This window comes from Drosophila subpulchrella, unplaced genomic scaffold, assembly GCF_014743375.2.
Source record: "Drosophila subpulchrella strain 33 F10 #4 breed RU33 unplaced genomic scaffold, RU_Dsub_v1.1 Primary Assembly Seq36, whole genome shotgun sequence".
Taxonomy (NCBI): Eukaryota; Metazoa; Arthropoda; class Insecta; order Diptera; family Drosophilidae; genus Drosophila; species Drosophila subpulchrella.
Genome location: NW_023665582.1, coordinates 222,568 through 366,304, shown reverse-complemented (window position 1 = coordinate 366,304; position 143,737 = coordinate 222,568). Strand labels below are relative to the sequence as shown.

Genomic DNA, 143,737 nt, shown 5'->3' with positions numbered 1-143,737 from the left:
TGTGCGCTTGTTAATAACTTATTGGCGCCAACGAAATTCGTTCCGTTGTCGCTATACATATGTTTTACTGGAGTTACGACTGAAGTTCAAATATAACAGTTTAGCCTTTAATTCATTAGCTTATAATGTGTATACTTCACTTTTGTTCATTAATTAACTTTATACAAAATGGGTCGCAATGGACAGAAAAGTAAAAGGAGACAATGTTGTTCCGGTCGCTGAAGCTAGTGTTCTCTTCATTCTTCTCGCACGTTCTGTCGAGTTGCCAGATGTCTTGACAAAGAAAAAGAGAAATTACATACGGATGCAATCGAATACCAATGGAGAAACAGCTGGTTCATGTTAGCATGAGATCGGCAGGCGACAAAGCTTGGAGATGGAGCGTTTTTGACTCCCTGACTTGGGTTTCAATGTTACAACTCGAACGAAAGAATCCTCTCCAGGATGGAGACTGGTAATGGTACCGAGCCTCCATTGCGATGGAGGCAGTTGATCGACCTCGATGAGAACTAATTCATTGATTTCAAAATGCTCCTTTTCCCGACACCATTTTGGGCGAGTTTGAAGATGGGACAGCCAATCTCGGCTCCATTGTGTGTGTGTAGGGTGCGAACGAATCCGTATAGACCTTGCGTTTAGGGACTGTTCATCAAACTATATGTTCGGTACTTCTGTGCCCGGCCACTCCGTGTCACCAGAGGTCAAAAATGGAGATTTCTAATGGGAATAGTCCTCTCGTAGCACTGTCGGCTGGATTATCCGCCGTGGGAACATGTTTCCATTAGTTTGGATCGCTGCGGTCCAAAATGTCGGCAGCACGATTGACGACGAACGTTTTTCATCTAGTGACATCTCCTTTGATCCAGTGGAGAACGATAGTGGCGTCCGTCCAGTATGTAACGGAGATTTTAGTTAGTTTTGTTGCTAGTAAAGCGCCGCATAACTCGGCCCTGGGGATCGTGAGAGGTTTCGTTGGAGAGCTTTTGGATTTTGCAGTGATGAGAGTGGTGAATAATTATGAATCCGGTTGGGGTATGCGCATGTAAACCGCCGCTGCGTAGGCGTGAGTGGAAGAATTTCTTTTTTGGTTGAACCCGTGGGAATCGTCCCTTGCAATTTGTAGGTGAAACAGACTTGGTAAGGTAACCAATGCATGCCAAAGGTTTTGACTGTATCAGAGCTGTCCCAGCTTCGTGAAGTTTGATTGCATCGGTTTGATGAAGGAATGCGGTTTAGGAGTGCTATGTCGTTGCTAGACCATTTTCTCAATTCCATATTTGCGGATTTTAGAGCGTTCTGGATTTGTAAACTCTTGTTTTGTGCTGCTGAGGTAGTGTGATCACCAGAAAGAATATCGTCGACCTCTTTCACCAGTGGATAATTTTCGCGTTCATATTCTGCAAGTTGACGAATGACTCCGATCGCTGTGAATGGTGCAGAAGCGGTACCGAAAGTTACAATTGACAGACAATATTCCTCGATGTTCCATCCGCCGCCCGCCATAAAATCCGCTGGTACTGCGTGTCGTTCGGATGTACGTCGATGCAGCAGTACTTGTGCTGGATGTCGGTGGTGATTACATGTCGGTACCGTCTCTAATTCAGCATTGTGGGATCGAAAGGCCATTTGAAAGGTAGTCTTACCATAAAACTTCCGTATCTAGGGCGGTGTGTGGATTGAATCCTGGAATTTGCCGAGTATAATCTAACCTAGGCGAGAATTTTGTGCAATAGGTTCGTCTGGATTTCCGTTTCGGGTTCCCAGAAGGATAAGACCCGCCATGAGGTCAGCTCCGATGATGAGATCTATGCGTTTTGAGCGATACTATAGAGGATCCGAGAACTGGAGTCCGTTAATGTGTTTCCAATTTTGAGGCGAAAACGATTGATTTGGTAGATGTGAGGTCAGTGATTTCAGAACGTACGCAGAGTCTTCATCTAGATTAAACGCTGGGTTTAGCGACGTTCGGATGCAGCATCTTGCCGTAAAGTTTGTAGTAGTTTGGCCAAAGCTTGGACGGTATTCTCTGAGATTATTGTAGCGTCCGCCCCCTGATCTATGAGGGCAGTTATTGATGCTTGAGCGCCGCTCTGGGGGTGGCAGACAATAATCCGTGCGGTTATTTTGTCGCGATGCATGGGAGGCTGTGGAAGAATAACATTGGAGGTTTGGAATTGAAAGGGGGCTAACTGGTGAGGTGTCGTTGTTCATAATTGAAGCGATATGTGGTTGACTGGATGATACGTTCGGCGAGTAAGATTGGGGTGCTTGAGTGATGCTTGGCGCCGCTGCCGGATGAAGTAGAGAATGATGACGTTGTCAACAGTGGTATCAATTCTTTACACTTGAACAGCGGGCAAGCATGTGCGATTTGCTCAGGCAGTTGAGGCATAGGTTTGACTTACCCACGACCTTCTTACGTTGTAAGCAATCCAAGCTTAGTAATCGCTGACATCGACGAAGGATATGATTACCATTGCAGTGTGGGCAACGAAGCATAGGGGGGCTTGGTTGCGCGTGGGTGTTATGAACCGAGATACGTTTTGTAGTGTGCTGATCCAGTGATGATCCAGATTTGCTGGTGCCCGAACAGTTTCAATTTTCAATAGCGTCTAGGGTGATTAACCGTTTGTTGAGAAACGGGCGTCATAATATCCTGGCCAGTCCACGCAGTTTCCGCTAAACTAGGGCACTGGCAGTTGTGGCATGTCGGCAACCGTCGACACGGCGGTTGGTGAAGAGGCTGAGGACGGCATCACCGGGAACTTTATTCGTTGGGCTTTAGCTACAAGACAATAGGTTTCCATATACAGATCCTCAAAACTGACGGCGATCTTCTTGGCGTGATAGTCCGTTTTGACATATCCCTCGGTGCAGATGATTACTTGATGGGTGGTCTCAAAAGCCGAGTTTAAACCCTCGATTTGCTGCAGGTGCTTCATATAATAGCTTTCAGTTTTTCGAGACGCGGAATCCTTCTTATAGTTCTGCTGCAGACGTGTTAGATTTTGAAGACGCTTCTTTTGAAGTGTAACAAAACCTTCTAAGGCCGGATCATCAGCTTCGAGGTCAGACATATTATGAGAATTTTTGTTTATCAATTTGTTTTGAACCTAGCTTGCTGCTTGATAAATCAAAAAAGCACCCGTACTCACGTGATCTTTCCCTTCTGCTTACGCCTGAACTTGCGTAACGTTGACTATAGCGTGAGCGCAGGCTGTACTGTTTTTCGATTCCGTTTTGAGTAGGAGTTTTGCCTTGGTTGCGAAATTATAACGGGCAGTACGCGTGTGTGTGTGTGTGGAGAAGCGCTGTCAGGCGACCGGGTGTGTTGGTATTGATGAGTATGCTCTGTCGGTGTGAGAGCACGTGTTGGGGGCACAAACCGAGACGATCGCAATTTGTGTTAGATAGAGTGATGGGTGTTATGCTTTATAACAAACAATTGAAAGATAAAACTGAGATTTTTAAACTTCATGCAAAAATTTCCTAATGGGCCACCATGTTTAGTTGTGACGCCGTGTCATCGTAAGAGGGGCTCTTGGGAGTAGGTAAACGACTTAAGTTCAAATATAACAGCTTAGCCTTTAATTCATTAGCTTATAATGTGTACACTTCACTCTTGTTCATTAATTAACTTTACAAAAAATGGGTCGCAATGAACAGAAAAGTAAAAGGAGACAATGTTGTTCCGGTCGCTGAAGCTAGTAGTTCTCTCCTTTCTTCTCGCAAGTTCTGTAGAGTTGCCAGATGTCCTGACCTTCGTATTCAGTTGGCAAGGCTATCAGCTGTTTATACGAAGCAAGTACCGTGGGACAGAACAAAATATTTTTGTTGACATTTTTTTCCGATTATTCCTATGGGAGCTATAAGATGTCCGATCCGACTTGTTCCGACTTATATACTACTTGCAATAAATAAGACTTTTGGGAAAGTTTCAGCCCGATAGCTTTACAACTGAGAGACTAATTTGCGTAGAAACGGACGGACAGACGGACAGACGAACATGGCTAGACATGGACATAGCGCCGTTACTACGCGAATTCGCCGCGTATCTGGTAAGCGACCGGCCATCTGTTACTGCCTAGATTTGTGGGAAGTTATTCAACTCCTCACGTTCCCCCCTTACTTCGGGAAACATAAAACTCGTTCCTACTCTCCGGCGTTTCCTTGCACATCCTAGCCTTCGAGTCCTTGTGACGCTCCTTCCGATTTCCGCAGAGCTCCCTCGTTGCTCCCTCAATGCTCTCTCGACGCTCTTAACTCCATTGAGTTTCTACAGCGCTGGTCATCCTCCTTGTAGCAACTTGAAATCTCCCGCGCCGATATTTCCCATCGATCGAGTGGGACATTGATACTCATGGGCTATCGATCCCCAGCTCGCTGCTCATTGCTGCGTCCCACTCCTTTCCATAGTTCCTCCGCTTGGTCACACCATCCGTGCATGATCGAGGTTTCATCGACTATCGATACCGACGGTGCGGCGTTGCCACCTGTTCCTTGCGAAATTTTCAACTTTTTGCCAATATTTCCAGTTTGCGTGTGCCCATCGATCGCACTATCGTCCAGTGCCAATCGATTGCCTATCGAAGCGCCCCCCTCCCTGGCTCGTGGTGATTTTGCAACTTCCGGCTGAGTTCTCTCTTCCATTTTACTTTCTCAGCTCTTTCCAGCCTATTTCGTTCGTTGTTCTTAACCCCAAGTACAATGGCTCCAGCGGCTTTGAATAACGTTTGGCCTTCGTTTGCAGCAGAGCTTTTCTGCCCGTGGTGAGTTGCACTTTTAATTGAACCGGCATTCACTCCTCTTTCATTCCAGGGTTTGCCCGTGTTCCCTTTTTTCCTGTTAACTGTTGGTGCGATGCGTGTTCCTATCTTTTGTGACCAACTGGATACGGTGTAGATCTGATTCTGCACCGTCCTCCCACTTTCCTCGGGTAACAACTAGACGAGCTCGTCCGGTGCATTCCGTATAGAATCTCCGGATGCTACGGTGTATGTCTGGACTGCGCTTGTCTCCCTCCGCGCATACTCTCTTCTACGTAGCGTAATCGGTAGACGCTGGCTCGCGCCCGACGCTGAAACCTGTTGCCTTGCGGGTGGATCCCTTATCGTTCCTCGTGCCTTTGTGTCGTCCTCGTAAGTGACCTTTCCGCCTGGCGTAATCGCGGATGACTCTGGCAAATGCCCGACGCTGAATCATGATTCCTTGCGGTCGGGATCACCATCCCTCCTTATCCTTCTGACCTATCCTTGTAATTGTCCTTTCTGCGTGGCGTGTGGATGACTCTCGCGTAGGCCTGACGCATAATCCTGTGGCCTCGCAGTCTGGATCAATGTGAAATCCTTATCCATGACCTTGTGACCTATCCTTATGATTGATCTTTCTGCGTGGCGTGTGGATGACTCTCGCTTAGGCCTGACGCATAATCCTGTGGCCTCGCAGTCTGGATCAATATGAAAGCCTTATCCATGTCCTTGTGCTATCCTGGTTGCTTCGGCCTGACGCCTCATTTTGTCGCCTTGTACCTGTTGTTAGATATCTGAAGTTTCTGCTGTCTGATCGTTTTGTTCTTGCTTGAGCTCGCCAACGTGAACTGTCCTTTCTTTCTTCGACTGTGTGTGGCGAATTTTGCAGATCACTTGGGAGACGAAATCTACAACCTGGTAAGGGCCATCGTACCTCTGGGCTAGTTTTGCAGCGAATCCTTTAGCCGCTTTGGACAGGTGATGTTCCGTGGCCAACACTATATCGCCCACCGCTGGTGACCATTGCCTCCTTCTCAGATTATAGTGTCTGGCTTGGTCCTGGTACGCCTTTTCCATATTTCGCCGTACGATCTCGAATACCTCCCTCAGTTTGTTGGCATTTTCCTCAGAGGTCTCCGTAGCTCGTCCAGTGCATAGGGTTTCCTTATCATATAGGCTGCTGGATAGACGTGGTTCCCTGCCCTGGGTAAGAAACGCCGGTGTATGGCCGGTGGATTCCGATGTGCTCGTGTTCACTGCTAGCATAATCTCCTGCTACTTCTCGTCACAGTTTCTCTGGTCCTGCCCTGCGAATTGCGCAATCATGGTCTTGACTGTTCTGTTTGCTCGTTTGGTTGGATTCTCTTGTTGTGTTCTCAGCCAAAAAACTTTTAAAGATACGGCTTGCAAACTGTACTCCGTTGTCCGTTATGACCACCTTCGGGACCCCGTACTTTGCTGTCGCACTGCACAGGGGCACCAGTTCCGACCATTTCGAGAATCTGTCAATCATAACTAGCAGCATTTGGTTCCCGTGCAGTGTCTCACCAAAGACCATAGAATAACAAGATGCGTAACAGCCATACAACGGAATGTACGGCCAAATTTTTGGTGTGGATTTTCGATGTGGATTTTCGATTTTGCTAGTGTGCGTTGTCCGTGTAAAGCTCTTTGGTTGTGTTGGTGAATCATTTCGTGTGGTCTGCTGTAATAAGGGCTCAATTTCGCATATGACTAACGTGATGGCCTGTAGGCCAGGGGTCTAGTCGCTTAACCGCGGGAATTGCAGGTCGGAGTTCAACCCCGACTGGGAACAACTTTTTTTTTTATGCAATCGTTTTTTTTTTTTAAATTGTGAAAATCATGAGTGCTATTCACATAAAATGCTAATGTTAGATAAATTGATTAGAGTTTTGCTGTACAAACATTGTTAGTGGCTAGACTCCCCAGACAAAAGTAAAAGTAGCAATAAGCTAAATATACTTCGTCAAAAATAAATAAATATCTGGGGATCTATGAACAGTAAAGCTTTAATCTATTTATCAAAAAATTGCATTTTGCACTCACCATGTTCAACAAAATATAATGAAAAATCGTTTTCTCGAGTACACATTACGCTTTTATTCAAAGTGAATTATTGTTTTTATTTATTATATATTTTTCTAAAGCCTTTGATATGTAATTTACACAAAAAAAATATATGTATAGGAGCGATTAATTGCTAAAGTCCCAATTGGTACATCTAAAAAAAATTTCGGCTATAAAAACATAATTTAAAATAATAAAAAAACTAAAAAAATAAAAAATCTATCTATTAAAAAAAAATAATCAAAAAAGTACAGCTAAAAAAATATTAAAATACAAAAAAACTATAAAAAAAAATTAAGTTGAATCCAGCCTCTGAGTGGACTCGAACATGGAACTCAAATCAATTATCTACGGGTCACCAAAATACGCAGGGCGCCACAGCCCGCTTATAATTCGCATGAGCAATGCGTCTTTTAGATCGATTCCTTTTCGTCAACATAATTCAAGAATCGACAATTGAGACAAAGATTTAATTTTGACTTTTTCACAGCGCGAAGTGTCGCGAGCGAGATATCAAGAGAGAGGGAGAGAGAAGGAAGCAAAGCAACGGCATTCTAAAAATAGATTCCTATACGTGTAAGGGTTGTTTTGCAAAAATTAGCCCGCCTGTGTATATTTTCTTACTCCTAGTTACGCATCTTGTTATTCTATGGTCTTTGGTCCGGGTACTTCTGCGGTTGGGTCCTTATCTTTCCGCCCATGTCCTTGATCCAGCTGCACCCTCCTGGAGCAATTGTCACCGATGCCTCTTTTAATCCTCGTAGCGACGCTGGTAGTGGTTGTCTTGATCATGCGTCGGCCACCACGTTTAGCTGACCCTTTCTGTACGCTATCTCAAAGTCGTACTGTTGTAGCTCCAGGGGCCATCTGGCGATCCTACCTGAAGGGCTCTCGATGCTGTTGAGCCACTTCAGGGCCATGTGGTCGGTTACTACCTTAAAGTGGTACCCTTCCAGATATGGCCTGAGCTTTCGGATCGCCCAGACGATCGCCAATCACTCCTTCTCCGTTGTTGAATAGTTTTTTTCCGCACCGTTCAGTGTTCGGCTCGAATAGAAGATTACTCTTTCGCCCTTTTCGGTGTCCTGAGTCAGTATTGCTCTGATGCCGTAGTCGCTGGCGTCCGTTTGCAGGATGAAAGTTCTACTGAAGTCCGGGTATGCTAGCACCGGATCTGCCACGAGTCTTGCCTTTACTTCCTCAAACGCCATCTGGTGCTCTGGTGTCCATTCCCACTAACTGGGCTTGACGATTCTGGAAAAATCTGGTACAAACCGGCGGTACCACGACGCTACTCCTAGATATTGCCGGAGCTCTTTGCCGGTCGATGGCGGTTCCAGTTCAGCGATGGCGGCTACTTTTTCTGGATCTGTTCCTATTCCCTCCCTGGTCACTCGATGTCCGAGGTACAGCAGTGCCTTCTTAAAGAATTGGCATTTTTCTGGATTCAGCCTTATGTTCGCTTCCCTTAGACGCCGGAACACTTCTCTAAGGTTTCTCTTCTGTTCTCCTAGCGTGCGATCGATCAGTATTATGTCATCCTGGTATGCGAATGCGTGAGGTGACATCTCGGGGCCAATTACTTGGTCCAACACTCGTTGAAACGTTGCCGACGCCGAGTGAAATCCGAACGGCATTACCGTCCACTGAAATAGACCTTTGCCTGGTACCGTGAACGCCGTGTATTGCCTGCTATTCTCTTTCAGTGGATCTGCCAGTATCCATCCTTCAGGTCCAATCTGCTGATGTACCGCGCTTCCCTTAGTTGGCATTGGGTAGGCATCCTTCACTGACTTCGCGTTGAGCTGCCTGAAGTCGACACACAGTCTCCACTTGCCTGTCTTCTTTTTCACCATCACGATGGGGGAGCTGTATGGGCTCTTTGAATGCTCTATGAACCCCATTTGAAGAAGCTCGTCCACCTTTGCGTTGATTTCCCCTTGGATTTTTGGGTTCTTGGGATAGTATCTCTGCTTGATTGGCTTGTCATCCTTCATTTTGATCTGGTGTTCTGCCATATTCGATGTTCCCGTCATTGTGCTGAAGTCTGCCAGCTCTGCTTCCAGGAACGCAGAAGTATCGTCCAACTCGTTTACTTGTTGAACGACTGCTACCGATAGCTTCTCCTCGAGCCATCCATTGTGTCGGTTCCTTGCTGGTATTATTATCTCGTGTCCAGCACACCTTATCTCGGTTCCGACGGATCCACTACTCCAGGTAAAATCAACATGGTCACTTGTTTGTTGCCGAATTTGTCCTTGTAATCCAGCCTAGAGCAGCAATATTGTCCGCCATTTCTTCGCTAAGGAAGCTTGCCGTGGCTCCGGTGTCGATTGTGGCTCTGTTGCTGTTCCCACCAATCATCACAACTGCGGACAACTGCTGCTCCTCCTCGATTAGCTTGCCTGTTAGTTTGGAGAGGAGGCATTGTGCGATCTCCGCTCGCCTCTCTGCGGCTGACATCGCTGGCCATTTCCCGATCGTTGGCAACAATCGGCGCTCCTGACACCCACCTTGCCGCATATCCAGCAGAATAACAGCCGTTGGTTTCGACAGCCTCTAGCCCAGTGTCCGTCCCCCCCACATTTCCGACAGGCCTCCTGCGGGTCTGTGATATGGGTGGCATCTTGTGGCCTCTGTGTGTTGCTTGGCGGTCTCCACAAGGTATTGTTTGGCTGTCTCTGTTGCTGTGGGGGTGGTGTCCATTGGCCTCCGCGTGGTGCGTCTGTTGCCTGCTGTCGTCTGGCTTGGTGTGATGGTGACCATTAGTCATTTCCTCGTGTTGTCTGTCTCCTCGCATCTTCTGCATGGGACCTGCGTTGGTGATGCCGACTTGGTCTTTGAGAACTTGTTCTCCTGTGCGAAAACTTCCCGTTCCTTTTCAAGTTCTTCGAACTCATCGGCTAGGATCATTAGCGTATCCAGGTCCGACACTTTGTACGCTCTTAGGAAGATCCATAGGCTTGGGGTGCAGTTCTCTTTGATGACCCTTAACGTCTCTTTCGTAGAATAGCTAACTGGCCTCACCATCGTCTGCGTGTCGATCATGTAGTCCTTGAACGACTCGCTGAAGCCCTGCTTCCATAGCCGGACCGATGAAGAAATCTCTCGGCAGAAAATAGGTGTAGAAGCTTTCTATGAACTCTGCCCCATTCTCCATTGCTTGTTGTTGGCGTTGAACCATTTCAAAGCCCTTTCCTTAAGCAATTCCGGCATCGCTCTGGGGATCATATCTAAGTCCAAGCCGTACGTGTTGGCGGACCATTCTACCTGCTCCAGGAATTCAAATGGTTTTTCCGCCCCGTTAAACCTGAACAACCATTCGCGGACCTGTTTAGCGACCTTTGTATAGTCCGACTGGCTTGGTCTCGGGGTCAGCACTGCTGTTTTCCTATCTTGGCTTGACTCTCTTCTGTGGGCCTCTTTTTGCATGTTGTCAATGCTCAGGCTTGCCACTAGGTTGTCCCCTTCAGCGTTCGTTAACGTAATGCTTGGGCCGGCTCTGTCGTGGTATGTAGCTTCCAGCTCGGCCCAGATGTCGACCAGTTGTGGGTCGTTCTCCGTTTCTGAGTAGTATTCCGACAGTGCCTTCCTCATGTCGTCTAGCCTGCCCTCCAGGGCGACATTAAGCTTCTGTGCGACATGGGCGAAGTACTCCATCTTAAGGCGGTAAATCCACTTCTTTCCCATTTTTATTATGCTGTTCTCAGAAGATTGTGTGTTCGTCCCACCAAATTTATATGACGTGACTGCCAAGTAGATCAGTGAGAAAACACAGGGTTCGAATGGTAAGAGTGGGATTTATTCTCGTGCTATTAGTACAGCGGGTGTGAGGTTGGGCTGGCCTCGGTATCTCCTTGCTATGGTTCCGCCGGCTGCTAGTGCTCCTTGTCCTGGCTTGTCGACGCGTTGACTCGACGTCCGCTGGCTCCTGTGTCTCGGGACGCTCGTAGTGGCCGCCTCTGCTCGCTTGCCGACGCGCTGCCTCGGGGTCGCTTATCGCGCCTTGGACTCGCACAGAGTTCGTCCTTGTGGGCTTAGGGAAGCGTCACCGTTTTCAGACTAGGGTGAACAAGCCTTGCTCTCCAGGCCAACGCCTTTCGATGCAATACCTGTTTCTTGCTCTGTCCCGGACGGTCCCGCTAGGTTCTTGCTCAGATCGCGCTGACAGTCAAGGCTATCGCCAGGAAGCTGCCTAGCTTTTCACTTTGCTTTACGCCTAAAGTAGACGAACGTTTCACCCGGCTTCACCCTTTTTCTTGACGTCCGTGACGCTACTGCGCTCCCCAATGAGCCCCGCGTGGCGATGGTAACGTGGCTGCCGGTGATGTCTGCTCGCGTCGCTGCCGATGTCCTCTGCGCTGTCTCCTGTCTTGACGCTGTGCTTCTCCAGGACAACGCCTATTGACTGCTTCGACGGGTCGTTCGTTCGCCCTTCCTGACTAGTAGCTTGGCGTTCTGGCACTCGGGGATTTGGGCGGTTGCTGTTCGGGAACTTCACCGGTAATCGCAGGGCTCTCCAGGCCAACGCCTCTTGTAACCGCAAACGCTCGTCCTTCACGCCAGGTTCTGCTTGGTCGGGCAAGGTACGCTGGGTCTTAGACAACTTTCCTCCCCGAGCTAACGGTTCTTTGTCGTAGGCCTCGTTCGCTTGATTCTGACAGACCCGCCGGGCGAGTCGCCAGGGTGTGCTCGTGTCAAAGTTGGAAACAAACGCCTTGACTTAGACGTATGATGCCTTCCGGACCTAAGCCACTTGTGTCTCAATTCGGAGATTCCTGATGTCCCAATCCCGAACGTCTCGACGTGGCGATCTTGCTCCTTGTATGCTTCCCACGGCTCTGCTTCCGACGACTCGCCTTGTTGTGGCTCCCTCGTAGATTACTTGCTTGACTGTTCGCTTTGGTATGAAATGTGATTGTTAATATTTCTATTTTGTGTTTTCATTTAGTTTTATTTTTTTGGTTTTATTTGGAGCAGCAATGGTGCCGCTCCAACGATCGAAGAGTCTCTGATTTTTACAATATTCTTTAAGTCTAATTAAGGCTAAGTCTCGTAGCTGCGCTGCTCGCAGGCGGCGGCAGAGAGACGGCTATGTACCTATATACTTATGTATAAAGGAATGTACTTATATATATTGCTATGCGCTCTCGAGTGGAGGCGCGAGGGGTATGCATATGCTGTCCGTTCGTTGCAATTATGCCGACGCTAGCACTTTCTGTGTGCGGGCTAAGCCATAGCGATCGGTTCATATTTCGGCCACTTAGGGGACTTTAAAATATCCCTTTAAGTACTTTCGGTACAGTGGGTATTCAATGTATGTGCATACTACATCTCCCTCCTTTTGAAAAATAACGTAATATAATGAAGTTATTTTTATAGTAAAAAATTTTAATTAATACATTTTTTTTTTATTATTTTTTTTTTGTATTTTGTTATTGGAATCAAAGAAAATGAAATTATTAAGAGAATATGTGTATTTATTTATCTATGTATGTGTGTCTTTGTATGGCCATACTAAGTGCAATTTATGAAATAAAGATTTTTAATCTATCCTTATGAACTGTTTGTTTCTTTTGTTTATTATTTGTTATTACTATGTTATCTCTATCTCCTATTTCCGTTACTATATACGGACCTGTATATTTTGGATCTAACTTATGACCTGTCTCGTTTTTTAATAAAACTTGGTCACCTACTGATATATCTATATCCCTTACTTTATGATCGTATAGTAGTTTATTTCTATTCTTATTTGCTTCTAACATAACTCTAGCTCTTTTATAGGCTACTTCTAATCTATACTTACTCTCCTTAGCATAGTCATCTATATTATATAGTGCTTCTACACTATCTATGCTATTAAAATGTTTTGGTAAATTACTTGTTTTACTGAATACTAGCTCATATGGACAATAAGTATGTGCCATAGAGGGGGTCGTGTTGAAACAAAAGACAAAATATTGAAGCCATACGTCCCAATCAGTTTTATCAACCGATATGTAAGATCGAATGTACTCATTGAAAGTTCTATGACTTCTTTCTATTGTTCCAACTGTCTGGTGGTGGTGTGCTGTGGATGTAATATTTTCAATATTTAAATATTTGCACAAATCGTCTATAATTGAATTCTTATATTCTGTTCCCATGTCCGTAATGAACGTCTTCATTGGACCGTACTTCAGGATAAAAGATTCAAATATTGCTTTAGCGACAGTATTAGCATTTTTATTCGGAACAGGTATGGCAACTAAATACTTAGTTAAATCACATATTAAAGTGACTGCATACTCATTGCCATTTTCTGATTTTGGTAGTGGACCAATAGTGTCCACTATCACTCTGTCGAAAGCATTTATTGGTGTGTCAGTAATTGTTAAAGGGGTCTTTGTGTGTTTAGTTATTTTGGCTTTCTGGCATTTTTGACATTTTCTTACGTACTCAGTTATATCTTTAGACATATTTTTCCAGTAATAGTGTCTTTTTACTTTGGCCAAAGTTTTTGATATGCCAGTATGACCTCCTTGAATTGGATCGTCATGAAATGTAGACAAAATTGCTTCTTTTTCTTTTAAATTTGTTATTTGGGTCACCGGGTTGAGTAGCGCTACTCTTAATGTTTTCAAGATTTTATTGCCCATTAATTTGAAATTATCTATTGAAGTATGTTCAAAGATATTTTCCCACGGTGCCACTTTGAGTTGGCTGATTTTATGTATACCGGCTTGCATTTCAAGCCTTTGGAAAAATTGATCTAAGTCAATAACTCCATTAGTATATAAATCGCTGACTTCATATCTTGCAGTAATTTTTTTGCCTTGTTTAAATAAACATAACGTATTTTTTATCTGCAAGGTCACTACTTTACGTACTTCATCATTGTTTATGACGTCGTATACGTTGGGCTTAGAAGCTTTATTTAAGAATTGCATAGGCAATTCTTGTTCTTGATTTTCCGCGCGGAATTTTTGTCTATTTTGATATCTAGTAGTGACTTTCAATATATTTCCAGTTATATTTTGTAGATCTTTGATGGTTATTCTTGATAACGCATCGGCTACATAATTATCTTTTCCCTTTAAATATTCGACTGTAAAGTCGTATTCTTCTAGTTCGAGCCTCATACGTGTCAGTTTAGAACTGGGATTGATCATTGAGAAAAGGTATGTTAAAGGTCTATGGTCTGTTTTTATTAAGAAATGTTTTCCATATATATATGGTCTAAAATGTAATATCGCCCAATGAATTGCAGCTAATTCCTGCTCAGTAGTACATTTGTTACTTTCACCTTTTGTAAATGCTCTTGATGCGTATGCAATGGGAAGTTGGAGACCATTGTGGTTTTGAGTTAAAACCGCTCCACATGCTTGCTTACTTGCATCTGTTATTATACAGAATTCTTTAGTGAAATCTGGATATTGTAGCAATGTAGGTTCCATAAGTTTTGTTTTTAAATATTGAAATGCATTTTCACACTCATCCGTCCATTTAAAAGGAACATTCTTTTTACATAATCTTGTTATGTGCCGTGAATAGTCGGCGAAATTTTTTATAAAACGTCTATAATAGTTACAGAATGCTACGAAACGTCTAGCACTGTCCGCGTCGTGCGGAACTGGGTAGTTCATAATGACATCGTATTTCTTGTCATCTGGAAGTATTCCTTTATCAGTGCATTTATGACCTAGAAAAGTCACTTCATGCATAAAAAATGAACATTTTTCTGGATGTAACTTTAGGTTGTATTTCCTACATTTCTCAAAAACATCCGTTAAGTTCTTAAGCATATGTTTTTCGGAACAACCAATTACAATTAAGTCATCCATATAAAGGAATGCTTGAGAAGGTTCTAGACCAGAGAACGCAATAGTCATCATTCTCTGAAACGAATTAGGAGCTATTTTTAATCCGAAGGGTAATCGCGTGAAGCGATATGAGCCGTTGCTCGTTGAAAAAGACGTTATATCTCTTGAACCTTTTTCTAGTTCAATTTGATGGAATCCTGACATTAAGTCAAGACATGAAAAGTATTTAGCTCGACCTAGTTGATCTAAAATATCATCAATTCTAGGTAATGGGAATTTATCAGAAAGTAATTTTTTATTAATTTGGCGGTAGTCAATTACTAATCGCCATTTCTTTACATTTGACCCGGGGGATGATTTCTTAGGAACAAGTAACAATGGGCTATTATATTCGGATACTGACGGTTCGACAATCCCGTCAGAGATTAATTTTCCTACTTGCTTTTGTATTTCGTTCACCTGACTATGTGGGCTTCGATAGTTCTTTATATAGACTGGTTCATCATCTTTTAATCTCAGTCTTTGTTTATAAAAATTATTTGTGGTTATTGATTCGGTTTCCAATCCGAATATATCGCTATACTGGGTGCATAAGCTAGAAAACTGTGACTTGAACTGTGTAGGAAAGTTTTTTGAAAGTTGTGATAGTACGGATTTTTTTCTATTGTCTGGATTTGTGTTGACTACATCGTAGTTCGAAAGTGGTTCATATGTTAGGTTATCTGTACTGACTACTTGGTCGGTATTTGTTGTGTTTATTAGCATTATGAAGGCATTATTGGATGTTGCTATGGTATTTGCAACGTAAATACCATACTGAATTTCCTGATTTGGAATTAATACACTGTCTTCTTTTGAATTAAGTTCAATTTTCCGAATAACTTGGGATCTTGCTGGCAGAAGTATTGAATTATTGCCAGCACTATGAGCTATTGGTACATTAATTGGAAATTTTAAATTATTGGGTCTAATTATAAGCCAATCTTCAGATGGCTTGAAGTCTAATTGACAGTTGTATTTTTTAATAAAGTCGATGCCTAATATTCCATCGCATGGAATAGGGAAATGTGAATTTATGATATGAAAATCGTGTGGAATTATGTATTTAGTTGTCTGTATCTCTATAGAAACTAAACCTTGGGATTTGGTTATTTCGTTACTTATGCCTTTTATGTCTATGATGTAACCATCTTGGATGTTTTGGAAGTTATCCGAAGTTTCTTTTAAAATGGAAATGTCTGCACCTGTGTCTATTAAAAAGATAAGTTCTTTTCCAGTAGCTACATTGAAAAATGAAACGAATATATTTTGGCTGAGATTAATAGTGTGAACTCTGACTTCTTTTATTGTTGAGTATTTAAAGGGCTTTGGGAGTTTTCCGATGTGTTTTGGTTAGTATTTTGGGTAATTCTGACATTGCTTTGGTTATTGCCATTGTGGCCTCGGTTCGAGTTACTACCACCTCTATAGTTTCCTCTATATTGGCCTCGTCCTCCATTGTTATTTTGGTAATTGTTGTTATAGTTATTGTGATTACCACGAAAATTATCTCTATAATTTCCACGGCCGCGATTTGAGCCGCGCTGTGGATAGTTTTTGAAATATAGGACGGTGTTAGACTGTCCAGTTGCTTCAGTGCAACTATTGACAAATTTGGAAACGGCATCGTTCATAGTACTAAAGGTGCCAGCTTGCATGATAAGTTTTACCTTATCGATTGTGCAATTTTTAGTCATTGCTTTGACTGCATGCTGCGTGGAATAACTTCTGGCTAGCTCTAAAGATAAACCATCTGTTATATATGCACCTTCTAAGGCTTTCGTCATCTGCTCAATTTCTTGTGTGTATTGGTTAGCAGTTTTATTGCGCTGCTGTAGGTTCATCAGCTTCGCTGATAATACTTCAACAGTTTCGCCTTTGACGTTGCCTCTTAGTCTGGAAATCACTTCAGTAATTGTTGTTTCATTACCGATTAGATTTCTGGCGACACCTTTTAGCTTTGTTTTAATTATGGAAACAGCTAATTCTTCGTGCTCGCCTTTTATTGATTCTATTATTTGTAAAGCATCAATGAAACTTGTTAAATTTTCAGCCTTACCGTCAAAAACTGGTATAAGCTTGGATGCTGTATTAATAAAGTCAATATTTGTTTGTGCCATTGTGATAGAGTTACTTATTTTGTTTTCTATTACACTTGAAGTATCTGAATCTGTTGAATTGTCCAGATCAGTGTATACCGCCGGAATAGTAAGATTATTTAAATCTTCATCTTCTATTTTGAGGTTTACTTCGGGAAGCTCTTCTGACTCCGATTCGTTCGTTTCTGTTGATTCCGGGTCAGGAGCAGTGTCAACTTCTATTGGAGTGTTTAGAACGGTTGGTACCGATAATTCTAAACTGAACTTTTGTTTAACAAATATTAAATTAGATCGTAGTCGTATCAAAAGTTTCGATACCTGTGTCCAATGATTTTGAGTTAATCTTTCCCTGTGATCATGTATTAGCATTCGCGCTTCATTAAAGCACTCTACTAATATTTCAACATGCTTCCTAACCGTGTTCTTTTGGATAGGTCTATTCTGGGTTAGTGACTTGTGTGATCTGTCAAAATTAGTTTTAATGTTTGCTAATTCCTCGTACAATTTGTTCCATTCCATGCCTTTAGTTTAGCCATACTTTGTAAGAAGAATATATTGAAATATTTTATATATTTTTTTTTTTTATTTCATTTTCTTAGATTTTAGGTGTTAACATTTATGTGTAATCACTGTTGTTTGTGCTGTTTTTTTTTTTTATTTATTTGTTTTGCTGCTTATATTTTATCCAGGTCATTTCCCTGGCTCATATACCTTTTTCTCAGACATTTATTATGCATCTTGTAAATTTTGTAAAATAAAGTGGTGCACATGATAACAACAATGATTATCAAGAGTATATGTACCCAATATAGATTGATGTTGCTAGATTCTACCTTATTGATGACATTGGCAGTGGAATCCACTGTTTTTATGTCCAAAGTCATTTTGGTGGGTTTTGCATATACTTGTATTTTATGTGTATAAAGTGTTTTATTAAAATTATTTTGATCTTCTCTTGAAAATTTACTTATCGCATTACTGCGCATTTAAATTAACAAACTTCCTACCTAGTTTTTTGCGCATTTAAATTAACAAACTTCCTACCTAGTTTTTTGCATAGCTTTACGGGCTACACGTCTAATCGGGCAGAAAAAGTTCCGCTCAATTTTACAAAATATTATATTATATAAAAAAAATATGCATCGTAGTGCAATCAAAAAAATTATGCAACGCAGTGCATGGGTAAAAAAAAAATTGTTTTCAGCTTAGTTGGATTCTTTTTCTTCCTTCTACGTCAGCTGGTCGTCGCCAGTTCGGCTACGCTGACGTTCCTTCAAAGGCGCAGGGGGCGGTCGTGCCTCCCACGCTTGATAACTGCTGCAGCTGTCCTGGGCCTATTGGCTCAGGCGGTACCGGCGCTGGTCTTCGCACTGGTCTTCGGCTTCATGCATGCGTAATTGCATGCCGCAGAGTTGAGAGGTCCGGGGCAGTCGGTCGGGCAGACTTGTGGTTGCTTCGGCAGTGGCTTGGGAATATTTGGTTTTGTTATTAGTTTTTTATTTATAACTTGTATTTGATTTTCTGAGTGAGTTGTGACTTGTGGTACTCTATTTTGGAGGGTTTCCTTTAAAAATTCAAGCTCGTTGTAAAGTTTTTGCGCTGTACTCCATGCGGGCGGTGTTGCTTGAGCAAATAGCAGCCATTTTAGGCGGGCTATTCTTTTGTTGATTTTATTCTTCTGACCTCCACGTACCATCACGCACACTCTACTCACTCAGACGGGTTATTTTTAAGTATATCCTCCATGTTCCATTATCTTCCTGATCCGCTGCTCCTTGTGACTCTAGTCACGGTCGCCATGAAATGTGATTGTTAATATTTCTATTTTGTGTTTTCATTTAGTTTTATTTTTTTGGTTTTATTTGGAGCAGCAATGGTGCCGCTCCAACGATCGAAGAGTCTCTGATTTTTACAATATTCTTTAAGTCTAATTAAGGCTAAGTCTCGTAGCTGCGCTGCTCGCAGGCGGCGGCAGAGAGACGGCTATGTACCTATATACTTATGTATAAAGGAATGTACTTATATATATTGCTATGCGCTCTCGAGTGGAGGCGCGAGGGGTATGCATATGCTGTCCGTTCGTTGCAATTATGCCGACGCTAGCACTTTCTGTGTGCGGGCTAAGCCATAGCGATCGGTTCATATTTCGGCCACTTAGGGGACTTTAAAATATGTAAACACTGCAACAAAGTGTTACAGTGCTTACCCTTTAAGTACTTTCGGTACAGTGGGTATTCAATGTATGTGCATACTACAGGTATTTTAACTGATCTTGATGGTTTGACACCTCGTGATCGACAGATCCAGCTGCCAGCGCTCTGCGGCCTTATAAAGGGCCTCCGGGAACCGTTATTTCCCTTTTGCGCACGGCCCGCTGGATCTCTCCACTCCGGGTCCAAAGTCCGTGACTCCTGGTTGACCCACTTGTCCTTCACGTACCGCTTCTAACCGATGTTCTGCCCACTGCTGCCGTCCCGCTGATTCCCGTGATGCTTGTGGCACGCCTGTGTGCCGCTCCACTGCCGAGATGTGGCACTTTTTCTCACAGTCCAAAGTTCACGGCAGAGTCCAAAGTCCGGTGGAGTTCCGTTATCCCCTTTAGCACACGGTACTCTTGCTCTGCCCGCCAAGTCTCCATTCTCTCATTATCCGCTCTCTTGATCTCCATCCTTGGTCTTCAAACTCTCTCGTTCTCCATCCTTGGTCTCCAAACGATCTCCTCGCCGCGCCGTCACTGCTGCTTAGACTTGTGGGGAGTTATTCAACTCCTCACAACATATCGGAAGCTCGTTTTTGTTTTTATAAATCCCTGTTTTGATGTGGCAGGAGGTTGCTCCTGTGTCAATTAAAATTTTTTGATTCCATCTATTCTGATTATAGTTGTTGCTGCTATAATTGTTATAACCCTGATTGTACTTTGGCCTATTCTGAATCTGTAAGGGTTAATCCACGTCCTTCGGTTCTGGCTTGCTTTGCTGAGCTTTATTGGAATTCCATTGATTATGCGAATTATATTGTGGATTATACTGTCTGCCCTGATTCCAATTATGATATTTATTCTGATTATAATTATTTCTGTTTGGCTATCGGGTTGGTTAAACCTCAAGTTATTAGTATTCCGTTGATTACTATTATGGTTATTATGGTTACTTTGCCTGGGTCTGTTATTTGAGATTTGGTACCCGAATAAATTTGACTCATAATTCTTGCGCTGTGATTATATAAAATTGTTTTCGAATTGGGCCCTCAAATTATTGCTTTCCAGTTCTTGTACTATAACCATAGCGTTCGGTAAGTCTGGTGGATTCATAGAAAATATTACGTCTGAGATATGGTCGTTGAGGCCAGTTATGAATACTCTTAGTGCTTTTTGTTTTGTGTGTTTTTCGTTCATTTCAGCAGTTAATGGTTTATTTATGCCGTAAGTCATAATGGTTTTATTTCTTAGAAGAGTTCGTTTTTTATTAACTAACCCATAATATTCCATTATGGACAGTTTCCCTTGACTAAGCACTCCTAAGTCTTGTTCAATTATATGGATTGGACGTTTGTCGTTCCATTGTGTGTTAGGGCATCGTTTGCTGTACCAGTTATTTTGTTTCTCAAGATTGACAATGCAGAAAAGAATCTTTCGCTACCTCTAGCATATTGCCCCATGGCTATTTCTGCTGATTCCCTTAAACTAACATATTTGTCTTCTTCACCTTTAAATTCCCTGACTGATTTGATAATTTCAAATGAAGTTTCACATTTAATATTTGGGTCAATGACTTCTACTTGAAAATCTTCAACCTTTTCTATATTTTGATTTAATTGTGCTTTTAGACTCACGATCTCATTCCTTAAAGGATTCAACTCATTATTGACAATATGTGCAATTAAGTCGCTCACTTGGTTATTACCTTGGCTGCTAGAAGCTATTGCTGGTTGGGGTAGAGGCATGGTGAGAATACTTTCGAAATCGTTAATTAGGTCTTCCACCTTGTTTGATTTTATTTAAAATTTTTTTTGCTTATAGTACTTAAATAAAATATAAAAAAATAAGCAGTATACGCTCACTAATTGTCTTCTTTTCTTCCTGGGTTTTTTATGATGTCTTCTGTTTTCCTTTTGATGATCCTGCTGGGGTGGTCCTTCTTGGTTGTTTTAGCGAGGTATTGCCCTCAGCTCTTCCTCCTTGTTGAATTTGCTTTTGGATTTGTAATTGTACTTGAATTTGTTTCTGAGTTGATATTTTTTATCAGCTTTCACTTTCACAGTTTTTTAAATATTTGTTTAATTTTGTGAATTGTTTGGTATTTTTTTTAAGACCGTTTGGTTTTTTTGTTAAACAGCAGGTTTATTATGTCGATTGCTAATTAGCGGATTGTTGTAAGTAAAAGGGATTTATTTCATTTATTAATTTCCTCCTTTATTTTCAACGCGAACTTTTTGTCGGTTGGTTAGGTTTTTATATGACCACGCAAGTTCCTTTTCACTTTAAAACCGTTAGTAATTTATTTTAAAGCTTTATTTAGAACAAATTCAACGTGGCCCCACGTTGGACGCCAATTAATTATTTCACTTGTGAATTATTTAAAACAATTAATATTTATTTTTTATTCACTAAGTTACAACTTTACAACATTTCCTTAATATCGACTTTTATACAACTGTTCACAATTATTCTTTTATAGAACCGATCTTCTCGGATGCAAAAACGGACTGCCTGGCCGATTATCTGATAAACAAGCCTCGGCTTAAGAGAATTGGGGAACTCATTAAGAGTTGGACAAAGGTTGGACTTAAGAGAGTCGGGAAATCGGATGATCAAATTCTCTGCTGGATTGCTTAAAGGATTACGCTGCAGTTATTAGGCTCGCCGGGTGTTGACCGGATGCTTGTGTTTACATAAGCTGGACCCAGCTAAGTTTATGTTAGGAGGACCGCGGCGCAATTGAATCTTAATAATGAACTTCGATTGAAGTGGGGGAGCTAATTGGGATTCTGTGGGAAAGCTGAGTAAGGGGTCCCCAGCTAAGAATTGTTTATAAGAAATTGTTTTCGACTTGGGTAAGGCGGCTGGGTGCTCGAGCTGGAAGGCGATCTCAGCTAAGAATTGTATAAGAAGAGTTTGTTTATAAATTAGGTAAGGAAGCTGGGATCATGAGCTGAATAACTTGCACATGTCCACACACCCACACACACACACACCACCCCAGATATATAAGATAAGATATATATATACATATATATATAATATATATATACAATAAATATATATAATATATATATATTACATATATATTTCGCGCGATCTTATGACGTTTAGCAGCAACATAATTTCGCCAGATACTGATACGGAATTATGTCGGCGGAATTATGACGCTATGCCAAATAAGGTCAAGCGGTCTTTTTTCTATATATATCGTGCAATATTAAATGCAGCACTCCTTTTCCTAAAGCCTGGCCAACAATAAACAAACCTCGGTTTAAGAGAATTGGGGAACTCATTAAGAATTGGACTTAAGAGAGTCGGAAAATCAGATGAGCAAATTCTCGGCTCGATTGCTAAACGGATTACGCTGCAGTTTTAAGGCTCGCCGGGTGTTGACCGGATGCTTGTGTTTACATTAGCTGGACCCAGCTTAGTTTATGTTAGGAGGACCGCGGCGCAATTTAATCTTAATAATGAACTTCGATTGAAGTGGGGGAGCTAATTGGGATTCTGTGGGAAAGCTGAGTAAAGGGGTCCCCAGCTAAGAATTGTTTAAAAGAAATTGTTTACGACTTGGGTAAGACGGCTGGGTGCTCGAGCTGGAAGGCGTTCTCAGCTAAGAATTGTATAAGAGTTTATAAATTGGGTAAGGAGGCTGGGATCATGAGCTGCATGCAAGTTATGCATGTGCTGACTCTAGAAGTTCCACATTGCGATTGAATAAGTTGAATAATTTTAAACTTACTTTACTTTATATATGTTGAAATATATGAAATATTTTAATAAATTATGTTTTATAATATTATATTTCGTAAAAAAATTAATTATAATGTATTTGCCTATTAACCATTTTAGTTATTTAGTATTTTAAATAATTGAAAAATGTAATACACAAAAAAATATTTAAACATTACATACGTGCAATTCCTGAAATAAAACAAGGAAGAACGCTATAGTCGAGTACCCCGACTATCAGAAACCCGTTACTCAGCTAAAGGGACCAAAAGGAAATGAAGATATGCAAGCGAGATTGAAATGCGCCACCTACCCGCGATCTCAGTATATGGTTATGTGGACGGTAGACAGATTTAAGCGTTATGGGGGTTAGAGTGGGCGTGGCAAACTTTAATTTGGATCAATCGATAGGTATTGACAAGACCAATACATTTTAGTTAAAATTTTTTACCTAGCATAAAAGTTGTGGGCGCCACAGGTTTGGGCGGTTTGTGGGCGTTAGAGTGGCCGTGGCATATTCGTGTAACAAACTTGAGCTGCGTATAAAGCTACGGAATCTAAATCTGAGATCCCAATTTTCTATCTTTGATAGTTTCCGAGATATCCACGTTCATACTTTCGATTTTTTTTAAGTTTTTGGGCGTTTAGTGGGCGTGGCAAACTGTTTTTTGGGTCAATCGATAGGTATTGATAAGAACAATACATTTGTGGGCGAAACAAACTTGCGCTGCGCAGGAATCTCAGGAATCTGCATGCTTAATCCTAGTATTGTAGCTCTTATAGTTTCCTAGATCTCAGCGTTCATACGGACAGACGCACATGGCTAGATCGACTCGGCTAGTGATTCTGATCAAGAATATATATACTTTATGGGGTCGGAATCGCTTCCTTCTTCCTGTACCAAACTTTCCGACGAATCTAGTATACCCTTTTACTCTACGAGTAACGGGTGTAATATAATGTTCAAGGAATGTTTTCATTTATGTAAATAAGTAGTTTAAAGTTTCCTTTTCGTCCCACGGATGCTTCGACATCATTCCGGTGCCATCTGTAGTCCAGCTCCGAGTCCCAATAGATATATTGGACATTAAGGAAGTGAGAGCCGGATTGGGAATGCGGTTTTTCCGTCTGATGCTGCAGGAAGTCGCCCAGCATCCTAAAAATGGCTCCTCCAGCTGTACCTTAGCTGGCGCCCTTTTTTCTTTCTCCCTATAGAAGCAAGCGTGTCAAGCTGGTGGAGGTGGAGTGCTGTTGTTCCCCAATGGAGAGCTTTTTGGAAATCGTTTGGTAGTTCTTTACTTATAGAACGGATCGTCCTTCTTTTGCTGATGGTGTCGTTATCGCGGTAAATAACAACATCTCCCCCGACTTGTTTCCTATTGCTAACGATGCTGGTATTGAATTGGTTGCCGTATCTCCAACGTCTGCTTCCTTAGTATACTTAAACCACATATCTGCTATTCATTTTGTCATGTATGCCTTAGGTCATGCAGACCAAATAATAGTAATGGATGACTTTAACCTCCAACATATTTCTTGGATTCCCTGTCATGACTCTAATCATTTGCTACCTAACATTTGTCATGATTTTATCGGTGGGACAAATCAACTCTGTTAAAAATAATCGGAATAGACTTTTGGATCTCATGTTCGTTACTGATGTCGGTCTTGCAACAGTTTCCAAAGCCAACGCAATTTCCCTTCCTGAAAATCCTTATCACCCAACTTTATCTATATCTGTTGAGCCTTTAAACCAATCTTACAAATTGCCCTTATCAACCACTTGCCCGATAAAATGTTTACGGAAAACAGATTATACTGGTCTAAATTTGTACCTTTCGAGGATTGACTGGTCATCTTTATTAGCAATCCAAGATTTGGATACCGCTGTCCTACAATTTTACAATTTCATTTATCCTACCTTGGAAGCTCACGTCTCATCATTAGCTGTTTCTCTTTCTCCCAAGCCCCCGTGGTTTTCCAAACATTTGTCGTATCTAAAATACCAAAAATCAAGGTTATTTAAAAATATTTAAAATCCATTTACTCCTCCATCCGCTCTTTCGCACCGATCAAAAAAAATTTTTCTCTTTTGTTAACCCTAAACGAAAATCTAACTCATTTTCTTTGTCCCTTCGCTATCTCAATAAAACAGAAAATTCTGCTCCCGAGATTTCCAACTTATTTGCATCCTTTTTCTTGTCAACTTATTCTTTTAAACCCTAAAACACTACTACAACGTACCTCTGTTATATACCGCACGCTAATAAATTTCCCATCCCCTTTCACAGAGAGCGTCGTTTTGGATGGAATGTCCTCTATTGACGTTTCATACACAGCTGGCCCTGATAAGGTGCCAAGCTGCGATTTAATGCAATGCAATGTTCTTTTGACTCTCAAAGCGAACGGTCGTGTCTTTTTTCTGCGCTCCGAAATTTTATTTGTTTTCGTATTTGCCTAGGATGCCCTAAATCAAAACTTTTAACATTCGGTCTTTAAATTGAGTAGGATCACTATTTCGTTCTATTTCTGTACAAACTCTGAGTAAATTAATTTGACACTTGAATTTTATGTTCTGTTTTTTGTTTTTGTGATTTATATTGCTTTGTGCGTTGTCTGTAAGGCTGCATTTCTATTATGTGTTGTGGTTTTCTGCCATGTGGTTTTCTCCACGTTAACTGCATTACGCTCCCGCATACTCTTTCTCTAAATTTTGTTTCAGTGAATTCTATTTTTTCCTTTGTGCGTTGTCCGTCGTAGCTACTGTGCTGCTTAGTGTTGTTGTTTTTGCATGCGCATCAACTGCATTAAGTTTCCGCTCTGTCGCACTCCCTCTTTACTTTTTTTCTGATTTCCTTAATCTATGGCTAAAGCGTACAGAGTTGGTGCTCTTGCCGCACTTTAAACTGTTTGCTTGACATTTTCGAACTTTATATTCTAAAGTTCGAATAGTTCCTCTGGCACAGTGGTCCGAATAACACTAACTATGGATACTTTCGTCTGCTCTATTAAAAAATGCCTTCAATTTATCAGAGCTGTGCAGTCAAAACTGACGTATTGGCTGTGTGAAAAAATGGCTCATACCAAGTGTGCCGGGTATTCCGGTCGAACTAGTGATGACCTGGCTAAGGGTCATAACTTAATATTTTGTTGTGACCCTTGTCTAGAAGTTGCGCACGAGATGAGATATGTTATGCGCCAAACTAAAAGGAGTAATTAATAGCTTCGGCGCAGCTAGAGATAGTATTCGCCGAGCATATTAGTTACTCTCAGCGCTGGATTCACAATTTAATGGCCTCAAGCTATTGGATGAGTCTCCAAAGCGTTAGAAAGCCACTGGTGGTAAGCAGCCTAGTGAGAACACCCCAAAGCCCCCGGAAAGTGACGATCAGAGCTCCATCATGGAGCAACGGTCGACCACAACAAACCGCAAATGTTTCTAGGATCAGCAGCTAAAAAAAATGTAGACAAACTGCAATCTGAATCGTCTGCAATTGACTCACCAGTTTCTCCTTTACTAAATATCGTAACTCCGTCAGTTAATACTGAGCCTATTCTACCGGCATAAGTTGGCTCTGCAGTAACACAATCTGCCGCAAAAAAACCCTTATCAGTTGTTCTGCCAAAAAAAGGAAGTATTTGTTTCTCGGCTTACCCCTGACCAAATGGCCTCCGAGGTGTTGGACTATATTCAACATAAAGCAAAGGCCAAAAATATTACCGACGAAAAATTTAATTTTACCTTTGCCAGGTACAACTCGTCTTTTGAGATCTCTGTTCCAAACGAGCTCTTTTCAACCATATGTTCCGCAGATTTCTGGCCTGCACTTATGGTGGTAAAGGAATTCGAAATTAGGAATAGGAACTTAAGTAAAAGAAAAATACCTGTAGAAACTAGACTCCCCAGTAGTGTTGCACCTTCATCTTCTACCGAAGCACCTTCTTAAAAAAACTAAAAACTAGCTTAACTCTTTTCTATCAGCATCCCAGAGGCTTGCGTAGCAGGCTGACTAAATTCGGATAGTCTTTCTTTTGCCTATACTATTTATAGGCATGATCGACCGTCCAGGCGAGGAGGTTGAGCCTTAATTGCCGTGGACTCCACCCTCAAGTCGAAAGAGATACGTGTTGAGGAATTCAATACTACTGAATTCGTATGTGTAAAGCTGTCGATCCCTAGTAGTTTTATATATTACCTGCTCGTACATTTCGCCTGCATCTGAGTTCCCGGAGTATTTAAATCATCTTCTTTCTATACCGGCAGTCTCAAAAATGCTGTCCAATAGGAACCATCTTGTAGTTCTGGGAGATTTTAATATACCTGAAATTACAGTGGCGTGCAAGTCTGAGTAAATGTTTGCAACTATTGACTTTGGGCCCGCATAAAAAAGTTATTATTAAAGTAAATGAAGTCAAATATTTTGTGTTTATTCCTTGATTATTTATTAACAAATTCTTATACAAAATATTACAAAATAAACTAATTGGTCTCATTAAGAAATAAAAAACCAAATAAACTCACATATACTCAGTTATGCTCAATTTGAACTTTTCAACTAGAGCAACCAGCAACCAGCTAGAGCATAATTAAATACACATAATATATATAAGATATACATAGCCGTTTCTCTGCCTTCCAACTGTGGGCAGCGCAGCTACGAGACTTAGGCTTACTTAGAACCTAAGGAAAAATGTAAAATCAGAAACAACTGGACGTTGGTAGCGGCACTAATGCTGCTCCAGATTTAAAATATTAAAAACAAATCAAAGATGTCTTTACACTACATGGCGACCGTGACTTTGGTCCAAAAGGATCTGGACCTGGATCTGGACCTCACACAATAAGAAACGGCAACAACGGCAACAACAGCAACAACGGCAACAACAGCAACAACGGCAACAACGGCAGCAAGGGCAATAACAAGAACAACAAGAAGAAACGCAGTGAGTAGAGTGTGATGTGTGCCAAACGTAGTGGCGTAGTAAAAAGATTAAAATCCAGAAAGGCTGAACCACTGTTGCTGCTGAACAGCGGCAATGCAATAAGTTGGAACAACTCGGTAAAACTATTTGCCGAAGTTGAACACATAAAAAATTTGCTTGTTAGCAAATAAGTAAAAATCAAATCACAGCCACACACACATCCACCTACCCTGTAATTGAAAATCTTGCCAAAACTATAAAAACACTGCCTCCACCAGAAAAAATCGAGATTCCCAAGCTGAAGAAGACATGCCCGAATGACTGCGAGGGACCACTGTGTTCACCTCATTGCGAGTAAACCTGTGCAGCCAGCACCGGTGCCCCACCAAAGTAGTAACAACCTGTGCAGCCATCACCGGTGCCCCTCCATAGAAGTACAGCCTGTGCAGCCAGCACCGGCACCGTCGGGCGCACCAAGCCAGACCAAGGAAAAGTGAACCGACAGCGCTGCAAAGAGCGCATAATTTTTTTTTTCTCCACTGCGTTGCAAAATTTTTCTGCGATGCATATTTATTTATTTATTACATAAAAGCAAAAAAAATTGAGCGACATAACAGTTGCCCGATTAGAGTATAGCCTAAAAACCATACACAAAAATAGGCAGGAAATTATATGTAAAATATAATAATAATTGGTCCAAACAGTCAAATCTAAATTATTCAAATCGAACTAGTTGTTAATGAATAACATTGACAAAACTTTCGAATCAATTCAAAAATCTAAAATATTTGACAGACCAATATACATATTAAGAATACCAACCCCAAAGATGGGTTTAATAGACACAAAAACAGTGGATTCCACTGCAAATGTTATTAATAGAGTCAAATAACAATGACTTAGGATTAATTCATACATTGTTAATAATAATTGTTGTTATAATGTGCGCAAATTGTTTCTATAAGCTGTATAAATTGCATAATAAATGTCTTAAGAAGAAATATATGAGCCAGGCAAATGATCTGGACAAAATTTTAAAAAATATATAGCACAAACAACATTAATAGAAAATTAATTCTGTAATCAAATTTTAAAATTTAAGAAAATGGAATAAAATAAAAATATATTAACTAAAAATTGCTACACTAAAGGCAATTAGGGACATTCATTTTAAAGAAAGAATTCTGCAATTAGTTTCAGCAACTTCAGTAAGCATTTATGATTTGAAAAATTTATACATTGAAACTTTTAATTTAGATGCTGTTCCACTAATACATTGCACAAGCACCCAAAAGGGAATTGTATTATCCACCATTCCAGTACAAGTTAGATCAGTAGTAGACGAACACCCAATACTAGGTAGAGCAATAGAAATAATGGTCTTTAAGAAATAATTCATCTCCATAATATAATGGAATGGAATGAATTATATAAGCAAATAAATAGCATAAAAGTTGACTTTGATAAATCATATAAGTCACTTACTGTTCAGTCCCACGGTACTTGGTTCGTATGCACAGCTGATAGCCCTGCCAACTGAAGACGAAGGTCAGGACATCTGGCAACCCTACAGAACTTGAGAGGAGAGCAGTGAGAACTACAAGCTTCAGCGACCGGGACAACATTGTCATCTTTTATTTTGCTGTCCATTGCGACCCATTATTTTGTTAAAGTTAATTAATGAAGAAGAGTGAAGTGTACACATTATAGGCTAATGAATTAAAGGCTAAACTGTTATATTTGAACTTCAGTCGTTTAATTACTGCCAAGAGCCCCTCTTACAATGACAGCCGTACAGAGCTTTTTTTTCGGCACGGCGTCACAACTGAACATGGTGGCCCATGAGGGGAATCTTGCTTGAAGTTTAAAAATCTCAGTTTGATCTTTCAATTGTTGGTTATAAAGCATAACACCCATCACTCCATCTAACACAAATTGCGATCGTCTCCGTTTGTGCCCCCAACAAGTGCTCTCACACCGATAGAGCACAGTCACCAATACCAACACACCCGGTCGCCTGACAGCGCTTCTACAAACACACACACACGGGTGCTGCAAGAAGGCCCGTTATAATTTCGCAACCAAGGAAAATCTTCTACTCAAAGAGGAATCGGAAAACCGTACAGCCTGCGCTCACGCTATATTCAACGTTACGTAAACTCAGGCATAAGTAAAAGGGGAAAGATCACGTGAGTACGGGTGATTTTTTATTTATCAAGCAGAGCTAGCTAGGTTCAAAATAAATTGGTAAAAATTCTCATAATATGTCTGACCACGAAGCTGATGATCCGGCCTTAGCAGGTTTTATTACACTTCAAAAGGAGCGTCTTCAAAGTCTAACCCGTCTGCAGCAGAACTATAAGAAGGATTCCGCGTCTCGAAAAACCGAAAGCTATTATATGAAGCGCCTGCAGCAGATCGAGATTTTAAACGCGGCCTTTGAGACCACCCATCAAGTAATCATCTGCACCGAGGGATATGTCAAAACGGACTATCACGCCAAGAAGATCGCCGTCAGTTTCAAGGATCTGTACATGGAAAGCTATTGCCTTGCAGCTGAAGGCCAACGAATAAAGTTCCCAGTGACGCCGTCCTCAGCCTCGGCACCCACCGCCGTGTCGACGGTTGCCGACGCACGTGTCCACATGCCACAACTGCCAGTGCCCAAGTTTAGCGGAAACTGTGTGGACTGGCCTGGATATTATGACGCCTTCACTCGGTTAATTCATCAAAATGAGCGGCTGGACAATATTCAATGGTTTCATTTTCTCAAGGAATCTCTGCCAGCTGGTCGAGATTGCGATATTCGTCAAATTCCTTTGACGGCCGCTAACTATACGGTGACATGGGACACACTAATTCAGCGCTATAACATCCACGCGTGGTCTTCTCCAATTACATGAACATGTTGTACCAGTTGCCAAGCCTAAGCAAGGAGAAGCCCGATGATATTCGATCTATGATCAGTGCAGCCGCCTGTAACACCATCAACGCGTCGTTGCAGAACGGGGATCACTGGCTCGCCCATTATTTGACTGCAAAATTACCGAAAGAGACGCACTCCGCCTGGGAACATCATCTCGGCCAAACCCACATTCCCTCGTACAAGGATTTCGAACAGTTTCTCAACAACCGGCTAATCACCCTGGACGCCATTGAAAATAGAAACTGTTCGGCCACCAACAAATCTGGATCATCACTGGATCATCACCCCACAAAACGTATCTCGGTTCATAACACCCACGCGCAACCAAGCCCCCCTGTGCTTCGTTGCCCACACTGCAATGGTAATCATATCCTTCGTCGATGTCAGCGATTCCTTAGCTTGGATTGCTACCAACGTAAGGAGGTCGTGAGTAAGTCAAACCTATGCCTCAACTGCCTAAGCAAATCGCACATGCTGGCCCGCTGTTCAAGTGTAAAGAATTGCTACCACTGTGGACAACGCCACCATTCTTTACTTCATCCGGCCGCGGCGCCAATCATCACTCAAGCACCCCAACCTTACTCGCCGACCGTATCACCCAGTCAACCACATATCGCTTCGATTATGAACAACGACACCTCACCAGTTAGCCCCCTTGCTAATCCAAACCTCCAATGTTATTCTTCCACAGCCTCCCATGCAACGCGACAGAATATCTTGCTAGCTACCGCACGGATTATTGTCTGCCGGCAAGATGCTGCATCCGAACGTCGCTAAACCCAACGTTCAATCTAGATGTCGACTCTGCGTACGTTATGAACTCGCTGACCTCACATCTACCAAACCAATCGTTTTCGCCTCAAAACTGGAAACACATCAACGGACTCCAGCTCTCGGATCCTCTATACTATCGCTCGAAACGCATAGATCTCATCATCGGAGCCAACCTCATGGCGGGTCTTATCCTTCCGGGAACCCGAATCGGAAATCCATACGAACCTATTGCACAAAATTCTCACTTAGGTTGGATGATACTCGGCAAGTTCCAGGAATCAATCCACACACTTAATATTCGGTGTCATTAAACCACGCTAGATACGGAATCGCTTTTGAAGAATTTCTGCGAAATAGAATCTGTCCCAAGCCGATCACTTCAATCTGACGAAGAGCGGTGGTGAGGAAGGAAACGCACACACGTCAACCAAACGGTAGTTTTATGGTAAGACTACCTTTCAAATGGCATTTCGATCCCACAATGGCCCTAGGAAAATCGCATCAAGTCGCTTTAAACAGGTTTCTTCAATTGGAGCGGCGTTATGAACGGGATCCAGACAAATGGATTCGCTACAAGGAGGGAATCGAAGAATATTTTGAATTGAGACAAATCACACCAGCAGTCTCTAGTGAGAGATCAACAGTCAGTACCTCCAAAAAAATCCTGTCGGGTTGAATCCTGCGTTCTTCCTCATCACGCTGTCTGTAAAGAAGACAGTCTCACCACCAAACAGCGCATTGTATTCGACCCATCGACAAAGACCTCAAACGGTCGATCTCTAAACGATGTATTGTCCGTAGGACCCACTCTACAAAATGATCTCCCTGCAGTGTTGCTGAATTGGAGACAGTACCGGCATGTTTTCACCGCCGACATCCAGCGCATGTAGCGCTGCATCGACGTACATCCGGACGACACGCAGTACCAGCGGATTTTATGGCGGGCGGCGGAAGGAAACATCAAGGAATATTGCCTGTCAACTGTAACTTTCGGTACCGCTTCTGCACCATTCACCGCCATCAGAGTCGTTCGTCAACTTGCAGAGGATGAACGCGAAAATTATCCACTGGCGGAAAAGGTCTTAAAGCACGAAATCTACGTCGACGATAATTTTTTTGGTGATCACACCATCTCAGCAGCACAAAACAAGAGTTTACAAATCCAGATCGCTCTGAAATCCGCAAATATGGAATTGAGAAAATGGTCTAGTAACGACATAGCGCTTCTAGACAGCATTCCTTCATCAAACCGATGCAATCAAACGTCACGAAGCTGGGACAGCTCTGATACAGTCAAAACCTTAGGAATGCATTGGTTACCTAACCAAGACTGTTTCACCTACAAATTGCAAGCGAGCATTCCCAAGGGTTCAACCAAAAGAGAAATTCTTTCGAGCATCGCCAGACTTTTCGATCCCTTAGGACTAATCGCCCCTATTCTCATTTCAGCAAAATTAATTCTGAAGGAAGTCACAATGGCACACCTCCATTCCGAGAACGATCGCAAGCACTTAGGGTGGGACGACCCAGTGCCCAGTTCCATCGCTAACAAATGGAAAAAGATCCGTGTCAATCTGGAGGACATCAGCAAAATCCGAATACCTCGCAGCGTACGGTATACGCCAGACTTTAGCCATGATATCCAGTGGCACGCTTTCTGCGACGGGTCCACTCACGCCTACGCAGCGGCGGTTTACATGCGTATACCCCAACCGGATTCATCGTTTTATACCACTCTCATCACGGCAAAATCCAAAATCTCTCCAACGAAACCCCTCACGATCCCGAGGACCGAGTAATGCGGCGCTGTGCTGGCAACCAAACTAACTAAATGGGTAGTAGCAAACAATCGTTTGAAAAACGCTCAAATCTCCGTTACATACTGGACGGACGCAACTATCGTTCTCCACTGGATCAAAGGAGATGTTACTAGATGGAAAACGTTCGTTGCCAATCGCGTGGCCTACAGTCTGGACCACAGCGATTCAAACCAATGAAGACATGTTCCCAAGGCGGATAATCCAGCAGACAGCGCCACGAGAGGACTATCCCCATCAGAAATCTCCATCTTTGATCTCTGGTGGCACGGACCATCATGGTTGAGGCAACACTCCAGTGAGTGGCCGGACACAGAGGTACCGAACATAAAGTTCAAAGAGCAGTCCCTAGAAGCAAAATCTTTGCAAATTCGATTGCACACCACCCAAGTAGACATTAATATCATTGAGCGGTTTTCGACTTACACCAAACTCGTTCGAGTCGCTTTTGTCACAACGCTCAATCGAAGAAAACCAGATCTTACAGTCAGCTGTCGCCAGAGGAACTGGACAATGCACTTCGCTGCGTCGTGAAAATAGTACAAGCCGAAACCTTTCAATCCGACATGCACGCGATCCTCGCAGAAAATCCTCTGCCTCCAAAGAGCATCCTTAGAAAGCTCACTCCCTTTCTTGACGACGGCATCTTACGCGTTCGCGGTCGTCTCAAACATTCCAACCTTCCTTTCGATCGCAAACATCCAATCATTTTACCGCAGCGTCATTTCTTTACAGAGCTGGTATGCGCTCATCTTACTTTAGCCCACACGAGGTACAAGTTCTGGATTCCAAATGGAAGACAAGCCGTCCGAACAATCCTTCGAAAATGCATCACGTGTTTCCGCGCGTCACCTAGCATCGGAAGTCAATTGATGGGCGACCTGCCGGTGCACAGGGTCAACCCACCAAACCGCCCATTCATTGCGACCGGCGTCGATTATACCGGGGCAATCGAAATCAAGGCAGCACGGCTTTGTGGGACAAGTACTTACAAAGGATACATTGCTATTTTCGTCTGCTTGGCTACGAAGGCAGTTCACTTAGAAGCGATTACCGGACTCTCGTCGGAACACTTCCTACTAGCATTTTCTCGTTTTACTGGTCGCCGACGACCAGTTCAACATATGTATAGCGACAACGGAACAAATTTCTCACGCCGGCACATTTTCTCATTGGTGACACCCTGCTCGCACCTGCCCATTGTCGACCTCAAAACTCGTCGTTCCGTGAGCAATTTCTGTCTCATCAAAATTTGATCCGTTAATTTTGGACGCAATGGAGCCGAGATTGGCTGTCCCATCTTCAAACTCGCCCAAAATGGTGTCAGGAAGAGGAGAATTTCAAAATCAATGAATTAGTCCTCATCAAGGACGATCAACTGCCTCCATCGCAATGGACGCTCGGTAGAATTACCAGTCTCCATCCTGGAGAGGATTCACTCGTTCGAGTTGTAACACTGAAAACCAAATCAGGCAGTCAAAAACGCTCCATCTCCAAGCTTTGTCACCTGCCGATCTCATGCTAATATGAACCAGCTATTGCTCCCTTGGTAATCAATTGCATCCTTATGTAATTTCTCTTTCTTTGTCTTAGCCGCTACGAGTACAAGGGAATTTAGATCCAGAATCCTGAACAACACATGTATCACGCGGATTTCGCATTGGCGGGCGGCATGTTCAGTCCCACGGTACGTTCGTATGCACAGCTGATAGCCCTGCCAACTGAAGACGAAGGTCAGGACATCTGGCAACCCTACAGAACTTGAGAGGAGAGCAGTGAGAACTACAAGCTTCAGCGACCGGGACAACATTGTCTTCTTTTATTTTGCTGTCCATTGCGACCCATTATTTTGTTAAAGTTAATTAATGAAGAAGAGTGAAGTGTACACATTATAGGCTAATGAATTAAAGGCTAAACTGTTATATTTGAACTTCAGTCGTTTAATTACTCCCAAGAGCCCCTCTTACAATGACAGCTGTACAGAGCTTTTTTTTTGGCACGGCGTCACAACTGAACACTTACTCAAAACAGGCCAATTCAAAAAAATACTATTAAAAACAAGGAAGAACGCTATAGTCGAGTACCTCGACTATCAGATTCCCGTTACTCAGCTAAAGGAACCAAAGGGAAATGGAGATATGCAAGCAGCAAAGCGAGATTAAAATGAGCCACCTATCGGCGGTAGACAGATTTAAGCGTTATGGACGTTAGAGTGGGCGTGACAATTTTTTTTTTTTGATCAATCGATAGGTATTGACGCAACCAATACAGTTCATTTTTTATCTATCATGAAAATTGTGGGCGCTACAGGCTTGGGCGGCTTGTGGGCGTTAGAGTGGGCGTGGCATATTTGCGTCACAAACTTGCGCTGCGCACAAGGCTACGGAATCTAAATCTGAGATCCCAATTCTCTATCCTTGATAGTTTCCGAGATATCCACGTTCATATTTACGATTTTTTGAAGTTTGTGGGCGGTTTGTGGTCGTAAAAGTGGGCGTGGTAAACTTTTTTTTTTATTATCAATCGATAGGTATTCAGTTAAAATTTTTATTCTAGCATCAAAACTGTAGGAGCCACAGTTTTGGGCGGTTTGTGGGCGTTAGAGTGGGCGTGGCACTCTACTGAAACAAACTTGCGCTGCGTAAGAAGCTCAGGAATCTGCACGCCAAATCTCAATAGCCTAGCTCTCATAGTTTCCGAGATCTCAGCGTTCATCGGGACAGACAGACGGACAGACGGACATGGCTAGATCGACTCGGCTAGTGATCCTGATCAAGAATATATATACTATATGGGTTCGGAAACGCTTCCTTCTGCCTGTTACATACTTTCCGACGAATCTAGTATAGCCTTTTGCTCTACGAGTAACGGGTATCAACATGTGGAAATACTAGTAAAATGCTTTAATGAAGCACGAATAATAATACATGGCCAGAGGGAAAAATTAAATCAAGATCATTGGTCCCAAGTATCAAAATTCTTGATCAGACTACGATCTAATTTAATATCAATTAAACAAAAGTTCAGTTTAGACATATTAGTACCGACTATACTTAACACTTCCCTAACAGTTGAAACTGGTGATGAACCGGAATCAACAAAACAAACTGACATTGACCAAATAGAATCAGAAGACCTTACAGAATCAAACCCTAAAATAGAAGAGCAAGATTTAAATAATCTTACTATTCCAGCTGCTTTAATGTCAGATCTGGATAGCTCTACAGATTCTGATGATAGTTCAAGCATAATAGAAAATAAAATAAGAAACAATATCACAATAGCACAATCTAATATTGATTTTATTAATACAGCATCCAAGCTTATACCAGTTTTCGATGGTAAAGCTGAAAACTTAACAAGTTTTATTGATGCATTACAAATAATAGAGTCAATAAAAGGCGAGCACGAACAATTAGCAGTTTCCATAATAAAAACAAAGCTTAAAGGTGTCGCCAGAAATCTAATCGGGAATGAAACAACAATAACTGAAATCATTTCCAGATTAAAAAGCAACGACAAAGGCGCAACTGTAGAAGTATTGTCAGCAAAACTGATGAACCTACAGCAACGCAATAAAACTGCTAGCCAGTACACACAAGAGGTTGAGCAGATGACAAAATCTTTAGAAGGTACATATATAACAGAATGCTTACCCCTAGAGTTAGCCAGAAACCGCGGACGAGGAAATTACAGAGGTAACTTTCGTAGTCGTAATAATAATTACAACAACAATAGTACCCAAAACAATACTGGACGAGGCCAATATAGAGGAAACTATAGAGGCCGTGGCAACTCGAGTCGAGGCCACAACAATAATAACCAAAATAATATCCGAGTAACCAGTAGTACATCGGGAAACTCACAAAACCCTTTAGATATTCAACAGTAGAAAATGCAAGGGCTTATACCGTTAATCTCAGTCAGAACATATTTGTATCATTCAATCATGTGGCTACAGGAAAAGAACTTGTCTTTTTAGTAGACACAGGTGCAGACATCAGTAGTTAAAGAAAATACTGATGTCTTTCATGACATACAAGATAGTTATATTATAGACATAAGAGGAATAAGTCAAGAGGTAACCAAATCCAACACGATTTTCATATCGTGGATTTACGTTTCGCTATCCCTTGTGATGGCATTTTAGGAATCGATTTTATAAAAAAGTACAACTGTCAATTAGACTTCAAGTCATCTGAAGATTGGCTTATAATTAGACCTAATAACTTAAAATTTCCAATTTATGTTCCAATAACATACAGATCTGGCAACAACTCAATACTTCTGCCAGCAAGATCCCAAGTTATTAGAAAAATTTAACTACATTCAAAAGAAGACAGTGTATTGATTCCAAATCAAGAACTTAAGCATGGTATTTATATAGCAAGTACCATAGCAACATCTAAAAACGCTTTCATAAGACTACTCAATACCACAAATAAAGATCAAGTAGTCAGTACAAATAATTTAGCTAATGAATCACTTTCGAACTACGATGTAGTCAAAACTAATCTAGAAAATAGAGAAAAATCTGTATTATCTCAACTTTCAAAAAACTTTCCTCCACAATCCAAATCACAGCTTTCAAGTCTGTGCACCCAATATAATGATATATTCGGATTGGAAACCAAACCAATAAGCACAAATAATTTTTATAAACAAAAACTGAGATTAAAGGATGATGAACCAGTGTATATAAAAAATTACAGAAGCCCACACAGTCAGGTGAACGAAGTACAGAAACAAGTCAAAAAATCGATCACCGACGGGATTGTTGAACCATCTGTATCTGAATATAATAGCCCATTGTTACTTGTTCCTAAAAAACCATCTCCAGGTTCAGAGCAAAAGAAATGGCGATTAGTGTTTGACTATCGTCAAATTAATAAAAAATTACTGTCCGATAAATTTCCACTCCCAAGAATTGATGATATTTTGGATCAACTGGGACGAGCAAAATATTTTTCATGCCTTGACTTAATGTCAGGATTTCATTAAATTGAACTCGAAAAAAGTTCAAGGGATATAACGTAATTTTCAACGAGCAATGGCTCGTATCGCTTCACGCGATTACCTTTCGGATTAAAAATAGCGCCTAATTCATTTCAGATAATGATGACTATTGCATTCTCTGGATTATAACCTTGACAAGCATTCCTTTATATGGATGACTTAATAGTTATAGGTTTTTCCGAGAAACCTAAGCTTAAAAACTTAACAGACGTTTTTGAGAAATGCAGGAAATACAATCTAAAGTTACATCCAGAAAAATGTTAATTTTGTATGCATGAAGTGACTTTTCTCGGTCATAAATGCACAGATAAAGGAATACTTCCAGACGACAAGAAATATGACGTCATTATGAATTACCCTGCGCCGAACAATGCGGACAGCGCTAGACGATTCGTAGCATTTTGCACTTAATATAGACGATTCATAAAAAAATTTCGCCGAATATTCACGGCACATAACAAGATTACGTAAAAAGAATGTTCCTTTTGAATGGACAGATGAATGCCAAAACCCATTCCAATATTTAAAAACAAAACTCATGGAACCTACTTTGCTACAATATCCCGATTTCAGCAAAGAATTTTTTATAATTACTGATGCAAGTAAACAAGCGTGTGGAGCTGTTTTAATTCAAAACCATAACGGACTCCAACTTCCCATTGCATATGCATCAAGAGCTTTCACTAAGGGAGAAAGTAATAAGTGTACAACTGAGCAGGAATTAGCTGCAATTCACTGGGGAATATTACATTTTCGACCATATATTTATGGAAATCACTTTACAATCAAAACAGATCACAGACCATTAATAATAATAATAATTTTCAATGATAAATCCGAGTTCCAAACTGACACGTATGAAAAACAAGACGAGAAAGAAGCAATACTGTCTAAATTCCATGACGATCCAATACACGGAGGTCATACTGGCATTACAAAAACCTTAGCCAAGGTCAAAAGACATTATTTTTGGAAAGTTACGACTCGAGATATTACTGAATACATACGAAAATGTCAGAAATACCAAAAAACTAAAATAACTAAGCACAATAAGACTCCATTGATAATAACTGATACGCCTATAAATGCTTTTGACAGAGTGATAGTGGACACTATTGGTCCACTACCAAAATAATATAAATAATAATATGTGACCTGACTAAATATTTAGTTGCCATACCAGTTCCAAATATAAACGCGAACACTGTCGCTAAAGCAATTTTTGAATCATTTATTCTGAAGTACGGTTCAATAAAGACGTTCATTACGGACATGGGTACAGAATATAAGAATTCAATTATAAATGACTTGTGCAAATACCTAAAAATTGAAAATATAACATCTACGGCACACCACCACCAGACAATAGGAACAATAGAACGAAGTCATAGAACTTTCAATGAATACATACGCTCATATATATCGGTTGATAAAACTGATTGGGACGTATGGCCATAGAGTAATTATGTATAGAGGCGCCATTTGCTCTGCCCCTCTCTTTCGAAATTGAGGCTATGATGCCACCTAGGCGAAAAAAGCTTATTTCCCCTCTTTTTAAAAGTTTGATCGAACTTGTAATTCTTTCCCACCTCATTCTGCACCGCTCTTGCTCACTGTTTTGGTTTTGTAATTAATCGTAAGCCCTATTGCTGTTGCTTCGCACCTAAGTTAGCTTCAAACTTGGCCTTGAATTGGCTCTTAGCAGAGGTTGGGCAGAGGTTCGGGCAGAGCAATTGGCGCCTCTATATAGATTCTTACTCTATGGTATGGCTTCAATATTTCTTTTTTTGTTTCAACACGACCCCTTCAATGGCACATAATTATTGTCCATACGAGGTAGTATTTGGTAAAACAAATAATTTACCAAAGCAATTTAATAGTATAGAAAATATAGAACCCATATATAATATAGATGACTATGCTAGGGAAAGTAAATATAGATTAGAAGTAGCATACAAAAGAGATAGAATAATGATAGACAAATATAAGGAAAATAATAAGATACTATACTATAACATAGATATATCAGTAGGTGAGCAAGTCCTTTTAAGAAATGAAACAGGTCATGAGTTAGATTATCAATATACCAGTCCGTATAAAGTAACGGAAATAAGAGAAAGAAATAACATTATAATAACGAATAATAAGAACAAAATAAAACGTTTATTTCATAATTGCATTTAGCATGGTCATGCTTAAAAAATATTTCTTCTCTAAATACGAATATTATTCCCAATTCCATTCTTTTTGTAACTAATAAAAAAAAATTTTTTTTTTTAAAAATTATTCTTTTAAGTAAAATATTCTAATAAAACAACTTCATAATATTACGTTATTTTTCAAAAGGAGGGAGATGTAGTATGCCCATATATTGAATATCTACTGTATCAAGAGTACTTGAAGCAAACACACTGTAACACTTTGTTGCAGTGCTTACATAAACAAAGGCCCGGTCAAAAACCTAAGTGGCCGAAACATGAGTCGATCGGCGCGCTCAAAGAAAGTGCAAGTGTCAGCATTCTGTTACACACGCAAGCCGTTCAACCGAACTTAAGTACATGCATATACCCTCGCGCTCCAGCTAAAGAGAGCATAATTAAATACACATAATATGTATAAGATATATATGAGTGATTCTTTGTGAAACGTATCGAGATTTTCATTATGGTCTCAAAACGGTTTCATATTTTTATCACGATATTATACCATTTATGCAGGATTTTAAAAAAGTTAAAAAAATTTATCCATTTGTCAGAGGCAAAGATATGGCGATGCCTTTTTTTGTTAAGATTGTGTATAACTTTAAATTACATGGTGTAAAAAAGAAAAAAAATTCTCCTTAATTATTATTTTTGCCAACCTTTCAGATAAAAATAACTCCCATAACAGTTTCCAAGCAAATTATAGTCCAAACTTAAAAAAAAAAAATTCAATCGCGCTTTTCTGCAAATCGGCACTTTTAATTTTTATAAAAAATTTGTATAATGTTCTAAACATAATCCTTGTTGAGCCCTACTAATTTTGACGTGGGACCCCCATGGGTTTCCCCAGAATTAATTAAAACAGTTTATATTAAATCAAAATCAAAGCAGTCTTTTCTTGTCCGATTATCCGATTGGGATAAATCGGAAAACTTTATTGTTTGTCCTGGGCTGATAGAATTAATTTTTTATAGGATCATTGACAAGAATATTAAAATGAGATAAAATGAGAAAGTGGGCTCCCATTTAAAGAAGCGATGTAAGCCACCGCAACTAGCTGACGAGGTCAAAATTCCAGCCCAAGACAAACAATAAAGTTTTCCGATTTTTCCCAATCGGATATCTTGCATTTGCAACATAAATTTGGTTGGACGAACGTACAATACCTCTGGGCTAGTCGCGTCGTTAAAGTAGCGCGTTAAACGGTCGAAAACAGTTCGTTACAACATAATTTAATAGTAATAACAAGAAAAGACTGCTTTGATTTTGATTTAATATAAACTGTTTTAATTAATTCTGGGGAACCCCATGGAGGTCCCACGTCAAAATTTGTAGGGCTCAACAAGGATTATGTTTAGAACATTATACTAATTTTTTATAAAAATTAAAAGTGCCGATTTGCAGAAAACCGCGATTGAATTTTTTTTTTAAGTTTGGACTATAATTTGCTTGGAAACTGTTATGGGAGTTATTTTTATCTGAAAGGTTGACAAAAATAATAATTAAGGAGATTTTTTTTTTCTTTTTTACACCACGTAATTTAAAGTTATACACAATCTTAACAAAACAAAGGCACCGCCATATCTTTGATTCTGTCAAATGTCAAAATCCTGTATAAATGATATAATATCGTGATAAAAATATGAAAACGTTTTGAGACCATAAAGAAAATCTCGATACGTTTCACAAAGAAACACTCATATAGCCGTTTCTCTGCCGTCCAACTGTGGGCAGCGCAGCTACGAGACTTAGGCTTACTTAGAACCTAAAGAAAAATGTAAGATCAGAAACAACTGGACGTTGGTAGCGGCACTAATGCTGCTCCAGATTTAAAATATAGAATATTAAAAACTAATCAAAGATGTCTGTACAGAAGAACTTTTTGCTATTTGCTTTAAGGCGCCTAAACTGGGATGCAAGCCTGATTTTAATTTCTTATTCTAGTAGATTAATCCTAAATAACTTACCCTCCCTAGCCAACCGCAGAACGATGCTTGGAACAGTCTTTACTTATAACATTATCGAGGCGAAATTGATAGCCCCGACTTGGTTAGCCAGCTAAACTTTTCTATTCCATGCAGATTAACAAGAAATTACATTTACCTAAAATCATTGTAGATCTAACTATGACTTGCATAAACTTTTCAGAGTATTCTGTTCTGACTATAATAGATTTTATCCTATTATCTCAAAGTCTGATTCTCTGCCTGACTTAAAAAGGATTAGTACTACATTTTCAAGCACAGATTTAGATCCTACTTTTTTTCCTCGAACTATTACTTAATTTTTCTACGCGTCTATCATCTCTCGAATTCGTGCCGTACGACACACGGCAGCACCCCTCAGTCGATTGGGCGGTTTCCAATTACACATCTTTTTACCTTATCAATCTCTTTGCCTTGCCTGCCTAGAATCTGGAATGAGTTTTACATACATACATACATTACATACTTTTTATACCCATTAAGTATATATATTCTTGATCAGCATGACTAGACGAGTCGATCTAGCCATGTCCGTCTGTCCGTCCGTTTCTACGCAAGCTAGTCTCTCAGTTTTAAAGCTATCGTGCTGAAACTTTCCCAAAAGTCTTAATAAGTCGGAACCAGCCGGATCGGACCACTATATCTTATAGCTCCCATAGGAATAATCGGAAAAAAAAATTTTTTTTAATTATATCTTTGGTGTTTTTGAACATAAGCTTGGAAATAAAATTTTGTAATTGGTTCTGAATTTCGAATTTAATTTTATCAAAATCGGACGACTATATCATATAGCTGCCATAGGAACGATCGGAAAATTGGTGAGAAAATTATATGAAACAAGTTATAGCTTCGGTGTTTTTTAACATATAACCTCCTACGCTTGGAAATAACATTTTTTAATTAGTTCTGAATTTTGAATTTAATTTTATCTAAATCGAACGACTATAACATATAGCTGCATAGGAACGATCGGAAAGTTGGTGGGAAAATAATATGAATCAAATCATACCTTCGGTGTTTTTTGACATAATATCTTATACTATTGGGAATATCATTTTTTTGTGTTTTTAAATTTAATAATTACAACTGCAAGGCTATACAAACTTCGGTTCGCCGAAGTTAAACTTCCTTTCTTGTTATAAACGATCTACCTCAAGTTATATCTTACTCTTCTATTTTTATGTACGCCGATGACGTTAAAATCTGTTTCTCCTTCATTCACACCTTCAATTTGACCTCATCAAATTTCAGAAGTGGTGCGACAGTAGTCTCCTTTTCCCAAACTTTGCAAAATGCAAACATATGACTTTTTTACCGTTCCTTCCCTCATCTTGTCTCCTATAGCTTTGGTTATCACAACCTAGACCGCATTACCACTTCAAATGACCTTGGAGTCAATTTCGACCATAAACTATGTTTCAATAGCCTCAAATGTAAGCAAAGGCAAGGGTGTCTTAGCTTTTATAAAGCAAAGGTGCAAAGAATTTGACGCCCCGTACACTACCAAAACACTGTATGTAGCTTTAGTAGCTTTAATACTGGAATATTGTTCTTGTGTGTGGAGTTCACAGTATATGGAGCCTCAAACCATTATCGAATCGGTACAAAAGCAATTTCTGATCCTTGCATTGCGTAATCTTGGCTGGGATTCCGGTAGATTACTACCATCTTATCGATGCAGACTTAAATGAATCGACTTGCCGTCATTACAACACCGTAGAACATGCAAAGCCATAATATTTCTTCATAAGCTTTTTTTGGGTCTCGTCGACTCTGAATCACTTCGTTCCATCAAGATTTCCACGCTCACTCCGACCTTTGCGCTTGCCTTTGGGCAGGTCTATTTATGTCCAACATGAACCTTTCCGTGCACTATGTAGCAACTACAATAGCCTATATAATATTTTGTCATTTTAAATGCCTATTAGTAGTACTCTTCCGATTAATAAATTAAGACATCTTGAATCATTACACTCGTAGTTATACTCTTTTTATGTACCCTATTTTATCCATAGTTTAGCATATACTTGTATTAGCAGATAATTGTTAATCAACTAAACAAATAATAATATATATTCTTTATCAGGATTAATAGCCGAGACGATCTGGCCATTACAGTCTGTCCGTATGAACGCTGTGATCTTATAAACTATAAAAGCTGCAATACTGGGATTAGGCATGCAGATTTTAGCGATTCCTGCGCAGCGCAAGTTTTTTTGTCGGGGTGCCTCTTAAGAAAAAAAAGCAATGACGTCAGGGGCAAAAAGATAGAGACGGAAGATCGTTTAGCCAGTGTTGCAAAGCTGTAGAAGGCAGTAAATTGACCGAAAATCCATGCACGTCAAATTGACGGGCAAAAATTAGCTAATTGAATCGGGAGTGCGCTTCTTTATTTGTCATTTAAAATTACAGCTTCAAATAACTAAAGATACAGAAAAGGGGGATATTGTCACACTGGCTTAAAATTAAATTTACCTACACACAAAAAAGTCTTTGGCCAAATTGACCAATATAACAGTTTAATGGGACCAACCCATCGAAGAGGCGATTTGCCCATTAAACAGTTACTCGTACGTAATACGTAAGGGTTACTGTAAAAAAAAGTTATGTAACTACAAACTAAGGATAGAATGGACCTATCAAAATGCAAAAGTTTGTTTAGTTAATATACAGGGTGGCTAATAAATTTTGCTACATTAAGAAACTCAAATAATTTTTTTTCAGTGTATGGAATTTATTTTTCTTTTATTCACGTTAAAGCTCATTAATTTTTATTAAATATAGCTTAGTAAGTTTTAAAAATAATGGAAACTATATGCCCCCCTGCTCGTTGATGCATGTGCGGCATCTTACCAAAAAGTTGTTCATTACTGCTTGGAGAGTTGAGACAGGAATAGCCGCAAGTGTTTCTCGAATGGATTGCCTTAGTTCATTCAAATTTGTTGGTTTTGCTTTGTAGACTTCCTGTATGCAATAACCCCACTAGAAAAAGTCAGGCGCAGTAAGGTTAGGCGACCTGGGTGGCCAACGGAATGTGGAGTTTCTGGATATCAGCTTATTGGGAAATTTTCGTCGCAATTCTGTCATAACAGGTTGGGCTATGTGAGGAGCTGCACCATCTTGCTGAAACCACACAGAGTTGAAAGAAATTCTCATTCGGCGCAATTCTGGATAGAAAAACTCTCTCTCGCTCAAGTAACGGTCTCCAGTAACCGTAACGGTGTGACCGTTTTCTTCGAAGAAAAAGGCCCCGACAATGCAGCGTGATGAAACTGCACACCACACTGTGACACAAAGTGGATGCAATTCCGTCTCATGGAGTATCTGTGGGTTGGAAGCACTCCATATTCGACAATTTTGTTTGTTTATGTTGCCGTTTAAATCTAAATGGGCCTCGTCAGACATGAAAAGACAGTTAAACATGTTTCCATCCTCTTCCACCATTTGAAGCATCTTCTGGCAAAATTCCAAGCGAATCGGCAAGTCTGCAGCGTTCAGTTTGTTGGCTATTTGAATTTTATATGGGAATAAGTCCAAATCTTTGTGCATAATTGACTGTAATGACTGTCTGCTTACACCCATTTGAGCAGATAAGCTTCTTGTCGAAACACGTGGATTGTTTTGTATGGCAGCAGCTACAGCAGCGATTGTTTCCTCCTCTGAAGGGTTTCGATGGTAAGGTCTTCTGTTGACTGTCCCATGCTCGGCAAAATTGTTTACAAGTCTCATTATGATCCATCTGCTCGGAGGATTGCCGCCAAACGTGCGCCTATACTCTCTTTGAACCGAAACTATGGACTCCAGTGCGTGATAGCGGCGGACAATCCAAATTCTTGTTTCAGTGTCCCAGTTATCCATTTTTGTTAAATGTAAAAGTCAATCTGCAAAATAAAAAAAAAATTAACCAGATTCATTAAATAGAAAAAAAGTTATTTAATTTTTTTTGGTAGCGGCTTTCATCAGCCACCCTGTATACTTGTATGCTTATACTTATATAAAAAATGTATTAAATGATAAATTACCATTTCATAGATACGTTTCTGTTGCATAGTAATTTATAGGTTATATAAGAATACAAAATTTTTTTTTAAATTTCCTTTTCACCCTAGTCTTTTTAGAGGTGTGGCTTGCACTTGGCTTTCTGCAGGTGTGGAAGTATGTTGAAGACTTTGCGGAATTTATTTATTTAAGTAAAGTTTGACTTGGGAATCTAGCTACACGGGACGCTAGAATTATAAACAACACATTGAAGAAAATTTGAAAAGTTATTGTTGCATACTTTATTATTAAATATTATGTTAGGGTAACTATTTTAAATAGCTAACTAACTATTTACTATTGAAACAACAAAATACAAACATCATGTGATCGTGTCTAAGTTATTAGTAGTTAAACTCCTAAATTGTAAACAACAACAATCTCTTGGATAAGGAAATGCTTTTCTTAAAAGTTGAAATAGTTTCCAAAAATAGATTGAAATATAAATTGTATATGCGTACATATTTTGATTGTACGTATATATTCATCTTAATATTGTATGCATGTTATGACATTAGGGTTTATTAAAAGTTGGTTGAGCATTAAGTATGTGGCGCCTGTGGTTCGAGAAGTAACTGTCCATATAAATAAGAACTGCAGGGGAGGGGTGTGCGGAATGTAGACAATTTTAATTATTTTAATAACTTATCATCCTATAAAGCTTTGTACGCCGGCGGGAGTAAATACACAACGTACTGGGTCAACGTCGCACTTTAATTAGGTTCGGGAAACCGAGCATTGTACAAACACATTAGAATTACACTTGTAGAATTCAGTCGCATTAGCGTTTTATGTATCTACATATGAAAAAAGATTGCTGAAATCTATAAGAGTAAAGCGTTCCCAACCATCGAATTGTCAATATTACCTATCAAACAGTTACTCTTACGTAATATGTAAACGTAAGAGTTTCTATAAAAAATAATTTAAACAAGGAAGAACCAAAGACCATAGAATATTCTATGGTCTTTGGAAGAACGAGTACCTCGACTATCAGATACCCGTTACTCAGCTAAAGGGACAAAAGGGAAATGGAGACATGCAAGCAGCCAAGCGAGACTGAAATGCGCCACCTACCCCTGATCACAATGCATGGTTATGTGGGTGGTAGACAGATTAAAGCGTTATGGGCGATAGAGTGGGCGTGCAAACTTTTTTTGGGTCAATCGATAGGTATTGACGAGACTAATAACTTTCAATTAAAATTTTTTTTTAACCACAGGTTTGGGCGGTTCGTTGGCGTTAGAGTGGGCGTGGTAAACTTTTTTTTGGATCAATCGATGAAATTGACGAGACTAATACATTTCAGTTAAAGTTTTTTATCTATTATAAAAATTGTGGGGGCCAAAGACTTGGGCGGTTTGTGCGCTCAAGGATACGGAATCTAAATCTGAAATCCCAATTCTCTATCTTTGATAGTTTCCGAGATATCCTCGTTCATATATACGATTTTTTGAAGTTTGTGGGTGGTTTGTGGGCGTTAAAGTGGGCGGGTAAAACTTTTTTTTAGGTCAATCGATAGGTATTGATGAGAATAATACATTTCAGCTTAAATTTTAATTCTAGCATTAAAACTGTATGAGCCACAGTTTTGGGCAGTTTGTGGGCGTGGCACGCTGCTGAAACAAACTTGCGCTGCGTAATAAGCTCAGGAATCTGCATGCCAAATCTTAATAGCCTAGCTCTTATAGTTTCCGAGATCTCAGCGTTCATCCGGACGGACAGACAGACGGACAGTCGGACAGACGGACAGACGGACATGGCTATATCGACTCGGCTAGTGATCCTGATCAAGAATATATATACTTTATGGGGTCGGAAACGCTTCCTACTGTCTGTTACATACTTTCCGACGAATCTAGTATACCCTTTTACTGTACGAGTAACGGGTATTAAAATGTAAATGGCGGTTTTTTTATATTTCAGGCAAATTTTATTTTGTGTGTATAGTTACAAAACTATGTCCTTTGGAAAATTTTACCAAGACATTTTTTTATGTGTAGGGAAGAATGGAAGAATACTTGAATATGCTTGTTGCCGTAAATGTTTTCTCACCTTTTATACATGGTCATGGCTTACTGCTAAAACAAACTTGTGCTGCCCAGAAGCTTAAGGATGTACATTCCAAATACCAACTTTCTAGCTTTTATAATTTCCAAGAACTCAGTGTTCATACGGACGGACAGACTGACGGACATGGCTAGATCGACTCGGCTAGTGCTCCTGATAAAAAATATTCTTTTTGCCTGTTACATACTATCCGACAAATCTAGTATACCATCCTACTCATCGAGTAACGGGTATAAAAAGGGGTTCATGCAAACTCAAAAAAAACGGACAAACATTTTCAAAATTCAAAATCTTGTTTTTGAAGTAACACGCTTGGGATTTTAACAAATCAGGTGTCATTCGATGAGTGTATTTATTAGGAATAAAAGTGGGCTAATACCCTCAGATATTTATTACCAACGGCCCCAACATATACAATTTTTTAAATTTTCACTTTAACACTCCTACCGCTCTTGCTCCCAACCCAATTAACATTATAAAAGTCTTTGTATGCAATCTTTTTTGGTTTTGCAATACCTTTCGATTGAAGATCGTTGGATCGGACCAACACAGTCGATTTTTATTTCCTCGTGTATATAGAGTATCCCCCTTCGGACACTCTCCTGGTGCGCTTCGTCAATGATGATGTTAATATTACATAAAGTTTGATGACCACCTAAAAGAACTCATTGAATTTATGAATATACAGTGAGCACATTAATTATTCGTACACTTTGAAGTTTAAGCTTCATTTATTTATAAGTCAACAAATATTAAAGGTATTGCTAATTATATTTTTCCATAATGAGGATCAACATTTCTGAATTATGTTTAACGTCTTACATTTTCGTATACTTCAATAAATAAAATATTTAAATATTTTGTTATTTTTAATGTTCTTACAGTTTTTTTTTTAAGCCGACCCATGTTTTTTACTAAGTTATTCATCTCTTTAGGTCAGCCCATTCAGCCTGCAGAGCCATTTTCAGTGTTGCTTTTGATGAAATGTTATGCTTTCTTCTTTTCTTTATTACAAACATGTTCATTAGGACTTAAGTCCAGTGATTGGGGAGGTGATTTGCGCTGCTTGCAGTGATATATAAGCCCTTCATGCACTAAATATGAGGCATGTTTCGTATCGTTATGTTGGTGATAAAAAAATAGCAATTCAAACCTCTTTTTTATGTTGATTGTATGTAACTCTCGAGGTAAGAGTATTAGGCCTCCCAGCTTTCTTGTGATTTCCAGCTATTTCTCCAGTACCGACATATCTATGTGACTTCCAAAGGATTTTACCAAACAAGACATAAATTATGACAGAAATTAGGAAATGCAAAGCTCAAAAAAGAAACGCCGATTAGCGTTGCGTTTATAAATAGCTGAGGATATCGCTAATATATACAAATAATTTTGGTGCCACATTTTTCGTAAATTTTTTGCTTTTCTGTCGTTTTCTTCATACACAATAAAAAATGTACTAGGTGGTGTACTAATAGCTATTGTGCTCACTGAAAGTTGTTAACTGGTGTTTGGTTTCTAGCAACCAATCAATTTTTTTTTCATTTCAGGAAAAAGTCGGAAACGAATATATTTTAACGCTTCACTTTATTCATATGTGGATTAAAGTGTATAGTCAGATTCGGTTCGCTTATTACAGATCTCGGATGAAGGGAACAGCGTAGTGGGGCACATATTGCGAGTAGGCCCCGGTGGATCCGTAGCTGGGGGATGGAGCATTGCAGGGCACGGGCTGCAGAGACGGCTGGCAGCTGAATAAATAGTTCTTTGGGCACGGCGGCGATTGAATGGGTGACGGGGCTGAGTAGGTGGGTGCGGCTGGAGCTGAGTAGGAGGGACCAGCAGGAGCAGAGTAGGGCTGGACAGCTGGATCCGAGTAGGAGAAGGAAGCTGGAGCCGATGCAGCTTGAACTCCATATCCGCCGTAGGTACTGCGCGACACACGAATGTTCTCAGCCAGAGGAGCTGGGATAAGGATACCCTGCGTGGGCTGCAGCTGGATGGTCTCGGAGGACACTGCGGACAATGCCAAAACACCGGCGATAAGAAAGTGACCAAAGTTGAATGCCATTGCGGATGGTTCAATAGGTATCTATTCTTGCTGCAAAAGTGGAGAACGAAATGTGACTGTTGACTAAACCTCAGAGCCAACCCTCTTTAAAGCGCAAGTCAAAAACGCTGATCGCAATCCCGGAGTAGAACGACAGCAAGCAGAAAAAATGTAAATGGAACCACCACAGCCTGAAAACTGCTGACAGCCCCCATCCAGAGGGCGACTTTGGAGCATGGTAATGACCAGCTCTTTTTAAAAATGGCTCATACAATGACGCTTTGGTTTCTGGTCTTGGTGACCTTAAGTCCCACATGGCTAGTCTGGCGAAGAAGGGCCGCCAAAGTCACTTCCGCAAAGAAGTTTTTGTATCTAGACCGTCACATTGCCGAACGCAATCAGAGTTGGGCCCACCGTCTCCCAATAAACTTCTATTCCGAATGGAACAAGCAGTACTACAGGACATTTCGTCGACACGCTGGCATGATGGTCTTATTTGGAACAGAAATTCGGCACCAGCACCCATTCGAATATGCTCGATTTGTCTGATAATAAATTTTACTAAATTGTTCATTAGTTTTAATTTATTTTGCGGATGAGGGCTAAGCTAAAACTATAATTTAATTATATTACATACATACCTTATATATGGACCGATCTTTCACAAGCTACTAGCCTTTTTTTGGTTAAAATTTTTGATTTGCCTTCAATTTTTTACGTTTACTATCAGTAAATAAGTAAACATGTATAAGAGGATTTGGCAAAAAAAAATGATTTTCTTATTTCGAATTTTTGAAAGCTCGTAAAAACACGAAAAAACTCAAACAGGTAGAACGAAGCGTTTCCGACCCTATGAAGTACATATATTCTTTATCACAAGAACTAGCCGAGTCGTTCTAAATGCAATTTTTATACCCGTTACTCGTAGAGTAATTGTGAATTAGGCCGTTTGTGGGCGTTAGAGTGGGCGTGGCATATTCGCGTAACAAACTTGCGCTGCGTACAAGGCTACGGAATCTAAATCTGAAATCCCAATTATCATTTTTTGGAAGTTTCCGAGGTATCCGAGTTCATATTTACGATTTTTTGAAGTTTTGGGCGGTTTGTGGGCGTAAACGGGGCCGTGGCTAACTGTTTTTTGGTCAATCGATAGGTATTGATGAGAACAATACATTTCAGTTAAAATTGTTATTCTAGCATCAAAACTGTAGGAGCCACACCTTTGGGCGGTTTGTGAGCGTTAGAGTGGGCGTGGCACGCTGCAGAGAAGCTCAGGAATCTGCATGCCAAATCTCAATGGCCTAGCTCTTATAATTCCGAGATCTCAGCGTTCATCCGGACGGACAGACAGACGGACATGGCTAGATCGACTCGGCTAGTGATCCTGATCAAGAATATATATTCTTTATGAGGTCGGAAACGCTTCCTTCTGCCTATTACATACTTTCCGACAAATCTAGTATAATAATAAAATAATGTTTTTATTTTTGTAAATTAGTAGTTTTAAGCTTCCTTCTCGTCCCACGGATACTTCCATCGCCATCTTTTCCGTGCCATCTGAAGTCCAGCTCCGAGTCCGAATAGGCATATTGGACCTTGAGAAAGTGGGAGCCGGATTGGGAACGGGGTTTTTCCGGCTGATGGCGCACGCCCGGCAGGATGTCCATGTAGGGAGCGAAGTCCCACTCGGCATGTTCCTTCCCATTGGGATTCTTTAGAGGATCTCCTCCAGCACTTCAACTATTCTGCGGATTTGCCCTGTCGTGGTATTGCTTCCTGTGGGTGAAGTCCCACAATAGGCAACAGCTTGGATAAGGGGTTCTTTTTCATCTGCACTGACATTCTGCCGGCGTTTTCGGACAACTATATATTATAGCTCCCATAAGAATAATAGGGAAAAAAAATAACATTCTTTAATTAGTTCTGAATTTCGAATTAAATTTAAAATTGGTGGGAAAATAATATGGAACAAATTATAGCTTCGATGTTTTTTAACATATAACCTCCCACGCTTGGAAATAACACTTTTTAATTAGTTCTGAATTTCGAATTTAATTTGATCAAAATCGGACGACTACATATAGCTGCCATAGGAACGATCGGAAAATTGGTGGGAAAATAATATGAAACAAAATATAGCTTCGGTGTTTTTTAACATATTATCTTATACCATTGGGAATATCATTTTTGTATTTTTATACCCATTACTCGTAGAGTGAAAGGGTATACTAGATTCGTCGGAAAGCATGTAACAGGCAGAAGGAAGCGTTTCGGACCCCATAAAGTATATATATTCTTGATCAGGATCACTAGCCGAGTCGATCTAGCCATGTCCGTCTGTCCGTCTGTCCGTCTGTCCGACTGTCCGTCTGTCTGTCCGTCCGGATGAACGCTGAGATCTCAGTAACTATAAGAGCTAGGCTATTGAGATTCGACATGCAGATTCCTAAGCTTCTTACGCAGCGCAAGTTTGTTTCAGCAGCGTGCCACGCCCGTTCTAACGCCCACAAACAGTTTTGATGCTAGAATAAAAATTTAAACTGAATAGTATTATTCTCATTAATACCTATCGATTGACCTAGAAAAAGTTTGCCTCGCCCACTTTAACGCCCACAAACTTCAAAAAATCGTATCGTATATATGAACGAGGATATCTCGGAAACTATCAAAGATAGAGAATTGGGATTTCAGATTTAGATTCCGTAGCCTTGAGCGCAGCGTAAGTTTGTTACGCGAATATGCCACGCCCACTCTAACTCCCACAAACCGGCCAAGCCTGTGGCACCCACAATTTTTATGATAGATAACAAAATTTTAACTGAAATGTATTAGTCTAGTCAATACCTATCTATTGATCCAAAAAAAGTTTGCCGCGCCCACTCTAATCTGCCTACCGCCCACATAACCAAATATTGCGATCAGGGGTACGTGGCGCATTTCAGTCTCGCTTTGCTGCTTTCATGTCTTTATTTCCCTTTTGTCCCTTTAGCTGAGTAACGGTTATCTGATAGTCGAGGTACTCGACAATAGCGTTCTTCCTTGTTAAATTTAAAATTATATCTGCAGGGGTATACAAACTTCGGCTTGCCGAAGTTAACTTCCTTTCTTGTTTTCTGTGCTTTTGCACAAAGATTGCCAAAGACTACATTTCTTATTCTTTGGGCCGCGGCTAACGGCGTCCATCGAAATTCACTTGCTAAATCTGGTATTTTTCCTGCTATTTCCTTAGCTTTTTGTCGATGTGAGTACTATACCCCTGCAAGCATTTTCTATCGCGGAAGGCACTTTTAAGTGACTTCTAGAAGGTGAAACGATCGTCCCCGATATAGCATTCGGATCGCCGAATTAACTTCTGGAAGTGTCGCCGTAGTCACTGCTGGAAGTCTTTCAAGTGATTTTGCATATGCTTGTAAAAGATACCTAGAATGGTCTATCCCAATTGGAAAATCTTAAATAAAATCATATTTTCTTACTTGTTTTGCAAAATTTTTTATTTAATTTTTCTATAAGGGCGTTGGCCTCTTGTATAGACGGTCCCTGGCATGTAGGAAATTTTGCTAAACAATGCTATTTAGATCCAGCTCCGTCGACATAAGAAATTCAATAATAACCATTTCCAAAAGAAACAGAAACAAAGATATTTTTTTGTTCAGTCAAAGTAAAAATAAACTAGAAGACATTACCTTTTACAATGAAATATGACGAGATTCGTTGGATACCGTGTTGCTACGCAGTTACACGCCAAGTAATGTCCACAGCTAGCTTGCCCGTAAATAGCTTTAAATAACCGTAAAGCCTAGTACTCAGATTGGCTAAGAGTTTCACTAGTCGAAAAATCTTATTCATTGTGACCGACGTTTTCAAAGTTCACCCGCAAGGCCTGTAGCATGGTCTTACTGCCAAGCAGCTAGGTTTGTTGCCAAACGGAAAACAAATCAATTGGAGAAATTTAAAAAGGAGGAGTCTGCTGGTACACAAAGAAATTAAAATAATAATAAATGGAATGTACAACGAATGTTTTTATTTATGTAAATAAGTAGTTTACGGATGCTTTGCCATCCTTCCCGCGCCACCGCAGTCCAGCTCCGAGTACCAATAGGCATATTGGGCCTTAAGGAAGTGGGAGCCGAATTGGGTACGGGGTTGATCCGCTGATGCTGCAGCAAGTCGCGCAGCATCCTCGCAGTGGTTGGCTATGGCTTCTTAAACTGTTCCTTAGCGGGCGCCTTATTTTCCTCCTCCCTATAGAAGCCAGCGGGTCCTCCAGCTCCGCTTAAGCTGGCCAAGTAGCTGGTGGTGGTGGTGTCTGGAGTCCTAATGAAGAGGTCGTCGGATATCGTATTACTGGTGGTTCTGCTAACAATATACTTACCAGGTTCTTTTGGCCAGATCTTACTTTCTTTACGAGGATACGCCCGGCAGGATGTCCATGTAGAGAGCATGTTCCTTCCCATTGGGATTCTCTAGTGGATCTCCTGCAGCACTTCAACAATTCTGCTGATTTGCCCCTGTTGTGGTAATGCTTACTGTCGGTGAAGTCCTACAATAATGGGCAACAGCTTGGATAAGGGGTCCTTTTTCATCTGCACTGATATTCTGCAGGCGTTTTCTAGGTTTTTTCTTCATTTTTATACCCTTGCAGAGGGTATAATGATTTCAGTCAGAAGTTTGCAACGCAGTGAAGGAGACGTTTCCGACCCCATAAAGTATATATATTCTTGATCAGCATGACTAGACGAGTCGATCTAGCCGTGTCCGTCAGTACGTCTGTACGTCTGTCCGTCCGTTTCTACGCAAACTAGTCTCTCAGTTTTAAAGCTATCGGGCTGAAACTTTCCCAAAAGTCTTCTTTCTTTTGCAGGTAGTATATAAGTCGGAACCAGCCAGATCGGTCAACTATATCTTGTAGCTTATAGTGTGTTTTTTCCCACTAATTTTGTTTTTGTAAAATGTGTACTATCGTCTTTCTATTGCTCAGAAGTGTCTCAGAAGTGTTGCAATTGGAGTCGATAATGGGAGGGACTCTATCGATAGGTTAAGTCGATAGGGCGATAGTTGCAGCAGCGAGGTGAATCTGGCGGGCGATCAGGCCATTTGAGGATTAATCCCGGTTCGCTCTGAGATTACCTTAAATGGCACTCATGTGTCCAATGACCCAATTTTGGGAGAGGCGATGTAATATGGCGGGGGAGGAATGATGATCAGCAGATATCAGTATAGTCGCAGCCATATTGTCCAACTAGGCAGATGTAGCTGGAAGTACTAAGATACATTTTTTGTGCTTAAAAATAAATTAAAGTGAGTGATAGGAAAGATAACATGCTAGTTCGTTATTTATTAATAATCATTTATAAAGGCAGCCGGGTTCCCAACACAAAGGGCCCCGGGATATTTACTTGGGAGTTCCACTGATTTCTGCGCGACTTCGCCATACCTACCAGCCCCGACTTAGCTGCCAGCAACCGGTGTCCGTTCGACCCGCACAGACGAACAGCCATAAACGCCTTTCGCAGTCGACGCCGACGACATCAAGCATTTCCCGGTTAGTCCGTTCCGGTCTACCACGTCCACCTCATCTCGGGAACTTCCAGCCGTCGCATCGCGGCGTTGAGAAGTACCGCCATTTTGTCGCGCGGCCGAACCTCCGACTGCTCTTGCACAACTCACCGTAGTGCGCCAGTTTTCTTTCTTGGAGACAAGTGTTGTCGCTGACCTCCGGCGAGAAGTTTTCAGCCGGGCTATAATCGCCCTCCAGGCCCGGGCCAAAAGTGGCTGAAATTCAGGAAATATTATAATACATGGGTACCTTGATTATTGAATTCCCTGTTTGTGAATTTATCCGCATTTAGAACCGAGAGCCTTATTTGTCCTCGTCGTTTGCCTAGAACCAAAAAGGTCGCGAGCATCAGTTAGATGGTATAGTTTACAGTGCAGTTTTGGCCTGTCCCTTCTTTTCCCCTGGAGCTCCTCAGGATTAGGTGACCCGACACGCGCGCATCGCGTATGTTCCTTTTGAGGGCCGCGTTTCCATGCGAGCTCTACCAATAAGTGACTGTTAGAGCATAACTTTCCGCGGCGCCTGTAGCCTTTTTCTTATAACTTTGACCGCGTAAATATTGAAGACGGTGGCCAAGTTTTCGGTCTTAAAGGCTGAGGAAGGATAGATCAGTTAAGAGGAGCATGAATATAAATGATTGTACTTACCATATTTATTAATCATTTGTAATACACACAATGTGAGTAAGCTTTCCCAGTGGGGGAGATGGAACCGTCGTAGTCGCGAGGAGGGGGCTCCTGCCAACGGAGAATGGTGCCCTGCAGCATCTTGAGGGCATCCATGGTTGGGTGGGGGCGCTTGGCTAAGTCAACAATAGCCACCAAATTAAACCAATTTTCCCGTCAATATTTGTAGATATTTACCTTTGTTTACGTTTTGGTTCTTAGTGATGACCGATAGATTAGTGATGTGAGACAGCGGAGTTGTCGATACTCATGTTGCGAGCTGTGGCATAGGGGTACTCTGCCCTGAGATTAAGACTGAGCTAGCGGCACTGCCACCGAAAAATAAACAGTTCCTAACAGAAGTTACTTCTTCGCGATCCCGACCCTTTTTGTTTTTGTAAAATGTGTACTATAGTCTTTCTATCGTCCAGAAGTGACTTAGAAGTGACTTCTACGCGATATATGTATGCATTTTTTGTTTTTGTAAAATTTGTTCTATCGTGTTTCTATCTGGACGACAGGACACATAAAAATCGCCCTTTTGCTTGCAGAGATGTTCTCAACTTTGTGCGAGTTAAATATAGCTGCCTTTTTAAGGACATTTGTCTATCGATAAGTTTCTGGTATGACAGACAGAGCGCATGACCGACGCGGTAGCTTTGACTTCATTAGGGCGAAGGACGTAAAAAAACCGCACAATAGGGACACAACAAAACCAGCACAATAAATACACAATAAACTGACAACCCAATCAATTGTTTACCGTTGAGATAGCGCTATGAAGCTAACTCTGCGACGGTACTCCTGGGTGCTTTTGCTTCAGTTCGCCCTTTTGGGAGTAGACCTTCTCTTAAACGCATTTGGGCCTTCGCTTGCTAGAAACCGATTGCAGACAGCCATATTTCTCTTTGTGTAAGTTTTCGAGGCTCGCAGAATTTCGATTACTGGACTTCACAATATTATTTCAGAATTCAGGACGCTCTGATCATTACGGAGTATTTGCTGTTCACCATGGCGCTGCATTCAACGTGTGCGTACCAGGTCGGTGCCTCCTTCATAATCCTGCGGAACTGCAAGCTCTTCATGATCAGCATTACCCTGTACTTTCTTCTGTCCGCCTCCCAGCATTTCTGGATCATCTACCAATATCGTCACCCACCAGGCGAAGAAAATCAGCACTGGCCAATAGATCTAATATCTTTATCATTGGGACAACGCATCAGTGAGATCCGGAAATAATGCTTACACGCTTATCGTGATGTTCACCTCTTTCTTCGCAGAGTCGGTTTTCTATTACTATAGCTTCAAATCAACAGCTCTGACCATGGCGGATCCCCGCTTCAAGGAGGAACATTTGGATTGGATCGCGGACCAGCTGGCCGATAAGTAATGAAGTAGTTTAAAGTGATGTGTTGATTGTAGCGTGGAATTTTTAAGTGTAAGTGAAAACGATAAGGGAACCAACGCATATACTGAATAACAAGTAAAATTGGTTGGTTCTGAATATACACCATCGGTCGGCAGCTTCCCACTAAGCGGGCATAGGGAATTGCCCTGCTTGTTCATTGCCGACTTATATGTTAATATTAAGCAACAAGTTTCGGAACAAACACATCCATAATCTACCCCGTACGGCACAATTTGCACCTAAAAATTACTCACAGGGTCTGTCCATATACATATTATCCACCCATTTAATTATACTATTATTATAAAATTGATTTGTTGCACAGGCGTAATCAATTAGCTGACATCTCCCACCCACTATGTTATTACATAATATGTCCATTAGGGTGAACTTTTTTATTGCCAAAGAGCTCACCATCATAAATCGCAGTTTTCTGTACAACATTTTTTTTAAGCCCAAATTTGTATACCCTTGCAGAGGGTACTATGATTTCAGTCGAAAGTTTGCAACGCATTGAGGGAGACGTTTCCGACCCCACAAAGTCTATATATTCTTGATCAGCATCAAGTCATGTCCGTTTGTCCGTCCGTTTCTACGCAAGCTAGTCTCTCAGTTCTAAAGCTATCGGGCTGAAACCTTCCCAAAAGTCTTCTTTCTTTGTCAGGTAGTATATAAGTCGGAACCAGACGTATCGAACAACTATATCTTATAGCTCCCATAGGAATAAGCGGCAAAAAAATTTTTTAAAAATTATATCTTTGGTGTTTTTTCAGGTTATATGTAACCTCTTACGCTTGGAAATAACATTTTTAACTAGTTCTGAATTTCGAATTTAATTTTATCAAAATGGGACGGCTATATCATTTAGCTGCCATAGTAACGATCGCAAAATTGGTGGGAAAATAATTTGAAACAAATTATAGCTTCGGTGTTTTCTGACATATTAGCTTCTACTCCTGGAAAAATCATTCTTTTAGTATTTCAGAATTTCGAATAAAATTTAAATAAAATCGGACGACTTTATCAAATTGCTGCCATAGAAACGATCGGATAATTAATGCCAAAATAAAACATAGACCGTTATATTTCGCTTTCGGTAAACGTGGACGGCAGTAAACTTAAATGGAACAATATCTTATAATTTTTATATTTAGTTTTCAGTTTTCTAAAAATCGGAAAGCTCCGTACATACAATGCTCCCACGGGAACGACCTGCAAGGGTATAAAAACTTCGGCATGCCGAAGTTAATTTTTTTTCTTGTTTTACATTAAAGTTTAGGGTGTGAGCAAAGGCCTCAAACTTTCTAAAAAAAAAAGAACTCACACAACACATAAACATTTTTCTTCTTTCCTTAATTTGTTAACTTGTTGGTTATGATCGAACAAGGGAAATTAGGTATTGCCTATTAATGAAATATAAATGATGAAATAGTACTATTTAGCAAACTGTCAAAGTTAAAATGCAAGTGTACGGCATCTAGACGAATATAAGAAATGCTTAAAAACCTTCAGAGCCATTGCGAACCAGCCAAAACCAGGGACCGAAAATAACACTAATTTAATTGTTTTTGATCGAAAAAATCGTATAGTTCGGAAAAAACTAAAAGTCGGAGAAAAACTTCACAAAACCAATTAAATGTGTCCTATACAAACCAGCAATGACCTAACAATTTATAACTTTTTGGAAATGGTCACATATGTAGTAACTGTTATTTTTTGAATCTTATTTATATATGTCTGATAATAACAGTTATTTTTGGACTGATAAATAAGTTTTCCCGTAACCATTATTTTATAACTATTAGACTTTTATTTTTTCAGTCCTAACATAATAGTTATTATTAGACTGAAAAAATAAAAGTCTAAATAACTCTTACAAGTAGATTTTTATTAAAAAATGTACCAATTAATCGTTATTTCGTGACCGAAAATATAAGTCTTAAATATCTGTTGCTAATTGTTATACTCGTAGAGTAAAAGGGTATTCTAGATTCGTCGGAAAGTATGTAACAGGCAGAAGAAAGCGTTTCTGACCCCATAAAGTATATATATTCTTGATCCGAGTCGATCTAGCCATGTCCGTCTGTCTGTCCGTCCGGATGAATGCTGAGATCTCGGAAACTATAAGAGCTGGGCTATTGAGATTCCTGAACTTCTTCAGCAGCGTGCCACGCCCACTCTAACGATCACAAACCGCCCAAAACTATGGCTCCTACAGTTTTGATGCTAGAATAAACATTTTAACTGCAATGTATTGTTCTCATCAATACCTATCGATTGACCAAAAAAAAGTTTGCCGCACCCACTTTAACGCCAACAAACTTCAAAAAATCGTAAGTATGAACACGGATATCTCGGAAACTATCAAGAATAGGGAATTGGGATTTTAGATTTAGATTCCATAGCCTTGTACGCAGCACCGCAGTACCGCCTAAAACTGTGGCTCCTACAGATTTAGTGCTAGAAAACAAATTTTAACTGAAATGTGTTAGTCTCGTCAATACCTTTCGATTGGTCCAAAAACTTTGCCACGCCCACTCTAAGGCCCGCAAACCGCTCAAGCCATTGTCGCCCATAGTTTTCATGCTAGCAAAAAAATTTAAACTTGAATGTATTAGTCTCGACAATACCTATCGATCGACCAAAAAAAAAGTTTGCGACGGCCACTTTAACACCCATAACGCTTAAATCTTTCTACCGCCCACATAACCATATATTGAGATCGTGGGTAGGTGGCGCTTTTCAATCTCGCTTTGCTGCTCGCATCTCGGAGATACCATCTCCCTTTGGTCCCTTTAGCTGAGTAACTGGTATCTGATAGTCTAGGACTACAACGTCCTCTTATGTTAAACCCGTTACTCGTAGAGTAAAAGGGTATACTAGATTCGTCGGAAAGTATGTAACAGACAGTAGGAATCGTTTCCGACCCCATAAGGTATATATATTCTTGGTCAGGATCACTAGCCGAATCGATCTAGCCATGTCCGTCTGTCCGTCTGTCCGACTGTCCGTCTGTCTGTCCGTCCGGATGAACGCTGAGATCTCGGAAACTATAAGAGGTAGGCTATTTGGATTTGGCATGCAGATTCCTGAGCTTTTTACGCAGCGCAAGTTTGTTTCAGCAGCGTGCCACGCCCACAAACCGCCCACAACTGTGGCTCATACAGTTGTAATGCTAGAATTAAAATTTAAACTGAAATGTATTATTCTCATCAATACCTATCGACTGACCTAAAAAAAAGTTTGCCCCGCCCACTTTAACGCCCACAAACCGCCCACAAACTTCAAAAAATCGTAAATATGAACGAGTATATCTCGGAAACTAAAAGATAGAGAATTGGAATTTCAGATATAGATTCCGTAGCCTTGAACGAAGGTTTGTTACGCAAATATGCCACGCCCACTCTAACGCCCACAAACCGCCCAAGCCTTTGGCGCCCACAATTTTTATGATAGATAAAGAACTTTAACTGAAATGTCTTAGTCTCGTCAATACCTATCGATTGATCCAAAAAAAGTTTGCCACGCCATAACGCTTAAATCTGTCTACCGCTCACATAACCATATATTGTGATCAGGGGTAGGTGGCGCATTTCAGTATCGCTTTGTCCCTTCAGCTGAGTAACGGGTATCTGATAGTCGAGGTACTCGACTATAGCGTTCTTCCTCGTTTTTGTTTGAATTCGGTTGGAATTTGTTCCTATGTATGTTCTTAAAATTGCATTTATACTTATACACATGAATTCTACGACACAACGCGACCGCAAATTCTTCAGAGAATGTGGAACATCTAATGGTAACAAATTGGTTAATGCTGGCCATTTTAAGCCATCCATAAATTCCTTAACATATAAAAACCGAATCTCTGTTGACCATGTTTACAAATTTGTTAGTGCTGGCCATTTCATGAATTCCCAAAAATATGAATTGGCAAATTTGTTAGCACAATAGGAACCAACCGAGTTCCAACAGACGAGCTCCCTGTGTCATTCCCGTTGGCAACAGATATTTTAGACTTATATATTTTTGATTATTAAATAACAATTATTTTTTACGTTTTCAGTAGAAGTCTTATAATAACCGTTACTTTACTTTTATTTCTTCATTTCATTCTTTAAAAAGTCATTGAATAAAAGTTACTGAAAGACTTTTGTTTTTTTAGCAGGGACCGAGAACCTTACTATCTATTTACTATAGCCCGCAATGTATCTAAAAATCAGCCAAGTTGGAGAAGAAATACCAAAATATATTAGGTAATTTAAAATAAAAATCACAAACATTGATTATTTACGGTCCATGTTTTTTTAAAAATACCTGTTATGTTCAGACTTTTATGTAAAAATTGAAAAATAACAAATGCTTCATGACTTAAAAAGAAAATGTGATGAGTACCGATTAAAAAATTATTTTTAAAGTTAAAGTTATAACTGGTTCCTTGTCTAAAACTAATTTGTTTAATTTTTCCTTTTGGTTATGCATTAAAAATACCAAAAGGAAATTTATAATGGGGTCAGTAAGACGTAACAAATTTCATAAAAAACAAAGTCCGTCTTAATGGACAGCCTCCCAGCCTCCCAAGAAATAATTCTTCGAATAGGTGCAAAGAAACATCGATTTCAACATTTTACACTTTTCACCTTTATCTACTGTATGTGACGTTAATGACCATGTCCTCGCTAGAAACTGGCGTGGCACCTTACTGAAATAAGTTTTCGATGCGCAAGAATCTCTTGAGTCTGTATTCTTAATCTCAACTTTCTAGCATTTATAGTTTTCGAGGTCTAAGCGTTTATACGGACAGACGAACATAGCTCATGATCTTGATGTGCGTCAACCGAAGACGCCGGCCAAAGCCACACGAGCGTTTACAGAGTCGGTGTCGTGGCAGAGGACTCCCAGATTTATAGGGTAGGAAAGGCTTCGTTCCACCTGTTACATACGTTCCGATGAATACAATATCTCTTATTCTACGAGTAACGGATATAACGAATTTAAATTTAAATTTAGGTTCTGAGCATACAATTTTAGTTATGTGATTTGTATTTGTTAGTTTGAACGCGGCACACTGCAAAAATACTTGTTAATAAATAAATATACGTTTAGAATACTACCAAAAAATGCTTTAACATTTTTATAACTATTCATATTAATATTTTTTGTTTGTATATATTGCAGCGATTTAGAAAATAACCTTTACGTTTTAAAATATTTACATTTATTTGGTCGGTAAGCACCACTTTTGCATAACTAAAAAAAACCTAGCCAACGACTCACAAATACGATGGTTAAGTTAAGAAAACTAATGTGACATTAGATAACGTAGTCAATAAAGATCAACAATTCTAAGCAATAAATTGAAATGTATGGTAATCCGTTCTAGTTGGTTCCTTGGCGTTGAGTTCTGCTACGTTTCAGATAGGCTGAATGGAACGCCAAACAGCTGCTCCCATGTTTTACCGATGACATTCAGACAACACGTGGAATTGTTATGCGTTTCGAACAGCAACTGCCACATCTCGCACTTGTTTTGGGTCTCGTCGCTAAAGTTCATCACATATTTTTGATCCGTAATGCGTTCCACGTCTACTAAGTTTCTCATGGGCTGTCTAAGGGTAAGTTCCGGTTGCGTGGATTTATCCTGAATTTTGTTTGAAAGCCACGAGAATTTCAAATCTGCCGATATGTACAAATGTGACTCTGTAATTAGGAGCAGAAATTGTTCAAAGTTCTTCTCTTGTTCTCGAATCCATTGGCTGCTACGAAGCAGGGAGCACATTTTAACTGGTTCAAATGCAATAGTTTGCAACGGATTGCTGAGGGTGGTGGATGGTTTGTAATTAAGTTTGCACTGCTCTGGTAGAGGGTGATCTATAAAAAAATATTTAATTTTTGTCCAATAAACTTCGTGTAAAGATAACTTACGTCGCAAGAAAAGAAGTAAGCTATCGGTCGTAAGCATGTCGTGCAACAGCAACATAAATCCGCCCCAATCCTTTAAGGTAAAGGATAATCCAAGCTTCCAGGGCAGCAGTTCAACCGCCTTTAATCGACTAACCGACACTCTTACGACTTGCCGAAGCCACTTGGCCACATCGTCTTGGGGTAATGCAAAGGATTCCATTAAAAAGCAATTGCAGTTGGACATCACCACGAGTCCTTCTCCCAGGACCTGGGTCTGCTCGTTAAAGACGCGTCCCTTTGCCAACCACTTAAAATGTTCACCATCCTCCTTAAACTTGCTCTGGTAGAAGAAGAGTTTTAGACGGTGATCGATATCATCAAAGTCAATGTAGTTAAATTTGTAGGGCTGAGTACCCAAGACATTAGCTTCAGAGTCTACCATCTTCTTTGAGCTGGACATGAGCAGATTAGTTGAACGAAATACGGCTGCAAACGGTAAAAGGCTGACTTCATCGGCTCTTTTTAAACGGCTTATTGAGTCCGTATTTGAGCTACTTATTTGACTATTTAAAGATTCGGAAAGCAGCAAATTTGAAATGCTTGTTGGCCCATCAATGCCCAGCTGCTCGTAGGTTGTACAAATGCTGTCGGTAATAGATCCTGACGAGCTGCCTTCTGTGAGCGGAACTTGGGACACAGATAATGATACGGGAGCTGCAGTCTGACCCTGTTCCGCCTGAATTAAATCGAACTTTCGATCTAAGAACCTTTTAGATTGCCCTTTTTCATCGCTTATCGTTTCGAGATGTGACAGATGGCGCTCTTCTAAGGTCTTGCGACTAGTGCTCTGTGCGTAGTTTGGATCTATCACCTCTATGCTTGTCTGGCTCGGATTGGAGATGATGTCCACATCACTTTCGTTAGCCCGAAACTCTATATCACGATCCGTGTTAGAGCTACCCACAACGGACTGATTAGAGTCAAAAGAGCTCTGCGAGTTAGTAATTTTCGAGCATGAGCTGCTCTCGCTTAGTGAATTGCCGGAACCTAAAATGTCAATATATTATAATGAGGATCTCTCGTAAACTTTATTTTATTTAATGGGTTTAAGCTTAAAAAGATATGAATTTGGATATACATGTCGGAGTTTTGTCTTATATAAAGTGCGAAAATAAATTGCCGGAACCTAAAATGTCAATGTACTAGAATAAGGATTCCTCGTAAACTTAATTTTTGTAGTTGAAGCAGCATTGCTCTCTAAGCTTAAAAAGCTTTAAATTTTGATATACTTGTCGGAGTTTTGTCTTATATAAATTGGGAAAATTTAAGTCCAAATACGAAAATTAATTTACCAATTACAAATTTTACAAAAATGTATATAACATTAAACCAACCACTAATAGTGCGCTAAATTCCTTTTGCATTATGCAACTCCTACGCTTGTGTGCTTTTAGCAGTTGTAAGCCTGTAGTTTGTCACTAAAGTATTCTTTTTTCTTACATCATAGGTGGGTGAGAAAAAGTCTAAAAAATACAATGGATTGTAATACAATACGTAAGATAGGTTGGACTTAGCCCTTTTTCATTTGTGTTCGCATGCAAATAAAACTAAACAAGAAATACAAATGAAATTAATGTTCAGTTATTATGTCCACACCAAACATTAACTAAATAGAACAAGTACCAAAGCAAATGTCAAAAAATGTGCTGACAACTGGTTAAAATGGATCAGAAACCAAAAACTTGAAAATAACGAAAAAATCTTTACAAATTTGAAAGAAACTAATTAAGTTAAGAAATGAAATTGGGTAAGGACTTGCCAATGCTTTTGCTTTCTTCCTTATTTGTTGACTCTGTAAATGTCTCAACAAGCGTTTTCTCCATCAATATGTCTGGAGGGGAATGTTTGTGCTCTGCCACCACTTCCTCCGAATGTTTGGTCAAAGAGGAAGACAACTCAGTTACATCGGCCACATATGCACTACGACAGTCTGGACATCGCAAGTCTAAGAAAGTTTAAATTTCAAATTAAAATAAAGTGTTCTTAATAGGTGATCTACGTAATACCCTTTTTTTTATGTCGCTTGATTTTTTGCTCAATGGTAAATTGAGATAGACAACTCACGCAGCGATAAATGGAAATGTTTATTTCGTTCAGATCACGCTGACAGAGAATGTCTCGCAGTTTCTTTTCCAGTCCCTACTTAAGATCAAATTCGAGCTTTTTATTAGCTGTTATTAGAAAATCACCTATTTACCTACCCGACACAATGTACTCTCAACACAATTCTCTCCTGTTTATCCTTACGCATCGTGTCGAATAATATTCGTAAGGTATTGCACTTTAGTCGCTTGCATGACTCCAGTATTTTTAGACTCCATTTGGTTTTAGTCCTACTCGGTAGTTGAATAAGAGACAGAGATACTTTAACTTAAAATTACCTTTTAATAAAATTACAAGACCACCCTTCGGTTAGCGTATCTTTTTCACGTATAAAATTTGAAGACATGGTGAAAAAAGAGCATCGCTCGGCTTTTGCGCATGATAGACTATGAAGGTTTCCTCGTCAGATTCGGCATCGGATACTTAAAAATACGAGTAAACCTTAAAGAGCGGATTTACAAAGTTGTTAAATCTATTCACCCGTATTCTCATTCGAAAGGTTCTCATTTTGACCAGCACTTGAGCTATTTGCAAAGAGCCTAAAAAACTCTTCGTGCTTATCAGGCAGTGACTCCTCCGCCCGCAATTCTTTTGTGGTGCTGACGATGCTATCGTAGTTTGTCATTTCTCCTTCAGTGCAGGACTCATAAAAATGTAGCCCACTTGTATCGTTCGCATCCGAGTCAGAGTGGTGTCAAAGGTTGTATTTTACAAAACGTTATTCGCTGGAGTAGAGAAAATTTGGACATGTTCAGGATCCGCTTGAACCTGAAAATTCCCCCAAGAACTCATTGAACAGCTGATGAGCATTGTCGCGCTCTAGTTCAGAAGGCTGCGGCGATTCGATTCCCAGCATCATCTCGGAATTGCCGTTTTTGTTTGAATTCGGTTGGAATTTGTTCGTATGTATGTTCTTAAAATTGCCTTTTCTTTACTTATACACATGAATTCTACGACACAACGCGACCGCAAATTCTTCAGAGAAAGTGAAACCAGTAATGACCATGTTAACAAATTTGTTAGTGCTGGCCATTTTAAGCCATCCATGAATTCCCAAAAATATGAATTCTCGAATTTGACAGTAACCAACCGAGTTCCAGCAGACGAGCATTCTATGTCATCCCCAGATATTTCAGACATATATTTTTTATCATTAAATAACAATTATTTTTGACGTTTTCTGTAAGTCTTCAAGTAACAGTTTTTTTTAGCAGGGATCGAGAAACTTACTATCTATTTACTATTGCCCGCAATCTATCTTAAAATCAGCCAAATTGGAGGAGAAATACCAAAATATATTAGGTCATTTTAAATAAAAATCACGAACATTGATTATATACGGTCCCTGTTTTTTAGAAAATACCTGTTATTTTCAGACTTTTATGTAAAAGTTGAAAAATAACAAATGCTTCATGACTTAAAAATAAAATGTGATCAATACCGATTAAAAATTATTTTTAAAGTAAAAGTTATAACTGTTGCGGTCCTTGCCTAAAACTTATTTGTTTAACTTATTCCTTTGGTTATGCATTCAAAATACCAAAAGGAAATAGATAATGGGGTCAGTAAGACGTTAAAAATTTCATAAAAAAACAAAGTCCGCCTTAATGGACTGCCCCCCACAATAAAACACAAAATGTCATAGTATTGCGTGCCGACAGCTGACCTAAACTCATGTACATTGTACATAGTTAATTTAAAAAGTGGAGCCGATCTAAGGTTAGGTTAGGTTAGGGCGGCTGTCGGACTATAGTCCGACACACTTAGACCTCTCTAGGTCCATTGTGATACCGCATGATCTCGTTTTTCCTTCTCTAGGGTCCCATATCATATATGTTTCAACCTGTGTTAAACTGATCAGCATGTCTTCCACCCGGAAGATTTCATAAAAGCACTTATGTTTTTATACCCTTGCAGAGGGTAATATGATTTTAGTCAGAAGTTTGCAACGCAGTGAAGAAGACGTTTCCGACCCCATAAAGTATAAATATTCTTGATCAGCATGACTAGACGAGTCGATCTAGCCATGTCCGTCCGTTTCTACGCAAAGTAGTCTCTTAGTTTTAAAGCTATCGGGCTGAAACTCTCCCAAAAGTCTTATATCTTTAGCAGGTAGTATATAAGTCGGAACCAGCCGGATCGGACAACTATATCTTATAGATCCCATAGGAATAATCGGAAAAAAATGTAATAAAACTATATCTTTGGTGTTTTTTAACATATAACCTTCCTTAGCTTAGAAATAACATTTTTAAATTAGTTTTGAATTTCGAATTAAGTATTATCAATATCGGACGATTATGTCATATAGCTGCCATAGGAACGATCGTATAATTGGTGAGAAAGTAATATGAAACAAATTATAGCTTCGGTGTTTTTGAACATATAACCTCCTTAGCTTGGAAATAACATTTTTTAATTAGTTTTGAATTTCGAATTTAATTTTATCAAAATCGGAAAACTATATCATATAGCTGCCATAGGAACGATCGTAAAATTGGTGAGAAAATAATATGAAACAAATTATAGCTTGGGTGTTTTTTAACATATAACCTCCTACGCTTGGAAATAACATTTTTTTAATTGGTTCTGAATTTTGAATTTAATTTTATCAAAATCGGACCACTATATCATATAGCTGCCATAGGAACGATCGGAAAATTGGTAAGAAAATAATATGAAACAAATTATAGCTTCGGTGTTTTTTGACATATTATCTTATACTATTGGGAATATCATTTTTTGTGTTTTTAAATTTAATAATTATAGCTGCAAGGGTATATAAGCTTCGGCTTGCCGAAGCTAACTTCCTTTCTTGTTTTTCTCGATTTTATACAAGTGTATGTATGTATGGATGAGCGGCCAAATGCAATTAAAAAAGGAGTCGGAAAAAATTGGCAATATGGCCGCACGTTGCAAAAGGAAAATCGAAGAAAAAAATGGCGAAGTAATTTATTAATTGCCGTTTTCGGATTTAATCGGACTTGGATTTTGGACAAATCGTACAGAAAGTCAAACGAATTATATTTTCGAGTGGCTGACTGCAGACCGGCAATTAATGAGACGAAAAAGCTTTACTTATCTTATCGGGTCGAATGGACCAAAATGTTCGCCGGGGGTAGAGGGGTACGGCGCTGGTGGAATGGCGTGGGAGGCGACGGCGGGAAACTGGCGGCGTCGGCGGGCTGCTGCGGTGGGCTTCGGCGTAGGGCTGCTGGTGCGGCTGACGGGCGTTGGATGCGGCGATCTGCTTGTGGTCGCTGTAGGGGAGAAAACACACGCTGCGCGAATTGCCCCTTAATCGAAAAGAAGTTACGCACAAAAGTTAGCTTGCAAAGTAGGCGGGGGTGCGACCGCGGCTTATTTCAATTGAAACTCCAAAATCGAACTAATTAAGTCTAAGCTCCGCTCTGCGCTCCAAAGCGAAGCGGAGACTTCATGGAGGGAGCTGGGAACAGCGCAGGAGAGCGAGCGCGCGTGAGAGCGGGGAGCTGGAGAGCGGTGGAGCGGTGCAGCTGGATAGCGGGGCCGGTCCAGATTCGCCGGACAGTGGGCCTGAACATTCCGCCCCCCTTGCAATCGCTAGCGTAGCAAAAAAAAAAGGAGACGGAACTTCGGCCAGTCGCCTACGCCTCAAGCCTGCGTACAGGCGCCGGAGAGGATCCACCCGAACACCGTCTTCTAGGCTACTGGCAGTCCCTCGTCGACCATGTGGATACCCGGCTGTATCACCTTCGGGTAGACGTCCGCGCCAAGGATCAATGAAATAGTGGCAGGCCGGTGGAAACGCTCATCCGCGAAAGGTAGCTCCTTAAATTTCTGGACGACGCTCTCATTGAGCGCACGAATGGGGGTGCAGATGCGCACGTTCGGCTCGATCTTGAGGACCACCTCCAGCTTGATGGCCTCGTCGACCTTCGACCGATTCGGCGCCGTGCAGATGCTCTCATCGCCCACGTTCGTTGTCGGCAAACGAACCGCGGCGGCCAGGGATGCATCAATGGAGCTTGTCGGGGTGCACGGATCGATGAGTGCGGCGGTGTCGAACGTCTTCTCCCCGGTCCCGACGATCACCAAAGCAGTCGGGAGGACGTTGACGCTACGACGCTGGAGAAGTGCCGCGAGCGACGGAGCTGGTGTTGAGGATGCTGAGCGCGGTGGAGGGGCAAGCGTTTGGCGAGTTGGCGGATCTTGCCGGCGCGAACGCTGCTTAGAAGCGGGCTGTTGCTTGGAGCTGGACTTTTTCCGGGAAACAAGTTCGTGCATGTGGAGCAGCGTGTGATGGTTCCGGTCGCACGTTCTGCACCGGTCACCGCTACGACAGCTCCCAGTGGAGTGCTGGTGTGCGAGACAGTTCGCGCAGTACTTGTTTATAAGAACTGCCCGCAGCCGCTTCTCTGCGCTCAGCTTTAGGAACCTCTGACACTTCCGAAGTGGATGGATTCCGCGGCAGACTCGGCATCGGTAGGACTGAGTACCAAGTACGTCTGCTATCCAATGCCTGAGCGCTTCGTGGACGGGGAGCCATTTTCCTGTTTAGAGTGTGGATAAGGAAAAAACAAACAGGGATGATTAACAATGACGTGGATAATGGCTACGGACGAAAGTGTGTAAGAAACGCGGCTCGTTACAAGGTAGTTTTGGGCGGCTCTCTTGGAAGAAGAACCACCTTGGTCACTGGACGTTTGACAATGCCGCGTGTCGTACGAATGTCGACTACGCGGACATTGCCATCGGCTCCCGGAAAAACGGAGTCTATTCTTCCGAGTCGCCACTCATTTGAGGGCAAATTGTCATCCTTAATGACGACCAGATCGCCAACACGCAGATTTTCTGTGGGGACTTGCCACTTGTTGCGCTTGTGGAGCTCCTTAAGGTACTCATCCTTCCATCGAGTGCGGAATTGTTGATGGAGAGACTTTAAGTGCTGCCACCGGTTCAGAATGGACTTGGATTCGCCCTTTACTTCAGGTTCCACTATGGATAGAAGAGGTCCACCAACAAGAAAGTGCCCTGGTGTCAACGCTAAGAGATCAGTTGGATCCTCGGACATGGGAGATAGCGGTCTGGAATTCAGACAAGCTTCGATTCTCGCTAGGAGGGTGGACAGCTCTTCAAAGGTGTACTTCCGTGTAGCGGTGGACTTGTAAAACAAGGTCTTGAAGCTCTTGACACCAGCTTCCCATAGGCCTCCCATATGGGGTGCCCCAGGAGGAATGAATTGCCAGGTGAGCTGATGACTTTACGCATCGGTCACAGACTCCTTAACGGCTTGCAGGAAGTCTCGGGAAAGCACGGTGGAGGCGCCGACGAAGGTCTTTCCGTTGTCGGACTGGACTTGGCGGGGACACCCTCTTCTAGAGACGAAACGAGCGAAAGCGGCAAGAAACTTTTCAGTCGTTAAGTCGGATGTAGGCTCTAGATGGATGGCCTTTGTAGAAAAACAAACGAAAACCAACACATACCCTTTCGTAATGAGACAAGCTCTTCCGGTATAATATTTTATATCAAACGGGCCGGCGTAGTCCATCCCTGTGTACGTGAACGGACGGGAAAAAGACACTCGCTCTTTCGAAAAACTTCCCATCATCTGGGCTTGCAATCATTTTTTTTTTGGATAACGCAGACCTTGCAGGAGTTAACCACTGCCTTCACCAAGTTCTTTATTCTCGGAACCCTGTATCTGGACCGAGTGAGACGCACCACTAACTGGTTACCACCATGTAACGTAATGAGATGCGTGAATTTTACCAGAAGCCGCGAGAGTGCAGGATTATAGGATGTCGTTCATCATGCCGCAAACTGTCGGAGGCCGTTACGCGACCGCATGCCCTGATTACCCCTTTCTTATCTAGAAAGGGGTTCAGGGAGAGAATCGAACTTGCCGCGGGCACAGGACGCTTCTTACTCAAGCAGCGGTATTCTTCAGAAAAATACCTGCGCTGAGTGCAAATTGTCAGGAGTTCTTCCGCGGCGGCAACGTCCTGGGCCTCTAGACGGACCCCGGAAAGCGGTGATCGTCTTTGACATCGTTGGACAAATCGATGGACATACGCGAGGACCCGCAAAGCTCTATCTAAATTGGAAAAGCGATCTAGGAAATCTTCTGTCGGCATAGACGCCACATGGACTTTAACGGCACGCTTTTTGATCTCAGTCACCGGCAGGTCGGTTCCCTGGCTGGGCCAATGATCGCGTGGACGTTGCAGCCAAGTGGGTCCATGTCACCAAAGCGGGTTATCCACCAGCTCTTGAAGGGGAACTCCTCGACTAGCCAAATCAGCAGGATTATGTTCGAATTGAACGTGCGACCAATTGGCCGCCTCAGTGGACTCGGTGATCTTCGTCACCCTGTTGGCAACGAACGTTGTCCAATGGCACGCTGGTTTGGCTAACCATGCTAGCACAATTGTGGAATCGGTCCAACAATGGAATTTTGAGGTCAGCCTCGGCATATTAGGAAGAATGGCTTCGGCCATCTCAGACAAAAGGAGAGCCCCACATAACTCCAGCCTGGGAAGGAACACCATTTTGACTGGCGCCACACGCGTCTTGGCCGTGAGCAAGTGCACCATCGTCTTGTGGCCCACTTCTACGCGCACATAGATCGCAGCACCGTATGCCTTTTGCGAGGCGTCACAGAAACCGTGATGCTCTACGCGGAACTCTGGACGGAAGGAAACCCATCTGGGTATTCTGACCTGGTCTAGGACCGAATAGTTTTGGAGAAAGCTGTTCCATCTTTGGCACAGCTCAACTGGAAGTTTATCGTCCCAGCCTAGATCCTGAAGCCAAATCTCTTGCATAAAGATTTTGGCACACACAACAAATGGAGCGAGCCAGCCTGCTGGATCAAACAGCTTGGCAATTTGGGAAAGGACTTGGTGTTTCGTGTGGGAGATTTCCGTTGCTAAATCTGGTGGGACGAAAAAGAACTCATTGGACGTCGCCTTCCATCGTACGCCGAGAGTTTTGGCTGTGCTCTCAGTGTCGATCTCGAGGAAGTCGGTTGTCAGAAGATGATCGCTTTGGATATGAGCTAATATTTCTTTGTGGTTGGAGGTCCATTTTCTCAATGGAAACCCCGCGGAATCTAGAGCACTTTGTAGCTCGCGAACAATGAACTTATCGTCCTCGGCGGAGTCAGCTCCCGAAAGGACATCGTCTACATACATATGATTTCGAATGACGTTGCTCGCTCTTGGATGGCTGAGCTGCATGTCAGTTGCCAGCTGTTGCAGGACTCGAATGGCCAGGAATGGCGCGAAATTGACTCCAAAAGTTACCGTCTGTAATTCGAAATCTCGAATGTGCCCCTCGCTGTTGCGGAACAAGATGCGCTGGAACGGGGAATGCTTCGGATCTACCCATATCTGCCGATACATTTTCTCGATATCAGCACTGTAGACGTATCGGAAATATCGCCACTTCAGGATCTGGATAGTTAGATCGGACTGTAAGACTGGGCCAGCATGAAGGACATCACTTAACCTGACCCCATTCTCTGAAGGGCTGGAGGAATTGAAAACCACACGTAACTTAGTGGTTGTACTTTCCGGCTTGAGCACGGCATGATGCGGAAGGTAATAACTGGCAGAATTATGGGTAGGACGGACTTCTTTCATGTGATGGAGGTCGAGATACTCTTGAATCACGGAGTCGAATTTGGCTTTCAGCTGAATGTCCCTCTTTAGGCGTTGCTCGGTTCTTAGGAACTGCGACAACGCGGAAGATCTGGAGTGACCGAGAGCGGATTTCACGTTTTCGGGATCACGAAACGGGTGACTTACGACATACCTGCCGTTATCGTCTCTCGTAGTCGTCCGGAGAAAATTTTCCTCGCACGTCAAATCGGAAGATTTTGTCACTTTTACTGGCAGATCCTCCACCTCCCAAAATTTTGTGAGAAGCCTATCCAAGGACGTGTCAACCGTGTGGGAGATTCGTGTGGAAAGAACGGAAATCTTATTTTCCCTTGGAGCAGGAACGGGTCCTGTAAGGATCCACCCAAAAATGGTTTCTTGACCGAGGAGAGAGCCGGGTGCCGCTTAGGAGAATGGATGGCAGTACGTCGGCCCCGACCAGAATATCTATCTGTGCGCTCTCGTAGAACTTTGGATCCGCTAGTAGCAGTTCGGGAAGATCCCGTAGAAACTGTTGCGGAATCGGACAAGATGGGAGGTTTCCAGCTAATTGAGGAAGAACATAGGCCGTCGTGCTTATTTGCCGGCCAGGCCTGGTCGGAGAACGGATGGTAAACTGACAGAGCTTTTTGGATTCAGCGGATACTGTCTGGTTTAAGCCTAATACTTGGACTCGGATTACCTGGCGAGGCAACTTAATTAATTTGAACAGCCGCTCAGAAATGAAGGTTGCCTCTGATCCTGAATCTATCAAGGCACGAGCTTTAAAATTCGACCCCAGGTGACATATGTCAATTATGGCGGTGCCCAGCAAGACGGATCTATACCCCGTCGCGAAGTAATTTTGGACTGTAGAGTCCGTGGACCGGGAAGCGGTGGCAACTGGTGTACTTGGTCTTGGGAAGGGAATCGAAGGCGATTGGGAGGAGTTGCCTCTGTGTAGTAAGGTGTGATGGCGGCCGCGGCACGTAAAGCAGCTATGAGTGCTTTCACATTCACGCAGCTGCTTCCTCTTTATATATGCCGACCGCTCGTCTACCGTTATCTGGAGAAACCGTGCACATGTGCAGACAGGATGGTTTTCCTTCTTACAAAGGTCACATCCTTTTGGCTTAGGTGCTACCCTTGTCTCGTAAGAATTTATTCTTCGAGGCGCTGCAGTGGGGGCGGATGTTTTTGGCAGAGATTGACTCGAGCCTGACGGCCGTACGTCGTCTATGGCTTCTAAGGTCCGGTGACGCTCCGTAAGGAAGGCGTTCAGTTCCTGCCACGTCGGAACCTCTGCCTTATTGTGCAGGGACTGTTCCCACAAGGATAGCGTGAGCTTCGGAAGTTTGGAGGAACACATGTACACTAAGAGGCAATCCCAATTTTCGGTTTCAATTCCGGACATTTCTAAAGCCGTGAGGCATGCCTGGATGGTGCGTTGAAGTTCACGGATAGCTGACCCAGATTCCTGATTAACGGACTGCACATTGAAAAGTATTTTTAATTGGCTATTTACTAACAACCGCTTGTTTTCGAAACGCTCACTTAGGTTAGCCCAAGCTGAGCGAATGCCGTCGTTAGTAAGGGGGGAGTTTGACACTATCGTGTGTGCATCGCCGCTTGTTTTGGCATTTAGGTGAAACAGTTTTTCGACTGGCGTCAGCCTTGGATTGTTTATATAAATGGCCGTAAACAGATCCCTAAAGGTCGGCCACCGCAGATAATCTCCGGTGAAAACCTCGGTATCGCACGGAGGCAGCCGACATCCAGAGGAAATGTAAGTCTGGGTAGGAACAGCTTGAACTTGGGGAGCCTGTGCTATCATATCCGCGATCTGAGCCCCACATCTCTCGTAAACGCAATAGCAGTAGCCGTATTTAGCCTTGAGAACTGGCAAACTATCAGCTGCACTGTCTCCGGCTTCTGCTATGCACCCGGTGCATTCGTCGTAATCTGCCTTGATGCGGTCCCATAACGCGCGTATTTCTTCGCGGCGGATGTTCAGCATGGACAGAGTATGAGGGATCGGCGAAGAAGTTTTTATTCTGGATTCAAACTCACTCAGCCGATCTGAGACCTCAGTAAATTTGCTTAGAGCGATTTGGGAAGGTGCTAGTGCCATTTTGACGTTTGCACGGGTGGCCCTTTTTCGGGGCGACGAGGTCTTGGCGGTTAGTTCTGGTGTGGGCGGATCTACGGAAATGCCTGGGACTACGGCAGGTAGAATACACAACTTGTTGTTATCACTTCCAACGGACATTTAAAAGAAAGGACCTTTCTTTTTTTTGGGTCAGAATCTGCTCGCCTTTGTTTATGCCGGATAAATAGGAAACCTGGCCCACTTCGGGAACATTGGAACGAGGTGTCGAAACAAAAAAGTAGTGGATCGGAGAAATAGAAATTGGAAGCAAGTACCGACCTGGTTACTTTGCGGAATTAAACCCAATGATACGGATTAGGAACGGTGAGTAGGGAGTTCGAATATCACCCGTTGAGAAATAATACTATAATATTTAACCCTTTTGGTATATGTATTTTGTGGTTGGGATCAAGTTTGGTATATTTTGCTGGTATTTTTTGCGTTTGGATAAATTGAGGGGGAAAAATACCAACTATGTGCCTTTATTTAAACTTCTGAATGAAGAAAAATACCAAAATATGCCAATAGGTTGTTGGCCGGGGGATGCGATCGGTTGATTATTTAGTATTAGAGTATTGCTTTAATTTAATTTAATATTCCGAGGGAAAAATACTAAAAATATAACAAAAAAATTAGTGGACGGAGGATGCTATGCATGCGGTGGAGTGCTGGTATTTTTCTCGTTTAAATAAAATAAATTTTACGGAGTAAATACCAAATACCAAAAAAAATACTAAAAAGTTTGATGGTAAATAAAACACAATGACCAAAAAAAATTTCACGTCGGTTGGTGTAATTTTTATTTTATTATTTTTGACCGGATGGCCGACGGAAAACTTTAATTAGTCGGAACGGGATGATGGAGTTAAAAATTATATGTGAATGTATGTAGATATTTGTATGTATGTAGATATTTGTATGGATGTAGACATTTGTATGGATGTAGATATTTGTATGGATGTAGATACCCTTCAGTTCTGCAGTAGGGACGCGGTGACATGGCTCAAGGCAAAAATCTTTCTTTGTGCCTAAAACGCTGTGCCGCTGTTGACGTCAGCAGAGCAGTCGGCGCAGCCGTAGAAGACTGCCCACGAAAACGATCGTGCAACAAAGACAGGCAGATATTCGGATATTTCCCTCTCTTTCTTGTCTTATAATCTGCCTGCACTCCGCGCTCGCAGAGACAAATTTCGGCCGGTCCGTTATTTTTTTTTTGCGTCTCTCCGTTATGTTCGGCTAGCGACTAATATTTCGGCGGAAAAATTTTCGTGAAGCAGCGACATGTGAATGCCCTAATATTGTAGGAGCATTATTGTGTATCGAAAATATAAAACTTATATTGTTTTATAAAAGTAAATTATTTGATTATAGTAAAATTAAGTAATTTGGACTTACTTATAATGTTATGTTTACTTATTATACATTTTTATAACAATATATTTTTTTAGTGTAATTATAGAAAATTAGTCCGTTAAAATTGATTTCAATATTTAAAACATTAGTAGTATTATTACTAACATTTTTTAAAAATTCTTATTGTATTTTTTACTTAAGAAGTACAAATTATATAGTCGGATATATTTCGCTTTAGAAAGGGTATAAGTGCAGTGGCACGCGCCAACAGCGAAGAGAAAACAAAGGAAATCGAGTAAAGGGGTGAGAAGAAGACTTGGTGCCTTCTTTTTGAGTGATTGAAATGGAAGCATCCATTTTAATTGTGCGCAGCAGAGTTACTTTAATCGTCTCTTTAAGTTAATATAATAAAGTCAGGTAAGTGCTACGTTAAGTTTAAGATGTTGTGCATTGATCTTAGTTTAAAGTACGTATTTTTTGAAGGAATTCAATGGGTTCCGTTAGCCGAAAGTGGATGACGAAATGTTTTGTGGCAAAAAAAATCCCGCAAAGGGTTTATACACAGCTCTTAAAGGTAAATATACAAATAAACAAGTAAAACGCATTTTTTAATCATATCCCCATACATTTTTTAGGAGCGTTGGCCAAGGATTCGTAGGACCCGGACAAAGGTTTAAGGAAAGCGATGACCAATGTAAAAAGCCAATAACGTAACATAAAACTAGGCTTACTATAATAATTTTCCTTTAACAGATAACCTAAATAACACTATTTAATTAAAATGAATTTAAAAGTAAATAAAAATGTATGTATTTTAAATTCTATATTTTCATAAGTGAAAACTCATGGAAAAATTCTGATTTTCCTAAGTGATTTCACTTGGGACGTGTCACTTGCAAGTGATTTCACAAGTGAAATCTCATGGAAAAATTCTGATTTTCACAAGTGATTCACTTGGGACGTGTCACCGGCACGTGACAGGCCATACGAAAAATGAGTATAAGGAACAAGTGAAATTCCGTAGGACTTCAAAAAATTTTCATTTGAATTTTCACTTGTGAAAATGCGGACATCTCATACAATTTTCTGTATGGAGCGTCACTTGTTCTTCACTTGTGCAAGAGGACATGTCCCACGTGATTCCCAAGGTGATTCACAAGTGAAACTTTTTTTTTTGGAACTGAAGGGTATTTGTATGGATGTAGATATTTGTATGTATGTAGATATTTGTATGTATGTAATTTTCGCCGGTTTTAAATTTATTAAATAATTATTGCCGGCGGGGTATGTGTTGTTGTGGACGTTTTCGATTTATTTGTATGTGGACTGTATTTGGAAAAACGAAAAAATATGTGCAAGTACTTTAGCGGCTGCGGATATACAGTGAGAAAATCTTGGAAGGTTTTGGGGGCCTGAATTGGCAGAACACTGGAAATTAAATAATTCTCACTGTATGCTTGGCTTGTATTTGCACACTGTATGCTTGGCTTGTATTTGCACAATATTTTCTCTAAGCTTGGAATATTTTTTCTCTATTTTATACAAGTGTACGTATGTATGGATGAGCGGCCAAATGCAATTAAAAAAGGAGTCGGAAAAAATTGGCAATACACGCACGTTGCAAAAGGAAAATCGAAGAAAAAAATGGCGAAGTAATTTATTAATTGCCGTTGTCGGATTTAATCGGACTTGGATTTTGGACAAATCGTGTAGAAAGTCAAACGAATTATATTTTCGAGTGGCTGACTGCACACCGGCAATTAATGAGACGAAAAAGCTTACTTATCTTATCGGGTCGAATATACCAAAATGTACGCCGGGGGGTAGCGGGGTACGGCGCTGGTGGAATGGCGTGGGAGGCGACGGCGGGAAACTGGCGGCGTCGGCGGGCTTCGGCGTAGGGCTGCTGGTGCGGCTGACGGGCGTTGGATGCGGCGACCTGTTTGTGGTCGCTGTAGGGGAGAAAACACACGCTGCGCGAAGTGCCCCTTAACCGAAAAGAAGTTACGCACAAAAGTTAACTGGTAATAGTAGGCGGGGGTGCGACCGCGGTTTATTTCTATTGAACTCCAAAATCGAACTAACTAAGTCTAAGCTCCGCTCTGCGCTCCAAAGCGCAGCGGAGACTTCATGGAGGGAGCTGGGAACAGCGCAGGAGAGCGGGAGCGCGAGAGAGCGGGAGAGCGGTGCAGCTGGATAGCGGGGCCGGTTCAGATTCCCCTGACAGTGGGCCTGAACAGAGTGAAAGGGTATACTAGATGCGTCGGAAAGTATGTAACAGGCAGAAGGAAGCGTTTCCGACCCCATAAAGTATATATATTCTTGATCAGGATCACTAGCCGAGTCGATCCAGCCATGTCCGTCTGCCGACTGTCCGTCTGTCTGATCCGGGTGAACGCTGAGATCTCAGTAACTATAAGAGCTAGGCTATTAAGATTCGACATGCAGATTCCTGAGCTTCTTACCCAGCGCAAGTTTGTTTCAGCAGCGTGCCACGCCCACTCTAACGCCCACAAACCGCCCAAAACTGTGGCTCAACAGTTTTAATGCTAGAAAAAAAATTTTAACTGAAAAGTATTATTCTCATTAATACCTATCGATTGACCTAGAAAAAGTTTGCCTCGCCCACTTTAACGCCCACAAACTTCAAAAATTGTATCGTATATATGAACGAGGATATCTCGGAAACTATCAAAGATAGAGAATTGATATTTCAGATTTAGATTCCATAGCCTTGAGCGCAGCGTAAGTTTGTTACGCGAATATGCCACGCCCACTCTGACGCCCACAAACCGCCCAAGCCTGTGGCGCCCACAATTTTTATGATAGATAAAAAACCTTAACTGAAATGTATTAGTCTCGTCAATACCTATCGATTGATCAAAAAAAAAGTTTGCCACACCCACTCTAATCTGCCTACCGCCCACATAACCATATATTGCGATCAGGGGTAGGTGGCGCAGGGGTATACAAACTTCGGCTTGCCGAAGTTAACTTCCTTTTTTTGTTTTCTGTGCTTTTGCACAAAGATTGCCAAAGATTACATTTCTTATTCTTTGGGCCGCGGCTAACGGCGTCCATCGAAGTTCACTTGCTAAGTCTGCCCTTCAGTTCCAAAAAAAAAAGTTTCACTTGTAAATCACCTGGGACATGTCCTCGTGCACAAGTTAAGAACAAGTGACGCTCCATATAGAAAATTGTATGGGATGTCCGCATTTTCACAAGTGAAAATTCAAATGAAAATTTTTCGAAGTCCTTCGGGATTTCACTTGTTCCTTATACTCATTTTTCGTATGGCCTGTCACGTGCCGGTGACATGTCCCAAGTGAATCACTTGTGAAAATCAGAATTTTTCCATGAGTTTTCACTTGTGAAATCACTTGCAAGTGACACGTCCCAAGTGAAATCACTTGTGAAAATCAGAATTTTTCCATGAGTTTTCAATTATGAAAATATAGAATTTAAAATACATACATATTTAATTTCAATTTAATTAGATGGTATTATTTACATTTTCAAAAATTGGTCAATTATTATTTATGTTTTTTTGTTTCGTAAGCTTATTTTTAACGTTAGTCATCGCCGTTCTTAAACCTTTGTCCGGGTTTTCTGAATCCTTGGCCAACGCTCCTGAAAAAACATATGTTTAAAAAATGCGTTTTATTTGTTTATTTGTATATTTACCTTTTATAGCTGTGTTTAACCCTTTGCAGGATTTTTATTGGCACAAAACATTTCGTCATCCATTTTCGGCTAACGGAACCCATTGAATACCTTCAAAATATACGTACTTTAAATTAAGATCAATGCACAACATCTTAAACTTAACGTAGCACTTACCTGACTTTATTATATTAACTTAAAGAGACGACTAAAGTAACTCTGATGCGCACAATTAAAATGGATGCTTTCCTTTCAATCACTCAAACAGAATGCACCAAGTCTTCTCACCCCTTTACTTGATTTCTTTTGTTTTCTCTTCGCTGTTGGCGCGTGCCACTGCACTTATACCCTTTCTAAAGCGAAATATATCCGACTATATAATTTGTACTTCTTAAGTAAAAAATACAATAAGAATTTTTAAAAAAATGTTAATAATAATACTACTAATGTTTTAAATATTGAAATCAATTTTAACGGACTAATTTTCTATAATTACACTAAAAAAATATATTGTAATAAAAATGTATAATAAGTAAACATAACATTATAAGTAAATCCAAATTACTTAATTTTACAATAATCAAAAAATTTACTTTTATAATGTTGCAATTGGAGTCGAGTGGGAGCGACGTTATCGATAGGTTAGGTCGATAGGGCGATAGCTGCAGCAGCGGGATGAGTCTGGCGGGCGATCTGGCCATTTGAAGATTAATCCCGGTTCGCTCTGGGATTACTTCAAATGGCCCATGTATCCAATGACCCAATGCTGAGAGAGGCCATGTAATATGGCGGGGGCGATGATCAGCAGATATCGTGATAGTCGCGGCCATACTGTTCAGCCAGGTAGTTGCACCTAGCACCGTAGTACTACAATTTTTTCTTCGTGCTTAAAATTATAAATAGCAACCGGGGTCCCAATACAAAGGGCTCCGGAAGATTTATTTGGAGTTCTGCTGTCACCTGCGCGACGTCGCCATACCTGCGAGTCCGACTTGGCTGCTACAGCAAACGGTGTCCGTTCGACCCGCAAGAGGAGCCTTTCCCAGTCGACGACGACGTCCACAGTTCCCGGTGAGTCCGTTCCGGCATACCGCGTCAGGACCTCGGGAACTTCCAGCGGTCGCATTGCGGCGCTGAGAAGGATCGCCATTTTGTCGGGCAGCCGAATCTCGGACTGCTCGTACACAACTCACCGGAGAGTGCCTTTTTCCTGTGTGGAGATCCGGATCACTGCTGGCCTCCGGCGAGAAGTCTTCCGCCCGGGCTACCACTGCCTCCAGGCCCGGCCCAATAATGGCTGAAATTTAGGAAAATTTAAATACATGTGTACCTTTATTATATATATATTGATATCTACTTCCCTGTTTGTGAATTTATCCGGAGTTAGTCCCGAGAGCCTTATTTGTCCTCGTTGTTTGCCTAAAATTTAAAAGGTCGCGAGCATTAGTTTTAAATGGTATAGCTTACAGTGCAGTTACGTACCTTTTCGGCCTGTCCCTTCTTTTCCCTTGGAGCTCCTCAGGATTAGGTGACCACACACACGCGCATCGCGTATGTTACTTTGAGGGCCGCGTTTCCATGCGAGCTCTACCAATACATGACTGGTAGAGCATAGTTTCCGCGGCGCCTGTACCCTTTTCCAGCGAAACAAAATCCTCTGCTTTGACCGCGTAAATATCCGAGACGGCGGCCAGGTTTCGGTCTTAAAGGCTGAGGAAGGATAGATCTGTTAAGAGGAGCATGTATATAAACGATTGTACTTACGATATTTATTAAAACCTTTGTAATACACACGATGTGTGAGTAATCTTTCCCAGTGGGGGAGATGGAACCGCCGTAGTCGCGAGGAGGGGGCTCCTGCCGACAGAGAATGGGTGGTGCCCTGCAGCATCTCGAGGGCACCCATGGTTGGGTGGGAGCGCTTGGCTAGGTCACCGATAGCCACCAAATGTAATCCATTTTTCCATCATTATTTGTAGTTTTGTTGGTTTGTTTACGTTTTGGGTCTTAGTGATGACCGATAGTTTAGTAATGTGAGACCGTGAAGTTATCGATTTTATGTTGCGAGCTGTGGCATTAGGGGTACTCTGCCCTGAGAAAAGACTGAGCTAGCGGCACTGCCACCGAAAAAAGCAGTTCGTAACATATTGGCGCCCAATTTTAACAAAATAAATTGTCGAGGCGACGACGTCTCGCCCATTTATGACCCTGACGCCCCCGCCATCACGACCTATGTCTTGCAACATAGATTGCAATTGCTGGGGAGTGGTGACGGGGAAGTCAGCTGTGTAGGGAAGTTTGAAGTAGAACGGGAGGCTGGTCGGCGGACATTGCCGACGATTTGCTCCTGGTCACAGGTTTACCAGTGAACCGGTGATGGCATCTTGGAGCAAACCAAGATTTGCATCACGGGATGCACTGAAGAAAATCTGTGATAATTTCTGTGATAGAGTAGTTTTAGAGCTTGTATTTTGTTATTAATTTATTTGAAATGTTTTTTTGTTAGGATGTTGGGTTCCTGGGTTTTTCTCCCCGTCCTGGATTTCTAATTTTATGTCGGTTGTAAACTTAATTGCGTAACCGTGAACCGTAGTAACCCTACGCGCTGCACGGTTACCTCGACTTAAAATAGAAAAAGAGGGCGGGAAAGAAAAGCCAACAGGAGCCAAACCAGCCGATGTCCTTAACTGGCGGCTATCACCACGGGTGATAGCTAGTCCAGTTGACGAACGGCTAGGCGGTGACGGGAAAACAGGAGTTTGGAGAAAGCGCAAGAAAGTTAGGTCGGAAACCCACCGGCGAGGGTCAGTTCCATCTCCCCAATTACAGAGTAGTAGGAAGAAAAACATAATAAGAAAAAATAGGTGATTTAGAAAGGTATTGGAAAGTGAGGAAGATTTGTTTATTGTTATTTATTTTGGCTATTAGATATTTTCGTATTTATTTTGATATTTATTATTGTATTTATTTGTTGTCTTATTTATTTATCATATTATTTATTATCATATTATTAGTTATTAAGTATTTATTTAAAAATTATTGGGAAGTATGGCCGAGGGTAAGGACGTCAGGGATAGGCACGGCCACCAGCTCAGGTCGATGGGTCCTCCTGGCGACGACAAGGATGATGTCTGGTCCACGGATGTAGAGGGTGCTGCTGGGTTGCCGCGGATGTCGCTGGCTGGGGGTTTACCCAGAACGCCGGTAGGCGGTAGTGCGGAGGATCGGGTTAGGGATCAACCGGCGGACCTGCTGCACCATCGGTCGCCCAGGATCCTGGATTTTAAGGCTATCGTCGAGGCGCAGGATCAACTTCTGGTTCCGGAGCAGACGGGTCCACAAAAGCTGAACACGGAACGGGATACAGCGGCGGAGTCGGCGATGAACGCAGCTCTTGCACAAGCGGCCCAAACGTATCGTGCATCGCAGGAGTCGGGAGTGAGCCAGGCGTTGAGGGAGGAAATCCAGAACGGCTTCATGGACATGATGAAGTTGCTGAACGATGTCCTTAGGCCAGCCGATGGCAAACCGCAGCCGCTCCAGGAGGGCGCGAGGCGCCAAGTGCCCACTCCGTCGTGTCCGGAAGGCGGCGCAACTGGACCACCGGAAGTTCAGCAGCGGCAGGAGTCAGGAGGAGGCTACCGAAGGCCACCGGAATTACCACCCAGGCAGCGACCTCGACTGCCGGTAAATGACTCTCCAGGGATCGACAGCAGCCTGAGCCAGGAACCCGAGTACCATCCGACAGGCAGGAGTGATCGCCATGCACGGCCGTGGCGCGAGGACCGAAGGACGGTGGATTTTCGGGACGAGCCGCGGTGGTACGCAAACGCTGGAGCCGGCAACGGGAACCACTACACCAGAGTGGACCGCTGGAACCTCTCTTTCAGCGGCGAGGACGATGGCCATTCCGTGGACGACTTCGTGTTCCGTCTGGAGTTCCTGCAGCGGCAGCATCAATGTCCGTGGAGTGAAGTTCTGCGCAACTTCCACGTACTCCTATCGGGCAGAGCGAAGGAGTGGTACTGGGTACACGTACGCCAGTCCAGAGTGGACACTTGGGCCCAGCTGCGCAGGGCTCTGATGGATCGGTTCCGTGGTCACCAGACGGAACACGAAAGGATGCACGAGCTCCTACAACGTGAGCAACAGCCGGGAGAGAGTGCGGATGACTACATCCACTCGATGCAGCAACTCGCCTCACGTCTAAAAAAACCGATGCCAGAGCGTCAGTTGGTGAAAGTTGTGAAAAAGGGCTTGAGGGATGGCATCGCTAGATACGTTTACGCGATGGACGTACTCACGGTGGACGAACTTCGGGAGGAGTGCGTCGAAGTAGAAAGGAGTTTCGGTCGTCGAGGGCGTGCTGCTTACCTACAGCAGAACAAAGTACGGGTCAGCGAGGCGCACGTACAGGACGAAGTCAACGAGCAGCGACACCTGGAGGTGGACGAGCTACGTGGGCGAGTCCGAAATCCATTTAGGCCAGGTTGCTGGAATTGCGGGGCTGCGGAGCACGGATTCCAAGATTGCGAGGCCACGGAGTGGAGGAGATTTTGTTTCCGGTGCGGCAAGCCGGGCGTTATTTCTCCGAAATGTCCCGATTGCGCGGAAAACGGTCGGCTGGGCAGTCCGAAAGCGGGAGGGACTCGCCCAGGTTGGAATCCCGCGAAGTAGTTCCGAAGAAAGAAGAAGAAGAAAAGAAAGTACATAGTCCATCTAATAGTAATAAGTATTTATTAAGATACCTACCGGAGGATGAGAGGCTTCGCCGTTATATGGAGGCACGGAACCGGATCTTTGCGGAGCATCAACTGAGCGGCATGCGCCTGGTCTCACGCAGAGTCCAGAAGGCAAGGGAGCGTTTCAGGATAAGGAGATCCAGACGACGAGAGGTGGTGGCGGCCGTTAAACGCATTGATTCCGCCGATCCTCGACCCTTCGCCGACGTGGAGACCTTGGGCAAGCAGCTCACCGGCTTGTTGGATACAGGCGCCAGCGTAAGCGTGCTGGGCAAAGGCTGTCGAGAGCTCGTGGAGACGCTGGGAGTTACCGTCCAACCGTATTTTTCGGTAGTCCGTACGGCTTCGGGCGAAGATCGATCCATCATCGGACGCTTGGAGCTGCCTGTGAGGTACAAAGGCGTAAGTAAGCCGGTCACGTTCTACCTGTGCCCATACCTGGAACAAACGGCGTACTTCGGAGTCGACTTCTGGCGAGCCTTCGGACTAGCTCCAGCCGTCGTGGGGAAGCCGGCGACGAGAGGCGTCAAAGCAGCGGAGGAAATCCATGCCAGCCAGATGGAGCACTATGCCGACCAGGAAGATGAGGACGAAGTAAGGGAGGAACCCGAATCCTGGAGCCTTTCTGCGGAGGAAAAGCTGGCGTTAGGCAAGGTCAAGGAGGAGTTCCTTACCTTTGAAAGGGACGGCCTCGGAGTCACCAGCATGGAGAGGCATTCCATTGAGCTGATGGAAGGAGCTCGGATCTTTAAGGATCGTCCGTATCCGATGTCTCCGGCGAAGCAGAAGGTGGTCGAAGACGAAATCGACAAGATGTTGGAGCTGGGTGTCATCGAGGAGAGCAAAAGCCCGTGGAGCAATCGCACAACAGTGGTGTCGAAGCCAGGGAAAGACCGGTTCTGCCTGGATGCCCGGAAGTTGAACGCCTTGACTATCAAGGATGCATACCCTTTGCCCAGTATAGAAGGAATCCTCTCCAGAATAGATCAGACGCATTATATCTCCAGCGTTGACCTGAAGTTTGCGTTTTGGCAGATCGAACTGGATGAGAAGAGCAAGGAGTACACTGCGTTCACGGTTCCAGGCAGGCCGTTGTACCAATTCCGAATGATGCCGTTCGGACTGTGCAACGCGGCACAACGCTTGGTGCGACTCATGGATCGGGTGATACCAGCGGAGCTCAGATCCAACGTCTTCGTCTACTTGGACGACCTGCTAATCCTCGCTCCAGATTTTCAGACGCACTTGAAATACTTGAGCCGAGTAGCCCACAGTCTGAAAGCAGCCGGATTGACCATAGGGTTAAAGAAGTCGAAGTTTTGCTTCAAATCTTTGACTTACCTAGGGTTTATAGTCGGAGGTGGACTGCTGCGGATGGATCCTGGACGTGTTTCGGCAATCCAGAAGATGCCTTACCCGAAATCCATGAAGGAAGTACGTGCCTTCCTCGGCACAGCGGGATGGTATCGACGGTTCGTAAAGAACTTCGCAACGCTAGCCGCACCACTCTCCGAGTCCTTGAAGAAGGCTGGAAGCACAAAGTTTTCCTTAAGTCCCAGCGCCACCCAGGCAGTGGATGACGTGAAGTTGGCCTTGACGAGCGCGCCGGTCCTGGTTCATGCGGATTTTAAGAAGCATTTTTACATCCAGTGCGACGCATCCCACGTTGGCGTCGGCGCGGTATTGTTTCAGCGGAACCAGGACGGAGACGAGCAGCCCATCGCGTTCTTCTCGGCCAAGATGAACAAGCACCAGGTGAATTACTCGGTCACGGAAAAGGAGTGTCTGGCGGCCGTCCTAGCCATTCGGAAGTTCAGACCGTATGTGGAAGGGATGCCGTTCACTTGCATTACTGATCACGCCAGCCTAAAGTGGTTGATGACGATGAAGGATCTGTCCGGACGACTCGCAAGATGGTCTCTCCAGCTGCAGGGCTACGATTTCAGCATTGAACATCGCAAAGGCAGCGAGAACGTAGTCGCCGACACTCTATCCCGCATCATCGAGGAAGTCCGGATAGATCCAACGGAGTTACTGGGATTCGAGACGACCGAATTTGCTGCGGAGGACTACAAGGAATTAGTGCAAGACGTGGAGTCCAACAGGGAGCACTTACCGGACCTCAAGGTGGACGACGGACTCATCTTCAAGCGCATGAGTAATCCCAAAATGGACGAGGAATTGGAAGGATCCGAATGGAAGCTGTGGATTCCGCAAAGCCTGACGCACAGCTTGGTAGAGCGTGCTCATTCGGACCCCAAGGCTGGCCATGGTGGGATGACGAAGACCTTGGAGATCCTGCGACGCCAGTTCTATTGGCCAGGGATGACCATCCAGGTACGGGAATACGTCCGGAGTTGCGAGGTGTGCCAGGAATCCAAGGCGCCAAACTTCCGGATGCAGGTCGGAATCGGAAGAAGGGTAGAGACGGAGAGGCCATTCCAGAAACTGTACATCGATTTCCTGGGCAAGTATCCGAGGTCCAAGAGTGGACACGCCTGGATATTTATCGTAGTGGATCACTTCTCGAAGTACACCTTCTTAAAGGCGATGAAGGAGGCGACGGCGTCGAACGTTGTAAATTTCCTGGTGAACGAGGTATTTTACAAGTTCGGGGTGCCTGAGACGACACATTCGGACAACGGCAAACAGTGCGTATCCAAGGCGTTTGAGGAGATGATCGATGGCTTCGGAATACAGCACATGAGGACTCCCGTATACTCACCACAGAGCAATGCCGCGGAGAGGGTAAACCGGAACGTCTTGGCCGCGATTCGCAGCTTCTTGGACGAAGATCACCGGGAATGGGATGCACATCTGCCGGAGATTGAGGTGGCCATCCGAAACTCTGTCCACTCAGCCACAGGGGAAGCGCCGTTCTTCACCGTATTCGGCCATCACATGTTCCTCAACGGTTCCAGCTACAAACTAGCCAGACGACTCAGGTCTCTGGTCGATCATGAAATGGCCGGAATGCAGACCAAGGACAAGCTTCGGGTAATCCACGCCAAGGTGCAGAAGCAACTGGAGGGTGCATACCAGACGAGCCGGCAGCGCTACGATAAGCGAGCCCGTACGCTGCTCGCCAAGCCAGGACAAGAAGTCTTCCGCCGCAACTTCGTGCTTAGTGATTTCAGCAAATCTTTCAACGCCAAGTTTGCTCGAAAGTTCCTTAAAGCCAGGGTGGTCAAATCCGTCGGCAGCAATGCATACTTGCTGGAGGACCTCCAAGGCCGCAGTCTGGGAGTATATCATGCCAAAGACATCCGGTTGTGACCTGAAAAAAAGGACAAACAAAGTATACGAGCATCGCGATCAAATCTGCAATACTTCCCGTAATGCGTGGGCCCCGCGTTAGGCGCCGATCGAACTGCAGGATGATATCAGTGCCGTGTTGAATCCCATCGTATCTCCAAAGCTACCAACTATTTCATCGTTCTGCTGAAACTCCGGGCAGCGCCCTCGAAATCTTTGGTTGATGTTGCAATTGGAGTCGAGTGGGAGCGACGTTATCGATAGGTTAGGTCGATAGGGCGATAGCTGCAGCAGCGGGATGAGTCTGGCGGGCGATCTGGCCATTTGAAGATTAATCCCGGTTCGCTCTGGGATTACTTCAAATGGCCCATGTATCCAATGACCCAATGCTGAGAGAGGCCATGTAATATGGCGGGGGCGATGATCAGCAGATATCGTGATAGTCGCGGCCATACTGTTCAGCCAGATAGTTGCACCTAGCACCGTAGTACTACAATTTTTTCTTCGTGCTTAAAATTATAAATAGCAACCGGGGTCCCAATACAAAGGGCTCCGGAAGATTTATTTGGAGTTCTGCTGTCACCTGCGCGACGTCGCCATACCTGCGAGTCCGACTTGGCTGCTACAGCAAACGGTGTCCGTTCGACCCGCAAGAGGAGCCTTTCCCAGTCGACGACGACGTCCACAGTTCCCGGTGAGTCCGTTCCGGCATACCGCGTCAGGACCTCGGGAACTTCCAGCGGTCGCATTGCGGCGCTGAGAAGGATCGCCATTTTGTCGGGCAGCCGAATCTCGGACTGCTCGTACACAACTCACCGGAGAGTGCCTTTTTCCTGTGTGGAGATCCGGATCACTGCTGGCCTCCGGCGAGAAGTCTTCCGCCCGGGCTACCACTGCCTCCAGGCCCGGCCCAATAATGGCTGAAATTTAGGAAAATTTAAATACATGTGTACCTTTATTATATATATATTGATATCTACTTCCCTGTTTGTGAATTTATCCGGAGTTAGTCCCGAGAGCCTTATTTGTCCTCGTTGTTTGCCTAAAATTTAAAAGGTCGCGAGCATTAGTTTTAAATGGTATAGCTTACAGTGCAGTTACGTACCTTTTCGGCCTGTCCCTTCTTTTCCCTTGGAGCTCCTCAGGATTAGGTGACCACACACACGCGCATCGCGTATGTTACTTTGAGGGCCGCGTTTCCATGCGAGCTCTACCAATACATGACTGGTAGAGCATAGTTTCCGCGGCGCCTGTACCCTTTTCCAGCGAAACAAAATCCTCTGCTTTGACCGCGTAAATATCCGAGACGGCGGCCAGGTTTCGGTCTTAAAGGCTGAGGAAGGATAGATCTGTTAAGAGGAGCATGTATATAAACGATTGTACTTACGATATTTATTAAAACCTTTGTAATACACACGATGTGTGAGTAATCTTTCCCAGTGGGGGAGATGGAACCGCCGTAGTCGCGAGGAGGGGGCTCCTGCCGACAGAGAATGGGTGGTGCCCTGCAGCATCTCGAGGGCACCCATGGTTGGGTGGGAGCGCTTGGCTAGGTCACCGATAGCCACCAAATGTAATCCATTTTTCCATCATTATTTGTAGTTTTGTTGGTTTGTTTACGTTTTGGGTCTTAGTGATGACCGATAGTTTAGTAATGTGAGACCGTGAAGTTATCGATTTTATGTTGCGAGCTGTGGCATTAGGGGTACTCTGCCCTGAGAAAAGACTGAGCTAGCGGCACTGCCACCGAAAAAAGCAGTTCGTAACAATAAAACAATATAAGTTGTATATTTTCGATACACAATAATGCTCATAAAATATTAGGGCGTTCACATGTCGCTGCTCCACGAAAATTTTTCCGCCAAAATATTAGTCGCAAAAAAAATAACGGACCGGCCGAAATTTGTCTCTGAGAGCGTCGAGTGCAGGCAGATTATAAGACAAGAAAGAGAGGGAAATATCCGAATATCTGCCTGTCTTTGTTGCACGATCGTTTTCGTGGGCAGTCATCTACGCTGCGCCGACTGCTCTGCTGACGTCAACAGCGACACAGCGTTTTAGGCACCAAAAAAATACAAAAAAAAGCTTTTTGCCTTGAGCCATGTCACCGCGTCCCTACTGCAGAACTGAAGGGTGGTATTTTTCCTGCTATTTCCTTAGATTTTTTGTACATGTGAGTACTATACCCCTGCAAGCATTTTCTATCGCGGAAGGCACTTTTAGGTGACTTCTAGAAGGTGAAAACGATCGTCCCCGGTATAGCATTCGGATCGCCGAATTAACTTCTGGAAGTGTCGCCGTAGTCACTTCTGGAAGTCATTCAGAAGTGATTTTGCATATGCTTGTAAAAGATACCTAGAGTAGTCTTTCCCAATTGGAAAATCTTAAATAAAATCATATTTTCTTACTTGTTTTGTAAAATTTTTTATTTAATTTTTCTATAAGGGCGTTGGCCTCTTGTATAGACGGTCCCTGGCATGTAGGAAATTTTGCTAAACAATGCTATTTAGGTCCAGCTCCGTCGACATAAGAAATTCAATAATAACCATTTCCAAAAGAAACAGAAACAAAGATATTTTTTTGTTCAGTCAAAGTAAAAATAAACTAGAAGACATTACCTTTTACAATGAAATATGACGAGATTCGTTGGATACCGTGTTGCTACGCAGTTACACGCCAAGTAATGTCCACAGCTAGCTTGCCCGTAAATAGCTTTAAATAACCGTAAAGCCTAGTACTCAGATTGGCTAAGAGTTTCACTAGTCGAAAAATCTTATTCATTGTAGTGTGACCGACGTTTTCAAAGTTCACCCGCAAGGCCTGTAGCATGGTCTTACTGCCAAGCAGCTAGGTTTGTTGCCAAACGGAAAACAAATCAATTGGAGAAATTTAAAAAGGAGGAGTCTGCTGGTACACAAAGAAATTAAAATAATAATAAATGGAATGTACAACGAATGTTTTTATTTATGTAAATAAGTAGTTTACGGATGCTTTGCCATCCTTCCCGCGCCACCGCAGTCCAGCTCCGAGTACCAATAGGCATATTGGGCCTTAAGGAAGTGGGAGCCGAATTGGGTACGGGGTTGATCCGCTGATGCTGCAGCAAGTCGCGCAGCATCCTCGCAGTGGTTGTCTATGGCTTCTTAAACTGTTCCTTAGCGGGCGCCTTATTTTCCTCCTCCCTATAGAAGCCAGCGGGTCCTCCAGCTCCGCTTAAGCTGGCCAAGTAGCTGGTGGTGGTGGTGTCTGGAGTCCTAATGAAGAGGTCGTCGGATATCGTATTACTGGTGGTTCTGCTAACAATATACTTACCAGGTTCTTTTGGCCAGATCTTACTTTCTTTACGAGGATACGCCCGGCAGGATGTCCATGTAGAGAGCATGTTCCTTCCCATTGGGATTCTCTAGTGGATCTCCTGCAGCACTGCAACCATTCTGCTGATTTGCCCCTGTTGTGGTAATGCTTACTGTCGGTGAAGTCCTACAATAATGGGCAACAGCTTGGATAAGGGGTCCTTTTTCATCTGCACTGATATTCTGCAGGCGTTTTCTAGGTTTTTTCTTCATTTTTATACCCTTGCAGAGGGTATAATGATTTCAGTCAGAAGTTTGCAACGCAGTGAAGGAGACGTTTCCGACCCCATAAAGTATATATATTCTTGATCAGCATGACTAGACGAGTCGATCTAGCCGTGTCCGTCAGTACGTCTGTACGTCTGTCCGTCCGTTTCTACGCAAACTAGTCTCTCAGTTTTAAAGCTATCGGGCTGAAACTTTCCCAAAAGTCTTCTTTCTTTTGCAGGTAGTATATAAGTCGGAACCAGCCAGATCGGTCAACTATATCTTGTAGCTTATAGTGTGTTTTTTCCCACTAATTTTGTTTTTGTAAAATGTGTACTATCGTCTTTCTATTGCTCAGAAGTGTCTCAGAAGTGTTGCAATTGGAGTCGATAATGGGAGGGACTCTATCGATAGGTTAAGTCGATAGGGCGATAGTTGCAGCAGCGAGGTGAATCTGGCGGGCGATCAGGCCATTTGAGGATTAATCCCGGTTCGCTCTGAGATTACCTTAAATGGCACTCATGTGTCCAATGATCCAATTTTGGGAGAGGCGATGTAATATGGCGGGGGAGGAATGATGATCAGCAGATATCAGTATAGTCGCAGCCATATTGTCCAACTAGGCAGATGTAGCTGGAAGTACTAAGATACATTTTTTGTGCTTAAAAATAAATTAAAGTGAGTGATAGGAAAGATAACATGCTAGTTCGTTATTTATTAATAATCATTTATAAAGGCAGCCGGGTTCCCAACACAAAGGGCCCCGGGATATTTACTTGGGAGTTCCACTGATTTCTGCGCGACTTCGCCATACCTACCAGCCCCGACTTAGCTGCCAGCAACCGGTGTCCGTTCGACCCGCACAGACGACCAGCCATAAACGCCTTTCGCAGTCGACGCCGACGACATCAAGCATTTCCCGGTTAGTCCGTTCCGGTCTACCACGTCCACCTCATCTCGGGAACTTCCAGCCGTCGCATCGCGGCGTTGAGAAGTACCGCCATTTTGTCGGGCGGCCGAACCTCCGACTGCTCTTGCACAACTCACCGTAGTGCGCCAGTTTTCTTTCTTGGAGACAAGTGTTGTCGCTGACCTCCGGCGAGAAGTTTTCAGCCGGGCTATAATCGCCCTCCAGGCCCGGGCCAAAAGTGGCTGAAATTCAGGAAATATTATAATACATGGGTACCTTGATTATTGAATTCCCTGTTTGTGAATTTATCCGCATTTAGAACCGAGAGCCTTATTTGTCCTCGTCGTTTGCCTAGAACCAAAAAGGTCGCGAGCATCAGTTAGATGGTATAGTTTACAGTGCAGTTTTGGCCTGTCCCTTCTTTTCCCCTGGAGCTCCTCAGGATTAGGTGACCCGACACGCGCGCATCGCGTATGTTCCTTTTGAGGGCCGCGTTTCCATGCGAGCTCTACCAATAAGTGACTGTTAGAGCATAACTTTCCGCGGCGCCTGTAGCCTTTTTCTTATAACTTTGACCGCGTAAATATTGAAGACGGTGGCCAAGTTTTCGGTCTTAAAGGCTGAGGAAGGATAGATCAGTTAAGAGGAGCATGAATATAAATGATTGTACTTACCATATTTATTAATCATTTGTAATGCACACAATGTGAGTAAGCTTTCCCAGTGGGGGAGATGGAACCGTCGTAGTCGCGAGAAGGGGGCTCCTGCCAACGGGGAATGGTGCCCTGCAGCATCTTGAGGGCATCCATGGTTGGGTGGGGGCGCTTGGCTAAGTCATCAATAGCCACCAAATTAAACCAATTTTCCCGTCAATATTTGTAGATATTTACCTTTGTTTACGTTTTGGTTCTTAGTGATGACCGATAGATTAGTGATGTGAGACAGCGGAGTTGTCGATACTCATGTTGCGAGCTGTGGCATAGGGGTACTCTGCCCTGAGATTAAGACTGAGCTAGCGGCACTGCCACCGAAAAATAAACAGTTCCTAACAGAAGTTACTTCTTCGCCATCCCGACCCTTTTTGTTTTTGTAAAATGTGTACTATAGTCTTTCTATCGTTCAGAAGTGACTTAGAAGTGACTTCTACGCGATATATGTATGCATTTTTTGTTTTTGTAAAATTTGTTCTATCGTGTTTCTATCTGGACGACAGGACACATAAAAATCGCCCTTTTGCTTGCAGAGATGTTCTCAACTTTGTGCGAGTTAAATATAGCTGCCTTTTTAAGGACATTTGTCTATCGATAAGTTTCTGGTATGACAGACAGAGCGCATGACCGACGCGGTAGCTTTGACTTCATTAGGGCGAAGGACGTAAAAAAACCGCACAATAGGGACACAACAAAACCAGCACAATAAATACACAATAAACTGACAACCCAATCAATTGTTTACCGTTGAGATAGCGCTATGAAGCTAACTCTGCGACGGTACTCCTGGGTGCTTTTGCTTCAGTTCGCCCTTTTGGGAGTAGACCTTCTCTTAAACGCATTTGGGCCTTCGCTTGCTAGAAACCGATTGCAGACAGCCATATTTCTCTTTGTGTAAGTTTTCGAGGCTCGCAGAATTTCGATTACTGGACTTCACAATATTATTTCAGAATTCAGGACGCTCTGATCATTACGGAGTATTTGCTGTTCACCATGGCGCTGCATTCAACGTGTGCGTACCAGGTCGGTGCCTCCTTCATAATCCTGCGGAACTGCAAGCTCTTCATGATCAGCATTACCCTGTACTTTCTTCTGTCCGCCTCCCAGCATTTCTGGATCATCTACCAATATCGTCACCCACCAGGCGAAGAAAATCAGCACTGGCCAATAGATCTAATATCTTTATCATTGGGACAACGCATCAGTGAGATCCGGAAATAATGCTTACACGCTTATCGTGATGTTCACCTCTTTCTTCGCAGTGTCGGTTTTCTATTACTATAGCTTCAAATCAACAGCTCTGACCATGGCGGATCCCCGCTTCAAGGAGGAACATTTGGATTGGATCGCGGACCAGCTGGCCGATAAGTAATGAAGTAGTTTAAAGCGATGTGTTATTTGTAGCGTGGAATTTTTAAGTGTAAGTGAAAACGATAAGGCAACCAACGCATATACTGAATAACAAGTAAAATTGGTTGGTTCTGAATATACACCATCGGTCGGCAGCTTCCCACTAAGCGGGCATAGGGAATTGCCCTGCTTGTTCATTGCCGACTTATATGTTAATATTAAGCAACAAGTTTCGGAACAAACACATCCATAATCTACCCCGTACGGCACAATTTGCACCTAAAAATTACTCACAGGGTCTGTCCATATACATATTATCCACCCATTTAATTATACTATTATTATAAAATTGATTTGTTGCACAGGCGTTATCAATTAGCTGACATCTCCCACCCACTATGTTATTACATAATATGTCCATTAGGGTGAACTTTTTTATTGCCAAAGAGCTCACCATCATAAATCGCAGTTTTCTGTACAACATTTTTTTTAAGCCCAAATTTGTATACCCTTGCAGAGGGTATTATGATTTCAGTCGAAAGTTTGCAACGCATTGAGGGAGACGTTTCCGACCCCACAAAGTCTATATATTCTTGATCAGCATCAAGTCATGTCCGTTTGTCCGTCCGTTTCTACGCAAGCTAGTCTCTCAGTTCTAAAGCTATCGGGCTGAAACCTTCCCAAAAGTCTTCTTTCTTTGTCAGGTAGTATATAAGTCGGAACCAGACGTATCGAACAACTATATCTTATAGCTCCCATAGGAATAAGCGGCAAAAAAATTTTTAAAAAATTATATCTTTGGTGTTTTTTCAGGTTATATGTAACCTCTTACGCTTGGAAATAACATTTTTAACTAGTTCTGAATTTCGAATTTAATTTTATCAAAATGGGACGGCTATATCATTTAGCTGCCATAGTAACGATCGCAAAATTGGTGGGAAAATAATTTGAAACAAATTATAGCTTCGGTGTTTTCTGACATATTAGCTTCTACTCCTGGAAAAATCATTCTTTTAGTATTTCAGAATTTCGAATAAAATTTAAATAAAATCGGACGACTTTATCAAATTGCTGCCATAGAAACGATCGGATAATTAATGCCAAAATAAAACATAGACCGTTATATTTCGCTTTCGGTAAACGTGGACGGCAGTAAACTTAAATGGAACAATATCTTATAATTTTTATATTTAGTTTTCAGTTTTCTAAAAATCGGAAAGCTCCGTACATACAATGCTCCCACGGGAACGACCTGCAAGGGTATAAAAACTTCGGCATGCCGAAGTTAATTTTTATACCCTTGCAGAGGGTATATTGATTTCAGTCAGAAGTTTGCAACGCAGTGAAGGAGACGTTTCCGACCCCATAAAGTATATATATTCTTGATCAGCATGACTAGACGAGTCGATCTAGCCATGTCCGTCTGTCCGTCTGTCCGTCTGTCCGTCTGTCCGTCCGTTTCTACGCAAACTAGTCTCTCAGTTTTAAAGCTATCGGGCTGAAACTTTCCCAAAAGTCTTATATCTTTTGCAGGTAGTATATAAGTCGGAACCAGCCGGATCGGACAACTATATCTTATAGCTCCCATAGGAATAATCGGACAAAAAAATGAAAAAAAATTATATCTTTGGTGTTTTTTAGCATATAAACTCCTAAGCTTGGAAATAACAATTTTTAAATAATTTTGAATTTTGAATTAAATTTTATCGAAATCGGACGACTATATCATATAGCTGCCATAGGAACGATCGGAAAATTTGTGGAAAAATAATATGAAAAAAATTTTAGCTTCGGTGTTTTTCAACATATAACCTCCAACGCTTGGAAATAACATTTTTTAATTAGTTCTGAATTTCGAATTAAATTTTATCAAAATCGGACGACTATGTCATATAGCTGCCATAGGAACGATCGCAAAATTGGTAGGAAAATAATATGAAACAAATTATAGCTTCGGTGTTTTTTAACATATAACCTCCTACGCTTGGAAATAACATTTTTTAATTAGTTCTGAGTTTCGAATTTAATTTTATCAAAATCGGACGACTATATCATATAGCTGCCATAGGAACGATCGGAAAATTGGTAGGAAAATAATATGAAACAAATTATAGCTTCGGTGTTTTTTGACATATTATCTTATACTATTGGGAATATCATTTTTTGTGTTTTTAAATTTTATAATTATAGCTGCAAGGGTATATAAGCTTCGGCTTGCCGAAGCTAACTTCCTTTCTTGTTTTTCTTGTTTTACATTAAATTTTAGGGTGTGAGCAAAGGCCTCAAACTTTCTAAAAAAAAAAGAACTCACACAACACATAAACATTTTTCTTCTTTCCTTAATTTGTTAACTTGTTGGTTATGATCGAACAAGGGAAATTAGGTATTGCCTATTATTTTGAAGTATTTCGACTTTATGAACGACTTCAGAGCTTAAAAAAATGAAATAGTACTATTTAGCAAACTGTCAAAGTTAAAATGCAAGTTTACGGCATCTAGACGGATATAAGAAATGCTTAAAAACCTTCAGAGCCATTGCGAACCAGCCAAAACCAGGGACCGAAATTAACACTAATTTAATTGTTTTTGATCGAAAAAATCGTGTAGTTCGGCAAAACTTAAAGTCGGAGAAAAAGTTCACGAAACCAATTAAATGTGTCCTTTACAAACCAGCAATGACCTAACAATTTTTAACTTTTTGAAAATGGTCACATATGTAGTAACTGTTATTTTTTGACTCTTATTTATATATGCCTGATAATAACAGTTATTTTTGGACTGATAAATAAGTTTTCCCGTAACTATTATTTTATAACTATTAGACTTTTATTTTTTTCAGTCTTAACATAATAGTTATTATTAGACTGAAAAAATAAAAGTCTAAATAACTCTTACAAGTAGATTTTTATTAAAAAATTTACCAATAAATCGTTATTTCGTGACCGAAAATATAAGTCTTAAATATCTGTTGCTAATTGTTATACTCGTAGAGTAAAAGGGTATTCTAGATTCGTCGGAAAGTATGTAACAGGCAGAAGAAAGCGTTTCTGACCCCATAAAGTATATATATTCTTGATCCGAGTCGATCTAGCCATGTCCGTCTGTCTGTCCGTCCGGATGAATGCTGAGATCTCGGAAACTATAAGAGCTGGACTATTGAGATTCCTGAACTTCTTCAGCAGCGTGCCACGCCCACTCTAACGACCACAAACCGCCCAAAACTATGGCTCCTACAGTTTTGATGCTAGAATAAACATTTTAACTGCAATGTATTGTTCTCATCAATACCTATCGATTGACCAAAAAAAAGTTTGCCGCACCCACTTGAACGCCAACAAACTTCAAAAAATCGTAAGTATGAACACGGATATCTCGGAAACTATCAAGAATAGGGAATTGGGATTTTAGATTTAGATTCCATAGCCTTGTACGCAGCACCGCAGTACCGCCTAAAACGGTGGCTCCTACAGACTTAGTGCTAGAAAACAAATTTTAACTGAAATGTGTTAGTCTCGTCAATACCTTTCGATTGGTCCAAGAACTTTGCCACGCCCACTCTAAGGCCCGCATACCGCCCAAGCCATTGTCGCCCATAGTTTTCATGCTAGCAAAAAAATTTAAGCTTGAATGAAGTAGTCTCGACAATACCTATCGATCGACCAAAAAAAAGTTTGCGACGGCCACTTTAACACCCATAACGCTTAAATCTTTCTACCGCCCACATAACCATATATTGAGATCGCGGGTAGGTGGCGCTTTTCAATATCGCTTTGCTGCTCGCATCTCGGAGATACCATCTCCCTTTGGTCCCTTTAGCTGAGTAACTGGTATCTGATAGTCTAGGACTACAACGTTCTCTTATGTTATACCCGTTACTCGTAGAGTAAAAGGGTATACTAGATTCGTCGGAAAGTATGTAACAGACAGTAGGAATCGTTTCCGACCCCATAAGGTATATATATTCTTGATCAGGATCACTAGCCGAATCGATCTAGCCATGTCCGTCTGTCCGTCTGTCTGTCCGTCCGGATGAACGCTGAGATCTCGGAAACTATAAGAGGTAGGCTATTGGGATTTGGCATGCAGATTCCTGAGCTTTTTGTTTCAGCAGCGTGCCACGCCCACAAACCGCCCACAACTGTGGCTCATACAGTTGTAATGCTAGATTTAAAATTTAAACTGAAATGTATTATTCTCATCAATACCTATCGATTGACCTAAAAAAAAGTTTGCCCCGCCCACTTTAACGCCAACAAACTTCAAAAAATCGTAAATATGAACGAGTATATCTCGGAAACTATCAAAGATAGAGAATTGGAATTTCAGATTTAGATTCCGTAGCCTTGAGCGAAGGTTTGTTACGCAAATATGCCACGCCCACTCTAACGCCCACAAACCGCCCAAGCCTTTGGCGCCCACAATTTTTATGATAGATAAAGAACTTTAACTGAAATGTCTAAGTCTCGTCAATACCTATCGATTGATCCAAAAAAAGTTTGCCACGCCATAACGCTTAAATCTGTCTACCGCTCACATAACCATATATTGTGATCAGGGGTAGGTGGCGCATTTCAGTATCGCTTTGCTGCTTGCATGTCTCCATTTCCCCTTTGTCCCTTTAGCTGAGTAACGGGTATCTGATAGTCGAGGTACTCGACTATAGCGTTCTTCCTCGTTTTTGTTTGAATTTGGTTGGAATTTGTTCCTATGTATGTTCTTAAAATTGCATTTATACTTATACACATGAATTCTACGACACAACGCGACCGCAAATTCTTCAGAGAATGTGGAACAACTAATGGTAACAAATTGGTTAATGCTGGCCATTTTAAGCCATCCATAAATTCCTTAACATATAAAAACCGAATCTCTGTTGACCATGGTTACAAATTTGTTAGTGCTGGCCATTTCATGAATTCCCAAAAATATGAATTGGCAAATTTGTTAGCACAATAGGAACCAACCGAGTTCCAACAGACGAGCTCTCTGTGTCATTCCCGTTGGCAACAGATATTTTAGACTTATATATTTTTGATTATTAAATAACAATTATTTTTTACGTTTTCAGTAGAAGTCTTCAAATAACCGTTACTTTACTTTTATTTCTTCATTTCATTCTTTAAAAAGTCATTGAATAAAAGTTACTGAAAGACTTTTGTTTTTTTAGCAGGGACCGAGAACCTTACTATCTATTTACTATAGCCCGCAATGTATCTAAAAATCACCCAAATTGGAGAAGAAATACCAAAATATATTAGGTAATTTAAAATAAAAATCACAAACATTGATTATTTACGGTCCATGTTTTTTAAAAAATACCTGTTAGGTTCAGACTTTTATGTAAAAGTTGAAAAATAACAAATGCTTCATGACTTAAAAAGAAAATGTGATGAGTACCGATTAAAAAATTATTTTTAAAGTTAAAGTTATAACTGGTTCCTTGTCTAAAACTAATTTGTTTAATTTTTCCTTTTGGTTATGCATTAAAAATACCAAAAGGAAATTTATAATGGGGTCAGTAAGACGTAACAAATTTCATAAAAAACAAAGTCCGTCTTAATGGACAGCCTCCCAGCCTCCCAAGAAATAATTCTTCGAATAGGTGCAAAGAAACATCGATTTCAACATTTTACACTTTTTACCTTTATCTACTGTATGTGACGTTAATGACCATGTCCTCGCTAGAAACTGGCGTGGCACCTTACTGAAATAAGTTTGCGATGCGCAAGAATCTCTTGAGTCTGTATTCTTAATCTCAACTTTCTAGCATTTATAGTTTTCGAGGTCTAAGCGTTTATACGGACAGACGAACATAGCTCATGATCTTGATCACAAATATATATACTTCATAGCAGTGGTACCCACACAAATACAATGAAATGAAAGACTATCATTTATGTATGTGCGTAAACCGAAGACGCCGGCCAAAGCCACACGAGCGTTTACAGAGTCGGTGTCGTGGCAGAGGACTCCCAGACTTGCGAGTCAGGCCAGAGGGCACCACTAATTTATAGGGTAGGAAAGCCTTCGTTCCACCTGTTACATACGTTCCGATGAATACAATATCTCTTATTCTACGAGTAACGGATATAACGAATTTAAATTAAAATTTAGGTTCTGAGCATACAATTTTAGTTATGTGATTTGTGTTTGTTAGTTTGAACGCGGCACACTGCAAAAATACTTGTTAATAAATAAATACACGTTTAGAATACTACCAAAAAATGCTTTAACATTTTTATAACTATTCATATTAATATTTTTTGTTTGTATATATTGCAGCGATTTAGAAAATAACCTTTACGTTTTAAAATATTTACATTTATTTGGTCGGTAAGCACCACTTTTGCATAACTAAAAAAAACCTAGCCAACGACTCATACGAAGGTTAAGTTAAGAAAACTAATGTGACATTAGATAACGTAGTCAATAAATATCAACAATTATAAGCTTTGCACAATAAATTGAAATGTATGGTAATCCGTTCTAGTTGGTTCCTTGGCGTTGAGCTCTGCTACGTTTCAGATAGGCTGAATGGAACGCCAAACAGCTGCTCCCATGTTTTACCGATAACATTCAGACAACACGTGGAATTGTTATGCGTTTCGAACAGCAACTGCCACATCTCGCACTTGTTTTGGGTCTCGTCGCTAAAGTTCATTACATATTTTTGATCCGTAATGCGTTCCACGTCTACTAAGTTGCTCATGGGCTGGTAAGTTTCGGTTGCGTGGATTTATCCTGAATTTTGTTTGAAAGCCACGAGAATTTTAAATCTGCGATATGTACAAATGTGACTCTGTAATTAGGAGCAGAAATTGTTCAAAGTTCTTCTCTTGTTCACGAATCCATTGGCTGCTACGAAGCAGGGAGCACATATTAACTGGTTCAAATGCAATAGTTTGCAACGGATTGCTGAGGGTGGTGGATGGTTTGTAATTAAGTTTGCACTGCTCTGGTAGAGGGTGATCTATAAAAAAATATTTAATTTTTGTCCAATAAACTTCGTGTAAAGATAACTTACGTCGCAAGAAAAGAAGTAAGCTATCGGTCGTAAGCATGTCGTGCAACAGCAACATAAATCCGCCCCAATCCTTTAAGGTAAAGGATAATCCAAGCTTCCAGGGCAGCAGTTCAACCGCCTTTAATCGACTAACCGACACTCTTACGACTTGCCGAAGCCACTTGGCCACATCGTCTTGGGGTAATGCAAAGGATTCCATTAAAAAGCAATTGCAGTTGGACATCACCACGAGTCCTTCTCCCAGGACCTGGGTCTGCTCGTTAAAGACGCGTCCCTTTGCCAACCACTTAAAATGTTCACCATCCTCCTTAAACTTGCTCTGGTAGAAGAAGAGTTTTAGACGGTGATCGATATCATTAAAGTCAATGTAGTTAAATTTGTAGGGCTGAGTACCCAAGTCATTAGCTTCAGAGTCTACCATCTTCTTTGAGCTGGACATGAGCAGATTAGTTGAACGAAATACGGCTGCAAACGGTAAAAGGCTGACTTCATCAGCTCTTTTTAAACGGCTTATTGAGTCCGTATTTGAGCTACTTATTTGACTAGATCCTGAAGCCAAATCTCTTGCATAAAGATTTTGGCACACACAACAAATGGAGCGAGCCAGCCTGCTGGATCAAACAGCTTGGCAATTTGGGAAAGGACTTGGCGTTTCGTGTGGGAGATTTCCGTTGCTAAATCTGGTGGGACGAAAAAGAACTCATCGGACGTCGCCTTCCATCGTACGCCGAGAGTTTTGGCTGTGCTCTCAGTGTCGATCTCGAGGAAGTCGGTTGTCAGAAGATGATCGCTTTGGATATGAGCTAATATTTCTTTGTGGTTGGAGGTCCATTTTCTCAATGGAAACCCCGCGGAATCTAGAGCACTTTGTAGCTCGCGAACAATGAACTTATCGTCCTCGGCGGAGTCAGCTCCCGAAAGGACATCGTCTACATACATATGATTTCGAATGACGTTGCTCGCTCTTGGATGGCTGAGCTGCACGTCAGTTGCCAGCTGTTGCAGGACTCGAATGGCCAGGAATGGCGCGAAATTGACTCCAAAAGTTACCGTCTGTAATTCGAAATCTCGAATGTGCCCCTCGCTGTTGCGGAACAAGATGCGCTGGAACGGGGAATGCTTCGGATCTACCCATATCTGCCGATACATTTTCTCGATATCAGCACTGTAGACGTATCGGAAATATCGCCACTTCAGGATCTGGATAGTTAGATCGGACTGTAAGACTGGGCCAGCATGAAGGACATCATTTAAACTGACCCCATTCTCTGAAGGGCTGGAGGAATTGAAAACCACACGTAACTTAGTGGTTGTACTTTCCGGCTTGAGCACGGCATGATGCGGAAGGTAATAACTGGCAGAATTATGGGTAGGACGGACTTCTTTCATGTGATGGAGGTCGAGATACTCTTGAATCACGGAGTCGAATTTGGCTTTCAGCTGAATGTCCCTCTTTAGGCGTTGCTCGGTTCTTAGGAACTGCGACAACGCGGAAGATCTGGAGTGACCGAGAGCGGATTTCACGTTTTCGGGATCACGAAACGGGTGACTTACGACATACCTGCCGTTATCGTCTCTCGTAGTCGTCCGGAGAAAATTTTCCTCGCACGTCAAATCGGAAGATTTTGTCACTTTTACTGGCAGATCCTCCACCTCCCAAAATTTTGTGAGAAGCCTATCCAGGGACGTGTCAACCGTGTGGGAGATTCGTGTGGAAAGAACGGAAATCTTATTTTCCCTTGGAGCAGGAACGGGTCCTGTAAGGATCCACCCAAAAATGGTTTCTTGACCGAGGAGAGAGCCGGGTGCCGCTTAGGAGAATGGATGGCAGTACGTCGGCCCCGACCAGAATATCTATCTGTGCGCTCTCGTAGAACTTTGGATCCGCTAGTAGCAGTTCGGGAAGATCCCGTAGAAACTGTTGCGGAATCGGACAAGATGGGAGGTTTCCAGCTAATTGAGGAAGAACATAGGCCGTCGTGCTTATTTGCCGGCCAGGCCTGGTCGGAGAACGGATGGTAAACTGACAGAGCTTTTTGGATTCAGCGGATACTGTCTGGTTTAAGCCTAATACTTGGACTCGGATTACCTGGCGAGGCAACTTAATTAATTTGAACAGCCGCTCAGAAATGAAGGTTGCCTCTGATCCTGAATCTATCAAGGCACGAGCTTTAAAATTCGACCCCAGGTGACATATGTCAATTATGGCGGTGCCCAGCAAGACGGATCTATACCCCGTCGCGAAGTAATTTTGGACTGTAGAGTCCGTGGACCGGGAAGCGGTGGCAACTGGTGTACTTGGTCTTGGGAAGGGATTCGAAGGCGATTGGGAGGAGTTGCCTCTGTGTAGTAAGGTGTGATGGCGGCCGCGGCACGTAAAGCAGCTATGAGTGCTTTCACATTCACGCAGCTGATGCCCTCGTTCAAAGCAGTTCAGACACAGCTGCTTCCTCTTTATATATGCCGACCGCTCGTCTACCGTTATCTGGAGAAACCGTGCACATGTGCAGACAGGATGGTTTTCCTTCTTACAAAGGTCACATCCTTTTGGCTTAGGTGCTACCCTTGTCTCGTAAGAATTTATTCTTCGAGGCGCTGCAGTGGGGGCGGATGTTTTTGGCAGAGATTGACTCGAGCCTGACGGCCGTACGTCGTCTATGGCTTCTAAGGTCCGGTGACGCTCCGTAAGGAAGGCGTTCAGTTCCTGCCACGTCGGAATCTCTGCCTTATTGTGCAGGGACTGTTCCCACAAGGATAGCGTGAGCTTCGGAAGTTTGGAGGAACACATGTACACTAAGAGGCAATCCCAATTTTCGGTTTCAATTCCGGACATTTCTAAAGCCGTGAGGCATGCCTGGATGGTGCGTTGAAGTTCACGGATAGCTGACCCAGATTCCTGATTAACGGACTGCACATTGAAAAGTATTTTTAATTGGCTATTTACTAACAACCGCTTGTTTTCGAAACGCTCACTTAGGTTAGCCCAAGCTGAGCGAATGCCGTCGTTAGTAAGGGGGGAGTTTGACACTATCGTGTGTGCATCGCCGCTTGTTTTGGCATTTAGGTGAAACAGTTTTTCGACTGGCGTCAGCCTTGGATTGTTTATATAAATGGCCGTAAACAGATCCCTAAAGGTCGGCCACCGCAGATAATCTCCGGTGAAAACCTCGGTATCGCACGGAGGCAGCCGACATCCAGAGGAAATGTAAGTCTGGGTAGGAACAGCTTGAACTTGGGGAGCCTGTGCTATCATATCCGCGATCTGAGCCCCACATCTCTCGTAAACGCAATAGCAGTAGCCGTATTTAGCCTTGAGAACTGGCAAACTATCAGCTGCACTGTCTCCGGCTTCTGCTATGCACCCGGTGCATTCGTCGTAATCTGCCTTGATGCGGTCCCATAACGCGCGTATTTCTTCGCGGCGGATGTTCAGCATGGACAGAGTAGGAGGGATCGGCGAAAAAGTTTTTATTCTGGATTCAGACTCACTCAGCCGATCTGAGACCTCAGTAAATTTGCTTAGAGCGATTTGGGAAGGTGCTAGTGCCATTTTGACGTTTGCACGGGTGGCCCTTTTTCGGGGCGACGAGGTCTTGGCGGTTAGTTCTGGTGTGGGCGGATCTACGGATATGCCTGGGACTACGGCAGGTAGAATACACAACTTGTTGTTATCACTTCCAACGGACATTTAAAAGAAAGGACCTTTCTTTTTTTTGGGTCAGAATCTGCTCGCCTTTGTTTATGCCGGATAAATAGGAAACCTGGCCCACTTCGGGAACATTGGAACGAGGTGTCGAAACAAAAAAGTAGTGGATCGGAGAAATATAAATTGGAAGCAAGTACCGACCTGGTTACTTTGCGGAATTAAACCCAATGATACGGATTAGGAACGGTGAGTAGGGAGTTCGAATATCACCCGTTGAGAAATAATACTATAATATTTAACCCTTTTGGTATATGTATTTTGTGGTTGGGATCAAGTTTGGTATATTTTGCTGGTATTTTTTGCGTTTGGATAAATTGAGGGGGAAAAATACCAACTATGTGCCTTTATTTAAACTTCTGAATGAAGAAAAATACCAAAATATGCCAATAGGTTGTTGGCCGGGGGATGCGATCGGTTGATTATTTAGTATTAGAGTATTGCTTTAATTTAATTTAATATTCCGAGGGAAAAATACTAAAAATATAACAAAAAAATTAGTGGACGGAGGATGCTATGCATGCGGTGGAGTGCTGGTATTTTTCTCGTTTAAATAAAATAAATTTTACGGAGTAAATACCAAATACCAAAAAAAATACTAAAAAGTTTGATGGTAAATAAAACACAATGACCAAAAAAAATTTCACGTCGGTTGGTGTAATTTTTATTTTATTATTTTTGACCGGATGGCCGACGGAAAAATTTAATTAGTCGGAACGGGATGATGGAGTTAAAAATTATATGTGAATGTATGTAGATATTTGTATGTATGTAGATATTTGTATGGATGTAGACATTTGTATGGATGTAGATATTTGTATGGATGTAGATACCCTTCAGTTCTGCAGTAGGGACGCGGTGACATGGCTCAAGGCAAAAATCTTTTTTTGTGCCTAAAACGCTGTGCCGCTGTTGACGTCAGCAGAGCAGTCGGCGCAGCCGTAGAAGGCTGCCCACGAAAACGATCGTGCAACAAAGACAGGCAGATATTCGGATATTTCCCTCTCTTTCTTGTCTTATAATCTGCCTGCACTCCGCGCTCGCAGAGACAAATTTCGGCCGGTCCGTTATTTTTTTTTGCGTCTCTCCGTTATGTTCGGCTAGCGACTAATATTTCGGCGGAAAAATTTTCGTGAAGCAGCGACATGTGAATGCCCTAATATTGTAGGAGCATTATTGTGTATCGAAAATATACAACTTATATTGTTTTATAAAAGTAAATTATTTGATTATAGTAAAATTAAGTAATTTGGACTTACTTATAATGTTATGTTTACTTATTATACATTTTTATAACAATATATTTGTTTAGTGTAATTATAGAAAATTAGTCCGTTAAAATTGATTTCAATATTTAAAACATTAGTAGTATTATTACTAACATTTTTTTAAAAATTCTTATTGTATTTTTTACTTAAGAAGTACAAATTATATAGTCGGATATATTTCGCTTTAGAAAGGGTATAAGTGCAGTGGCACGCGCCAACAGCGAAGAGAAAACAAAGGAAATCGAGTAAAGGGGTGAGAAGAAGACTTGGTGCATTCTTTTTGAGTGATTGAAATGGAAGCATCCATTTTAATTGTGCGCAGCAGAGTTACTTTAATCGTCTCTTTAAGTTAATATAATAAAGTCAGGTAAGTGCTACGTTAAGTTTAAGATGTTGTGCATTGATCTTAATTTAAAGTACGTATATTTTGAAGGTATTCAATGGGTTCCGTTAGCCGAAAATGGATGACGAAATGTTTTGTGCCAATAAAAATCCTGCAAAGGGTTAAACACAGCTATAAAAGGTAAATATACAAATAAACAAATAAAACGCATTTTTTAAACATATGTTTTTTCAGGAGCGTTGGCCAAGGATTCACAAAACCCGGACAAAGGTTTAAGAACGGCGATGACTAACGTTAAAAATAAGCTTACGAAACAAAAAAACATAAATAATAATTGACCAATTTTTGAAAATGTAAATAATACCATCTAATTAAATTGAAATTAAATATGTATGTATTTTAAATTCTATATTTTCATAATTGAAAACTCATGGAAAAATTCTGATTTTCACAAGTGATTTCACTTGGGACGTGTCACTTGCAAGTGATTTCACAAGTGAAAACTCATGGAAAAATTCTGATTTTCACAAGTGATTCACTTGGGACATGTCACCGGCACGTGACAGGCCATACGAAAAATGAGTATAAGGAACAAGTGAAATCCCGAAGGACTTCGAAAAATTTTCATTTGAATTTTCACTTGTGAAAATGCGGACATCCCATACAATTTTCTGTATGGAGCGTCACTTGTTCTTCACTTGTGCAAGAGGACATGTCCCACGTGATTCCCAAGGTGATTCACAAGTGAAACTTTTTTTTTTGGAACTGAAGAGTATTTGTATGGATGTAGATATTTGTATGTATGTAGATATTTGTATGTATGTAATTTTCGCCGGTTTTAAATTTATTAAATAATTATTGCCGGCGGGGTATGTGTTGTTGTGGACGTTTTCGATTTATTTGTATGTGGACTGTATTTGGAAAAACGAAAAAATATGTGCAAGTACTTTAGCGGCTGCGGATATACAGTGAGAAAATCTTGGAAGGTTTTGGGGGCCTGAATTGGCAGAACACTGGAAATTAAATAATTCTCACTGTATGCTTGGCTTGTATTTGCACACTGTATGCTTGGCTTGTATTTGCACAATATTTTCTCTAAGCTTGGAATATTTTTTCTCTATTTTATACAAGTGTACGTATGTATGGATGAGCGGCCAAATGCAATTAAAAAAGGAGTCGGAAAAAATTGGCAATACACGCACGTTGCAAAAGGAAAATCGAAGAAAAAAATGGCGAAGTAATTTATTAATTGCCGTTGTCGGATTTAATCGGACTTGGATTTTGGACAAATCGTGTAGAAAGTCAAACGAATTATATTTTCGAGTGGCTGACTGCACACCGGCAATTAATGAGACGAAAAAGCTTACTTATCTTATCGGGTCGAATATACCAAAATGTACGCCGGGGGGTAGCGGGGTACGGCGCTGGTGGAATGGCGTGGGAGGCGACGGCGGGAAACTGGCGGCGTCGGCGGGCTTCGGCGTAGGGCTGCTGGTGCGGCTGACGGGCGTTGGATGCGGCGACCTGTTTGTGGTCGCTGTAGGGGAGAAAACACACGCTGCGCGAAGTGCCCCTTAACCGAAAAGAAGTTACGCACAAAAGTTAACTGGTAATAGTAGGCGGGGGTGCGACCGCGGTTTATTTCTATTGAACTCCAAAATCGAACTAACTAAGTCTAAGCTCCGCTCTGCGCTCCAAAGCGCAGCGGAGACTTCATGGAGGGAGCTGGGAACAGCGCAGGAGAGCGGGAGCGCGAGAGAGCGGGAGAGCGGTGCAGCTGGATAGCGGGGCCGGTTCAGATTCCCCTGACAGTGGGCCTGAACAGAGTGAAAGGGTATACTAGATGCGTCGGAAAGTATGTAACAGGCAGAAGGAAGCGTTTCCGACCCCATGAAGTATATATATTCTTGATCAGGATCACTAGCCGAGTCGATCCAGCCATGTCCGTCTGCCGACTGTCCGTCTGTCTGATCCGGGTGAACGCTGAGATCTTAGTAACTATAAGAGCTAGGCTATTAAGATTCGACATGCAGATTCCTGAGCTTCTTACCCAGCGCAAGTTTGTTTCAGCAGCGTGCCACGCCCACTCTAACGCCCACAAACCGCCCAAAACTGTGGCTCAACAGTTTTAATGCTAGAAAAAAAATTTTAACTGAAAAGTATTATTCTCATTAATACCTATCGATTGACCTAGAAAAAGTTTGCCTCGCCCACTTTAACGCCCACAAACTTCAAAAATTGTATCGTATATATGAACGAGGATATCTCGGAAACTATCAAAGATAGAGAATTGATATTTCAGATTTAGATTCCATAGCCTTGAGCGCAGCGTAAGTTTGTTACGCGAATATGCCACGCCCACTCTGACGCCCACAAACCGCCCAAGCCTGTGGCGCCCACAATTTTTATGATAGATAAAAAACCTTAACTGAAATGTATTAGTCTCGTCAATACCTATCGATTGATCAAAAAAAAAGTTTGCCACACCCACTCTAATCTGCCTACCGCCCACATAACCATATATTGCGATCAGGGGTAGGTGGCGCAGGGGTATACAAACTTCGGCTTGCCGAAGTTAACTTCCTTTTTTTGTTTTCTGTGCTTTTGCACAAAGATTGCCAAAGATTACATTTCTTATTCTTTGGGCCGCGGCTAACGGCGTCCATCGAAGTTCACTTGCTAAGTCTGCCCTTCAGTTCCAAAAAAAAAAGTTTCACTTGTAAATCACCTGGGACATGTCCTCGTGCACAAGTTAAGAACAAGTGACGCTCCATATAAAAAATTGTATGGGATGTCCGCATTTTCACAAGTGAAAATTCAAATGAAAATTTTTCGAAGTCCTTCGGGATTTCACTTGTTCCTTATACTCATTTTTCGTATGGCCTGTCACGTGCCGGTGACATGTCCCAAGTGAATCACTTGTGAAAATCAGAATTTTTCCATGAGTTTTCACTTGTGAAATCACTTGCAAGTGACACGTCCCAAGTGAAATCACTTGTGAAAATCAGAATTTTTCCATGAGTTTTCAATTATGAAAATATAGAATTTAAAATACATACATATTTAATTTCAATTTAATTAGATGGTATTATTTACATTTTCAAAAATTGGTCAATTATTATTTCTGTTTTTTTGTTTCGTAAGCTTATTTTTAACGTTAGTCATCGCCGTTCTTAAACCTTTGTCCGGGTTTTCTGAATCCTTGGCCAACGCTCCTGAAAAAACATATGTTTAAAAAATGCGTTTTATTTGTTTATTTGTATATTTACCTTTTATAGCTGTGTTTAACCCTTTGCAGGATTTTTATTGGCACAAAACATTTCGTCATCCATTTTCGGCTAACGGAACCCATTGAATACCTTCAAAATATACGTACTTTAAATTAAGATCAATGCACAACATCTTAAACTTAACGTAGCACTTACCTGACTTTATTATATTAACTTAAAGAGACGACTAAAGTAACTCTGATGCGCACAATTAAAATGGATGCTTTCCTTTCAATCACTCAAACAGAATGCACCAAGTCTTCTCACCCCTTTACTTGATTTCTTTTGTTTTCTCTTCGCTGTTGGCGCGTGCCACTGCACTTATACCCTTTCTAAAGCGAAATATATCCGACTATATAATTTGTACTTCTTAAGTAAAAAATACAATAAGAATTTTTAAAAAAATGTTAATAATAATACTACTAATGTTTTAAATATTGAAATCAATTTTAACGGACTAATTTTCTATAATTACACTAAAAAAATATATTGTAATAAAAATGTATAATAAGTAAACATAACATTATAAGTAAATCCAAATTACTTAATTTTACAATAATCAAAAAATTTACTTTTGTAAAACAATATAAGTTGTATATTTTCGATACACAATAATGCTCATAAAATATTAGGGCGTTCACATGTCGCTGCTCCACGAAAATTTTTCCGCCAAAATATTAGTCGCAAAAAAAATAACGGACCGGCCGAAATTTGTCTCTGCGAGCGCGGAGTGCAGGCAGATTATAAGACAAGAAAGAGAGGGAAATATCCGAATATCTGCCTGTCTTTGTTGCACGATCGTTTTCGTGGGCAGTCATTTACGCTGCGCCGACTGCTCTGCTGACGTCAACAGCGACACAGCGTTTTAGGCACAAAAAAAAGCTTTTTGCCTTGAGCCATGTCACCGCGTCCCTACTGCAGAACTGAAGGGTGGTATTTTTCCTGCTATTTCCTTAGCTTTTTTGTACATGTGAGTACTATACCCCTGCAAGCATTTTCTATCGCGGAAGGCACTTTTAGGTGACTTCTAGAAGGTGAAAACGATCGTCCCCGGTATAGCATTCGGATCGCCGAATTAACTTCTGGAAGTGTCGCCGTAGTCACTTCTGGAAGTCATTCAGAAGTGATTTTGCATATGCTTGTAAAAGATACCTAGAATAGTCTTTCCCAATTGGAAAATCTTAAATAAAATCATATTTTCTTACTTGTTTTGCAAAATTTTTTATTTAATTTTTCTATAAGGGCGTTGGCCTCTTGTATAGACGGTCCCTGGCATGTAGGAAATTTTGCTAAACAATGCTATTTAGGTCCAGCTCCGTCGACATAAGAAATTCAATAATAACCATTTCCAAAAGAAACAGAAACAAAGATATTTTTTTGTTCAGTCAAAGTAAAAATAAACTAGAAGACATTACCTTTTACAATGAAATATGACGAGATTCGTTGGATACCGTGTTGCTACGCAGTTACACGCCAAGTAATGTCCACAGCTAGCTTGCCCGTAAATAGCTTTAAATAACCGTAAAGCCTAGTACTCAGATTGGCTAAGAGTTTCACTAGTCGAAAAATCTTATTCATTGTAGTGTGACCGACGTTTTCAAAGTTCACCCGCAAGGCCTGTAGCATGGTCTTACTGCCAAGCAGCTAGGTTTGTTGCCAAACGGAAAACAAATCAATTGGAGAAATTTAAAAAGGAGGAGTCTGCTGGTACACAAAGAAATTAAAATAATAATAAATGGAATGTACAACGAATGTTTTTATTTATGTAAATAAGTAGTTTAAGGATGCTTTGCCATCCTTCCCGCGCCACCGCAGTCCAGCTCCGAGTACCAATAGGCATATTGGGCCTTAAGGAAGTGGGAGCCGAATTGGGTACGGGGTTGATCCGCTGATGCTGCAGCAAGTCGCGCAGCATCCTCGCAGTGGTTGTCTATGGCTTCTTAAACTGTTCCTTAGCGGGCGCCTTATTTTCCTCCTCCCTATAGAAGCCAGCGGGTCCTCCAGCTCCGCTTAAGCTGGCCAAGTAGCTGGTGGTGGTGGTGTCTGGAGTCCTAATGAAGAGGTCGTCGGATATCGTATTACTGGTGGTTCTGCTAACAATATACTTACCAGGTTCTTTTGGCCTGATCTTACTTTCTGTACGAGGATACGCCCGGCAGGATGTCCATGTAGAGAGCATGTTCCTTCCCATTGGGATTCTCTAGTGGATCTCCTGCAGCACTGCAACCATTCTGCTGATTTGCCCCTGTTGTGGTAATGCTTACTGTCGGTGAAGTCCTACAATAATGGGCAACAGCTTGGATAAGGGGTCCTTTTTCATCTGCACTGATATTCTGCAGGCGTTTTCTAGGTTTTTTCTTCATTTTTATACCCTTGCAGAGGGTATAATGATTTCAGTCAGAAGTTTGCAACGCAGTGAAGGAGACGTTTCCGACCCCATAAAGTATATATATTCTTGATCAGCATGACTAAACGAGTCGATCTAGCCGTGTCCGTCAGTACGTCTGTACGTCTGTCCGTCCGTTTCTACGCAAACTAGTCTCTCAGTTTTAAAGCTATCGGGCTGAAACTTTCACAAAAGTCTTCTTTCTTTTGCAGGTAGTATATAAGTCGGAACCAGCCAGATTGGTCAACTATATCTTGTAGCTTATAGTGTGTTTTTTCCCACTAATTTTGTTTTTGTAAAATGTGTACTATCGTCTTTCTATTGCTCAGAAGTGTCTCAGAAGTGTTGCAATTGGAGTCGATAATGGGAGGGACTCTATCGATAGGTTAAGTCGATAGGGCGATAGTTGCAGCAGCGAGGTGAATCTGGCGGGCGATCAGGCCATTTGAGGATTAATCCCGGTTCGCTCTGAGATTACCTTAAATGGCACTCATGTGTCCAATGACCCAATTTTGGGAGAGGCGATGTAATATGGCGGGGGAGGAATGATGATCAGCAGATATCAGTATAGTCGCAGCCATATTGTCCAACTAGGCAGATGTAGCTGGAAGTACTAAGATACATTTTTTGTGCTTAAAAATAAATTAAAGTGAGTGATAGGAAAGATAACATGCTAGTTCGTTATTTATTAATAATCATTTATAAAGGCAGCCGGGTTCCCAACACAAAGGGCCCCGGGATATTTACTTGGGAGTTCCACTGATTTCTGCACGACTTCGCCATACCTACCAGCCCCGACTTAGCTGCCAGCAACCGGTGTCCGTTCGACCCGCACAGACGACCAGCCATAAACGCCTTTCGCCGTCGACGCCGACGACATCAAGCATTTCCCGGTTAGTCCGTTCCGGTCTACCACGTCCACCTCATCTCGGGAACTTCCAGCCGTCGCATCGCGGCGTTGAGAAGTACCGCCATTTTGTCGGGCGGCCGAACCTCCGACTGCCCTTGCACAACTCACCGTAGTGCGCCAGTTTTCCTTCTTGGAGACAAGTGTTGTCGCTGACCTCCGGCGAGAAGTTTTCAGCCGGGCTATAATCGCCCTCCAGGCCCGGCCCAAAAGTGGCTGAAATTCAGGAAATATTATAATACATGGGTACCTTGATTATTAAATTCCCTGTTTGTGAATTTATCCTGATTTAGACCCGAGAGCCTTATTTGTCCTCGTCGTTTGCCTAGAATCAAAAAGGTCGCGAGCATCAGTTAGATGGTATAGTTTACAGTGCAGTTTTAGCCTGTCCCTTCTTTTCCCCTGGAGCTCCTCAGGATTAGGTGACCCGACACGCGCGCATCGCGTATGTTCCTTTTGAGGGCCGCGTTTCCATGCGAGCTCTACCAATAAGTGACTGTTAGAGCATAACTTTCCGCGGCGCCTGTAGCCTTTTTCTTATAACTTTGACCGCGTAAATATTGAAGACGGTGGCCATGTTTTCGGTCTTAAAGGCTGAGGAAGGATAGATCAGTTAAGAGGAGCATGAATATAAATGATTGTACGTACCATATTTATTAATCATTTGTAATACACACAATGTGAGTAAGCTTTCCCAGTGGGGGAGATGGAACCGTCGTAGTCGCGAGGAGGGGGCTCCTGCCAACGGAGAATGGTGCCCTGCAGCATCTTGAGGGCATCCATGGTTGGGTGGGGGCGCTTGGCTAAGTCATCAATAGCCACCAAATTAAACCAATTTTCCCGTCAATATTTGTAGATATTTACCTTTGTTTACGTTTTGGTTCTTAGTGATGACCGATAGATTAGTGATGTGAGACAGCGGAGTTGTCGATACTCATGTTGCGAGCTGTGGCATAGGGGTACTCTGCCCTGAGATTAAGACTGAGCTAGCGGCACTGCCACCGAAAAATAAACAGTTCCTAACAGAAGTTACTTCTTCGCGATCCCGACCCTTTTTGTTTTTGTAAAATGTGTACTATAGTCTTTCTATCGTCCAGAAGTGACTTAGAAGTGACTTCTACGCGATATATGTATGCATTTTTTGTTTTTGTAAAATTTGTTCTATCGTGTTTCTATCTGGACGACAGGACACATAAAAATCGCCCTTTTGCTTGCAGAGATGTTCTCAACTTTGTGCGAGTTAAATATAGCTGCCTTTTTAAGGACATTTGTCTATCGATAAGTTTCTGGTATGACAGACAGAGCGCATGACCGACGCGGTAGCTTTGACTTCATAAGGGCGAAGGACGTAAAAAAACCGCACAATAGGGACACAACAAAACCAGCACAATAAATACACAATAAACTGACAACCCAATCAATTGTTTACCGTTGAGATAGCGCTATGAAGCTAACTCTGCGACGGTACTCCTGGGTGCTTTTGCTTCAGTTCGCCCTTTTGGGAGTAGACCTTCTCTTAAACGCATTTGGGCCTTCGCTTGCTAGAAACCGATTGCAGACAGCCATATTTCTCTTTGTGTAAGTTTTCGAGGCTCGCAGAATTTCGATTACTGGACTTCACGATATTATTTCAGAATTCAGGACGCTCTGATCATTACGGAGTATTTGCTGTTCACCATGGCGCTGCATTCAACGTGTGCGTACCAGGTCGGTGCCTCCTTCATAATCCTGCGGAACTGCAAGCTCTTCATGATCAGCATTACCCTGTACTTTCTTCTGTCCGCCTCCCAGCATTTCTGGATCATCTGCCAATATCGTCACCCACCAGGCGAAGAAAATCAGCACTGGCCAATAGATCTAATATCTTTATCATTGGGACAACGCATCAGTGAGATCCGGAAATAATGCTTACACGCTTATCGTGATGTTCACCTCTTTCTTCGCAGTGTCGGTTTTCTATTACTATAGCTTCAAATCAACAGCTCTGACCATGGCGGATCCCCGCTTCAAGGAGGAACATTTGGATTGGATCGCGGACCAGCTGGCCGATAAGTAATGAAGTAGTTTAAAGCGATGTGTTATTTGTAGCGTGGAATTTTTAAGTGTAAGTGAAAACGATAAGGGAACCAACGCATATACTGAATAACAAGTAAAATTGGTTGGTTCTGAATATACACCATCGGTCGGCAGCTTCCCACTAAGCGGGCATAGGGAATTGCCCTGCTTGTTCATTGCCGACTTATATGTTAATATTAAGCAACAAGTTTCGGAACAAACACATCCATAATCTACCCCGTACGGCACAATTTGCACCTAAAAATTACTCACAGGGTCTGTCCATATACATATTATCCACCCATTTAATTATACTATTGCCAAAAATTGATTTGTTGCACAGGCGTAATCAATTAGCTGACATCTCCCACCCACTGTTATTACATAATATGTCCATTAGGGTGAACTTTTTTATTGCCAAAGAGCTCACCATCATAAATCGCAGTTTTCCGTACAACATTTTTTTTAAGCCCAAATTTGTATACCCTTGCGGAGGGTATTATGATTTCAGTCGAAAGTTTGCAACGCATTGAGGGAGACGTTTCCGACCCCACAAAGTCTATATATTCTTGATCAGCATCAAGTCATGTCCGTTTGTCCGTCCGTTTCTACGCAAGCTAGTCTCTCAGTTCTGAAGCTATCGGGCTGAAACCTTCCCAAAAGTCTTCTTTCTTTGTCAGGTAGTATATAAGTCGGAACCAGACGTATCGGACAACTATATCTTATAGCTCCCATAGGAATAAGCGGCAAAAAAAATTTTAAAAAGTTATATCTTTGGTGGTTTTTCAGGTTATATGTAACCTCTTACGCTTGGAAATAACATTTTTAACTAGTTCTGAATTTCGAATTTAATTTTATCAAAATGGGACGGCTATATCATTTAGCTGCCATAGTAACGATCGCAAAATTGGTGGGAAAATAATTTGAAACAAAATTATAGCTTCGGTGTTTTCTGACATATTAGTTTCTACTCCTGGAAAAATCATTCTTTTAGTATTTCAGAATTTCGAATAAAATTTAAATAAAATCGGACGACTTTATCAAATTGCTGCCATAGAAACGATCGGATAATTAATGCCAAAATAAAACATAGACCGTTATATTTCGCTTTCGGTAAACGCGGACGGCAGTAAACTTAAATGGAACAATATCTTATAATTTTTATATTTAGTTTTCAGTTTTCTAAAAATCGGAAAGCTCCGTACATACAATGCTCCCACGGGAACGACCTGCAAGGGTATAAAAACTTCGGCATGCCGAAGTTAATTTTTTTTCTTGTTTTACATTAAAGTTTAGGGTGTGAGCAAAGGCCTCAAACTTTCTAAAAAAAAAGAACTCACACAACACATAAACATTTTTCTTCTTTCCTTAATTTGTTAACTTGTTGGTTATGATCGAACAAGGGAAATAAAAAGAACCTTATTTCTTGAGTTAAATCAGCTCGAAATAGCCTAGTCCGTAGGTCTTCTGTCTCTGACTCCAATAGGACCGTGTTCGGTTTCCAACAAATCGATTTTTTGACTACTCTTTTAGGACAAGGTGTTTAGGACACTTAAATTAAGTTCATGGTATTCACATTGATGATATTTTAAATTTCTGTAGTAAGGGCTATTTTAGCATAAAGCAATTCGCATATATAGAAGTTATAGTCTATTAATGGTGGTTTAGGTATTGCCTATTATTTTGAAGAATTTCGACTTTATGAACGACTTCAGAGCTTAAAAAAATGAAATAGTACTATTTAGCAAACTGTCAAAGTTAAAATGCAAGTTTACGGCATCTAGACGGATATAAGAAATGCTTAAAAACCTTCAGAGCCATTGCGAACCAGCCAAAACCAGGGACCGAAATTAACACTAATTTAATTGTTTTTGATCGAAAAAATCGTATAGTTCGGCAAAACTTAAAGTCGGAGAAAAAGTTCACGAAACCAATTAAATGTGTCCTTTACAAACCAGCAGTGACCTAACAATTTTTAACTTTTTGAAAATGGTCACATATGTAGTAACTGTTATTTTTTGACTCTTATTTATATATGCCTGATAATAACAGTTATTTTTGGACTGATAAATAAGTTTTCCCGTAACTATTATTTTATAACTATTAGACTTTTATTTTTTTCAGTCTTAACATAATAGTTATTATTAGACTGAAAAAATAAAAGTCTAAATAACTCTTACAAGTAGATTTTTATTAAAAAATTTACCAATTAAACGTTATTTCGTGACCGAAAATATAAGTCTTAAATATCTGTTGCTAATTGTTATACTCGTAGAGTAAAAGGGTATTCTAGATTCGTCGGAAAGTATGTAACAGGCAGAAGAAAGCGTTTCTGACCCCATAAAGAATATATATTCTTGATCCGAGTCGATCTAGCCATGTCCGTCTGTCTGTCCGTCCGGATGAATGCTGAGATCTCGGAAACTATAAGAGCTGGACTATTGAGATTCCTGAACTTCTTCAGCAGCGTGCCACGCCCACTCTAACGACCACAAACCGCCCAAAACTATGGCTCCTACAGTTTTGATGCTAGAATAAACATTTTAACTGCAATGTATTGTTCTCATCAATACCTATCGATTGACCAAAAAAAAGTTTGCCGCACCCACTTGAACGCCAACAAACTTCAAAAAATCGTAAGTATGAACACGGATATCTCGGAAACTATCAAGAATAGGGAATTGGGATTTTAGATTTAGATTCCATAGCCTTGTACGCAGCACCGCAGTACCGCCTAAAACGGTGGCTCCTACAGATTTAGTGCTAGAAAACAAATTTTAACTGAAATGTGTTAGTCTCGTCAATACCTTTCGATTGGTCCAAGAACTTTGCCACGCCCACTCTAAGGCCCGCATACCGCCCAAGCCATTGTCGCCCATAGTTTTCATGCTAGCAAAAAAATTTAAACTTGAATGTAGTAGTCTCGACAGTACCTATCGATCGACCAAAAAAAAAGTTTGCGACGGCCACTTTAACACCCATAACGCTTAAATCTTTCTACCGCCCACAAAACCATATATTGAGATCGCGGGTAGGTGGCGCTTTTCAATATCGCTTTGCTGCTCGCATCTCGGAGATACCATCTCCCTTTGGTCCCTTTAGCTAAGTAACTGGTATCTGATAGTCTAGGACTACAACGTTCTCTTATGTTATACCCGTTACTCGTAGAGTAAAAGGGTATACTAGATTCGTCGGAAAGTATGTAACAGACAGTAGGAATCGTTTCCGACCCCATAAGGTATATATATTCTTGATCAGGATCACTAGCCGAATCGATCTAGCCATGTCCGTCTGTCCGTCTGTCTGTCCGTCCGGATGAACGCTGAGATCTCGGAAACTATAAGAGGTAGGCTATTGGGATTTGGCATGCAGATTCCTGAGCTTTTTGTTTCAGCAGCGTGCCACGCCCACAAACCGCCCACAACTGTGGCTCATACAGTTGTAATGCTAGAATTAAAATTTAAACTGAAATGTATTATTCTCATCAATACCTATCGATTGACCTAAAAAAAAGTTTGCCCCGCCCACTTTAACGCCCACAAACCGCCCACAAACTTCCAAAAATCGTAAATATGAACGAGTATATCTCGGAAACTATCAAAGATAGAGAATTGGAATTTCAGATTTAGATTCCGTAGCCTTGAGCGAAGGTTTGTTACGCAAATATGCCACGCCCACTCTAACGCCCACAAACCGCCCAAGCCTTTGGCGCCCACAATTTTTATGATAGATAAAGAACTTTAACTGAAATGTCTTAGTCTCGTCAATACCTATCGATTGATCCAAAAAAAGTTTGCCACGCCATAACGCTTAAATCTGTCTACCGCTCACATAACCATATATTGTGATCAGGGGTAGGTGGCGCATTTCAGTATCGCTTTGCTGCTTGCATGTCTCCATTTCCGCTTTGTCCCTTTAGCTGAGTAACGGGTATCTGATAGTCGAGGTACTCGACTATAGCGTTCTTCCTCGTTATACCCGTTACTCGTAGAGTAAAAGGTACTAGAATAAAAGTACTAGATTCGTCGGAAAGTATGTAACAGGCAGACCCCATAAAGTATATATATTCTTGATCAGGATCACTAGCCGAGTCGATCTAGCCATGTCCGTCTGTCCGTCTGTCCGTATGAACGCTGAGATCTTGGAAACTATAAGAGCTACAATACTGGGATTAGGCATGCAGATTCCTGAGATTCCTGCGCAGCGCAAGTTTGTTTCAAAAGAGTGCCACGCCCACTCTAACGCCCACAAACCGCCCAAAACTGTGGCTCCTACAGTTTTGATGCTAGAACAAAAATTTTAACTGAAATGTATTGTTCTCATCAATACCTACCGACTGACCTAAAAAAAAGTTTGCCAAGCCCACTTTAACGCCCACAAACCGCCCACAAACTTCAAAAAATCGTAAGTATGAACGCGGATAGCCCAAGCGGACCAGCTGGCCGATAAGTAATGAAGTAGTTTAAAGCGATGTGTTATTTGTAGCGTGGAATTTTTAAGTGTAAGTGAAAACGATAAGGGAACCAACGCATATACTGAATAACAAGTAAAATTGGTTGGTTCTGAATATACACCATCGGTCGGCAGCTTCCCACTAAGCGGGCATAGGGAATTGCCCTGCTTGTTCATTGCCGACTTATATGTTAATATTAAGCAACAAGTTTCGGAACAAACACATCCATAATCTACCCCGTACGGCACAATTTGCACCTAAAAATTACTCACAGGGTCTGTCCATATACATATTATCCACCCATTTAATTATACTATTGCCAAAAATTGATTTGTTGCACAGGCGTAATCAATTAGCTGACATCTCCCACCCACTGTTATTACATAATATGTCCATTAGGGTGAACTTTTTTATTGCCAAAGAGCTCACCATCATAAATCGCAGTTTTCCGTACAACATTTTTTTTAAGCCCAAATTTGCAAAAAAAATTTTAAAAAGTTATATCTTTGGTGGTTTTTCAGGTTATATGTAACCTCTTACGCTTGGAAATAACATTTTTAACTAGTTCTGAATTTCGAATTTAATTTTATCAAAATGGGACGGCTATATCATTTAGCTGCCATAGTAACGATCGCAAAATTGGTGGGAAAATAATTTGAAACAAAATTATAGCTTCGGTGTTTTCTGACATATTAGTTTCTACTCCTGGAAAAATCATTCTTTTAGTATTTCAGAATTTCGAATAAAATTTAAATAAAATCGGACGACTTTATCAAATTGCTGCCATAGAAACGATCGGATAATTAATGCCAAAATAAAACATAGACCGTTATATTTCGCTTTCGGTAAACGCGGACGGCAGTAAACTTAAATGGAACAATATCTTATAATTTTTATATTTAGTTTTCAGTTTTCTAAAAATCGGAAAGCTCCGTACATACAATGCTCCCACGGGAACGACCTGCAAGGGTATAAAAACTTCGGCATGCCGAAGTTAATTTTTTTTCTTGTTTTACATTAAAGTTTAGGGTGTGAGCAAAGGCCTCAAACTTTCTAAAAAAAAAGAACTCACACAACACATAAACATTTTTCTTCTTTCCTTAATTTGTTAACTTGTTGGTTATGATCGAACAAGGGAAATAAAAAGAACCTTATTTCTTGAGTTAAATCAGCTCGAAATAGCCTAGTCCGTAGGTCTTCTGTCTCTGACTCCAATAGGACCGTGTTCGGTTTCCAACAAATCGATTTTTTGACTACTCTTTTAGGACAAGGTGTTTAGGACACTTAAATTAAGTTCATGGTATTCACATTGATGGTATTTTAAATTTCTGTAGTAAGGGCTATTTTAGCATAAAGCAATTCGCATATATAGAAGTTATAGTCTATTAATGGTGGTTTAGGTATTGCCTATTATTTTGAAGAATTTCGACTTTATGAACGACTTCAGAGCTTAAAAAAATGAAATAGTACTATTTAGCAAACTGTCAAAGTTAAAATGCAAGTTTACGGCATCTAGACGGATATAAGAAATGCTTAAAAACCTTCAGAGCCATTGCGAACCAGCCAAAACCAGGGACCGAAATTAACACTAATTTAATTGTTTTTGATCGAAAAAATCGTATAGTTCGGCAAAACTTAAAGTCGGAGAAAAAGTTCACGAAACCAATTAAATGTGTCCTTTACAAACCAGCAGTGACCTAACAATTTTTAACTTTTTGAAAATGGTCACATATGTAGTAACTGTTATTTTTTGACTCTTATTTATATATGCCTGATAATAACAGTTATTTTTGGACTGATAAATAAGTTTTCCCGTAACTATTATTTTATAACTATTAGACTTTTATTTTTTTCAGTCTTAACATAATAGTTATTATTAGACTGAAAAAATAAAAGTCTAAATAACTCTTACAAGTAGATTTTTATTAAAAAATTTACCAATTAAACGTTATTTCGTGACCGAAAATATAAGTCTTAAATATCTGTTGCTAATTGTTATACTCGTAGAGTAAAAGGGTATTCTAGATTCGTCGGAAAGTATGTAACAGGCAGAAGAAAGCGTTTCTGACCCCATAAAGAATATATATTCTTGATCCGAGTCGATCTAGCCATGTCCGTCTGTCTGTCCGTCCGGATGAATGCTGAGATCTCGGAAACTATAAGAGCTGGACTATTGAGATTCCTGAACTTCTTCAGCAGCGTGCCACGCCCACTCTAACGACCACAAACCGCCCAAAACTATGGCTCCTACAGTTTTGATGCTAGAATAAACATTTTAACTGCAATGTATTGTTCTCATCAATACCTATCGATTGACCAAAAAAAAGTTTGCCGCACCCACTTGAACGCCAACAAACTTCAAAAAATCGTAAGTATGAACACGGATATCTCGGAAACTATCAAGAATAGGGAATTGGGATTTTAGATTTAGATTCCATAGCCTTGTACGCAGCACCGCAGTACCGCCTAAAACGGTGGCTCCTACAGATTTAGTGCTAGAAAACAAATTTTAACTGAAATGTGTTAGTCTCGTCAATACCTTTCGATTGGTCCAAGAACTTTGCCACGCCCACTCTAAGGCCCGCATACCGCCCAAGCCATTGTCGCCCATAGTTTTCATGCTAGCAAAAAAATTTAAACTTGAATGTAGTAGTCTCGACAATACCTATCGATCGACCAAAAAAAAAGTTTGCGACGGCCACTTTAACACCCATAACGCTTAAATCTTTCTACCGCCCACAAAACCATATATTGAGATCGCGGGTAGGTGGCGCTTTTCAATATCGCTTTGCTGCTCGCATCTCGGAGATACCATCTCCCTTTGGTCCCTTTAGCTAAGTAACTGGTATCTGATAGTCTAGGACTACAACGTTCTCTTATGTTATACCCGTTACTCGTAGAGTAAAAGGGTATACTAGATTCGTCGGAAAGTATGTAACAGACAGTAGGAATCGTTTCCGACCCCATAAGGTATATATATTCTTGATCAGGATCACTAGCCGAATCGATCTAGCCATGTCCGTCTGTCCGTCTGTCTGTCCGTCCGGATGAACGCTGAGATCTCGGAAACTATAAGAGGTAGGCTATTGGGATTTGGCATGCAGATTCCTGAGCTTTTTGTTTCAGCAGCGTGCCACGCCCACAAACCGCCCACAACTGTGGCTCATACAGTTGTAATGCTAGAATTAAAATTTAAACTGAAATGTATTATTCTCATCAATACCTATCGATTGACCTAAAAAAAAGTTTGCCCCGCCCACTTTAACGCCCACAAACCGCCCACAAACTTCCAAAAATCGTAAATATGAACGAGTATATCTCGGAAACTATCAAAGATAGAGAATTGGAATTTCAGATTTAGATTCCGTAGCCTTGAGCGAAGGTTTGTTACGCAAATATGCCACGCCCACTCTAACGCCCACAAACCGCCCAAGCCTTTGGCGCCCACAATTTTTATGATAGATAAAGAACTTTAACTGAAATGTCTTAGTCTCGTCAATACCTATCGATTGATCCAAAAAAAGTTTGCCACGCCATAACGCTTAAATCTGTCTACCGCTCACATAACCATATATTGTGATCAGGGGTAGGTGGCGCATTTCAGTATCGCTTTGCTGCTTGCATGTCTCCATTTCCGCTTTGTCCCTTTAGCTGAGTAACGGGTATCTGATAGTCGAGGTACTCGACTATAGCGTTCTTCCTCGTTATACCCGTTACTCGTAGAGTAAAAGGTACTAGAATAAAAGTACTAGATTCGTCGGAAAGTATGTAACAGGCAGACCCCATAAAGTATATATATTCTTGATCAGGATCACTAGCCGAGTCGATCTAGCCATGTCCGTCTGTCCGTCTGTCCGTATGAACGCTGAGATCTTGGAAACTATAAGAGCTACAATACTGGGATTAGGCATGCAGATTCCTGAGATTCCTGCGCAGCGCAAGTTTGTTTCAAAAGAGTGCCACGCCCACTCTAACGCCCACAAACCGCCCAAAACTGTGGCTCCTACAGTTTTGATGCTAGAACAAAAATTTTAACTGAAATGTATTGTTCTCATCAATACCTACCGACTGACCTAAAAAAAAGTTTGCCAAGCCCACTTTAACGCCCACAAACCGCCCACAAACTTCAAAAAATCGTAAGTATGAACGCGGATATCTCGGAAAATATGAAAGATGGAGAAACGAGTTTTAAGATTTAGATTCCGTAGGCTTGAGCGCAGCGCAAGTTTATTACGCGAATATGCCACGCCCACTCCAACGCCCACAAACCGCCCAAGTCTGTGGCGCCCACAATTTTCATGGTAGATAAAAAAATTAAACTGAAATGTATTGGTCTCGTCAATACCTATCGATTGATTTAAAAAAAAAGTTTGCCATGCCCACTCTAACGCCCACAAACCGCCCAAGCCTGTGGCGCCCACAATTTTTGTGCTAGATAAAAAATTTTAACTTAAATGTATTGGTCTCGTCAATAGCTATCGATTGATTTAAAAAAAACTTTGCCACGCCCACTCTAATGCCCACAACGCTTAAATCTGTCTACCGCCGGTAGGTGGCGCATTTGCTGCTTGCATATCTCCATTTTCCTTTGGTCCCTTTAGCTGAGTAACGGGTATCTGATAGTCGAGGTACTCGACTATAGCGTTCTTCCTTGTTTTTGTTTGAATTTGGTTGGAATTTGTTCCTATGTATGTTCTTAAAATTGCATTTATACTTATACACATGAATTCTACGACACAACGCGACCGCAAATTCTTCAGAGAATGTGGAACAACTAATGGTAACAAATTTGTTAATGCTGGCCATTTTAAGCCATCCATAAATTCCTTAACATACAAAAACCGAATCTCTGTTGACCATGGTTACAAATTTGTTAGTGCTGGCCATTTCATGAATTCCCAAAAATATGAATTGGCAAATTTGTTAGCACAATAGGAACCAACCGAGTTCCAACAGACGAGCTCTCTGTGTCATTCCCGTTGGCAACAGATATTTTAGACTTATAAATTTTTGATTATTAAATAACAATTATTATTTACGTTTTCAGTAGAAGTCTTCAAATAACCGTTACTTTACTTTTATTTCTTCATTTCATTCTTTAAAAAGTCATTGAATAAAAGTTACTGAAAGACTTTTGTTTTTTTAGCAGGGACCGAGAACCTTACTATCTATTTACTATAGCCCGCAATGTATCTAAAAATCAGCCAAATTGGAGAAGAAATACCAAAATATATTAGGTAATTTAAAATAAAAATCACAAACATTGATTATTTACGGTCCATGTTTTTTAAAAAATACCTGTTATGTTCAGACTTTTATGTAAAAGTTGAAAAATAACAAATGCTTCATGACTTAAAAAGAAAATGTGATGAGTACCGATTAAAAAATTATTTTTAAAGTTAAAGTTATAACTGGTTCCTTGTCTAAAACTAATTTGTTTAATTTTTCCTTTTGGTTATGCATTAAAAATACCAAAAGGAAATTTATAATGGGGTCAGTAAGACGTAACAAATTTTATAAAAAACAAAGTCCGTCTTAATGGACAGCCTCCCAGCCTCCCAAGAAATAATTCTTCGAATAGGTGCAAAGAAACATCGATTTCAACATTTTACACTTTTCATTTTTATCTACTGTATGTGACGTTAATGACCATGTCCTCGCTAGAAACTGGCGTGGCACCTTACTGAAATAAGTTTGCGATGCGCAAGAATCTCTTGAGTCTGTATTCTTAATCTCAACTTTCTAGCATTTATAGTTTTCGAGGTCTAAGCGTTTATACGGACAGACGAACATAGCTCATGATCTTGATCACAAATATATATACTTCATAGCAGTGGTACCCACACAAATACAATGAAATGAAAGACTATCATTTATGTATGTGCGTAAACCGAAGACGCCGGCCAAAGCCACACGAGCGTTTACAGAGTCGGTGTCGTGGCAGAGGACTCCCAGACTTGCGAGTCAGGCCAGAGGGCACCACTAATTTATAGGGTAGGAAAGGCTTCGTTCCACCTGTTACATACGTTCCGATGAATACAATATCTCTTATTCTACGAGTAACGGATATAACGAATTTAAATTAAAATTTAGGTTCTGAGCATACAATTTTAGTTATGTGATTTGTGTTTGTTAGTTTGAACGCGGCACACTGCAAAAATACTTGTTAATAAATAAATACACGTTTAGAATACTACCAAAAAATGCTTTAACATTTTTATAACTATTCATATTAATATTTTTTGTTTGTATATATTGCAGCGATTTAGAAAATAACCTTTACGTTTTAAAATATTTACATTTATTTGGTCGGTAAGCACCACTTTTGCATAACTAAAAAAAACCTAGCCAACGACTCACGAATACGAAGGTTAAGTTAAGAAAACTAATGTGACATTAGATAACGTAGTCAATAAATATCAACAATTATAAGCTTTGCACAATAAATTGAAATGTATGGTAATCCGTTCTAGTTGGTTCCTTGGCGTTGAGCTCTGCTACGTTTCAGATAGGCTGAATGGAACGCCAAACAGCTGCTCCCATGTTTTACCGATAACATTCAGACAACACGTGGAATTGTTATGCGTTTCGAACAGCAACTGCCACATCTCGCACTTGTTTTGGGTCTCGTCGCTAAAGTTCATCACATATTTTTTATCCGTAAGGGTAAGTTCCGGTTGCGTGGATTTATCCGGAATTTTGTTTGAAAGCCACGAGAATTTTAAATTTGCCGATATGTACAAATGTGACTCTGTTATTAGGAGCAGACAGTGTTCAAAGTTCTTCTTCTCTTGTTCACAAATCCATTGGCTGCTACGAAGCAGGGAGCACATTTTAACTGGTTCGGATGCAATAGTTTGCAACGGATTGCTGAGAGTGGTGGATGGTTTGTAATTAAGTTTGCACTGCTCTGGTAGAGGGTGATCTATAAAAAAATATTTAATTTTTGTCCAATAAACTTCGTGTAAAGATAACTTACGTCGCAAGAAAAGAAGTAAGCTATCGGTCGTAAGCATGTCGTGCAACAGCAACATAAATCCGCCCCAATCCTTTAAGGTAAAGGATAATCCAAGCTTCCAGGGCAGCAGTTCAACCGCCTTTAATCGACTAACCGACACTCTTACGACTTGCCGAAGCCACTTGGCCACATCGTCTTGGGGTAATGCAAAGGATTCCATTAAAAAGCAATTGCAGTTGGACATCACCACGAGTCCTTCTCCCAGGACCTGGGTCTGCTCGTTAAAGACGCGTCCCTTTGCCAACCACTTAAAATGTTCACCATCCTCCTTAAACTTGCTCTGGTAGAAGAAGAGTTTTAGACGGTGATCGATATCATCAAAGTCAATGTAGTTAAATTTGTAGGGCTGAGTACCCAAGACATTAGCTTCAGAGTCTACCATCTTCTTTGAGCTGGACATGAGCAGATTAGTTGAACGAAATACGGCTGCAAACGGTAAAAGGCTGACTTCATCGGCTCTTTTTAAACGGCTTATTGAGTCCGTATTTGAGCTACTTATTTGACTATTTAAAGATTCGGAAAGCAGCAAATTTGAAATGCTTGTTGGCCCATCAATGCCCAGCTGCTCGTAGGTTGTACAAATGCTGTCGGTAATAGATCCTGACGAGCTGCCTTCTGTGAGCGGAACTTGGGACACAGATAATGATACGGGAGCTGCAGTCTGACCCTGTTCCGCCTGAATTAAATCGAACTTTCGATCTAAGAACCTTTTAGATTGCCCTTTTTCATCGCTTATCGTTTCGAGATGTGACAGATGGCGATCTTCTAAGGTCTTGCGACTAGTGCTCTGTGCGTAGTTTGGATCTATCACCTCTATGCTTGACTGGCTCGGATTGGAGATGATGTCCACATCACTTTCGTTAGCCCGAAACTCTATATCACGATCCGTGTTAGAGCTACCCACAACGGACTGATTAGAGTCAAAAGAGCTCTGCGAGTTAGTAATTTTCGAGCAAGAGCTGCTCTCGCTTAGTGAATTGCCGGAACCTAAAATGTCAATATATTATAATGAGGATCTCTCGTAAACTTTATTTTATTTAATGGGCTTAAGCTTAAAAAGCTATGAATTTGGATATACATGTCGGAGTTTTGTCTTATATAAAGTGCGAAAATAAATTGCCGGAACCTAAAATGTCAACGTATTAGAATAAGGATTCCTCGTAAACTTAATTTTTGTAGTTGAAGCAGCATTGCTCTCTAAGCTTAAAAAGCTTTAAATTTTGATATACTTGTCGGAGTTTTGTCTTATATAAATTGGGAAAATTTAAGTCCAAATACGAAAATTAATTTACCAATTACAAATTTTACAAAAATGTATATAACATTAAACCAACCACTAATAGTGCGCTAAATTCCTTTTGCATTATGCAACTCCTACGCTTGTGTGCTTTTAGCAGTTGTAAGCCTGTAGTTTGTCACTAAAGTATTCTTTTTTCTTACATCATAGGTGGGTGAGAAAAAGTCTAAAAAATACAATGGATTGTAATACAATACGTAAGATAGGTTGGACTTAGCCCTTTTTCATTTGTGTTCGCATGCAAAAAAAAACTAAACAAGGAATACAAATGAAATTATTGTTCAGTTATTATGTCCACACCAAACATTAACTAAATAGAACAAGCACCAAAGCAAATGTCAAAAAATGTGCTGACAACTGGTTAAAATGGATCAGAAACCAAAAACTTGAAAATAACGAAAAAATCTTTACAAATTTGAAAGAAACTAATTAAGTTAAGAAATGAAATTGGGTAAGGACTTGCCAATGCTTTTGCTTTCTTCCTTATTTCTTGACTCTGTAAATGTCTCAACAAGCGTTTCCTCCATCAATATGTCTGGGGGGGAATGCTTGTGCTCTGCCACCACTTCCTCCGAATGTTTGGTCAAAGAGGAAGACAACTCAGTTACATCGGCCACATATGCACTACGACAGTCTGGACATCGCAAGTCTAAGAAAGTTTAAATTTCAAAGTAAAATAAAGTGTTCTTAATAGGTGATCTACGTAATACCCTTTTTTTTATGTCGCTTGATTTTTTGCTCAATGGTAAATTGAGTTAGACAACTCACGCAGCGATAAATGGAAATTTTTATTTCGTTCAGATCACGCTGACAGAGAATGTCTCGCAGTTTCTTTTCCAGTTCCTACTTAAGATCAAATTCGAGCTTTTTATTAGCTGTTATTAGAAAATCACCTATTTACCTACCCGACACAATGTACTCTCAACACAATTCTCTCCTGTTTATCCTTACGCATCGTGTCGAATATTATTCGTAAGGAATTGCACTTTACTCGCTCGCATGACTCCAGTATTTTTAGACTCCATTTGGTTTTAGTCCTACTCGGTAATAGAATAAGAGACAGAGATCCTTTAACTTAAAATTACCTTTTTATTAAATTACAAGACCACCTTTCGGTTAGCGTATCTTTTTCACGTATAAAATTTGAAGAGATGGTGAAAAAAGAGCATCGCTCGGCTTTTGCTCATGATAGACTATGAAGGTTTCCTCGTCAGATTCGGCATCGGATACTTAAAAATACGAGTAAACCTTAGGGAGCGGATTTACAAAGTTGTTAAATCTATTCACCCGTATTCTCATTCGAAAGGTTCTCATTTTGACCAGCACTTGAGCTATTTGCAAAGAGCCTAAAAAACTCTTCGTGCTTATCAGGCAGTGACTCCTCCGCCCGCAATTCCTTTGTGGTGCTGACGATGCTATCGTAGTTTGTCACTTCTCCTTCAGTGCAGGACTCATAAAAATGTAGCCCACTTGTATCGTTCGCATCCGAGTCAGAGTGGTGTCAAAGGCTGTATTTTACAAAACGTTATTCGCTGGAGTAGAGAAAATTTGGACATGTTCATGATCCGCTTGAGCATTAACTATTATGCTTGATGAACCTGAAAATTCCCCCAAGAACTCATTGAACAGCTGACGAGCATTGTCGCGCTCGCGATTCGATTCCCAGCATCATCTCGGAATTGCCGTTTTTGTTTGAATTCGGTTGGAATTTGTTCGTATGTATGTTCTTAAAATTGCCTTTTTTTTTACTTATACACATGAATTCTACGACACAACGCGACCGCAAATTCTTCAGAGAAAGTGAAACCAGTAATGACCATGTTAACAAATTTGTTAATGCTGGCCATTTTAAGCCATCCATGAATTCCCAAAAATATGAATTCTCGAATTTGAGAGGAACCAACCGAGTTCCAGCAGACGAGCTCTCGGTGTCATCACCAGATATTTAAGACATATATTTTTGATCATTAAATAACAATTATTTTTGACGTTTTCTGTAAGTCTTCAAATAACAGTTTTTTTTATAGCAGGGATCGAGAAACTTACTATCTATTTACTATTGCCCGCAATCTATCTAAAAATCACCCAAATTGGAGAAGAAATACCAAAATATATTAGGTCATTTTAAATAAAAATCACAAACATTGATTATATACGGTCCCTGTTTTTTAAAAAATACCTGTTATTTTCAGACTTTTATGTAAAAGTTGAAAAATAACAAATGCTTCATGACTTAAAAATAAAATGTGATCAATACCGATTAAAAAATTATTTTTAAAGTAAAAGTTGCGGTCCTTGCCTAAAACTAGTTTGTTTAACTTATTCCTTTGGTTATGCATTCAAAATACCAAAAGGAAATAGATAATAGGGTCAGTAAGACGGTACAAATTTCATAAAAAAACAAGAAAGGAAGTTAGCTTCGGCAAGCCGAAGCTTATATACCCTTGCAGCTATAATTATTAAATTTAAAAACACAAAAAATGATATTCCCAATAGTATAAGATAATATGTCAAAAAACACCGAAGCTATAATTTGTTTCATATTATTTTCCTACCAATTTTCCGATCGTTCCTATGGCAGCTATATGATATAGTCGTCCGATTTTGATAAAATTAAATTCGAAACTCAGAACTAATTAAAAAATCTTATTTCTAAGCGTAGGAGGTTATATGTTAAAAAACACCGAAGCTATAATTTGTTTCATATTATTTTCCTACCAATTTTCCGATCGTTCCTATGGCAGCTATATGATATAGTCGTCCGATTTTGATAAAATTAAATTCGAAACTCAGAACTAATTAAAAAATCTTATTTCTAAGCGTAGGAGGTTATATGTTAAAAAACACCGAAGCTATAATTTGTTTCATATTATTTTCCTACCAATTTTCCGATCGTTCCTATGGCAGCTATATGATATAGTCGTCCGATTTTGATAAAATTAAATTCGAAACTCAGAACTAATTAAAAAATGTTATTTTCAAGCGTTGGAGGTTAAATGTTGAAAAACACTGAAGCTATAATTTGTTTCATATTATTTTTTCAAAAATTTTCCGATCGTTCCTATGGCAGCTATATGATATAGTCGTCCGATTTCGATAAAATTTAATTCTAAATTCAAAACTAATTAAAAAATGTTATTTCCAAGCTTTGGAGGTTATATGCTAAAAAACACCAAAGATATAATTTTTTAAAATTTTTTTGTCCGATTATTCCTATGGGAGCTATAAGATATAGTTGTCCGATCCGGCTGGTTCCGACTTATATACTACCTGCAAAAGATATAAAACTTTTGGGAAAGTTTCAGCCCGATAGCTTTAAAACTGAGAGACTAGTTTGCGTAGAAACGGACGGACAGACGGACAGACGGACATGGCTAGATCGACTCGTCTAGTCATGCTGATCAAGAATATATATACTTTATGGGGTCGGAAACGACTCCTTCACTGCGTTGCAAACTTCTGACTGAAATCAATATACCCTCTGCAAGGGTATAACAAAGTCCGCCTTAATGGACTGCCCCCCACAAATGAAACACAAAATGTCATTGTATTGCGTGCCGACAGCTGACCTAAACTCATGTACATTGTACATAGTTAATTTAAAAAGTGGAGCCGATCTAAGGTAAGGTTAGGTTAGGACGGCTGTCGGACTATAGTCCGACACACTTAGACCTCTGTAGGTCCATTGTGATGCCGCATGATCTCGTTTTTCCTTCTCTAGGGTCCCATATCATATATGTTTCAACCTGTGTTAAACTGATCAGCATGTCTTCCACCCGGAAGATTTCATAAAAGCACTTATGTTTTTATACCCTTGCAGAGGGTAATATGATTTCAGTCAGAAGTTTGCAACGCAGTGAAGAAGACGTTTCCGACCCCATAAAGTATAAATATTCTTGATCAGCATGACTAGACGAGTCGATCTAGCCATGTCCGTCCGTTTCTACGCAAAGTAGTCTCTTAGTTTTAAAGCTATCGGGCTGAAACTCTCCCAAAAGTCTTATATCTTTAGCAGGTAGTATATAAGTCGGAACCAGCCGGATCGGACAACTATATCTTATAGCTCCCATAGGAATAATCGGAAAAAAATGTAAGAAAACTATATCTTTGGTGTTTTTTAACATATAACCTACTTAGCTTAGAAATAACATTTTTAAATTAGTTTTGAATTTCGAATTAAGTATTATCAAAATCGGACGACTATATCATATAGCTGCCATAGGAACGATCGTAAAATTGGTGAGAAAATAATATGAAACAAATTATAGCTTGGGTGTTTTTTAACATATAACCTCCTACGCTTGGAAATAACATTTTTTAATTAGTTCTGAATTTCGAATTTAATTTTATCAAAATCTGACGACTATATCATATAGCTGCCATAAGAACGATCGGAAAATTGGTGGGAAAATTATGGCCTGGAAGAGCTTGAATTAGCATGCCACACTCTGTGCGGCTGAATTTGAGTAGTTCCGAGGCTTTTTTGTTGTTTATCACAGGCCATGTCTGGTGAGAGATACGACACTGTGGTGCGTTTTGCCAATGGGTGTTGGCTAGTTTTTTAAAGTAGTTTTTTATATTTAGCTTGCAAGTTGCCATGGGCATACCGACATTCTCCTTTCCTGGGAGGAGAGGCTTGATGGTGCCGTGCCTGGCTAACTCGTCCGCTATGCAGTTGCCTACGATATCCCGGTGACCCAGAACCCATATTAGTCTGATAGTAAATTGATTAGCCATCTCGCGGAAAGATCTGCGACAGTCTGCTATTGTACCGGAGTGGGTGTTTGTCGAGTAGATCGATTTAATAGCCGCTAGGCTGTCACTATACATATTTAGGTGTCCTCTTTGGAGGCTTATGTTCCCTAAACAGGTTAGTGCTTCTTTTATAGCGTGGACCTCCGCATGGAAGATGCTACAGTGGTCCGGGAGCCTGAATGACATCCTGATATCTAATTGTTCGGAGAATACACCTCCGCCAACTTGTCTTTCTAATTTGGAGCCATCTGTATAGAAGCAGATTGCGTCCGTTGTTACGTACGCCCTCCACATAGAAAGATTCACATAGAGAAACACCGACGAATCTTTAGCCAGGGGGAGGGGTGCATGTGACTAACGAGACTCATACTGGTAAAGGCAGAAGAAAATGCAATTCGGCAATTCTCGGGTGTCGCGTGGCCAGAACAACGGCCACGATCAACCTACTGGTAACCATACTCCGGTAGCTGGCAAAGGGCAACAGCCGGCCGTTGACTCCCAAGATAGCAGATATCAAGAAACAGTAATCCTAGGTGGGAACACCTAGTTTATCCGATCCATACCGGCAGCCAAGTAAAAGCTCTAGTCTGGTATAAAAGACCTTAGACAAATAGAGTTTGGAGAAGAATCCATTTGTGTGTCTTGCTGACGGAAGCCGGCAGCTCCGAGGGAAGACGACTTTCCCTGGGGTAGTCGTCCACGGAGTCTTCTGCCACCAGGACCAGCCACCATATCCAACAGTCCTTGAGGAGGATACACATCGCTGCTCGAAAGATCCTTATGTGTTGGACCAGCGCCGCCATTGTTATCAAAGAACGTGGATAGGATCAACAATAAGGACGACATCTGTCCTACTGTGATGTTTTGTAGCCGCAGTACCCGTGATCCCCATGCTCCTGAGAATTGTTCAGCTGTAGGAGCCATCCGTTCAGAGGCGTAGCAACCAATAGCATACGTCGGAGAAAGTTGTGATGCAACATAAATGTGTTAATCGAGCCAACCCAAAGTGAACTCATGCATAACCAAAGACCAATATCCTCTACTAATACAATTGGAGAACAAGTGAAAATCAACAAAAAAAACATTGGAAGCATTCAAACATGCACTGAAATACATTTAAACCAACCGAATCGATAGACAAAGTGCGAATCATGATGAACAGCCGTTGAAGAAGTCGCATGCCTCTGGCATAATAGAAATATATATATTTTGTGTTTAAGTGAATTGGTATACTTAAGAACAGCCGTATTTTGGTGCACGTATATTTATATATATATATATCCAATATAATATTTTCCAAAGCCCAGGATCCGGAGCGTCGAGATCTCATCGCCCAGGATTTAAAGAGGGGGTAAGTTTGTCGGAACACGGTTCCTTTCTTATAAACATACATATATAAATATCCGTGCAGTATCCTACAGTTTTATAGACTACTATAAACTTTTCCAGCGGCGAGTATCAGCCTTGTTGTTGTATGTACAATTGCAAGAGCTCTCTGAGCGACGTTTTGTAGTCGTGAGTAGTCAGCATTTTGCTGATGTGTGCACCTTCACAGGTGGTAAATTCGATACTCTCCGCTAACCAAAAATTGTCAATTAGTTTAATTTTCATATGATTTAGCCAACATTATGTTATTCATCCACGGCACTCGCCGATATAAATATTATCCAATAAATTTGTAATGTAAAAGGATATCGAAAACATGGTGTGCTAAAGCTTTATTAAAGGGGTGTGCTGACGCGAGAAGTGGAGTAGGTCAAGAACAATGACATAACTTTTGACGGACAACCTTGACAATAGGGGATCGTATTGCGCGGCCCGCGACGATCCATTGGCACACGAATGTGTGAAGGGGAGGGAATATGGCCAACACACAGCCCGATCGTAATGCGATCAAGCGACAGCTAAGCTTGTGGGGCAGTGTGGACTGACGACCGACGAACTTTATGAAGTAATATTATTTTCCAGGCACTTTTAATATTTATTCTCGTTATGTTGGAGAGGAGAGAGGCTTACCAAGATCCCACGACCCGAATACGACGTAGCTTATGCCGGCAAATGGTGCCAGAATATCGGACGCCTCTCCCTCGGCCCAAGTCCTTGTCAGGACTCGGGCACTAATATGCCCACGTAACAGAATTGGCGCCCAACGTTAGGATTTTTCATATTCCTTAAGGAATATTATTAGGGTCAACCATCTCGATGCGTGCGGTATCGGAGTGGGTGTACCTAAGTATGGCAAAGCTTTCATCTTCATTTGCCATGAGTAATTTGACTGTTTTATAGAGCAGGGAACTTAAATAATTTTAAATATGCGCATACTTATCTATTTTGTCTTTCAACTAGTAACTTTAAAGTCCCCAACTTCTGTGACTGTCAGTGCTAAGAGGCCTCTCAACCAGAACTTTGTCTCAGAATAGAGGCTTGACTTTATAATAATTTAATTTCTGTCTATTACAATTGTAGAATTCCCTGTTTTGTTCATGGACAAATTGACCGGAATTTCCTTAAACCAAGAACTATGAGTTATCCTTTTTATAATACTATACCTATAACTAAGTGTCGACGACTACTTGTTAAAATTAACGTAAATACAATTTATAGGTGCTTTCTGGCCGACGCCACACGACGTACTACGCATTTGCCCGGTCGTTTGAATTGGTTCGAGTCCAGAAAGAGCAGGAGCGCAAGCATTACGGTAACGCATTTAGCAGTTGCGGTGCGGGTCTACTGTTCGTTTGTCAATCCAGGACAGAATGGGGGTGGGGGAACTGACAGGAAACGCAAAGCCGACGCCCCACAACGTACTGGGCATTTGTCCGGTCGTTTGCTTGGTTCGAGTCTTTGCTGTTTCCCTTGACATATTTGGGCGGTGGACGATTTTTAGTTTCTCTGGCCGACGCCCCACAACGTATTAGGCTAGTTGGTCAGGTCGTTTGCTTGGTTCGAGTCCAGAGAAATAGGAGACGGTTGTGGAGCCCGAGAATGATCGGTCAAACAACTCGTTTTCCGACGACTGGCGGGAGGGGGTTTTTGGACAGATTCCTTATCTAGACACAGCCATTCCGTTTGGAACATTTGGGATGTCTAGAAAAAGGGAAAGTATGGGCATGTTAGCTTAGCGGAACCGCGTTGTGTAGAAGCGGCTAACACCCCTAGTTAGGGAAATTTATTTTGTTTTTTTTTTGGGGCTTAAATATCGGACGGTTCTTGACCGAAGAGAAGCTTGAGAAGCAGAGAGAAGCACCCCCAGTTTATAAACATTTTTATTGTCGACTTATTCAGCGTATACATCGCTGACCGGGTGTTTTGAAAAGAATCACGTGAACCTTTTATACCAAAACGCAAAAAAAAAGTGAAGACAAATTTTAGTGCGTGTATTAATCCGCACAAAGTTACAATCTATAAAAAGAAAGCGGAGGCCTTTAAAGAAGGTCCAATCATATAAATGAAGGGGGCAAGAAGAAGGTCTTATTCCAGCCGAGCACCGGAAGAGTGACCCGAGCAACAACGCGCGGAGACAACCACCAACCCCGGAGTGCGAGCGCGCCAAGGCTAGGAGACTCATCTGAAAGAGAGCCGTGGGAGCTCGCACAGAATCAGCCAGGACAGGTAGATACCCTGTCCGAAGAAAACAATTTGGACCAATACACTGAAATGGAAGGAGCCGCCGGTGGGGAGAATCTACCCCTAGGACCGCCGAAAGGGAGATCAAGTATGCTTCCCCAATTTCAGAGGCACGAGGAGGACAACTTAGAGGCTGCCGAGCGACGTGAACAAAGGTTGATGGAGCTCTTGAGACAGAGCAACGAAATGCAGCGTGGAATGAGTGCCCAGATAGAAGCGCTGAAGGCACAGATAACAGAATTGCAGTCTCCGACATCCAGGAAACCCGAACAGAAGGGACTGCCTTCTCCGCCCCGAACTGTTCCGAATCCAACGGACAGCTTCTTGATATACCAAGAGACCCCGCCTCTGGAACCAGTAACGCAGGACATGCTTAGTAGCCAGATGCACCGGTTAAGAACACCCAGGCGGATGGACACCCCGTCCCACAGGCAGTCCAGAACAAACGAGAGGGAGACGAGTCACCAACTGCATCCAGAGATCGATCGGAGCTCATCATTTCAGGGACCAAGACCAAAAGACATCAGATTAGACAGATGGAACCTAAAGTTCGATGGAAGCGGTCGCGGCATGACAGTTGAAAGTTTCCTGTTCCGCGTAGACCGATTGCAAGAATTGTACGACCTCAGTCGCCAACAAGTCTTTCGTGAGTTCCATCTTCTGTTGGCAGGTGCAGCCACGAAATGGTATTGGCAGTTAATGGAGGACAAGGCCGAAGACTACGATTTTGACTACTACTCATTGACCCAAGAAATGAGACGGGCATTTTCCACTACCGGGAGTGACCTTATGAAAGTCAAGGAACTGATGGAAAGGAAGCAAGGGCCACACGAAGCCTTTAGCGATTATGTCTCGGATATGCATAACTTGCATTTCAAACTGAAGCATAAAATCGCTGAAGATGAATTTGTTGAGCTTTTGAAAGACAACATGAACTCCCAGATGGGCGGCTTGCTGCTAACATCCCCATTAACTTCGTTAGCGGAATTCAAAAGGGAGGGTCTCCGAGTGGACCGCTGGTTAAAAAGTACTGCAAAAACATGCCCAGCACTACAAAGCTTTTCTAATAGTACAAACGTTCTTACACCTAATAAACATATACATAAAACATTTCTGATAAATGTGATTTAATCGGTCGTCAGTTAGATCAAAAGAGGAAACATCACAACCCAAATTCCATGCGCCAAGTTTATGAAAAATACTAGAGTACATAATATACCTTTAACATAAAGCAACAGCAGTGGAGATATCAGCCCGAACAGCTCAGCCGATAAAACATGAGACTCTTGATCAGAGAAGTGGGTCGAAGCCACACGTGAATGGGCGCCTAAAAAGGAGAAGAAACACGGAACAGACAACGTTGGTCGTACGCAGATTCCTTTTGCGAAGTCATTCCATGCGGTCCGCATCGATCACTTCGAGCCTGTTACGTACGCCCTCCACATAGAAAGATTCACATAGAGGAACACCGACGAATCTTTAGCCAGGGGGAGGGGTGCATGTGACTAACGAGACTCATACTGGTAAAGGCAGAAGATAATGCAATTCGGCAATTCTCGGGTGTCGCGTGGCCAGAACAACGGCCACGATCAACCTACTGGTAACCATACTCCGGTAGCTGGCAAAGGGCAACAGCCGGCCGTTGACTCCCAAGATAGCAGATATCAAGAAACAGTAATCCTAGGTGGGAACACCTAGTTTATCCGATCCATACCGGCAGCCAAGTATAAGCTCTAGTCTGGTATAAAAGACCTTAGACAAATAGAGTTTGGAGAAGAATCCATTTGTGTGTCTTGCTGACGGAAGCCGGCAGCTCCGAGGGAAGACGACTTTCCCTGGGGTAGTCGTCCACGGAGTCTTCTGCCACCAGGACCAGCCACCATATCCAACAGTCCTTGAGGAGGATACACATCGCTGCTCGAAAGATCCTTATGTGTTGGACCAGCGCCGCCATTGTTATCAAAGAACGTGGATAGGATCAACAATAAGGACGACATCTGTCCTACTGTGATGTTTTGTAGCCGCAGTACCCGTGATCCCCATGCTCCTGAGAATTGTTCAGCTGTAGGAGCCATCCGTTCAGAGGCGTAGCAACCAATAGCATACGTCGGAGAAAGTTGTGATGCAACATAAATGTGTTAATCGAGCCAACCCAAAGTGAACTCATGCATAACCAAAGACCAATATCCTCTACTAATACAATTGGAGAACAAGTGAAAATCAACAAAAAAAACATTGGAAGCATTCAAACATGCACTGAAATACATTTAAACCAACCGAATCGATAGACAAAGTGCGAATCATGATGAACAGCCGTTGAAGAAGTCGCATGCCTCTGGCATAATAGAAATATATATATTTTGTGTTTAAGTGAATTGGTATACTTAAGAACAGCCGTATTTTGGTGCACGTATATTTATATATATATATATCCAATATAATATTTTCCAAAGCCCAGGATCCGGAGCGTCGAGATCTCATCGCCCAGGATTTAAAGAGGGGGTAAGTTTGTCGGAACACGGTTCCTTTCTTATAAACATACATATATAAATATCCGTGCAGTTTTTTAGACTACTATAAACTTTTCCAGCGGCGAGTATCAGCCTTGTTGTTGTATGTACAATTGCAAGAGCTCTCTGAGCGACGTTTTGTAGTCGTGAGTAGTCAGCATTTTGCTGATGTGTGCACCTTCACAGGTGGTAAATTCGATACTCTCCGCTAACCAAAAATTGTCAATTAGTTTAATTTTCATATGATTTAGCCAACATTATGTTATTCATCCACTGCACTCGCCGATATAAATATTATCCAATAAATTTGTAATGTAAAAGGATATCGAAAACATGGTGTGCTAAAGCTTTATTAAAGGGGTGTGCTGACGCGAGAAGTGGAGTAGGTCAAGAACAATGACATAACTTTTGACGGACAACCTTGACAATAGGGGATCGTATTGCGCGGCCCGCGACGATCCATTGGCACACGAATGTGTGAAGGGGAGGGAATATGGCCAAAACACAGCCCGATCGTAATGCGATCAAGCGACAGCTAAGCTTGTGGGGCAGTGTGGACTGACGACCGACGAACTTTATGAAGTAATATTATTTTCCAGGCACTTTTAATATTTATTCTCGTTATGTTGGAGAGGAGAGAGGCTTACCAAGATCCCACGACCCGAATACGACGTAGCTTATGCCGGCAAATGGTGCCAGAATATCGGACGCCTCTCCCTCGGCCCAAGTCCTTGTCAGGACTCGGGCACTAATATGCCCACGTAACACCGTCGTGCTCGGTCGGCCCTGCTCCCATTCCTCTCTATCTGGAATCAGGGCCTCAAAGGGTGTGTGACTGTATTCAATGGATTTGCATAAATCCGTTATCTTCGGAATCGATTTATCATGCTGGAGAATTTTAGCACGGCCATAAAATTGGGCTTTCCACTGCCTCAGCCTGCTAAGTCCAGGCTAGGGAGGTTCAAAATCGCATTCAGCGCTTAATTCGTGGTGGTTCGAAGCGCTCCACTAATACACAAAGCCGCCATTCGCTGTACTTTGTTTAGAGGAGTCAGTATGCATTGTTTGTGCGGTCCACCACAGAGCCACTCCGTATAGTAGGATTGGCTTGACTACCGCTGTGTATATCCAGTTGACTATTCTAGGGGACATGCTCATCTTACCGCAATTGCTTTTTTACAGGAGTAAAGTGTAATGGTCGCTTTCTTTGTTCTCTCTTGGTTATTTAAGCCCCATTTGAGACGCTTATCTAATACTAACCCCAGGTATCTGGCGTGATCGCTAAAAGAGAGATTGCAATTGTTTAGAATAGGTGGGTTGAGTTGTGGAATCTTGTAACTATTTGTAAATAGAACAAGTTCCTTTTTTGAGGGAGATCGCAAAGTGTTTGTGGATATTTTCCATTAAAGATGATGGCGACGTCGTCTGCGTATGCCCCTACCTTACAACCTCCTCCTTCCAGAATCCGCAGTAGTTCATTTACTGCGATATTCCACAGGAGGGGTGATAGTACACCTCCTTGCGGGGTGCCTCTGTTCACTAGTGTAGTCTGGGTTGAGGTACCTAGTGTGGCTGTGACCATTCTGCTTATCAGCAATTTATGGATCAACCCCACCATTGGCGACTCAACCCCTAGTTCTGTAAGAGATTCTGTTATAGCTATGGGAAGCACATTATTGAAGGCTCCCTCTATGTCAAGGAAGGCAATCAGTGTGTATTCCTTGATGCTGAGTGATTTCTTAATGCTGCTTACTACCAAGTGTAGCGCCGATTCGGTTGACTTACCTTTGGTATAAGCGTGTTGTGCCTCTGATATCTGTGTCGGGTCGATAGTGGCCCTTATGTGTAGGCTTATCATCCTTTCAAAGCTCTTTAGCAGGAATGATGTTAGGCTTATTGGCCTAAAATCCTATGCTGTGGTGTGGGTGGCCTTCCCTGCATAGGAAATGAAGACCACTTTCGTTTCTTGCCATGCGGTTGGTAGTTCTCCTACCGCTAAGATGGAATAGAAGATTTTTTCAGCCAGTTTATAGCTAGTTGTCTTGCTTGTTGGATGTGTGCAGGTGTTATCCCGACCGGCCCCGGCGATTTGTATGGTTTGAAACTCTGAATGGACCATTTTATGTTGCGGTCTGATAGGAGGAGATCTAATTTGATTCCTTCTCCGGCACTTCTTTCTGGAAGATGGTCCGTTTGTTGGCTCCCTGGAAAGTGAGCGTCTAGGAGTATGTCCAAGGACTCTTTACTGGAGTCTGACCATTATCCATTTGCCTTCTGAAGATAGCCTAAGGGCGCGGCTGTCTTAGAGAGTATTTTCCTGAGCCTTGCGGCATCAGTCGTTTTTTCTATATCAGAGCAGAAGGTCTGCCATGCAGTTCGTTTTGCTTCTTCTTTTTTGGTTGAACTCGTGGGAATCCTCGCTTGCAATTTGTAGGTGAAACAGTCTTGGTAAGGTAACCAATGCATTCCTAAGGTTTTGACTGTATCAGAGCTGTCCCAGCTTCGTGAAGTTTGATTGCATCGGTTTGATGAAGGAATGCGGTCTAGGAGAGCTATGTCGTTGCTAGACCATTTTCTTAATTCCATATATGCGGATTTTAGAGCGTTCTGGATTTGTAAACTCTTGTTTTGTGCTGCTGCGGTAGTGTGATCACCAGAAAGAATATCGTCGACCTCTTTCGCCAGTGGATAATTTTCGCGTTCATCTTCTGCAAGTTGACGAATGACTCTGATGGCGGTGAATGGTGCAGAAGCGGTACCGAAAGTTACAATTGACAGACAATATTCCTCGGTGTTTCCATCCGCCGCCCGCCATAAAATCCGCTGGTACTGCGTGTCGTCCGGATGTACGTCGATGCAGCGGTACTTGTGCTGGATGTCGGTGGTGAAAACATGTCGGTACTGTCTCCAATTCAGCATTGTGGGATCGAAAGGCCATTTGAAAGGTAGTCTTACCATAAAACTTCCGTATCTAGGGCGGTTTGATGACAGCGAATATTAAATGTGTGGATTGAATCCTGGAATTTGCCGAGTATAATCCAACCTAGGCGAGAATTTTGTGCAATAGGTTCGTCTGGATATCCGTTTCGGGTTCCCAGAAGGATAAGACCCGCTATGAGGTCAGCTCCGATGATGAGATCTGTGCGTTTTGAGCGATGGTATAGAGGATCCGAGAGCTGGAGTCCGTTAATGTGTTTCCAATTTTGAGGCGAAAACGATTGATTTGGTAGATGTGAGGTCAGCGAGTTCAGAACGTACGCAGAGTCGACATCTAGATGGAACGTTGGGTTTAGCGACGTTCGGATGCAGCATCTTGCCGTAAAGTTGCACCGTTGACCAGTAGTTTGGCCAAAGCTTGGACGGTATTCTCGGAGATTATTGTAGCTTCCGTCCCCATATCGATGAGGGCAGTTATTGATGCTTGAGCGCCGCTCTGGGGGTGGCAGACAATAATCCGTGCGGTAGCTAACAAGTTATTCTGTCGCGATGCATGGGAGGCTGAGGAAGAATTACATTAGAGGTTTGGAATTGCAAGGGGGCTAACTGGTGAGGTGTCGTTGTTCATAATCGAAGCGATATGTGGTTGACTTGATGATACGTTCGGCG

The 143,737-nt window shown here is 41.5% G+C and overlaps 6 protein-coding genes, 5 long non-coding RNA genes and 2 pseudogenes across 17 annotated transcripts; 4 read left to right on the top strand and 9 right to left on the bottom strand.

Moving 5' to 3' along the window:
- Window positions 1–50,026: 50,026 nt before the first annotated feature.
- LOC119561771 (vitelline membrane protein Vm26Ab-like) lies at window positions 50,027–50,582 on the bottom strand. Its single transcript, XM_037875259.1, has one exon. It carries the CDS (start codon window positions 50,527–50,529, stop codon window positions 50,092–50,094), a length of 438 nt encoding a protein of 145 aa, XP_037731187.1. The 5' UTR covers window positions 50,530–50,582; the 3' UTR covers window positions 50,027–50,091.
- Window positions 50,583–50,763: 181 nt separating this feature from the next.
- On the top strand, window positions 50,764–51,057 carry LOC119561772. The gene has a single exon (XM_037875260.1). The coding sequence runs from the start codon at window positions 50,770–50,772 to the stop codon at window positions 51,055–51,057; it is 288 nt and encodes a 95-aa protein (XP_037731188.1). The 5' UTR covers window positions 50,764–50,769.
- Window positions 51,058–55,458: 4,401 nt separating this feature from the next.
- On the bottom strand, window positions 55,459–57,080 carry LOC119561775. Its single transcript, XR_005221444.1, has 4 exons — window positions 56,929–57,080; window positions 56,713–56,867; window positions 55,947–56,658; window positions 55,459–55,770 (listed from the first exon to the last, which is right to left on the bottom strand). It is a non-coding gene; the product is annotated as an uncharacterized LOC119561775 (long non-coding RNA).
- Window positions 57,081–57,365: 285 nt separating this feature from the next.
- On the top strand, window positions 57,366–58,698 carry LOC119561769 (transmembrane protein 138-like). 2 transcript variants are annotated; one of them, XM_037875256.1, is made up of 4 exons: window positions 57,366–57,642; window positions 57,699–57,771; window positions 57,856–57,952; window positions 58,011–58,698. In XM_037875256.1, exons 1-4 carry the CDS (start codon window positions 57,509–57,511, stop codon window positions 58,118–58,120), a joined length of 414 nt encoding a protein of 137 aa, XP_037731184.1. In that variant the 5' UTR covers window positions 57,366–57,508; the 3' UTR covers window positions 58,121–58,698. The 2 variants fall into 2 exon arrangements, with proteins under 2 accessions (XP_037731184.1, XP_037731183.1); XM_037875255.1 differs by having other exon boundaries at window positions 57,699–57,952; window positions 58,011–58,693.
- Window positions 58,699–63,334: 4,636 nt separating this feature from the next.
- LOC119561760 lies at window positions 63,335–67,342 on the bottom strand (annotated as a pseudogene).
- Window positions 67,343–89,209: 21,867 nt separating this feature from the next.
- Window positions 89,210–90,643, bottom strand: LOC119561767. Of its 3 annotated transcripts, none has more exons than XM_037875250.1 (4): window positions 90,374–90,643; window positions 90,092–90,319; window positions 89,967–90,028; window positions 89,210–89,906 (listed from the first exon to the last, which is right to left on the bottom strand). In XM_037875250.1, the coding sequence occupies exons 1-4, from the start codon at window positions 90,513–90,515 to the stop codon at window positions 89,874–89,876; spliced, it is 465 nt and encodes a 154-aa protein (XP_037731178.1). In that variant the 5' UTR covers window positions 90,516–90,643; the 3' UTR covers window positions 89,210–89,873. The 3 variants fall into 3 exon arrangements, with proteins under 3 accessions (XP_037731178.1, XP_037731177.1, XP_037731175.1); XM_037875249.1 differs by having other exon boundaries at window positions 89,971–90,028; XM_037875247.1 differs by having other exon boundaries at window positions 89,210–90,028; window positions 90,374–90,641.
- Window positions 90,644–91,925: 1,282 nt separating this feature from the next.
- Window positions 91,926–92,666, bottom strand: LOC119561779. Its single transcript, XR_005221447.1, has 2 exons — window positions 92,299–92,666; window positions 91,926–92,240 (listed from the first exon to the last, which is right to left on the bottom strand). It is a non-coding gene; the product is annotated as an uncharacterized LOC119561779 (long non-coding RNA).
- A 210-nt stretch (window positions 92,667–92,876) lies between these two features.
- On the bottom strand, window positions 92,877–94,539 carry LOC119561776. The gene is made up of 4 exons (XR_005221445.1): window positions 94,347–94,539; window positions 94,131–94,285; window positions 93,365–94,076; window positions 92,877–93,188 (listed from the first exon to the last, which is right to left on the bottom strand). It is a non-coding gene; the product is annotated as an uncharacterized LOC119561776 (long non-coding RNA).
- A 244-nt stretch (window positions 94,540–94,783) lies between these two features.
- Window positions 94,784–122,087, top strand: LOC119561768 (transmembrane protein 138-like). Of its 4 annotated transcripts, none has more exons than XM_037875252.1 (4): window positions 94,784–95,060; window positions 95,117–95,370; window positions 95,429–95,546; window positions 120,933–122,087. In XM_037875252.1, the coding sequence occupies exons 1-3, from the start codon at window positions 94,927–94,929 to the stop codon at window positions 95,536–95,538; spliced, it is 498 nt and encodes a 165-aa protein (XP_037731180.1). In that variant the 5' UTR covers window positions 94,784–94,926; the 3' UTR covers window positions 95,539–95,546; window positions 120,933–122,087. The 4 variants fall into 4 exon arrangements, with proteins under 4 accessions (XP_037731180.1, XP_037731181.1, XP_037731179.1 ...); XM_037875253.1 differs by lacking the exon at window positions 120,933–122,087 and having other exon boundaries at window positions 95,117–95,189; window positions 95,274–95,370; window positions 95,429–95,608; XM_037875251.1 differs by lacking the exon at window positions 120,933–122,087 and having other exon boundaries at window positions 95,429–95,608.
- Window positions 112,867–113,600, bottom strand: LOC119561777. Its single transcript, XR_005221446.1, has 2 exons — window positions 113,233–113,600; window positions 112,867–113,174 (listed from the first exon to the last, which is right to left on the bottom strand). It is a non-coding gene; the product is annotated as an uncharacterized LOC119561777 (long non-coding RNA).
- Window positions 113,811–115,506, bottom strand: LOC119561774. The gene is made up of 4 exons (XR_005221443.1): window positions 115,281–115,506; window positions 115,065–115,219; window positions 114,299–115,010; window positions 113,811–114,122 (listed from the first exon to the last, which is right to left on the bottom strand). It is a non-coding gene; the product is annotated as an uncharacterized LOC119561774 (long non-coding RNA).
- LOC119561770 (transmembrane protein 138-like) lies at window positions 115,747–116,951 on the top strand. The gene is made up of 3 exons (XM_037875257.1): window positions 115,747–115,994; window positions 116,051–116,304; window positions 116,363–116,951. The coding sequence occupies exons 1-3, from the start codon at window positions 115,861–115,863 to the stop codon at window positions 116,470–116,472; spliced, it is 498 nt and encodes a 165-aa protein (XP_037731185.1). The 5' UTR covers window positions 115,747–115,860; the 3' UTR covers window positions 116,473–116,951.
- A 5,198-nt stretch (window positions 122,088–127,285) lies between the features above and the next one.
- On the bottom strand, window positions 127,286–131,032 carry LOC119561765 (annotated as a pseudogene).
- Window positions 131,033–143,737: the final 12,705 nt, after the last annotated feature.

Coding starts and splice junctions, on each gene's coding strand:
- LOC119561771 (XM_037875259.1), bottom strand. CDS start 50,529: ATGGCATTCAACTTTGGTCACTTTCTTATCGCCGGTGTTTTGGCATTG.
- LOC119561772 (XM_037875260.1), top strand. CDS start 50,770: ATGGCTCATACAATGACGCTTTGGTTTCTGGTCTTGGTGACCTTAAGT.
- LOC119561769 (XM_037875255.1), top strand. CDS start 57,509: ATGAAGCTAACTCTGCGACGGTACTCCTGGGTGCTTTTGCTTCAGTTC. Junction 57,643..57,698: donor ACAGCCATATTTCTCTTTGT/GTAAGTTTTCGA, acceptor ATATTATTTCAG/AATTCAGGACGCTCTGATCA. Junction 57,953..58,010: donor ATCATTGGGACAACGCATCA/GTGAGATCCGGA, acceptor CTTTCTTCGCAG/AGTCGGTTTTCTATTACTAT.
- LOC119561767 (XM_037875247.1), bottom strand. CDS start 90,515: ATGGGTGCCCTCGAGATGCTGCAGGGCACCACCCATTCTCTGTCGGCA. Junction 90,320..90,373: donor CAAAGGTTTTAATAAATATC/GTAAGTACAATC, acceptor ATCCTTCCTCAG/CCTTTAAGACCGAAACCTGG. Junction 90,029..90,091: donor AGAAGGGACAGGCCGAAAAG/GTACGTAACTGC, acceptor TTTAAATTTTAG/GCAAACAACGAGGACAAATA.
- LOC119561768 (XM_037875252.1), top strand. CDS start 94,927: ATGAAGCTAACTCTGCGACGGTACTCCTGGGTGCTTTTGCTTCAGTTC. Junction 95,061..95,116: donor ACAGCCATATTTCTCTTTGT/GTAAGTTTTCGA, acceptor ATATTATTTCAG/AATTCAGGACGCTCTGATCA. Junction 95,371..95,428: donor ATCATTGGGACAACGCATCA/GTGAGATCCGGA, acceptor CTTTCTTCGCAG/TGTCGGTTTTCTATTACTAT.
- LOC119561770 (XM_037875257.1), top strand. CDS start 115,861: ATGAAGCTAACTCTGCGACGGTACTCCTGGGTGCTTTTGCTTCAGTTC. Junction 115,995..116,050: donor ACAGCCATATTTCTCTTTGT/GTAAGTTTTCGA, acceptor ATATTATTTCAG/AATTCAGGACGCTCTGATCA. Junction 116,305..116,362: donor ATCATTGGGACAACGCATCA/GTGAGATCCGGA, acceptor CTTTCTTCGCAG/TGTCGGTTTTCTATTACTAT.